General features: G+C 36.7%; 2 protein-coding genes and 3 pseudogenes across 4 annotated transcripts; 2 read left to right on the forward strand and 3 right to left on the reverse strand.

The window, feature by feature from the left end:
- Nucleotides 1-14,352: 14,352 nt before the first annotated feature.
- On the reverse strand, nucleotides 14,353-17,652 carry LOC111171359 (heterogeneous nuclear ribonucleoprotein A1-like; annotated as a pseudogene).
- On the forward strand, nucleotides 16,680-66,242 carry NAALAD2 (N-acetylated alpha-linked acidic dipeptidase 2). The gene is made up of 19 exons (XM_089915391.1): nucleotides 16,680-16,960; nucleotides 17,640-17,751; nucleotides 28,402-28,588; nucleotides 29,695-29,796; nucleotides 30,503-30,628; nucleotides 32,801-32,987; nucleotides 37,160-37,253; nucleotides 38,385-38,483; nucleotides 43,445-43,530; nucleotides 43,806-43,925; nucleotides 44,030-44,112; nucleotides 46,339-46,402; nucleotides 47,361-47,428; nucleotides 50,432-50,523; nucleotides 52,547-52,637; nucleotides 54,199-54,463; nucleotides 56,181-56,262; nucleotides 57,439-57,531; nucleotides 64,534-66,242. The coding sequence occupies exons 1-19, from the start codon at nucleotides 16,879-16,881 to the stop codon at nucleotides 64,721-64,723; spliced, it is 2,223 nt and encodes a 740-aa protein (XP_089771517.1). The 5' UTR covers nucleotides 16,680-16,878; the 3' UTR covers nucleotides 64,724-66,242.
- On the reverse strand, nucleotides 39,833-45,912 carry LOC149748759 (mitochondrial import receptor subunit TOM6 homolog pseudogene; annotated as a pseudogene).
- CHORDC1 (cysteine and histidine rich domain containing 1) lies at nucleotides 64,355-107,242 on the reverse strand. 3 transcript variants are annotated; one of them, XR_016393881.1, is made up of 13 exons: nucleotides 106,980-107,242; nucleotides 103,515-103,564; nucleotides 100,740-100,796; nucleotides 98,035-98,192; nucleotides 95,933-96,036; nucleotides 94,727-94,785; nucleotides 90,405-90,475; nucleotides 89,093-89,198; nucleotides 87,293-87,412; nucleotides 86,494-86,556; nucleotides 86,061-86,207; nucleotides 83,079-83,136; nucleotides 64,355-64,641 (listed from the first exon to the last, which is right to left on the reverse strand). XR_016393881.1 is itself a non-coding variant. In XM_022561356.3 (12 exons), exons 1-11 carry the CDS (start codon nucleotides 107,041-107,043, stop codon nucleotides 86,061-86,063), a joined length of 999 nt encoding a protein of 332 aa, XP_022417064.1. In that variant the 5' UTR covers nucleotides 107,044-107,242; the 3' UTR covers nucleotides 64,355-64,641. The 3 variants fall into 3 exon arrangements, 1 of the variants encoding a protein (XP_022417064.1); XR_016393880.1 differs by having other exon boundaries at nucleotides 64,355-80,591; XM_022561356.3 differs by lacking the exon at nucleotides 83,079-83,136.
- Nucleotides 107,243-122,112: 14,870 nt separating this feature from the next.
- On the forward strand, nucleotides 122,113-123,484 carry LOC111167971 (disks large homolog 3 pseudogene; annotated as a pseudogene).
- Nucleotides 123,485-144,179: the final 20,695 nt, after the last annotated feature.

Consider the following 144,179-nt stretch of genomic DNA (forward strand, 5'->3'; position numbering starts at 1 on the left):
TTTACATGTTAAACCCTTTCTTTAATCTGTTCATAGTTTTTTCCCAGTTTGCTCTTTCTTTAGTTTATATTTAATTTTAAATGGTTTTGGCATATATTTCATTTTAATATATTAAAATGTTGAGTGGATCTTTTCCTTTGTAATGCCTTTCATGGTCTTTATGTTTAGAAAGTTAGAAAGTTATTTGCCCATCCAGAGACAGATAAATATTATCTTACGGGGTTGTTCCTCTTTCCATGTTAATTGTACTTTTAATTTGGATTTTAGTGATAACTTTAATTCTAACTGGGGTTTTTGGGTTTGTTTTATTAACTTTTTTTATTGTTTTGCGAGTATGGTATGAGGAATAAGGGAGATGTAAGTATGATTCCTAGTCCTAGTGTGTTGTGTTCCTCTCTATTAGTTTATAGGAGCTTTTCTTTGTCCCAGTGCTCTTAAATTTCTTCTGTCTCAAAATGCTGGTTGTTTAGTTTTATGAAAACTTTTTAGTTCCTTCTTTGACAACTTCCTCTAGTTTTTCCCTCTGTACATTAACTCCTGTATTTGGATATCAGACCGCATGGACTGGACCTCCAATTCTTGTGTCTTTTCTTCTTCCAATTTTCTATCCCTTTATCACTATGCTTTATCTTCTGAAATTTTCTCTCATCCTTATCTTGTAAACCTACTTCTATTGTCTTTTTCATTTCTCCTATAAAACTTTAAATATTTAACAGCTCATTTCCCCTTAGCTTTTTCAAGTGTATATAGCTTCCTTATCTGACCCCCACCATTGTCCTATTTTTATTTCACAGGTGCACTTATTTCTTCTCTCAGAAAATACTAAAACCCGGACCCATATTGTGAAAACAAGCTTCATGTAACAATCCTTATGCTTAAAATTGACATCGCAATCTCGTATTTCTGTTGTATTCTATTTTGTTCCCGTTTAAAAAATATGCTGCTGCTAACCCATAAAGTCGTTTCTATGACCCACTAATGGCTCATGTCCTGCAGTTTGGAAAGAAATTTTATATAAATCATGTTGAGGCTTCTGATCTTTCAATGTCAGAGACACAATCACATTTGTTTTCTGTGCAGAAATGGACAGACTGGAGTGGCCCAGAATAAATGAAGACAAACATTTATAAAGATCCAGATGAGAGATGGTAGCTTGAACTGGGGTGGTGGTAGAGACAGAAGCAGAGAGCCTACTAGGGTGCCTTCACTCACATCTTATTATTTTATCTTATTTCCTCAGTGTGCCACATGGGGAACTGGACCAGAGCGTTCAGATGCTTGTCCAAGATGGCATAATCAGTGAGTCCTGAGCCAGATTTGAGCCAGGCCAGTCTGCTTCCTAAGCTTGGCCTTTCCTCTAAGTCACAGCAAATCCATGAGGTGAGCCTATAAAATAGGAGAGAAATTGTCAGAAGAGCACATTTTGGAGCTTAAGAACCAATTCCTTGGAGGCTTCAGTACCTGAAAAGGTTGACTATGTTTGGCCTCTGAAATGAAACCTATATGTATTTCTTAATTAAAAAAACAAAAAAAGGCACATACAGTGTGATGTCACAGTAACAACCTGACTTGGAGTCCCCTTTGATGTGGAGTTGATGACCCTGGTCATGTGGTACTTGTCCCTCAGCCAGGTCATCCTTACCCTTGTACACCTCTGCCATGTCCTCCATGTGAGGCTGTGAGGATTAGGGTTTTCATGGGATTTTTTAATATTTATATTACTATCTAAGATTATACATGTTCCCCAATGTCGATTCACGTTGTCAACTCTAAACACAGTTAAACAACTAGAAATCAATCCCTCTCTTTCTCAGGTTCTTTATACATGCTCTATTATGCTACTTATCATGTAAGGGTATTAATCGTTCCTCTGTCTTCTCTACTAGATCATGTACTTTGGGGTACAGGGTGGTCCCTTCTTAGCCTCTGGGTCCCATTGGCTACCACAGAGTCTGGAGTAATAGATGTCAAAGTTGATAATTATGTTTGTTTGAAAAAATGCAGAATATATAAATAAATTCTCAGTTTTTATGACTAAAGCATTTATATGATTTTAATTCACTGTTTTTCAAACTTTCTTGATCCCTGCCCCCCGCTTTGATAAGCATAATTATCTCTGCCACTATTCCCCCACCCACTTCGGCAAATTCTACTTTTTCCTCAGACCCCTGTCAGTGACCAACACGCACATAACACAGAACATTTGCACATCCCACAGCCAGGCTGGTTTTGTCTACTTTAGTTCCTTTTACTTTATAGTACAAACAAGAAAGCTCCTTTTTGTTTGCCTGCTTTCCAAAGAGAAGTTATATGATGATATTGAGTTTACTTTTGCAAATTACAAATGTCCTCACCCCAAGATTCTAGAACACAGTACGTCATGGGAGTACCTTGATCTAATTAAAGTTTTTACTGACAGCTCATTCTAGGGGAAGCCTGTCTTTCCAAGCATCTTTATGAGCGATAATCCGCTGTCTCCATTTGATCACCTCTGGTCCCTTCTCTTTGCCACTGACTCTCTTCTCCTGGGGACGAGGTTTCTAACCAGATCCTCTTAGGCCTCTGCACTCACACCCATGCCAATCCAACATGTGTCCATAGCTGTCAGCAAAGACCTGAAGGGGAAGAATAATGGCTGATGTGGAATAAAATGACATTCTACTTGGATTTCAGTGGTTTTACTGATTCTCTTCCGAGTTGTTTGAAGACATGAGTCAAACTAGACCCTTCTCCAGCCCTGCAGTCCTCACCACCTCATCTCTCATATCCAGTTTTGAATCCCTTCATCCCTGCCAATCCATTCTGTAGCTGGAGTGACTTCCTAAAATAAATCTGATGACAGCATTCTACTCTTACAGCCCGTCAGTCGCTCTCCATTTGCCTTCGGATGAAACCCTGCTACCTACCTGCCCCCCAAACCACTGAGATCTGATCCCTTCCTCTTGGGCCTCACCTCTGGCCTGTGCCACCTGGCCATCTTTGCTCTGAGCAGTACTATTCAACTTCTTGCAGTTTCTACCACAGACAGTGTTCTTTCTTGTCCCTGAGACTTTGCATCATAAAATACTTCCCTGGGCCTGGAATTCTCAGCTTGTATTCCCATCCCTTCAACTCTTTCATTTACCTTTTTTAAAAAACACAATCCAGCTAAACATTAGGTCCTCAAGCCATCCATCTTCCTAACAAGCATGTCCTCACTCACCCCTTGCCCTCCTCCTGCCCTACGTGATGTTAAGGGCCCTTTCTGATTGTGCCTTTTTTTTTTTTTTTTTTTTTTTTCAGCTTGTGGGACCTTAGTTCCGTGACCAGGGATCGAACCCAGGCCCCTACAGTGGAAGCACGGAGTTCTAATCTGTGGACCACCAGGGAATTCGCTGATTGTGCCTATTAATCCCAGCATTTCCCTGGTATCTAATTGCTACCTTCCCCCTCAGACATATACATAGTGCCTGTTATACAGTAAGTCTTCAATACAGTGAGTAAATAAATGAATAAAAGAAAGGGAGAAAAACCCTTCCGTGAAATTTCATTTGGAGTCTCATGGCTCTAGTTCATTCATTCATTTTCAGAATGTTTTTAAAACATCTACCATGAGCACTGGCTAGATGCCGAGTATTCAGGGAGGAACGAGGTTAGAATTGGTCCCTGCTCTCATGCCAGCACCTTGCAGGGCTCCATGGGTAACCAGAAAAGAAAGCAAAATTTAACTGATTCTCTGCCTTAGGCAGGGAAGAGCAACGCTGGGGAAGTTTCACGCCACGAGTGAGTTCTGTAACGTAGACTTCATGCTGTGTCACCTCTAGCCCAGGGCAAGACAGATACAGAACTTTGTACCCCAGAACTTGAAGTAGGTAGGGAAGACAGACAGACAGACAGACAAGGAGTTCCGATACAGTGTGAGAAGTGCTCTTTAAGAGAGCTATGTGCTATAAGGGCAGAGAAGGGTCGCTGAAGCTAATCTGGGGAGAAGTAGCTCTGGAAAGGCAGTAGCAATGGTGTAAAATCATACTTAATGATGAGATATGTTGAAACTGTGGCTTGTAAACTAGAATAATGATTAAATTTCTAGCTCCCTGAAGCTACTTCTTTGTCACTCCTCTCTGTTGATTGTCAAACTCTTGTATGAAATTGACAGGTAGTGAGGAAATTAACCCCATTTGGATTATCCCTTAGGATACTGTCGCGTGATGGAGGTGGTTCGAGTGTTAGAACAGAAGTCGGATCTGCGGGCATTGTGCGCAGGTCGTGGTGAGATTCAGTGCCGAAAACAAGGTCGCGGGCCGTTAAGCCAGCGGGGATTCGCGGTACCTTTGTGCTACGATCTCATCTCAGGCTCTCTTATCTAGCTCTGCCGGACCTAAGCCTTCTTCCTGGGCGAGGCCCCAGGGGGGCTTCTTTACTCAGAGGGTCCTGTTGGGACCAGGGACCGCTCAAGGAAGCCTGGGAGCTGCCCAGACATCCCAGGCCAGGTGCAGCCGACAGGGGGCAGGCAAGAGGCAATAAGGTGCTCCCAGCGCTGGTGTTCCTCTGGGGTAAATACAGCTGGGATTTCCTGATTTTTTTTTTTAAACTCATTATTATTCTAACTTAATTCATTTCTCTTAATAAAAATGTGTTAAGGGGGCTTCCCTGGTGGCGCAGTGGTTGAGAGTCTGCCTGCTAATGCAGGGGACACGGGTTCTAGCCCTGGTCTGGGAGGATTTCACATACCGCGGAGCAACTATGCCCTTGAGCCACAACTGCTGAGCCTGCGCATCTGGAGCCTGTGCTCCACAACAAGAGAGGCCGCGATAGTGAGAGGCCCGCGCAGCGCGATCAAGAGTGGCCCCGGCTTGCCACAACTAGAGAAAGCCCTCGCACAGAAGCGAAGACCCAACACAGCAAAATTAAATAAATTAATTAATAAACTCCTACCCCCAACATCTAAAAAAAAAAATATGTTAAGTTCTGACTGCCATATAAAATATGAAGAAGTGAGATAGCACCAAATGCTGACAAGGATGTGGAGTGACAGAAACTCTCATTCATTGCTGGTGGGAATGCTAAGTGGTACATCCACTGTGCAAGAAATTTTGGCAGTTCTTACAAAACTAAACATGCTTATGTCCAGCAATCTCTCTCTGTTATTTGCACGAAGGAGTAGAAAACTTATGTATCAAGCACCTGTTCAAGGATGTTTGCAGCAGCTTTATTCATAATTGTTAAAACACGGAAGCAACCAAGTCTTCCTTCACTAGGTGAAGGGATAAATAAACTGTGGTACTTCCAGACAATGGAATATTATTCAGTACTAAAAAGAAAGGAGCTATCAAGCCACAAAAAGACATGAAGCAACCCTAATTGTATACTACTAAGTGAAAGAAGCCAATCTGAAAAGGCTGTATACTATATATCATTCCCACTATATGACATTCTGGAAATGGCAAAACTATGGAGATAGTAAAAAGATCAATGGTTGCCAAGGGGTGGGAGGAGGGAGGGTGGAGCACAGAGGATTTTTAGGGCAGTGAAAAAAAAAAACATTCTGTATGATAAACGTTCTGTATACACTTATTCAAACTTACAGAATAAGTCAGTATACATTTATTCTATTCAAATAGAATATACAGCAACCAGTAAATGCTAATTTTACACTATGGACTTTGGTGATGACGTGCAATGTAGTTTCATCGACGGTAACAAACATTGCTTGTGAGGGAGGCTGTGCATATGTGGGAGCGCAGGGCGTATATGGGGATCCCCTTGCTCCACTCAATTTTGCGGTGAACTTACACTGCTCTAAAATATAACATCTGTTTAAAAATAAAAAAGAAAGCAGCCTTAAGAAATAAAGTGTATCAATGGCCTCAAAATTCTGGCCACATTTAAGACAATAACTTCCTTAAAAAGACAATGGGATTGTGTACGGTCAATAAAAAAAAAATCAACTTGTTTTTCCACATGTTTTGAAAAATACATATGTACATTTGTCTGAAAAAAATCACCCAGATATAAGTCATTGTTAACCATAATATCCTCCAGTCCCCCATGCATTAATAAATGCATTAATATTGCATTTTAATGTAATATTTCCTTAAGAATGTGTACTCCAAATAAGCAATCTCCAGCCATCCAGAAACAAATAGGGAATTTTTTAAATGCTAAAACACAAGCACAAATAGTAAAATTAGTTTAAAATCCGTTTTCTTTTCATTAAAAAAAAAAACTTTTAATACTACTTAGAAAAGATAGACAAAGGGAGACTTCTTAAGATGGAGTAATAGACACTGGGTTCACCTTCCTGCATGAGACAAAAACCGAAATAATTCATGTCTCGTAGATGTATACCCACATTACAATGAATATAAACACACAAAAAAGAAGAATACCAGAAATTATAACTGCATGGGTAAATATATAAGACTTTTCTTGTGATATAAAGCTCTTTTAAAGTAATTGATTACTGGGGAATTCCCTGGCAGTCAGTAGTTAGGACTCAACGCTTTTACCGTGGTGGCCCAGGTTCAATTCCTGGTCGGGGAACTAAGATCCCTGCAAGCCAGGGATATAAATATATATATATATATATATGTTTTGGGGCAAACATAAACCTATTTCATATCTCTAGGATAAATGTCCAAGAGTTCCAAAGATGGGTCATAGGGTTAGCACATATTTAGTTTTGTGGGAAACTGCCATATTCTTTTCTAGATATATTATACCATTTTATATTCCCACCACAGAATGTGAATGATCTACTTCCTTCACATCCTTGCCTACATTTGATGTTGTCACTATTTTTTATTTTAGCCATTCTGAAAGATGTGCTGTGACATAGCATTGTGGATTCAATATGCATTTCCGTAATGGCTAACGATTTTGAATATATTTCCCTGTGCTATTTACCATCTGTATCATTTTCAGTAAAAAGTCCATTCATGTCTTTCACTTATTTTCTAATTGAATAGCTGGTTTTTCTTACTGTTGAGTTTTCAGAATTCTTTATATATTCCAGACTCAAGTCCTTTGTCAAATATGTGGTACATAAATGATTTATCCTGGTCTATAATTTGTCTTTTTATTTTCTACAGGGTCTTTTCCAGGGTAAAGTTTTCAATTTTGATGAAGTTCAATTTTATAAATGTTTTTCTTTTTGTGAATTGTGATTTTGTTGTCAAGCCAAAAAATTTTTGCCTAGCACCAGGCCCCAAGAATATTTTTTTCCTTTTCTTTTTTATAAAAGTTTTATAGTTTTACAGTTTACATTTGAGTCTGTGATCCACTTGAGATAATTTTTGCAAAAGCTGTGAATTTAAGTCAAGGTTCATTTTTGTGCCTATGGATATCCAATAGCTCCTGCACCATTTATTGAAAAAACAATTCCCCCTTTGAATTGCTTATGCACCCTTTTAAAAAATCAACTGGGTATGTTTGCATGGGGCTACTGTTTTTAATAAAATAAAAACTTAATATTCATCAGTTATCAAAGTTTAATATTTTGTAGAAGGCATACTTCTGAAAGCAGAATAAAACATCTTCCCAGGTCAAATGGGTCAATGTGCATAGTACTACTTCCTTTAAAATATTAAAATGATCAGCCAAGACTATAATAAAAACTTATTGCGTGAAATTGCTTTTTTTCTATACATTAGAATGAGTTTTAAAAGGCCCATTATATCCTTGAATCAGTAAAACCTTAGTTCAGAGGCTGAAATGGATGCATTACTGCCACCTTGTGGAAGTGTTCTCCCTTTACAGTCTATCATGAAAAGCAATGAGGGTGTGTGATCCTTGCAAGAGCCATTTTCCGCTTTCCCAATTTCTTAAATATGATGCAACTTCTGGCCTTTTTCCCTTTCTTAAAAACACTTGTAGATATTTGCCTCAAGAAATTGCATTTATGATAATATATTTTAATAGATAGTTTAATTTGTTAAATAACGTGTCAGATAATAATAATACTGATTAAAATTAAAACTACAAACCAAGCAGGTTTTTTTTCCTGTGAAATTAAAATTATAAAAAATATTCCAATTAATCTTGAAGAACACATTTTGAAGGACTTGTACTCAGGATATCCACTTATTTTAAGAACTTGAGTCCCATTGGAGTTTGTATGTTTTCTAGACCAGCGCATATCTAAATTAAGGTACATTTAAGTTACCATGTGTCTTGTCAAACTGCAGATCCTTACCGCGTAAATCTAAATTGAAGCCTAGGAAATTCCCTGGCAGTCCAGTGGTTAGGAATCGGTGCTTTCACTGCTATGGGCCTGGGTTCAATCCCTGGTTGGGAAGCTAAGATCTTGTAAGCCACATGGTATAGACAAAAAAATAATAATAAAATAAAATGAAGCCTAAATTGCTCTAAGGTGATACTGATGCTGCTGCTCTTTGACCAAACTTTCAGTAACAAGGTTAAAGACTAGTGGTTTGCAGACCTAGCTGCATAGTTACCTGGGTAGCTTTTTTTTTTTTTTTAAAGGAACATTTATTTATTTATTTATAGGCTGCATTGGGTCTTCGTTGCTGCATGTGCTCTTTCTCTAGTTGTGGCGAGCGGGGGCTACTCTTTGTTGCGGTGCATGGGCTTCTCATTGCGGTGGCTTCTCTTGTTGCGGAGCACGGGTTCTAGGTGTGCAGGCTTCAGTAGTCGTGGCACGTGGGCTCAATAGTTGTGGCTCATGGGTTCTAGAGCACAGGCTCAGTAGTTGTGGTACACGGGCTTAGTTGCTCCGTGACATGTGGGATCTTCCCGGGCCAGGGATCGAACCCTTGTCCCCTTTGTTGGCAGGCAGATTCTTAACCACTGTGCCACCAGGGAAGTCCCCTGGGTAGCTCTTAATTATACCAACACCTGGGATCAGACCAATTAAATTAGAATCTCTGGGACTGGGCTCCAGTCACTGGCATGTTGAAAACTCGCAAGTGATTCTAATGTGCAGTCATTATGTTTGAAACCTAAGAAACCCCATATGTAGAAAGAAACAGGCATCTATAAGTTTACTAACTGTAAGGGGTATCATTGTCTCTAGCCTCCTCTTGGAAACCTCAAATGAATGTCAAAGTTGAGATAGGATCATACAAAATGATCCTGAAAATACCTAACATTGAACACATTGATAGACATTTGTATACAACCTGACCCATAGGGCGTGAGGTCAGTTTCCTCAGACCACTATCAAGAAAAATGTCTAATAAATAAATGGAAAGGTATCCTGTGTTCATGGATTAGAAGAATTAATACTGTTAAAATGTCAACACTGTGAAAAGCCATCTATAGATTCATGAAATCTCTATGAAGTTTCCAAGAGAAATTTTTTTGCAGAAGTAGAAAAAACAATCCTAATATTTATATGGAACCACAAAGATCCTGAATAGCCAAAGCAACCCTGAGAAAGAACAAAGCAGGAGACACGTCCTGATTTCAAACTATACTGCAAAGTTATAGTAATCAAAACAGTATGATACTGGCATTAAAAACAGACGAATAGGGCTTCCCTGGTGGCGCAGTGGTTGAGAGTCCGCCTGCCGATGCAGGGGACACGGGTTCGTGCCCCGGTCCGGGAAGATCCCACATGCCGCGGAGCGGCTGGGCCCGTGAGCCATGGCCACTGAGCCTGTGCGTCCGGAGCCTATGCTCTGCAACGGGAGAGGCCACAACAGTGAGAGGCCCGCGTACCGCAAAAAAAAAAAAAAAAAAAAAAAGGAACAAGTAGCAGGTGCCCTTGCTCGCTCCCCAAGGGTGGAGAGCAAGCTGGTTCCTTAAAAAAATAAAATAAAATAATATGAATTATATTGCTATTATTATGAGTTATACTGCTCTTGGTCACTCTAGCTGGTCAAGAAGAGGTACCAGTCTCAGCTCACTGAAGGAAAAACATGAAATAATTTTAGCTTTTCCAACAACTGCCTCCAATTATAAAATTGTTGAAAACTGCTTTTTTGTTATTTTGTCTTGTTAGCAAGCCTTGGACAATACTGTAGAAGAAGGCCAGGAATGCCCTTAGCCACTGGCCATTTACCAGTGCCTTCATCTGTAGGCATATGGATGTAATACGCTAGCGCTCGGAGAGCACAGTACCACAGGCCTCCCTTGGGGATTGCCTGCTTCTTTGTGATGCTGGTGATCTCTGCTGATGTGGTTGTTTCCTGGTCTCTATGCACTTGGTCTGCATGTGTTTCCTTAGTGTTGTCTTCCCTTGAAGGGAGGCAAGCTTCAAAAGCTAGATCAAGTAGGTTTAGCTGCCACTCTAAGGAGTCTGAATTTTGTTTTTAAGTTTAATGAGAAAGCTTTGAAGGATTTTAATAATAACATGATCTGATTGACTCCATAGAGTTTTCTTCCTAAAGTAACAACAGGAGCAACAGTGGAGGAAGAGCCCCGCTAGGGGTCTGTTGCAGAAGTCTAGATGAGAGATGACTGTGGCTAGGATTAGATGAATACTGGTGGAGCAGCTGGATTCATGATATATTTTGATTGCAGAGCCAATAGAACTTACTGGTGGATTAGATGCAAGATGTGAAAGAAAAGGAAGAGTGAAGGGCCAGAGGTGCACCAAAACTCTACAAGACAGCTGTGAAAACCATTGCAGAAGGTGGCAGAATATCTTGGTGCTCAACTGGGGACGATGATGTGAGTAAGAAGCAGATGATATAATCAGAGGGTAGTAACTTCAAAAGAGAACACCCAGTGATTTATGATGTCAGAGCAAAGGTCCATCCTTCCTCTCTGACCCCATGAGTCCCTATGTGAATCATTCCTACTTCCCCATGAAGTGGATTTTTCTCTGGTTTTAGGACAAGGGGTATCATCAAGTAAAAACAGGTGTCAGGTAGGATGGAATAGAGAAAGTGCTGTCAGAAGGAAGATCAAAAATCTGGAGAGATTTATTCATAATCTAATGATAGGGAAAGTACACAGGGACTGAGGATGTAAATGAGGATAGAGGATGAGAGTGTTGGAAGAAAAAGCACGAGTGGTCCCCTGATCCTAGCACTATTATGTACAAGCTATCATGGAAAATAGGCTGAAGGTACATGTTAATTATAAGGGATGAGAAATACTGGATAGGAAAACATGGTTTAAAGGCCAAATAAATATAACTTACCAGCTCCAAGGTACCACCTGGAATGTTAGCATCATGGTACACACACCCTGTATTGATAGGAGGACATGGGTGGCAGCCCTCTCTCTGTTTTACACTTTAACTTGGTGGATCTTTTCTAATTTCTACATTTACTGTTGAGTAGAGTAATTGTGACATCAGGAGGAAATCATCCAATCATGGTTTTCTGCTTTTCTTTTAGAATTTCTTCTCACTTAATTTTATTAGTCTTTTACACTTTTCATACTATACTCCTGTCTCACTTCTCACCTGCTTTATGTGTTATGGTTTATTGTACAATATACTAACATTCTCACATCTTAAGTTTGAAACTAATTTTGGGCAGTTTTTGGACCCAGGATTTTAGAAATACTCAAGTGGAATATATTTTTTGTCATGAATCTCAGCCATCATGACAGTAACTTTTCACTTTTTTGGGAAGAGAATGTTGCTATCTCGATGACCAGATCATCCTATCACCTTGTGACATCATTAATGGCATCATGTCTATATCTGTACAGTGAGCATCTGGGCGATCCCTCTTTTATGAAAGATAGTGCAACATCTTCAGGGAAAATGTGAAATTTGACACTAGATATTATTTCTTCTCTATTAAATGTTAATTATTGGTATGTTTGTTAAGAAACTTACATATACTGCTTTATTAGTACACAAGTCACACTTTGTTTTCCAACCTTGCTGTGACCCATTTGATAGGATTTGGACTTTGAAGTTACAAGATTGCCTCTTCTAGAATGTGAAAGGAGAAGGGAAAAAAGGATTATATAAGAACAATTTAACTTCATGAATGGAGAGGATAGTGAGATCCTGTCATGTTAGAGACTCTGAATACTGAGCAGATCAAATGTGTTAAATACTTTTACTGAGAGATTGATTTTCCAATACTAAAAGTTTCCTATACAGTTTTTAGCTTTGCAAGAAAGACTGAAAGGGGTTGGCATAAATCAAACAATGTTGCTTTGTTAAGTGTGCTTTGTAAGATGCAAATATCTTCTAAGATGCTAATAATTAGAAACTGTGATAGCAGCATTCTTTTATATGCTTAATTAAGGAGATGAAATAGTGACTCTGTGTCTATATTTTTACAAAGGTGAAAGGCTTGCTGAACCAGCTAACTGGACTATTTACAATGGATTGCCAAGATAAAGATTGCAGATGCCACCTATTAAGGCAGCGACAACCTTCACATTTAAGGTAATACTGCTCCTTCTTAGAACTTCTTACATTTAATTACCTATTCAATATTTGCCTTCTCATTGTTGTAGGCTTCCTAAAGGCAAGAACCATGTCTTCAGAATTTTTCACAATGTCTGGAATGCTATAGCCTCATTGAATGACGAATAATCTAATTTTAATTTGGGAATATTGATCAAGTTGGGAAACTGTGCTAATTAATACACTGATCTCTTCTATTAGTCAACATATAATTAGCTATAAAAATTGAGATAGGAGTAGGAAAAAAACAAATTTCACAAATAACTTAGTCATTTTTTTTTTAACATGTATAGATGGGAGAGACCCAGAAGAATTGAGTAATTCCCCCAAATGGTCAAAACCCTGGCCTTAAATACCATCTTTAGTGAAAGACAAAAGGGGGAAGTAGTTTGGGACTTCAAAGGGGAGGAAAGTAATTCACATGGAGATAGAAAGCAGATGTGTAGTAAAAAAAAAAAAAAAGTTTGCTGAGCCAGGCAGAGACAATGGGACACAGAGGAATTTTAACAGATTTTTCCAGGTTCCTTCCAGTGTACCACACCTATTCATCCTATAGTTATCTACTTGATATCTCCATTCCTGCAACAGGTCCTCTAACTACATTCTTTTAGGCAGTTAGGAGGAAGATCAAAGTTTATTCCTGAGTCTTTGGGGCCTTGATTGTTTTCATCTAGAAATAGTACCCATGCCAAAGAGACATTTTGAGGTGGCAAATTTTGCTCTACTACAGTCCTGCCTTTGAAACTTCTTTTAAGAGATTTCACAGTCCAGAAGTTGGGTTGATAGATTGGTTTATCTCACTGAGCCATTTTCTTAGTTCTGACAATAGGTCAGATCAGTTACTCATTTCAGGAGGCAGTGATACAAGTGGGCTCGCGAAGTTAGCCCTATAGGGTGTAAGCAATCAGGTATTTAATAAGATGCATTTCTAAGGAGACAAAAGAAAAACAAAGGTTAATGGTTGGAGCAAATTGTAAACCCAGTGTCTGAGTCCTGAGAGTTGCCAGTGGAGAAGATTTCTAGATCTCAAGGTTGAAGCATCTTTTGTAGTTTGAAATGTCTCTGATGATGTCATCAGGTGTTCAGGTAAACTTTCTGAGTGGCTTACAAAGTGACAGGCACAGAGATTGTCTAAACATGGGCTATTGTGGTGATCTCTCTTAAGTTTATATCAAGTTGTTCAGCTTTAGTTTCTAAATGATTCCAAGTCAAAAGGGGGAGAAAAATTGGAAACATTAGTTTGAACAGTTGTTGCCAAATATTTGAGGAGACTAAAAGAATTCAGAACCCAGTTCAGTTTATAGGTGGAAGAACAAAACTACAAAGATGATTGATAGGGCTTCCCTGGTGGAGCAGTGGTTGAGAGTCCGCCTGCCGATGCAGGGGACACGGGTTCGTGCCCCGGTCCGGGAGGATCCCACATGCTGCAGAGTGGCTGGGCCTGTGAGCCATGGCTGCTGAGCCTGCGCGTCCAGAGCCTGTGCTCCGCAACGGGAGAGGCCACAACAGTGAGAGGCCCGCGTACCGCAAAAAAAAAAAAAGATGATTGATAGAACAAAATCTAATATTCATAACTGTGTATTAGAGTTTTTGCTGAAACGCAATTTTTCTCTTTAAAATCACTCTCATTTCTACCAACGAAAGCCAAATTAAAACTAATTTGTTTGCAAAATAAGTTTAGTTTCATTAAAATTGGCCAATTATTTACTTAAGTCTAGCAAGAATAGCAATTGAGCACATAGGCTCTTTTTTTGGCCACACAGCACAGCATGCAGCATCTTATTTCCCCAACCAGGGATCAAACCTGTGCCCCCTGCAGTGGAAGCATGGAGTCTTAACCACTGGACCACCAGGGAAGTCCCAGACTGAATTTTTAATAGCTCTCAAGGCCAGCAAGCCAGGCCAAGTATTTGCCATCACACTTGCATGTAATACTTATAGATTTGGGTGAATTTCTCTCTTCTTGAGGTTCCCAAAATATCCTGAGGTTCTTGCATCTGCCAGGAAGCGACCATTCTTACTCACCTGGTAAGGCTGCTGGGAACAGTGTAAGTAAGCAAGGTACCAGGCTGGTTTTCTAAGGGGCTTTATAGCTTCATAAAGTCAATCTTAGTTCCTTAAAGCTGTCTGGTCATTTCTGATTCAATGCATATTCTCAAATATTGCCTTCCAGTCAAAGCCTTGTTAATGTAAATAGTGTTTCCAATTGTGCCCTGTTACAAGGAGAGGAGATTATAAGTGACTTTATGTAAATACAAAGGTATTATACAAAAGTATAATTTACCAAATTGCGGTATGTCATTACACAAGAGGAAAGGTTTCCTCATATCTGAAAATGAAAGATTAAAAAACCAGTAATATTTCAAACAAAAAGTCATAAAAATTATAATAATATTCATCAGTTCATTCAATCATTAATGTAATTGATTCTTGTTGATCTTGATCTGCTGTTAGCAGTTTTAGGAAGCCATCAGTTTTTCAATTAGAGTTCTATAATTTGTTACCCAGTTCAGTAGTATGATCTGAAAGTTATCAGAAACCTATATTTCTTCTACAAAATTTCTGAAGGAAAAACCATCAAATACATTTATCAACAATTGCAGTGCAAGAAAAAGAAATTAGACTCTCCTGGCAACTTTTTAGGAGCAAAGAAAAGTGCCTTATCTAAGATTATCAGGGCCTCAGACAATGCAGTGAAGATTGGGGGTATAACTGTTATTGAAAAAAGTTAGTGTGCCTGATACACAGTGAGGCCAAATAAACCGAAATTACAATTAGTCACAAATACAGTCCTCAAGTTTTTTTGCCCATACATATGAGTATTGTCTAAAACGTGTCTTCTTTGTAGCAGCTAGGCCCTGCCACCACTGTGCTTGGCTGAGCTCACAAATCTGTTGTAACCTGTAGCTTCCCTGTCACTTCTCTGGCTCTCCTCTCCTGCTAAGCTTTGTTTCCTGGCAGTAATGAAAACCTTCTGCCACTGCCATAGCTCCTGCTGCTGCTGGAACCACCATAGCCACCTTGGTTTTGGGGTTTGGCAAAGTATTGGCCTCTACCACCATAGGGGCCAGAACTTCTGCCTCCAAAGTTTCCTCCTTTCATGGGTCCAAAATTTGAAGATTGATTGTTGTGACTGCCAAAATCATTGTAGCTTCCACCACCTCCAAAATTGCTTCCATCATTACCAAATCCATTATAGCCATCCCCACTGCCACCATATCCACCACCACCGCGGCTGCCACCAAAGCCACCTCGACCACTGAAGTTTCCTCCATGACCAAAGCTGTCATTCCCAACAAAACCCCCTCCACGACCACCACCAAAGTTTCCAGAACCACTTCGACCTCTTTGGTTGGATGAGGCACTAGCCATCTGTTGCTTAGATAGGGCTTTCCTTACTTCACAGTTGTGGCCATTCACAGTGTCTGAATGACAATCTTGTCTACAGAGTCATGGTCATCAAAGGTTATGAAAGCAAAGCCTCTCTTTTTGCCACTGCCTCGATCAGTCATGATTTCAATCACTTCAATTTTCCCATACTGTTCAAAATAATCTCTTAGGTGATGTTCTTCAGTGTCTTCTTTAATGCCACCAACAGAAATCTTTTTCACAGTTAAGTGGGCACCAGGTCTTTGAGAATCTTCTCTTGAGACGGCCCTCTTTGATTCCACCACTCTTCCATCCACCTCGTGGGTCCTTGCATTCATGGCCGCATCCACCTCCTCCACAGTGGCATATGTGACAAACCCGAAGCCCCTGGAGCGCTTGGTGTTTGGATCCCTCACTACCACACAATCTGTGAGCGCTCCCCGCTGCTCGCAATGGCTCCTCAGACTCTCATCGGTTGTTTCAAAGCTCAAACCTCCGATGAAGAGCTTCCGCAGCTGTTCGGGCTCTTTGGGTGACTCTGACTTAGACATGACGGCAGTGGAGGTAGGGGGAGACGTCAACGATGCTTACTCGGCGGCGTCCACGAGCAGAAAGGAGTAATCTACCGAACGTATCTCCCGTCAGTTTTGAGGTTGTAATGTGGTTAAGAAACTAATGTGTTATCACAGAGCAGCCAGGACCAGAAATGCTGCCCAAGTGTGACCAGTTATAAATTAGTCAGAATCTGGCAGCAGGGCAATAAACAGGGAAGAAAAAGCTGTAGTTAGATGCATATGGCAGCTCCTGGAATGAGGCTGGTAAGTAGAGTTCTTCAGGGAATAAGCAGGGACATTTTTAGTAGTCCCCCCGAACGCAGACTTTGTCCAGGATCAACAGAATGGGCGTTGCCTGCCAGCAAGCAGAATGTGTCCTCCTCCTGCAGGGCTTCCTCTCTCCCCTCGAGGCCCCCTGGAGATCGCAGGAGCCAGGAGTTTGGGGCCGGTTTCCATTCGCCTCTGGACCCACCTGGAGAGCAGAGGCAGGGCTTTGAGGAAAGTCAGCGGAGGAGGCCACGGTCTGCCGCAACCTGGGCGTTCCCCGCGTTCCCGTGCGTTCTCTCTCTGTTCGCCCTCATTCTCGAGGCTCGCTCCGGTAGCCGGCACCTCCTGCTCAGTCCCGAGGAAGCCATGGCCAAGTCCAGGGGTCGTCTATACCTCTGGATGTGCTTGGCTGCAGCGCTGGCATCTTTCCTGGGTGGATTTATGGTGGGTAAGTGTACCGACCCCTTCCCCGGATCCCTCCAGCCTCCCCGGAGGAAAGCGGTAGAACCTGGGGCTGAAGAGCTGGGCTGCGCGCTGGGCGCCGGGCCGGCTGAGCTCCTCGAATTTCAGCCCAACCGGAAACTGAGTGGAATGCGTTTCGGTCTTCCTAATAAAGTGTGCCAGAAATTCAAATTTATTAAATGCTTGCTGAGTTCAGGGTACTGTTAAGGGCTGTTAAGACAATTTAGAGTTCCCACTATCCGCAGGGGTCAAAAAGATGATTTAATTTCCAAGACCACTAATGAGTCAAAACTTTCAACTGCCCTTCTGTAATCATTTATTACATAAATATTTGTCGAATGCTCCCTGTGTGTCAGGCACTCTGCTATGAACTTAACCCCTATGGGAGAACAAGAAAGATAAAGACCCGTGCCTTGATGCATAACTCATGGGAAAATGAAAAGAATAGCCCTCACCTAAAACTCGTTTAACCAACTCAAAGTTACGCATCAGAATTTGAAGGTTTTCTGCATTTGGTATGAATTTTTTGTAAAGCTCACCATGATCTGTTTCTTAGGTAAGGGCTTTTTTTTTTCCTTCTTCCCCTTTGGCTTCTAGTTTTTATAAAAGTCAAAAGCAATTTCTTGTGTATGTAGTATGCATATGTGTATGTATTCTCCTCCCAGGCTGGCTTAGTAAGCCTCTCAAACAAACAGCCACTTCAGGGGACACTCACCAAAATCTAAGGTGGAAACTGGTGTCTGAGATGAAAGCTGAAAATATTAAATCATTTCTTCGGTAAGTTTGTTTTGTATACTTGATCTTAAAAATGGTGTTTAAAATATTGCAGAGTGAGAACTGTATGCAAACTGATTTTATTCATGTGGGTAACCTTTGTGTGAAATTATATGATATCACATTAATTCATGGTAGTTTAAATGTTCCTTTATTCCACTCTTGGAGTCAAATCTACTTGAATGTTGAAGGAGCCTTTCTTCCCCAACTTCATCTGCAGAAAAAGTATCTGGTTACTTTATTAAGAGATGTTTCAACTTCGTGTACTTTGGACTGCATGTACTTTGGACTGCAGCTCAATGTTATTCTTTGTTCCCCGTGCCTGGGTTTAATCAGGAATTTTATTCAAATGTCATATTCTGCCAGGAAGAGGAAGATGGTTGTAAACTCTGATTTAGAGGAAAGGAGATTAAAGTTTCAGATTCTGTCCACTACAAATTAAACCTTTATCCCGTGTTGCAAATTTAAGTAACACAAATAGGACAAAGTGAAAGCAAAAGGATCAGTGCAAACCCACCAGTCTCTTGGCAAGAGGAGGAGTGACATTCATCCAGGGGAGTGATTATGAATTCCTTGAAGGCAGTTATGACATTTATTTCTATATTCCGACTCTTTCAAAGGAGAATCATTAAAAAAATTTATTGAATCATAATTTACGTAAAATAAACTGCATCCATATAACGCCTACGATTTGAGAGTATTGACAGATGCACAATATACTCAGCAAACGACCTCCTCAATTAAGATACAGAAAATTTACATCATGCCTTTGCAGTTTATTCCTCCCTTCAACTCCCTTCCTTTGGACTCCTTTATATTTTCTAGAACTTTATATAAATAGAATCATACAGTATGTGCTGTTTTGTGTCTTTCACTCAGCATAATGAATGATTTTGGAATTCATCCACGTTGTTGCATGTATCTGTAGTGTATTGCTTTTTATAGCTGAGTAGTATTCTATTGAATGGAGAGACTCCAATATGTAGTTGATGGATCTCGGGTTGTTTTTAGTTTTTCATTATTGTGAACAAAGTTGCTATGAGCATATGTTTACATATGATTTCATTTCTTTTTGAATGGCTGTGTTGGATGATAAGCATGTGTTTAACTTTTTGAGAAAATGGCAAACAGGTTTCAAAAGTGGTTGTACCATTTTACATTCCTAACTTAGTATTGTCAGTTGTTTTCATTTTAACCATTTTAGTGGGTGTGTACTAGTATCTCATTGTGGTTTTAATTTGCATTTTCTTTTTTTTTTTTAACATCTTTATTAGAGTATAATTGCTTTACAATGGTGTGTTAGTTTCTGCTGTATAACAAAGTGAATCAGCTATACATATACATATATCCCCATATCTCCTCCCTCTTGTGTCTCCCTCCCAACATCCCTATCCCACCCCTCTTCTCATGCACTTATTGGACATTTGTATATCTTGTTTTATAGGGTCTCTGTTCACTTTTTAAAAATTTTTAAATTGTTTTGATTTATTATTGAGTATAGGAGTTCTTTCTTTATACATTCTTTGTCAGACATTTTTGTGAATATTTTCTTCTGTTCTATGGTTGGCTTTTTTTGTTTTCCTAGTGGAGTTTTTGAAGGGCAGAGATATTTAATTTTGATAAACTCCAGTTGAACAATTTTTGTCTTATGTTTCATACTCTGTGTCCTATCTAGGCCTATGAGAAGTTGTGAAGATTTTCTTATATTATTTTTTTTTAGAAGTTTTGCAATTTTAGCTTGCACATTTAGGTCAATGATCCACTTCAAGTTAATTTTTGTGTGTGGTATGATGTAAGAGTTGATGATTTTTTAAATACAATTATTTAATTATTCCTGCGAGATTTGTTTAAAAACTTTTCTTTCCCTGTTGAATTGCCTTGGTACTTGGTCCAAAATCACTTGACCATAAATCCATGGCCTGTTTTTTTGATTTTATATTTTCTTCTATTGATCTATTAATCTATATATCTCAGTACCACACTATCTGGTTTAGTCTAGGTTAATAGTAAGTCTGAAAATCAGGTAGAGTTAATCCTACAAATTTTTCTTTTTAAAAATTGCTTTGACTGTTTTAAGTCATTTGCATATCCAAATAAATTTTAGAATCAACTTCTCAATTCCTACCAAAAAAAAAAGCCTGCTGGAACTTTGATTAAAATTGCATTGAATCTGTAGATAAATTTGGAAGAGTCTTTCAGTCTCTTCATTCATCATAGGGATGTACTACAGTTTAACTTTTCACCCACTGAGGGACATTTGTTTTGCTTCCACTTGTTGGCTATTATGAATAAAGCTGCCATTAACATTCATGTACAGCTTTTATGTAATCATAGGTTTTCATTTTTCTGGGATAAGTACCCCCAAGTGAAAATTGCTTGTTTGTAGGAAAAGTACACTTTTAGTTGTTGAAGAATCTGCCAAACTATAGTATAGCTGTATCATTTTATATTTTTCATTGGAATTATTACTCTTTTTAATTTTACCCATTCTGACAGGTGCATAGAGATACCTTATTATGGTTTTAATTTGCATTCCCTAGTACCTAATGATATTGAACATCTTTTCCTGTGATTATTCACCATCTGTATACCATCTGCAGTGAAATGTCTGTTCATGCCTTTGACCTATTCACTATTTGGATACTTTTTTTTTTTCTACTGAGCTTTGAGAGTTCTTTATATTTTCTATATACAAGTCTTTTGTTGGCTTTGTGGTGTACAGATATTTTTCCTAGTCTGTTGTTTGTCTTTTCACACCTTAACTGTGTTGTTTGCACATCAGAAGTGTTTAATTTTAATAAGGTCTAATTTATCAATTTTTCATTCTATAGATCACGCTCTTGGGTTCATGTCTAAGAACTTTTTGTCTAGCCCTAGATCCCTTTTCTCCTCTTTTTACCCCCAAATTTTATAGTTTACATTTTACAATATATTTTGTGATTCATTTTAGAGTTAATTTTTGCATAAGGTGTAATGCTTGGTTGAGGGTCATTCTTTTTTCACCTGTAGATGTCCAGTTGCTCTAGCCCCATTTGTTGAAAGGCTATCCATTGCTTTTGCTCCTTTGTCAGTAATCATTTGGGCATATCTGTGTGAGTCTCTTTGAGTTCTCTGATGCTCTGCTGATCTATGTGTCTACTCCCTGCCAGCACCATGTTGTCTTGATTACTGAAGTTATGTAGTAAGACTTAACAATGCATAGGGTGATTCATCCCACTTTATTTTTCTATATCATTTGACTATTCATATAAAATATAGAATAAATATATCTATATCTAGAAAAATCCTTGATGAGATTTTGATAAGAATTGCTTTAATCTTACAGAGCAATTTAGGGGCACTTCGCAGTTTTACTATGTCTCGACTTTCCATCCATGATTATGGTAAGTCTCTACAATTATTTAGGTCTTCCTTTAACAACATTTTGCAATTTTCAGGATGCAGATCTTGTATATGTATTGTTACCTTTATATTGAAGTATTTCATTTTCTTTGCAGCAGATGTAAAATCATATTGTGTTTAATTTCAGTTTTCACATGTTTGTTGCTACTATATAGAAATACTGTTGATTTTGCATTCTGTGGCTTGTCCAAACTCATGTGTTAGTTCTAGGAGTGTTTGTAGATTCATTAGGATTTACTTTCTATGTAGAAAATCAGGCCGTCTTCAAATAGGGACCATTTTATTCCTCTGTTTTCACACTGTATGCCATATATATATAGTCCTCACTGTGCTGATTGTAGTTCCAGTACTGCACTGAGTAAAAGTGATGAGAGCAAACATTCTTTCCCTATGTCTGATCTTAGTGGGAAAGCATTCAGAGTTTCCCCATTAAGTGTGATGTTATATGTAGATTTTTTGTAGATATTCTTTACTGACTTAAGGAAATGTCCCTCTATTCCAAGATTGCTAAGAGGTTTGTTGTTTTTTTTAAAATCATGAATGGGTATTAAATATTGTGTCAACTGGAAAAGAGAAAAAAGCACAACATGAGAGAGCTGTGAGTTAACTGTTATTTGGGGACTTACAGAGGACTATACCCAGGAGACATTCTCTCAGATAGCTCTGCAGAACTTCTCCCAAGAGGTGGAGGCAGGGATGGGTGGAGGTCCAGGTCCATATATATATGATTTTAGTGAAGGGGGTGCATGCAATCAAGCGCACATCTTGGTACACGGTTGCTACTAGTAACAAGAAGGTTGCTGCTAGTCACAAGGAGCAGATACCTCCGTTAATAATTTTAGTGCTTTTCTATGTATGAGAAGATACAAGAAATTGGGTAAATAAAATTTTCTCCTGAAAATATCTAACTATCTGAAGGCCTGTTCTGCCAGTTTTTCCCAGAGCATAGAGTATCTCATTCCTGATCTCCACCCTGAATTCCTTTCAGAGTGTGTTGGAGATCAGCAAATGCAGTGGCTGAGCTAATCCTTGTAGAGCCAGATGGCCAGTGACACACTTTAGTTGGAAGTTGTAAAATGGTTTTGCTCCCAAAATCTTGGCTCCCTGTACATCAATGCTGAGATGAGATACAGAGGCAGAGTTTTGGAGGAAAAAGAAAGGGTGGCTTTATTATTTGCCAGGCCAAGAGGGGAACACAGCAGGCTAGCACCTCAGGAACTGTGTCCCTCTCCCTGGGGAATAGGGAGAGGTCTTATAGTCAGGGCTCCTGCTCAGGGGTATGTGATAAGGATCAAGGCAGTAACAGTCCTGCATTCTTCTTTCTTCTGCAGAGTTTCAAAAGGGTGGGGTTGCTGACAAGATTAGGGTGTGTGCAGGGCCTCAGGCGGTTTCCTGGCTGCTCCTCCTTTGATTTGCAACTGTTGGAAGGTCGTGGAGGCTGGAGTCTTGCCTACAGGAAATGGTAGACAAAAAGGCCTCCGTGCCTGGAAGCCAGTAGGGCCCCCGCTCAGTTTCAGTTTTTCTGCAACAATTTATGTGATCATATAACTTTTCTTGTTTTCTGCTTTAGCGGATTACTATGGTGATTCCTTTATTTCTTCACTGACTTTTTGGGGGGATCAAATTCTGTCAAGAATAGTGTTACAATCTCCTCCAGGAATGTGAAATTGTCTATTTCCCCCATTAATTCTGTTAATTTTTGCATTATGTATTATGAAACTCATTTATTAGACATATACACATTAATATGATGCCTTCAAGACAGAACTAACCTTTTATCTTTGTGAAATGTTCTTTATCTTTGGTAATAATCTCTATATTTAAGCATATTTTATTTGGTATAAATTAAGCCACATTTGCATGATGTTGTATTCTTCCATCCAGTTACTTTTAAAATGTACCTTCTATAGAGAGCACGTAATCGCCACTTGCTATTTTATTAATTTTGGAATCTGTGCCTTTTAATTTGAACATTTAGTCTGGTAACATATAATGTAACTTGATATGGTTAAACTTAGGCCAACCCCTTTACTGTTCTCTGTTTGCTCCCTTTATTTCTGTTCCTTTACTTCTCATTTTCTGCTTTTTTTTTTTGGTAGTGGGGAGAGTATTTGAAATTTTATTTCATTTCAATTTATCTTTTGGCTATACCTCTTTGCATTGATTCTTTTTTCTTTTCTAGTAGTTACTCTAGAGATTACATTATACTTGTCTAACATTTCACTATATTTTTAAAGTTACTACTGTACCATTTAACATGAAATGCAGAAAACTCACATTTCTGTATGTCCAGTTACCATCTTTCTATCGTCCTTTATATGATAGTTGTTGAAACTATCATATACACATACAATGTAAACCTCACAAAACAATGTTATAATTTTTTTCTTTGAACAGTTATACCTATTGAAAGGCAATTAAGAGTTAAATATCTGAGAAATGTAAAATACTATTTTTTATTGCTTCCAGTATCTTTATTTGTTTCTGAAAATTTAGGTTATCCTGTGGTATATCTATTTAGTCTGAATAACTTTCTTAAGCATTTCCTGTAATGTCGGGTCTGGTGTTGACAAATTCTCTTAGTTTTCCTTTGTCTATAAAACATTTATTTCATCTTAATTCTTGAAGAAAATTTTTCTTGGATATAGAATTCTGAGATCACCTTGTTTTTTCTCCTTTCAGAGCTTTAAATATTTTTTTTTTTACTGTCATCTGGCTGGTAGTGGCATCCAGTGAGCAGGCCACAGTTATTTAAGTTATATAACATATATCATTTTTGTCTTTAATTTTCAGCAGTTTAATATGTGCCTAGGCATAGTTTTCTTCAAATGTATTCTATTTAAGTCTCTCTGAGCTTTTTTTTTTTTTGCGGCACGCGGGCTCCTCACTGTTGTGGCCTCTCCCGTTGCGGAGCACAGGCTCCGGACGCGCAGGCTCAGTGGCCATGGCTCACGGGTCCAGCTGCTCTGCGGCATGTGGGATCTTCCTGGACCAGGGCACGAACCCGCGTCCCCTGCATCTGCAGGTGGACTCTCAATCACTGCGCCACCACGTAAGCCCCTCTCTGAGCTATTTTTCTTTTATTTTTGGCCACACCACATGGCATGCAGGATCTTAGTTCCCTAACCAGGGATTGAACCCATGCCCCCTGCAGTGGAGGCATGGAGTCTTAACCACTGGACCACAAGGGAAATCCTCTCTGAGCTTTTTGACTTTGTAAACTTTTGTCTTTCACTACTTTAGGAACATTACTTTTTGTTCTTTCTTTCGTTTTTTTTTGAAATATTTATTTGTTTGTTTCTTTGTTTATTTATTTGGCTGCTCCGTGTCTCAGTTGCGGCATGCAGGATCTTTTAGTTGCAGCATGTGGACTTCTTAGTTGCGCACACGAACTCCCAGTTGCTGCATGCATGTGAGATCTAGTTCCCCAACCAGGGATCGAACCTGGGCCCCCCACACTGGGAGTGTGGAGTCCTACCCACTGGACCACCAGGGAAGTCCCCTGTTCATTATTTCTTGAAAATTTTCTGCAGCATTCTTTCTCTTCTCTCCTTTTGAGACTCCAATTAAACCCTAGAATCAAGTGAACAAGGTGAAGTTCATATGGTGTAGTATATTTCCTCCCCATCTGTCCTGTGATTTGATGTGATCACAAAGTTCAATCTTACTTTTGATGGATGAACTATAGCAAGCTGAAGTAGAGGAATGAAAACAGCTATACTCTTTCTTAGAAATTTGAGCTGATTTATGACTGAGGCACACAGGTATCAGGAAAGCTTAATCAAAATGTCTGTTTTGAGGTGCTTGTTTGGAGATAGAGGAAAAGAATCTATAGGCAGTAGGGTGGATGTCATTTGAAGAAAGACTCATTCTATATTTCTCATGCAATACATGAAAATAGCCAATTGTCTTATCAAGTAAGACAGAATGCTTATATTTAAAAATGTGGGGAATTCCCTGGTGGCCCAGTGGTTAGGACTCAGTGCTTTCACTGCTGTGGCCCGGGTTCAATCCCTGGTCAGGGAACTAAGATCCTGCAAGCTGCTCAGAGTGGCCAAAAAAATAAATAAAATAAAACAAAATAAAAATGTGTAAAAGACCAGGTGAAATGTAAACACTGTTGAACTCTGTCTGCAGCATATCATAAAGTGTCCAGAAGAAATTACCTAGAAAATTATCAATACATGAGGTGCCAGAAGCAAAACTTGGTGGTGCTCTTGACCAAACATTAAAATTTATGTCTTTATTTTCTCTCTCCTTTGCTTTAATGTATAATATAGCATAAGGTGATAAGTTATGTATGAATAGTTTGCATGATGTCATCTTGTTAGAGTTGGCTTTTCTTTTCTTTACATCCAACTGAAGACAGAAGTTGCACACCAAGAATGATGACAAGAATCGAGGTAGAGTGAAATGCGTTGAATTAGGAGCCCAAGACTTTAGTGAGTGAAGAGGGAGTGATCCACATTTTTGACAGCACCTAGAAGGCATAGTAGGTGGTGACTTTTGGTATGAGTTTTAAAAGAGTTGTAATTTTTGAGAGAAGATAAAGGAAAAATATTTGAAAGAGCCCATGGAGAGTAAGCAGGACTCCTCCTCAATGATCATCTGGGCCTGAGGTATGTGGAAGCATGAGCAGGGTCCCCCAAAGAAACCAGTTAAGGCAAAGAAGTCAAGTAAACATTCAGGAACGGGCAGAGGAAATAGAATTGATTGATTATAGAATAGAGATTTATGACCAGTGAAAGAGTCTCCCAGGGAAAAGAAGGTTTCAAGATTGGTTTAAAGGGATTAATGTAGTGGGAAAAAGTTGATTTCTCCCCAGCCACTTCCTTTTTGACAGAGCCTCAACTGCTCATGTTCGCACTCCTTAAGGGGGACCTGTGTTCAGTGAGGGTTACCTTCCATCCAGCCCAAGAATCTGGTCTATAATCCAATCATTATAACTTCCTTCTGACAAGGGTTAGTTGGAGAAGGGGTATATGACCCTATTATTCCTGATGAAATGGGAGAAAAATTTAGCTGAGATCCTCTACAAAAAGTTTTCCTTTGTTGAAAGAAGCACAAAAGAGGAAATAGCTTTTCTTGTTTGTACTTGCTTCTCCTGAATGTTGCAGCATGAATATATGATGCCTGAGCTGCAGTGTCCCACTTGGGACCATAAAGAGAAATTCAGTAAAGTTATTCCCTGTTGCTTTTTGTTTTTTGCACTTCTGTCTTTCATTTCAGTGGGTTGCCTAAAAGATGGGAGGCAAAACTTCATGGTTAATCCTCCATCTTAAATGAAGGAAATATACTTATTTTTTTGCTAATTGTAAGAATATTATTTGCTCACTACAGAAAATAAAACAATAATGAATTATATGAAGTAGAATTTTATTTTTAAAATAAATTTATTTATTTATTTGTTTTTATTTTTGGCTGTGTTGGGTCTTCGTTGCTGAGCGCGGGCTTTCTCTAGTTGTGGCGAGCGGGGGCTACTCTCTTCGTTGCGGTGTGCGGTCTTCTCATTGTTGTGGCTTCTCTTGTTGCGGAGCACGGGCTCTAGGCCCACGGGCTTCAGTAGTTGTGGCATGTGGGCTCAGTAGTTGTGGCACGTGGGCTCAGTGGTTTTGGCTTGTGGGCTGTAGAGCACCGGCTCAGTAGTTGTGGCGCACGGGCTTAGTTGCTCCGTGGCATGTGGGATCTTCCCGGGACAGGGATCGAACCCATGTCCCCTGCATTGGCAGGTGGATTCTTAACCACTGCACCACCAGGGAAGCCCTGAAGTAGAATTTTAAATATCCCTAGCCTCAGTGGTTTTACTATGCATGTAAAATAACTTCTGTCTACAAACACATTAATATTGTTTTACAAATATTGTACAATATTAAATATCAGTAACTTGCAGCTTTGATTTAATGATATAGAAGTGGAAAGCTTCACAGAGGAGAATATGCTTGAAGAGTCCTAATGGATGATTGATAGCCTACAGGTGGGGAAGGTGAATGACTAGCAGTGGTGATACAGGGAGATTCATGTAAATAGGATGATATTTATATCTGAGAGATCTTGTGCAAAGGCTAACAATGGTGGTCATTTTAGGAGACCAATTAGCATATTAAATGATATAGAGTGAAGAAGTTTATAAGGTGAGTGGTGGGAAATGAAGCTGGAAAGGTGAAACAGTGGATTAGTTGAAAAAGGGCACAAATGCCATGCCTAGTGTGAACTTTATAATGTAGAAGATAGAAGGTTTTTAAAAGCAGTTGATCAAAATGATCAGATGAATGATTTAAAAATAACACAATTTCTCAAGGTCAGACAACGGCAACTTTCAGATGCCAGCCCTGGCATTTAATACTTGGGAAATTATGGACAAGGCATTTAACTACTCTCTGTTTCCTTATTTGCAAAACGGGGACAATGGCAGAAGGGTGGTGAGGATTGAAGGAGAAAGCCCATGTGAAATACCTGGTCCAGGTCCTGGCATATAGTAAGTTTTCAATAAGTACTGGTTTTTCTTTACTGTCTGTCTATTTTGGTTGTACTATGGTTGATTAAAAACACAATCTATGAAAGTATCATTACCCTACTTATGGAGGGAGAGGGTTTGGGAAACTTTTAAAATATTATTTACCTCAAGCCAAGTGAATTTCATTCAGAACTATGTTTGTGAAGTCATTTGACTGTTCCAAATCATTTAGACTCAGAACCTAGAGAACATTGCTCAAATTCAGTTCAGCAAACCTGTATTGTGTAATTCCTGGGTAACAGGCCAGTACTGAGCATTAGAGAATATGCAAATAAAAATGCATGGACTCTAGCTTCAATGAGATAAATAGACAACTGCGTACAATAGGATGAAAACAGCAGTAGAATTGTATGTTAACAAGACTGCCCAACTGGTCTCTGGCAAACATTATGATCTGTTTTTCAGAATGTCCTCATTTCCTGTTAAGCAGCAAGAAGTTAGCACCGCTGATGTAGACGCATGCCATCCTTCCAGCATGTTTTCTCATGCCTGCACCTCTGCTGATTGAATGTGTTCACCATGGGATGTGTTCTTTTCTGTGAGAACATAGTGTGAAAACTGCAGTTACACACAAATATTTAAAAACTGGCATATCTAGAAAGCTCTAGCTGGGTTTTTTATATCCCTGTTATAGAAATGATAACTTAATGCCTAAAATATGAGTTATGCATCTAGAATAGTTCTTAGGTACATTTTCTGAATATAGTCTTTAACTCCTCCTTTTATTTTCATTTTAGTTCTTTTACAGAGCTACCTCATCTGGCAGGAACAGAACAAAATTTGCTGCTGGCCAAGAAAATCCAAACCCAGTGGAAGAAATCTGGACTTGATTCAGCCAAGTTGGTTCATTATGATGTTCTCCTGTCTTACCCTAATGAGACAAATGCCAACTACATATCAATCACAGATGAACATGGAAATGAGGTGATTGTTTTACAATATTGTGTTACTTTCAGGTGTATAGCAAAGTGATTTAGTTTTTTTAATATATATATATTTTTAGATTATTTTCCATTATAGGTTATTATAAGATATTGAATATTGTTCCCTGTGTTATACAGTAAATCTTTGTTGCTTATCTACTTTATATATAGTAGTGTGTATCTGTTAATCCCATACTCCTATTTTATCCCTCCCCCTCTTCCCTCTTTGGTAATCATAAGTTTATTTTCTATGTCTGTGAGTCTTTCTCTTTTGTATATAGATTCACTTATATTATTTTTTAGATTCCACATATAGGTGATATCATATATTTGTCTTCCTCTTTCTGACTTACTTCACTTAGCATGATATTCTCTAGGTCTACCCATGTTGCTGCAAATGGCAATTTCATTCTTTTTTATGGCTGAGTAATATTCCATTGTATATATAAACCACATCTTATTAAAACAACCGTCTGTTGATGGGCACTTGGGTTGTTTCCATGTCTTGGCTATTGTAAATAGTGAACATTTGGGTGTATGTACCATTTTGAATTAGATTTTTTGTCTTTTTTGGATATATGCCCAGGAGTAGGATTGCTGAATCATATGGTAGCTCTATTTTTAGTTTTTTAAGGAACCTCCATACTGTTCTCCATAGTGGCTGTACCAATTTACATTCCTACTAACAGTGTAGGGGGGTTCCCTTTTCTCCACACCTTTTCCAGCATTTGTTTTTTTAAATTTTTTTTGAAGTATAGTTGATTTACAGTGCTATGCCAATCTCTGCTTTACAGCAAAGTGACTCAGTTATACACATAGAGACATTCTTTTTTTTATATTCTTTTCCATTATGGTTTTTTCAAGCATATGTTGTTTGTAGACTTCTTGATGATAGCCATTCATACCACTGTGAGGTGATACCTCATCATGGTTTCCATTTACATTTCTCTGATGGTTGGCAATGTTGAGCATCTTTTCCTGTGTCTGTTCAACATCTGTATGTCTTCTTTGGAGAAGTGTCTATTTAGGTCTTTTGCCCACAAAATGCATTATTCCTTAATAGCAATCCGAAATAATTCTAACTTCATGTGTTTCAATTCTTGATAGATTTTCAATACATCATATCATGAGCCACCACCAGATGGATATGAGAATGTTAAAAATATTGTACCACCCTATAATGCCTTTTCACCGCAGGGCACACCAGAGGTAAAATAAAAGACATTTTTTATTCAACTCTTTAAATCTTTTTTAAAGAAACCTATGTAGAGGACTAAAACAAAGATTAGGTGGATCATACATGCTAATTCATACTTTGAGGTTTGATGCTACATACAGCCTTCCTAAAAATACTTTTTAAAAAAGAAAAAGAAAAAAATAAAGAAAATAAGTACATGAAAATTGGACCCTGATAAGCAGATGCCACTCTTTGAAATAATTAAGAAACTGCTGAACATGTCTTTAATTCAGTGATGACAATAGATGGTTTTCAAGCTTTTTTCTTTTGTTCATAGTCTGACTTTGTTATAGATTTATAGATCTGAATTTATAAATCATACCACAGAAATTCTTAAATTAATACCATGGTTGGAAATCAAACATAGTTAAGATTTTAAAAATTACTTTTATTTATCCTATTTCCCATGGCTCAGGATATGCTAATAATTTCCTCAAGACAGAGCACACTGTCTAAAATGTTTTACATATTGTCTTTTTTTTTTTTTTTAACTTTCAGGATACTGAAATATTTTTAAAGACTTCTACAGAATTAGCATGGATCTGTTTATTAAGCCCAAGACAGGAAAGATAACTTTTGATGATGCAGTATTGCAGAGCAAACTTATTCTTTGGTTTTCTCTTTAACTATAGCAGTATCATGTATTTTTTATTTTGTTTGATTTTTGTTTTCCTACAGGGAGAGCTTGTATATGTGAACTATGCTCGTACTGAAGACTTTTTCAAACTAGAAAGAGAGATGAATATCAACTGCACTGGAAAAATTGTTATTGCAAGATATGGGAAAATCTTCAGAGGAAATAAAGTATTGTGTTATTTGCTTTTCTAGAGGGAAAAAGACAGGATATAACCTGTGAATATAAATGATCAGCTTGCATTATGGTTTCCAAAATTGCTTTTTATATATATATATATATATATATATATATATATATATATATATATATATATACATACACACACACACACACACACACACACACACATATATATATATATATGTAAATTTGCTATTTTCATGGTTGCACAGAAAATCCTGGCTTATTTTTGAGGTTTTTTTGTTTGTTTTTTTGCTACGTCACATATCTAGAAAGGGAAATTATTCTTAATAGTTTTATTACTAAAGCATGTTATTTTTTATTTAATTGAAGAAATTCTATATAACCTAAAAAATGAAAGTCTCCCATGTATTACTCAATTTCATTGCCCAGACATAATCAATCTTAACAGGTCTTTCCAGGCCTATGAAATATGAATATATTATATGAATATAAGTATTCTCCATATACTCATATTACATAATTTTTTTTTTTTACAAAGAGGGCATTAGATACTATATATTGTATAACTTTATTTTTTCTCTCAATAATAACTCAAGGGTATTCTTCCATGTCAACACATTGAGAGCTGTATAATAAAGTGGTTAAGAGTATAGGTAGCTAGATCCATACAACCTGGGTTCTGATCTGGTCTGGGCCCCCTATTCTCTAGATCTTTTCCTGTGAGCAAGTTAGTTAACCTCTCTGTGCCAGTGTTTCCTCATATATGAAATAGGAGTGCTAATAATAACACTAATCTCTTAGAATCCACAGTAGGATTAATCGACTTTAGGTTTGAAAGCGCTTAGGATAGTTACCGGTACGTAGTAATTTCTTGGTAACTGCTTATCAAGTAAATACCTCATTACTTTAGATGGCTATATAGTATTTCACAGAATTGATAAGCAGTTTATTTAACCATTGCTCTGTTGACAGATCCTTGGCTTGTCTTAAATTTGTTACTATTACAAATAATTATATTGTTGGCATCTTTGTCCATATGTACTTGAACATTCGTGTGAAGATTTTTGTAATATAGATTCATTCCTAGAAGTTGAATGACTAAATCATAATGCACAGTTGACTCTTGAGCAACACAGATTTGAACTGCATGGGTCCACATATACGTGGATATTTTTCAATAATAAGTAGTACAATACTACATGGTTGGACGTTAGTTAAACCCGCGGATGCAGAGGAATGGCGGATACAGAGGGCCAACTATAAGTTATTCTTGGATTAACCCTGCATTGTTCAAGGGTCAATTGTATATTATTTCAAAAGTTTGATGGGCATCATTGAGTTGTGCCAGATTTCACTCTTTCTAATATTATAAAAGAGTGCTTTCTGAATACTGGAAAGTGTTTAAGTTGACTGATAGTTATCTATCTTTCGCTATAATACTTCTGGTAATAAAGAATTCAGTATCTTACAGGAGAAATTTTCCTATTTGTGGTCAGTTTGAATTGTTAGAAAAAATGTTTACACAACACTATGGGCAATGTTTCACACACTATGTTTTGTGTAGAATTTTATGTTTTATGTTATGTTATTTATTTTTTGACCACATGGCATGGCTTGTGGTATCTTAGCTCCCCAACCAGGGATTGAACCTGGGCCCTCTGCAGTGAGACTGCAGAGTGTTAACAGTGGACCGCCAGGGACTTCACCTGTGTAGAATTTTAAATTAGTTTAGCTCCACAAATATTTACATCATGCTTACTCTATGATGTACTAAATGTTGGAGGGTAGATAGTTAAAAATGAGTAAGACAGGGTCCCATTCTCAAAAACAGCCTCAATGTAGTAGGGGAGAAAGATGTTTAAAACGTATTTTATAATGCTTTAATCCATCTTGTAATATAATTATATACAAAATATAGAAGACGTACCAAGAAGGGAGACATTAATTTTGCAGTTTTAGTGATAATAGGAATGCTTCACAGAAAAGGCAATAACTTGTTTGGAGTTATGTTGAATAATGAGAGTTGTTAAGTCTACCAAGACAGAAATTGTATTCAAGGCAAAGAGAACTGAATGTGTAACAGTGTGATGATAAAAGTGTGTAAATTTCCTTATGTCATTAAATTGATTTGTTCTTAGATTTGTAAATCAGTCATTTTCCATTTCTACATTATGGATTGCACATTGCCCCTGTAGGTTAAAAATGCCATGTTAGCAAGAGCCAAAGGAATCATCTTGTACTCAGATCCAGCTGACTACTCTGCCCCTGGGGTACAGCCATACCCAAAAGGATGGAACCTTCCTGGAACTGCAGCCCAGAGAGGGAATGTGTTAAACTTGAATGGTGCTGGTGACCCGCTCACTCCAGGCTATCCAGCTAAAGGTAATAGATAAGCCTGTTATGGTCCACTCATTTTTGCAAAAATATTACTTGCCCTTATAGAAGGCATAAAAGCAAGCAAGCATCTATAGAATAACATTAAAACTATGTGCAATTATATTTTGGATTGCTATTGCTAGGAATTCAAAAGCATTTCCCTTTTATTTCAGTTTTAAATTTTCATGAAGTGAGGACATGGAGAGGGGAAGGGGTCAGTTCAATTCTCTCTCTACCTTTAGTAGAGGTTCAGAAACACAGATTCTTATGTCCAAAGTAATATTACTCTTACCAAACCAGAACTTAGGGTTTCTGAATTGTCTAACGATTTTATTCTTCTGTAGATCATGTATTTCTATTTTTAAAAATACCAATGGGTTTTTTGTGTTATTTAATATGTGAAATGTGAAAAGTTTTGACATCTGCATAACCATATCCACAATCAAGATAATGAACATATCCATTACCCAAAAAACTTTCCTCTCATCTTTTTGTAAAGACTTCCTCTCAACCCTACCCCCTCCCTGCCAATCCCTAGGAAATCATTGATTTTCTTTCTGTCAGTATAGTTATTTTGAGATTCATTTATGTTGATGTCTGTGTCAGTATTTCATTTCTTTTTTTTTTTTTGATGAATGGTATTCCATTGAATGGATACTCTACAGTTTGTTTATTCATTTACTTTTTGTTGGAAATTTGGATTGCTTTAAGTTTTGGAGATAGTACACATAAAGCTGCTATGAACAGTTGTATGCAAGTCTTTATATGTACATATGTTTTTATTTCTCTTGAGTAAATACATAGAAATGGCACGGCTGGATAATGTGATAGATGATTTTCAAATTGTTTTCCAAATTGGTTGTACCATTTTATATTGCAGCAGCAGTGTATGAGTGTTCCAGGTGCTACACCGTTGTCAACACTTAGTATGGTCAATCTTGTTAACTTTACGTTCTAATAGATATGTACATCCTCCAAGTTACAATTCTTTTTCAAAGTTTTGGTAGCTATTCTAGGTCCTTCCCATGTGAATTTTAGAACCAACTTATCAATTTCTACCAAAAAGTCTCCTGGGAGGTTGATTTGAGATTGAATTAAACCTATAGATCAGTTTGAGCAGAATTGACATTTTAAAAATATTGAATCTTCTGATCCATGAATATGGCACAACTCTCCATTTACTTAGGTATTCTTTACTTTCTCTCAGCTTGTTTGTAGTTTCACTGTACAGACCATGCATGTCTATTTTCACATTTACCCATAAAGATTTCAAAGTTTTATGCTGTTTTAAATTACATTTTAAATTTCAATTTCCAGTTGGTCATTGCTAGTAAATAGAAATGTTATTTTATTTTTAATTTTATTTATTTATTTATTTATTTATTTATTTATGGCTGTGTTGGGTCTTCATTTCTGTGCGAGGGCTTTCTCTAGTTGTGGCAAGTGGGGGCCACTCTTCATCGCGGTGCGTGGGCCTCTCACTATCACGGCCTCTCTTGTTGCGGAGCACAGGCTCCAGTCGCGCAGGCTCAGTAGTTGTGGCTCACGGGGCTAGTTGCTCCGCGGCATGTGGGATCCTCCCAGACCAGGGCTCGAACCCGTGTCCCCTGCATTGGCAGGCAGATTCTCAACCACTGTGCCACCAGGGAAGCCCTATTTTATTTTTAGAAGAAATATATTGATCTTGTATTATGAAAACTTGTTAAACTAATTCATCCTACTCGGTTTTTGTGGATTCTATCAGAGTTTTTGCATAGATGATCATGTCATCAGCAAATAAAGACAGTTTTATTTCTTTGTTTCTAATCTGGGTGCCTTTTATTTTCTTTTCTTATTGTAGCGTCTGGTACCTCTAGAACATTGCTGAAAAAAGTTGTTAGAGCAGATATCCTTGCCATGTTCCTGCCCCAAAGACTGTCCTAGTCTTTCTCTGTTAAGTATAAGAGTAGTTGTATATTTTTTATAGATTCTTTTTATCAGATTGAGGAAGTTCACTTCTAAAGTGCTACGAGTTTTATCTTAGCACATTTATCTCATTTCACTAGCAGTATGTATTGGATTTTGTCAAATGCTTTTTAAAATTTTTTAATTTTTGGCTGTGTTGGGTCTTCATTGCTATGCATGGGCTTTCTCTAGTTGTGGCGAGCTGGGGTTACTCTTCCTCATGGTGTGCGGGCTTCTCATTGCAGTGGCTTCTCTTGTTGCGGAGCATGGGCTGTAGGCACGCAGGCTTCAGTAGCTGTGGCTTGCAGGCTCTAGAGCACAAGATCAGTAGTTGTGGCACACGGACTTAGTTGCTCCGCGGCATGTGGGATCTTCCCGGGCCAGGGCTTGAACCCACGTCCCCTGCATTGGCAGGTGGGTCCTCAACCACTGTGCCACCAGGGAAGCCCCTTGTCAAATGCTTTTACTGCATCTATTGAAGTGATCTTAAGTTGTTCATATTTATGTTTTTTCAATTATACAGATTGATGGGTTTTTTTTTTTTTTTTTTTGGCCATGCTGCACAGCTTGCAGGATGTTCCGCAACCAGGTATCGAACCTGGGCCATGGCAGTGAAAGCCCAGAATCCTAACCACTAAGCTACCAGGGGACTCCCCAGATTGATTTTTGAATGTTAAACCACAACATCCTGGGACAGACTCTACTTGGTCACAGTGTATTATTCTTTTCATAGTGTTGGTATATTATTGGATTTTTGCTAAAATTTTATTAAGAATCTGTCTTTAGTAATAAGGGATATTGTTTATCCCTTATTGCTATCAATTTATTTTCTTGTAATATCTCTGTCTCATTTTGGTAACAGTAATGTTGGCTTCATGGAATGAGTTAAGAACTATTTCATCTTCTTCATTTTTCTGCAAGTGTTTATATAGAATGGGTTTGATTTTTGTCTGTGAATGTTTGTAGAATCCTACAGTGAATCCATATGGGCCTGGTGTTTTTTTGGCAGGAATGTTTTTAACTACAAATTCAATTTCTTTAATAGATATATGGCTGTTTAGGTTATCTATTTATTCTTGAGTGAGATTTGATAGTTTGTGTTGTTTAAGAATTTTGTCCATTTCATCTAAGTTGTCAAATTTATGGGTTTAAAGTTGTTCATAATACATTCTCTCTCTTTCTCTTTCTCTCTCTTTTTCTGCAGGTACTGGAGTGCTATTCTTGTTTTTATTCCTGATATTAGCAATTTATATCTTTTTTCTTCTTTTCCTGATTTGTCTTGCTAGAGATTTATCAATTTTATTAATCGTCTCAGAGAACCAGCTTTGGATTTCATTGATAATCTCCATCATTTTTCTGTTTCCTATTTCTTAGATTTCTGCTCTGATGTTTAGTATATCCTTTCTCCTGCTTATTTTTGCTTTATTTGCTCTTCTTTTTTACTTTCTTAAGTGGAATCTGATGTCACTTGTTTGAAACCTCCCTTTTTTCTTCTTCTTTTTAAAAAATATTTTTTTATTTGGCTGCTCTGGGTCTTAGTTGCGGCATGCAGGATCTTCGTTGTGGCCTATGGGATCTAGTTCCCTGACAGGGATCAAACCTGGGCCCACTGCATTGGGAGCTCGGAGTCTTAACTACTGGACTACCAGGGAAGTCCTGAAACCTCCCTTTTTTCTAAGATAGTGGTAATAATGCTCTAGAGAACTCTATTTTGGCTGAAAGCCAAAGTCCCAATTAGGTTTTAAGCCTGACAATACTTTTCATCTTCCTTTAAGGAGAATATTGTTACTGTTTGAGTAAGAACCTTATCACTTATTCACAATATCTCATAAATTCCCTTTAATTTTTTTTTTTAACAATTCTTTCTAGTTTCAGAATCTGGGATGCATTTTCCAGGTATCTGGTTAACTGAAGCTTCTTTAAGAAGGATTTGAGATCTCCTTGAGGAAATAAAATATTGTAAAATTCAAGAGAATTACATGAAATGTCAAAGCAAGTTGGGGAGTCTGTAATCCCTATAACTGATTTTATATTAAAGTGTAAATGATTTAATTTCTTACTGTCAAATTAAATAGACCATATTAGATAAAACAATAATTGACTTTTGGGGAACTTTAAATTTTGAATATCATTTCAAACATATAGCTAATTTGCAATAGTAACAAAAGAAATTCCTTTCTACCCCTTGCTCAGATTCTTCAATCGTTTTCCTCTTATGCAATTGATTTTTGCAGAGTACACCTTCAGACTTGATGTTGAAGAAGGAGTGGGAATCCCTCAAATCCCTGTACACCCCATTGGATATAATGATGCAGAAATATTATTACGGTATAGTTTTCTAGTTGGATTTGAGAATAAGATATTTTACACTAGTATGCCCATTTTCTCTTCTAAAACGAATATGTTTTGTATCAGAATGGCTCCTGAAATTGGAAAAACAGACCACATCTTTTTTTTCCATAAGAGCAGTCAGTTTAATGACTAAGAAATAATAAGAAAACATTACTTTGTTTGCTACAAATGAAAGTCTCAAAAGCAAAACTATGTCCAAAGATAAAAATACTGATTTGAGATTTTTCAAGCAGTTAGATTTTCTTAGATCTTCATTAGATATTTGTATGTGACCTGCATTTTAAAAATGTGGTAATGTCAATCACTTACCAGATGTGTGAACTTATACCAGTTACTCAATCTTTCTCTGACTCAGTTTCCTTCTCTGTAAAATGAAGACAGAAATAGTTTCTCCCTGACAGAGTTATTATGAGAAGTAGATGAGATCATGTATATAAAGTATCTATAATATGATATTCAATTAATGTTTGTTATTATTGTATTGTATAACTGTGTTGCTTTTCAAATCACCTACCTTCTATTTTTGTTTAATGTATGTACCAATACAATTTGGTAATTGCTTTGTGAGTGGCTACTATGTAATCAGCAGCTTTTCTAGAAATTTCTTCTTTTTAACACAGTCATGAATTTCACATGTTCAGGATTTCTTGGACCTAATGCTTCCCTATGTAAATAAAGTCAAAACTAGAAAGGCTGATGCTTCCCATTTCCCCTCACTATATTGGTTGGTTTTTTTCTCCTTAGCTCTTTTTGTTTTCTTGCCCATGCTGTGGGGCTTGCGGGATCTTAGTTCCCCGACCTGGGACTGAACCCAGGCCCAGGCAGTGAAAGTGCCGAGTCCTAACCACTGGACCACCAGGGAATTCCTCTCCTTGGCTCTTATCAGTAATATATTAAACATTTTCCTCATTTATCTCAGTTATGGCTCTCTCACTAGAATGTAAGCTCCACAAGGCAAGGAAATTTTACAGTACCTGGCACTTAGTAAATCCTCAATATATACTTGTTAAATGAATGAGTGAAATATCTCATCATCACACTTTATGATTTCTTCTAAGAAATGGTGATGCTCAGCATTTATTTGTCATTTTTGTGTTCTCTCGACAGCTATTTGGGAGGAACTGCTCCACCAGATGAGAGCTGGAAGGGAAGTCTTAAGGTGAATTATAATATCGGGCCTGGCTTCATAGGGCATGATTCTTTCAGGTAATTTTATGTTACTTTAGTATCCTAGAAAAGGTTTACATGTTTAATGGAAAAATGTCAAGATAAATATTCTGCCGGGTATATTTTGCTTATCTTCTTTTTCTCATTTTTCATAATGAATAATTATTTTATATTACTTAAGAATTACTTATGGAATCATGTATTAAATTCTTCTTCCAACAGTGATATCACAGCATTTGTTTTGTAAATCTCAAAAATTACATTTGAGTTATAGGTTTAACATTTTAACTTCCCTCTTCACCTAACCTTTTAAAGTTTTTCAGATAACTGTCAAAATGCTATGCATGTGAAGCACTAGGTTAACTTGAGGGAAGGAGTAAAAGAGAAGAGAGAAAGGAGCCAAGCTTTGTTGATCCCTTCCTGTGTGGGTGGGTTAGATGAGTTAACATGGGTAAGCAAGTAACTACTGTAAGGCTCAATACACTTAGCATTTTGGGTATTATTGTTATTAACCCATGAGAGCACTTCGAGGAGTGATCACAGAACCTGTGTTCATTGAGCTTAATTCTACAGAAAAAATAGTTTTCCACTGTATCAAGATAGGCAGGAAATGCCAGAGGCAGAGAACAGCTTATACCGAGTTGCAGAACATCACGACATGATCAGAACTTTACGTACTTTGATTTGCTTGAAATGTAGAGAGGAAGGGAAACTTAACACTGATAAATCAGAGAAAATATAGCTGTTTATATTAAGCTAAAATGATTAAATCAGTCTTGTTTGCTAACAATTTACTTTAACAATGTGAAATTGTATTCTTAGAATGTTTTTTAATTTCTGTAAGAGTTTTTTTTATTTCTGAACTTTTAAAGTATTAGAAGTTCAATTTTATCTTATGGGGATTTTAGAAATATTTTTATATAAGTGCTTATTTATCTCTATCTCTCAATTAGAATGGAGTTCTTTCAATATAAAAGACTTTATTGTCTAATTATTAATACTCTCTAGAGGCACACAATGAAAGATATAGGCCTTTCTGATTTATAAACAGAAACATACAAACAGAGAAATCAATAAACATATAGCTTCAGTCACAGTTCAAGAGTAAACTCGGAAAGAGAACATTTACTTGGTCAAGATATCAAAAAACTGTTCACCTTCACCATGGGCACAAAATCCGATTTGATTTTAACTCAAAATGGGCAGATACACAAATTTTTTAAAAAATTGCTAAAAACAAGACTATGTATGTAATTTCTCACCCAAAAGAGATCTTGATAATCTATGGATCCATTTACAGAGATTACCAAATGACAAGGCATGAAACCTTAAATTCTTAAACATTGCTACCACAAATAGGGAATAATTTACCTACTGTAAGCAAACTAGAAACATAAACAAAACACAGAATCAGTAGAAAAAAATTAAGTTAGAGATACAGAGTTTCAGCAAAGTTAAAATTCTACTGCTGCTTGGAATTTACATCTGAGAGCCAAAAGAAGACATGTCTGGTTTTAAGCTGTCCCTTCTTGGTTCTTCAAGCAGAGTCCATGTACGTCTCAGTGGGGCTTCCAAAAACGATAAAGGATTTTTTTTTAAGTAAAACCATAATTCTCATACAAATATAAACTGAAATGTGTAAAAATTGTATTTAATGCGTTAATTAATAAGGGGACCAGAAAGGAGTTAAAACTGGTTCGAAGGAGAATTCAAAGATGATACAAAAAATGAGCTCCTTAGGAATGCCGAAATGAGTGTGCTTAATAGCTGAAAAACTGATTTCTTCCACATTGGGGGAAGTAAGTCAATTGAACGTTCACTAGAGAAATTGTGCATTTCAGTGGGCATGAATTATTTGTATTACTACATTACTACAAGTTAAGTTCTGTCACTACAGAGTTGTAAAATAGTCTAGTCAAAGATAATGATAGGCAGAGGTAACTCTGATGGTTGAGCTAATGTTGTTCTCAGTTTTTCCATACAGAAGTATATTCATTCAATTCACAATTATTTACTGAGCATTTACTATACCCCTGGTACCATTCTGGGTACTGGGGATTCAGCAGTGTACAAAACAGGCAAAAATCCCTGCGCTGTGGAGCCTACATTCTGAAGTTTAGTTTATTTGGAACATGATGAGTTTGAGGTGCTAACAGGACAAACAAATACAGTTGACCCTCAAACAACACAGGGGTTAGGGGCACCAGCCCCCCGCCTGTCAAAAATCTGCGTATTACTTTACAGTTAGCCCTCCATATCTGAGGTTTCACATCTGTGTATTCAAACAGCTGTGGATCATGTAGTATTGTAGTGCATATTTAGTGAAAAAAATCCACGTGTAAGGGCACTTATGCAGTTCAAACCCATGCTGCTCAAGGGTCAACTGTAGATAATTCTTTTTTTTTCCTTTGTGCATAATCTCTATTTCAAATATTTGTTAAAATACCATTAGATTAGATCAAGAACAAAGACAAGAGCAAAGACCATACTCTTCAGAAACTTAGGAACTATATACAGAACTTTAAGGAATAGAGGACAACACTTTAGCTGAAACCTGCCTGCTGACCAGAGAAGGGTGTTCTGAATAGACTCAGCAAAGAAAAGGAAATCAGGCTGTTACCAAGTCTAAGCTCTATCGCTCGCTGTACGACCAGCCAATAATTGAGAGATGAGCTGCTGGGGCAAGGAATAACTACTTTATTCGGGAAGCCAACAGACGGAGAAGATGGCGTGCCCCAAAGAACCATTTTGCCTGAGCTAGAATTCAGGCTCCTTTCATACTAAAAGGGGAGGGAGTAAAGTCAAACATTTCCTGGTTCCTGTCAGCCTGCAGAGGGGATGTGTTAATTTCTTCCTCCCTGCAGTCATTCACTGGTGGGCCTGGTCAGGTTGTTTCCTGTGAGCTTAAAAAAAGATATTTTAACTTAATGTTCATTACCTGGGAAGCAGGGTTCCCAGAGATGGGCCATTATGTATAATTTAAGCTTATAGGCTACATCCCTTAATGAATAACTTGTAATAGAGTACAAGAAGTTCTTCTCTATTACAAGGCAGGGAAGGAAATTTGCCCATCTGAATCAAACTTCAGTTGCCATCAGGGCAAGTTGTGTAATGGTCACAGATGGGAGGCACTGTGTTTGGAAGGTTCAGATACAGCACAGGGGTTCTATGTGTTTTTATGGCTACACCCCTGGCTGAGATGCCTTTAGGTCATTGTCACTCAAATTCCTGTCCAACCAAACTCCCACAGCAAAGAGTCCCAAACTGAGGATCAAATTCCTCTGGAAGTCATTCCTATCGGTGGTGAAGCAGTAGACGCCCCAAAGTCAATCTCCCAAGTTGTCCAGAATTTCAGAATTTCGGGAACTTTATTTGCTGAGCCCACATCGTTCACACCAACCCCACTGGAAGCCATAGCAGCATCTCTCTAGATAATTCTTTTAGGTACTTCTGGAGTCAATGATACTAAAAACCAGAAAGATATAAGGATTAAAGATGTAGATGAGCTTCTTTGAGAATCTGAGCCGATAGCCAGTTTATTTTCATGTTTAGATTAAAATAGATTTTTTTCCTCATTCTTCATTGTTACAGTATTCTTTACTTAATTTTCTTCATTTAATGACATACATCAATGAAACTGGCTTTCTTACTAATAGATCTTAGGCTCATATACTTAGAAACATGCTAAAGAGTATTTTTGCTATTAATTTTTATCATTCTAGTAAAAATAAATCTTTTACTTAATGTCTTAAAATGCAAAACAACACCCATTGATTAGTTTTCCCCCAAAGGCACTTTTTGAATACTGCACGTGAATTACATATGCATTCAGAAGCACAGTATACTTTTAGGGGGAGAAAAACCAGAATTTGCACTTAACAATATACAGGATTTGACTTGTTTGTTCTTCCATTCGAAAATGAAGTACTGAGCTTCCCTGGTGGCGCAGTGGTTGAGAGTCCGCCTGCTTATTCAGGGGACAAGGGTTCGTGCCCTGGTTCGGGAAGATCCCACATGCCGCGGAATGGCTGGGCCCGTGAGCCATGGCCGCTGACCCTGCGCGTCGGGAGCCTGTGCTCCGCAACGGGAGAGGCCACAACAGTGAGAGGCCCGCGTACCGAAAAAAAGAAGTACTAAGTAGGTTCCCTGCCCACCTTCTGTAAGCCCACCATAGATTAAAAACTTTTGTTCCTTTGTGAAAAAGAGGCTCAACATTTTCCCATGTCATTTTGATTTATAAAATGTGAATGGCATTTTATTTCTGACTTTCTGAGCTTGATTGTACTTTCCCGTGAATTCTAATTTGGTTAATTATAATTGATGAATGAATATTTAAAAGGCAGGCCCAAATCAGAATCAACAGTGATGACCTGGAAAAGTTTCATCGTATAGTTGTCTTGTACATTTTAGCAGGTGCTTCTCAAATTGCCATTTAACAATAGAATTTATCATGTTTCTTATAGGCAGCATTCAGTCAGCCCTTTAACAATGTACTGATAGACTATTTCAATAATCTTGGAAAATGTTACCGAATAGCAGGAATTAATATAAATATAAAACACATTAAAAATAAGCTTCTTTGACCTTTAATAGATAATGGGCTGTCTCCCTTATTTTTTGTAATTGTATAGGGTGTATTTAAAAATTTTAGAATGAATACCCAAGACATGTTTAATAATAGAATATTTTGAACTTTAAATAAATATCAACAGTAGAGCTATGAGGAAGGAAAAATATAAAATATTGATATTTGGTTTTTAAAATTTGGCTTTAAGGAGCATGCTTAAGTACACAGGAGTGACCTGTCATGATGTCTGCAACTTCCTTGCAAGAGATTCAACAATATTACAATTATTGAATTTATGTGGTGGGTATTTGGGAATTTATTGTCCTATTATACAGTTTTCTGTACTTTTGAGATTTCTCATAATAAAACATTGGAAGAAAGCAGTTAGACATAATGTTCTATGTGAAGTAATTTGTTTCCTTTGAAATTCTAGGAAGGTTAGAATGCGTGTTCATAACATCAATAAAATCACAAGGATTTACAATGTAATTGGAACTATCAGAGGATCTGTGGAACCTGGTGAGTTGGTGGATTATTTTAGGCGTTTTGTTTTTACAAAGATTACAAGAGTAAGAGAAGATAAATTTTAGTCAACAATTGATTTTTTTCTGGCTGATGTGAAACAACTAAATTTGGAATAAAAAAGTATAATTCTAAAAGAAGACTCTATCTTATGGTGTTGATTATTTTCTATGGGGAAACTCAAGTGAGAGGAAGTTTAATTTAAAAACATAAATTACTACTCTTTATAATGTATTCAAAGTTGTAGTTCTTTTGAACACATTTTTTCCCAGACAGGTATGTTATTCTGGGAGGTCATCGGGACTCCTGGGTATTTGGAGGTATTGACCCAACCAGTGGGGCTTCTGTTTTGCAAGAAGTTGTTCAGAGTTTTGGCAAACTGATGAGTAGAGGTAAGTAATGTTTCTTTGGTAGGTGATGACAAAAAGTGACTCGCTGAATTTTCCTTTGTTTTTAGGCAGGTGTACCTAACTATGTATGTTAACAATGATTACAGGCTGGAGACCAAGAAGAACTATCATTTTTGCCAGCTGGGATGCAGAAGAATTTGGACTTCTGGGTTCCACAGAATGGGCTGAGGTAAATAAGACAGAGAAGTTCTTATTTTCTTGGTCAACAGGGAACAAATATATGTATCTCTGGATAATCGCACATAGGTTCCATTACCTAATATGGTTTTAATTTGGATAAATACCCAAGAGAATTTAGGAATTAGAGTTTGCTTTTACTATCATATCAGATTGGCAAAACAGAATATTCTCTTAATTACTGGGCTACAAACAAATTTATTTATTATTGTCAAAATATTTTAGTTTCTGTTTGTATTTGTTTTGTAAAAAATCTGTTAAGTTCCAAAAGTAGTTAAAACTAGCACACTGTTTCTGACAAGTGAATTAACTTATGTAAAAACTGATACAGATACTTGGAGTTAATTTTCAAGCTTCTGAAGTTTCCTTAGAGTTCTTCCATCTAAGAGAACATAAGATGTTCTGTTAAGGTGACTATACTTTGATTGTAATTTCACATTTAAAGATTCTATGTATAACTGTAACCATAGGTATATTTTACCATTCACAAAAGTTCCTGATTGTTGAGTATAATATGATAATTTTGTAAACTGAGTTACAATTTCAAGGGTTTATTTTTCCTTCAGTTATGACTAATTTTTATTTGTCACTGGGTCTTAATGCTTAGTCTTTAAGTGTCTCTCCTAGGCCTCCTCTTTTATCTTCTTCCCTTAGCCTCTCTGTTGAGTATCTCTAAGTTCTTAAATGTGCAAGGTAAGCTTGTGCATTTTTATAAAGGCAAGTGTGCCATAAAGCACTTTCCCTCCACCATCCTCTATTTATCTTTTATAAGTCCAGATATTATAGAATTGTTTTAAAGTATGTCTTATAATTCTTGCCATTGTGTCTAGTTTTTAAGTGCTTTCCTTCTGACTCCTTTCCTCTTACTTTACTTTAAAATAATAATATGAAATAAATAAATATGGGAGTAAAATCACACACATACAGTCATTTATATCACTTATGCTTTATTCCATTTATATTCCGAGGTTTTACTATTATGTTGGTATTATGAATATGTATTTTGGAATAGACTGTTAATTTAGATGAATCAAATTTCATTAAGGTCATTTACTTTTAGAAATATGTAATTTCTTATGAATACATGTATATATAAATACATGTCTCTGTTCCTATAATTTCAGCAGCTTAAAATAAATCCAAGATATAATATGCCTTGCATTAATTTAAATACATGTGGGTTAAAAGACAGTTTCAATACTGCTTCCAGTTTTCTACCAGATTCTTGATCACATTCACATTCGGATTCTTAACCACTGAGCCACCAGGGAAGTCCCACCTTTCTTAAATATAGTTAAGGAACCTTCTTTATTTCTACTGTAAATCTGTTATAATGGGAACACTTACTCTATCTACAGCAGAGTCAGGTGTGATCTGGCCTGTGTGGGCAACTGTAGAGGCAAGAATCCTCATTTGTGTGATAATCACTCACAGTTTTAAATGATTTTATTGTGACATGTTCTTATAAGGTACAAAGCTAGAGAGAGAGAGAAGTAAAGTGGTCTCTCAGCATATTCTCATCTGAGGGCGATGACATTAGTTTTTCTCTGATTTATTTTTCTTGGATGTGTGTGTGTGTGTGTGTGTGTGTGTGCGTGTGTGTGTGAATCAGAGAAAGAGAGAGAGAGAACATCTTTTTTTATTGTCCATCCTCCTTTCCCTCTTGTTTTTTTCTCTATTCTCCTGCTTTTTTGTTCTTTTTCTTCATATCTTTTTAAAAAAAATATTTAGATAAATGGAAATTTCCAACTACTCACTTTTAAAATGATGAATTTCCATGAGTGTCCAATTTCAGTGGATCTCACACTTTAATGTATGTAAGGATTGCCAGGGATACCTTTTAAAAATTATAGATTTCCAGGCCTTACTTTGAGCAATTCTTATTCAGCAGATGTGGGGTGGGGCTGAAATTCCTTGAGGTTTACCCTTCATATTCTGCTGCAGGGGATCAAGGAACCACATTTTCAAAATGCTGTTGCCTCAGGGCTCACTGCTACTGCTATAAACAGTAGCTACAGCATTATAATATTTTTCTTACTTGTTTTAACTGAGTTAATGTTGTCAACCAATCAGATAATTTCTCAGAAATTATTGTCAAAGGCATAGGTATTTGATTTATAAAGATATTTGCAGACCACTCTTATACTAAATTATTTTTTTTACATTCTCACAATTGTAAATGCTGTGAGTTAAGTAACAACTTTTGCTTCAACTACAGGAGAATGTAAAATCACTTCAGGAGAGAAGCGTTGCTTATATCAACTCAGATTCATCTATAGAAGGTAAATTTTATTTTGGGTTGTTATTAAATAGTATACCATCATTTAAGTCTGTAAATTCAGCTTGTAAACTTTCTAAGATTATCCTCTCCTATGAGACACCTCGATAATACCTCCATTTTCCATTTTTACCAGAGAGAAAATCATTATGATACAAATGAATCAATATGATTCATAGCTAAGCTATTGATCTTAATTTCTTTAGTATATTTACCATTTGCCTATCTTGGATTACTAGTTAAGACTCTAGTACTTAATTACATTCTTCATGTGGAGATAGTAAAAGGATTGGTCTACAGAATATTTCATACAGAAATACTTCCTGTATGTACTGGAGCAAATTTGAAGTGAGTACAAACTACAGACTTCCTTTTGACCCTGACATGTGACATTTATATCTATAGGCTTTCACTGTATTATTACTTCTAGATAAATGTCAAAGTACACTTACTAGCTACTGACATGCTGTAGTCTAATGTCTTGATATATACTATTGAATGGAATGAATGAGGGAATTCCCTGGCAGTCCAGTGGTTAGGACTCAGCGCTTTCACTGACGTGGGCCTGGGTTGTATCCCTGGTCGGGGAACTAGGATGCTGCAAGCCGAGCGGCACAGCCAGGGAAAAAAGAAAAAAAGGCTGAATTGAATGAATGAAGAAAGAATACTGTGGCCTTATCACTTCCTTTGCTAAAGTCTCCCTAAGTGATGCTGCCTTACTGAAGGATGAGAGCTGCTGCCTTAGCAGCACAATCCAGCTGTGCCCTCCACTGTCCTAAGTGTTTACCGCAGCCTCTCTCACCCCTGAAGAATTATTTCCACACTATTTTTAATTCTCTGGGAATGATGCCTTCAATTTGAAGTAATTATATCTTGTTTATAATTAGAAAATAAAGTTAGAATTAAATAGATTGGAGTTTCATTGGGAAGTATTAAAATACTCTGTGTGTCTTATTTTGCAGGCAATTATACTCTCAGAGTTGACTGTACACCCCTTCTTTACCAACTGGTGTATAAACTGACAAAAGAGGTATATAAGTAGTTCCGTCTTAATGTTTTCTGATGAATAGTAAGTGAATAACTTGTTTTCTAAATTAGTGATACTTATTTTTAAACTGGCAACACACAGCTGATTTGTATTGATATAATAACTAAGCAGAACAAAATCTTTAATATAATATTTACTTATGTGACATAACTATGAAAATAGTAGCGCTAGTTTCTGTCCTAATAATAGTTCTTAATAATTGTATAAATTTGTTATAAAGTATGGGGTCTGTCATTTTGTCTGGCATGGGCATTTTTATATAACAGAAAGAACGCTGAGCTGGAATGGAAAAGCCTTGATTTCAAAGATTGCCTTGGATACTCATTCATTCGTTCATTCAACAAGTGTTTATTACATGGTTACTATGTATCAGGCCCTATAAAATGAATTCTAGCAGCAGTAATGATAAAAGGAAAAGATTACTGAATCCAAATACTCTGTGATCTAGAGAGGATACAGACCTATAAATGAGGAACTATATATATTTCACTAGAGTATTGGATACTATATACAATGGAGAACAATTGTGGAACAGAGAAGCTAAAATCCTGGGGCAGCTGGGGAAGTGGGAAAACATTAGAGGATGTTTCCTGAAGAATTAATGGTTGGGCTGTAATATGGAGGGATGTGAAGGTAAGGGAGACGCTTTCTCAGCAGAGGATGCAGTACCTAAAAAAAGATGTGGAGGTATGAAAGAACGTATTTCTTGACCTGTAGGTAACTTAGTGTGACCTAAGCATAAGGTGTTGGTGAAAGGCTGGTACAAAATGGGGCATGACAAATAGGGGTTCAGAGACTTGGTGATGGAGAAATTCAAGAATCTTTAACAAGGTTGTACATCATCATATTTATTCATTTAGAAAGATTACTCTGTATCAGTGTAGTGAATAGGTTAAGCTGCAGTAAATCTAAAAGCAAAATGGAAATAATTCCACATGCTTACTTACCACACAGGAATTTTATAAATATTACTTACTGATATATAAAATACTCTGAAAACTCTAATGTACTCTAAATCTCTAAAAATTATGTAATCTGTTCATTAAATATCTGTGTACATCATTAAATAATTACTTGTTATAGGATTTAACTATAGATGTATTTCTTTCAAGTAGGTATCACGTAGATGACAATGTGAAGTAGGTATCAATTTTCTGTAGGTACTATTTCCCAATCTTCCTTAATCTTGCCCTTTCCTTTTCACTGTTAGTGTCTTTAACATCTTATTCTCCCAAATGAGAGTCCTCTCATTATTCTTATCACAACTCTCTCACTGTATTGGGTAGCTTATGTCCTTGATCCTTTCATTGGAATGTCCCATAAAAACATCTCATCTGAAAGCAAGTTGTAAAGACAATCTTTGTTGGGAGAACCCTCCTCAAGGTATGTATTCATGTTCTACAGAGATGGCTCCTGCCTTTGATGTGAGGGATAATAATAATTTCAGGGCCAATAAGCAGAAGTTTCATTCTATCCCCCCTTTGTACAAAGGCAGATGCTTATCTGTGGCCATACAAAAACCCAGTAGAAAAAGGAGACTTTTATCCTCCTAAACTGTTTATTACAATTTTATCAACCCCTAGTGTGTGTTGGCACGGTCAAACCATGCTGGGGAGCATGGTGGAGAGGGCTGAGCTTAGAGAGAAGGGAACCTACCTGCCTGATAGAAGCAGGAAACGGACAAGTTGTTGAAATAATGGGGGAGAATCAGCAATTATGACAGTGCATATAGCTGAAACAGAAAATTCTGATCTTAGCTGTACAGGCCGTAGGGACACAGTTCTGGCTGGTGCTAGACCTGGATAGTATGATTCCAGAAAATGAAGAGGATTTTGCAGGGAATTCAGTTCAAGCAGTTTGTAGGAATTGGAGCAGGATCTCAGCCGTTGCAAATTGGCAGAAGCAGAGTACAGAGTAGAACCCAGTCATTTGGCTGGAAATGAGCAGAACATCCCTGAAGCTCCCACAAGCTGGTGGGAAGGGGGTGTCTCTGTGGAGTGCTGAGACTGTTTTTAAGCTGAGGACCTCGTATGCTATGATGATGGAATAACCAACTCTGTGTAAAGGCCTGAGAAGATATCAGAGAAGTTATTGTTTGGATTAAGATGGGTACCAGTATCCCCATTTCCACATGTGGGAAACTAGGGTTTAAAGAAAGGAAGCAATACACCAAAAGTTATAATGCTTTCAGCATTTCATAAGTAGGGTCTGTCTTTGGTCCATTTTTGAACAAAGCAGAGCTGTAAACCAACAAACAAAATGCAGCCAATATGTATGATGATTTTTCTTCTACCACATGCTTCTGCTTTTCTTAGAGTGGAGAAAGAAAAGGAAAGTATAAGTTTGTAAGTATATGTTTAATGAGGGTAATAAAAAATGTTTATGTATATACATAAGTTCTTAAAATTCCCAGCTAGAAACCTGAGGTTATGTAGTTTTTTAAAAACCCATCAAATTCCAACATTGTTTAAACACAGACTTTCTAAAATAACAGTTCCTCCTCACCCCACCTGCCCTACAAAACCAGGACTCATATTAACAATTTCAAGCTCAGCTTCTTAATGTCTGTCTCCTGCCCTAAGGCCTCACTGTAGGTCATCTTGGACAAAAGCAATTTACTAAAGTAAATATTATAAAGTTTTCTCCCAGTGACTTCCCACTGAAAGAAATCTAAGCTGCCCAACACTGAACTGATGACACTTGTTAAAAGTCTGAAATGCTATTGAAAAGTTTACCAGCATAAGCAAGAAATTTTTTCCTAAGGACATGGCAAAATTACAAGTAAGTGGGAATTATAAATGAACAAGAATTTGGGCTGGATTTTTTTCTTGCAATTTGCAAAAACATATTTTTCTGTAAAGAATATGATACACAAATATTCACATAGATAAACGTAGAAGTTGATATTAACTAACATGTGGTTTTATATTGGAGTAAATTTAGTTATTCTACCTCTTATTCCCAATATTTGATTTATCTTTCCAGATCTCCAGCCCAGATGATGGTTTTGAGAGTAAATCTCTTTATGAAAGCTGGTTAGAAAAGGACCCTTCATCTGAAAATAAAACTTTGCCTAGGTAAATTACTTGTATGTATGTTTTCTACCACACGATCAGTTGAGTTCCCCTTTGCCCCTTGTTTCTCCAGACAGGCAATTCTCAGATGTCTCAACAATTTGAGAGTATTTTTGCAAATTTTTAGTAAAAAATGATTAGCCATTATTTTGCATTCTTGCATAAAATTACATTGATATATATTAAATACATTAATAAATACAATTCAAATGAAGTAAAAAAATGAATGATGGATTATTTCTTTCTAAATTTATTAATTTAATTAGTTTAGATTTTATGTAAGAATTAACTCTTACTTCTCATTTATACAATAGCAGCTTTCTTGTATTTATTTTATATTTATATTTGTTTTCTACTCCTATACTATTTTTAAAACCAGCTGGTGGTAGCAATTTATAGCTTCATTCCATATTGCAAATAAGTCTTGTGAAAGTTTAAATGTATCTCCACTATGTTTTTTTTCTTATTACAGGAATTTAAAAAAAATATTTATTATTTTATTTTGGGCTGCGTTGGGTCTTATTTGCAGCACGTGGGATCTTTCGTTGTGGTGCGCAGGCTTCTCTCTCTAGTTGTGGCGTGCAAGCTCCAGAGCGGGTGGGCTCTGTAGTTGTGGCATGCGAGCTCTCTAGTTGTGGCTCACATGCTCAGTAGTTGTGGTGCATGGACTGAATTGCTCTGCAGCATGTGGGATCTTAGTTCCCTGACCAGGGATGGAACCCACATCCCCTGCATTGGAAGGCGGATTCTATTTTTTTTTTTTTTTTTTTTTTGCGGTACGCGGGCCTCTCACTGTTGTGGCCTCTCCCATTGCGGAGCACAGGCTCCGGACACGCAGGCTCAGCGGCCATGGCTCACGGGCCCAGACGCTCCACAGCATGAGGGATCTTCCCGGACTGGGGCACGAACCCGCGTCCCCTGCATTGGCAGGCAGACTCTCAACCACTGCACCACCAGGGAAGCCCCTCCACTATGTTTTAAATGCTTATTCAAAAAAACACTAGAGTAGAAAAAAAGATTTAAAAAACATCCCAAGGTCTCAATCTCAAAAACATGTCTAATAGTTTGGAAGTATATAGTTAGGTTCTTAATGCATATGTAATTTTATATTCTGTTTTACTGACTTATTTTTGAATGAAAATCTTCTATGACATTACATTTTTTAAAAAAAGTTTTTATTTATTTATTTTTGGTTGCATTGGGTCTTCATTGCTGCGTGTGTGCTTTCTCTAGTTGCAGCAAGTGGGGGCGACTCTTCGTTGTGGTGCATGGGCTTCTCATTGCGGTGGCTTCTCTTGTTGCGTAGCATGGGCTCTAGGTGCACAGGCTTCAGTAGTTGTGGCACGAGGCCTCGGTAATTGTGGCTCGCGGGCTCTAAAGTGCAGGCTCAGTAGTTGTGGCTCACGGGCTTAGTTGCTGCGCGGCATGTGGGATCTTCCCGGACCAGGGATCGAACCTGTGTCCCCTGCACTGGCAGGAGGATTCCCAACCACTGCACCACCAGGGAAATCCCATCATTACATTTTATATGTATATATTTATATATTATTTATATATATGTATGTATGTAGTGGCTTCTTAATTATATGCAAAGCAATATATTATAATTAGATTTATTTCTGAAATAAACTAAGGCACTTTTAGAGTCTTCATGATCTTAAATGTAGACTTTCTCATGGCAGTTTTCTTACTAGAGTATAGTTCTCTGAGGGCAGAGACCGTATCTTATTTGTTTTTCCCTCAAAACAAATACCATAAATGCTGAAGATACGGAAGATATCATAGTTACCATGTTGCCATATTTAGTGTCACTGCCCAACTCTGGTTTTAGTCAGTTCAGATTTATAGGTTTATCACACATATAAATAGGTGTGGTGGTATACCTTTTCTTAATTTTTATAAATGTGCCATACAATTCCTTGCAGTTCTTGGGGCAGGATTCATGGTGCCATCTATTTAATTTTATATTATTTATTTATGCATTGATTTCATGTGTGTGTGTATGTGTATCATATTTTACATTTAGAATCAACAAGCTGGGATCTGGAAGTGATTTTGAAGCTTATTTTCAGAGACTTGGAATTGCTTCAGGAAGAGTCCGGTACACTAAGAATAGGGTAAGCCATTTTATTATTTTGGATACATAGCACTTCATCCACATTCTCTTTGTTAGGAATTCTGTCATTTAGTTGTTGGGTACCAGGCACCGAGTGGACATGTGGCCTGGGAAGAATTGCAGGGATAGAGATAGCCTGCAGGTCCCTTTGTAGATGGACTAGGAAATAATTTGTGTTATTTTGTTAATGTTCACTGCCAGGGTTATTCAGTGAAGTGGTAGTTGATAGAGTAATGCCAGGTATTTAGCTGGTTATCACTACCAAGAGGTTTGCATCCTTTTCCTGATGCGGGCTTTGTTGGAAAATCTAATTCTTCTTTTCTGATCTGCATTGCCTGCATTGCACCATTGCCACTCAAACACATTGATGATATGTGAGTACATGGGTTTCGAACCTATACCGTGTTTGTCTGTTATAAATTATGTCATAAACCAAACTGAAGATTACATCAGTAAACTCAAATTTGTCACAGATTTTAATAATTTTTAATCATAATTGCAGTATGCCAACATCTTGCTTATCTAGAATACATATCCCTTGCAAATTTGACTATCCAGTATACAACTAACAGAGAAGTAAGCAAAAACAACTTCAGAATAACCCATAATAAATACATAAATCTGTATACTAATACTCATTACACTTCATACATAAAATATGCACTTTACCTCTGTCAAAGCTTGTTCACTTTTATACTGTCATCATTCTGAACAAAGTTAGCTAGTTTCTAAGACAATGCAGATTTAAAGCAGAATATCAGATAGAGGGAGAGAGACTGATAAAGGGATGCCTTTCAGTGATATTAAAAGCAATAAGAATGATAGCTTTATGGCAAAGTAGCAGATAGGTAAAAACTAAAGTTAGGAAAGGCAGACCTAAGAAGTAAAACGTATTTATGTGGAGTACCACCCTGTAACAATTTATGTTTATAATGGTAACCCTTAATTTTGTAACAAAGGTTAAATGGCATATGGTTATATACTGTTTGGGAAGGGAGGGAAGGGGCTGAAATGTTGACCTTTAAACAACAGGGGTGCCAACCCTCCCAGCAGTTGAAAACCCACACATAGCTTTACATTCAGGATCGTGTAGTCCTGTAGTACATATTTATTGAAAAAAATTAATGTATAAGTTGAACCCCTGTAGTTCAAACCTGTTAAAATGTCAGCTGAATAATCCTTCAGCTATAACAATACTTAGCTGCTCAGAACCTTTCATTCTCAATCAGTTGATAGATAATTTTAAACTGTGCTGGTATGCAATTTGAGCATGTACTCCTTAATTTGTCAGCAAAGCAATAGGGAAAAGTTTCAGGAAGCAGTGTTTTGAATAAAGATTATATGAATTATAAAATGAATAATGGTAAAATTTTAAATTGGTGAAAATTTGGCGGTGGGGTTTTAGTTAATTAGACTTAATGTTTTCACTCATTGTGATAAAACTCAGGGTGCCATATGGTTATGTTTTTTAATACAATCATTTTATGATTCCATAAAATATTATAATTTGAATATTTAATGTTTGTATATACTCGGTCCCCCCCCACCTTTTTTTTTTTCAGAAAACAGATAATTACAGCAGCTATCCAATGTACCATACAATTTATGAGACATTTGAATTGGTGGAGAATTTTTATGACCCCACGTTTAAAAAACAGCTTGCTGTAGCTCAGTTACGAGGAGCACTGGTTTATGAGCTTGCAGACTCTATAATCATTCCTTTCAACATTCAAGACTATGCAAAATCTTTGGAAAACTATGCAACAGGTATCTACAGCTTATCCAAGAAATATGACCAACAATTAAGAGACCATCAAGTATCATTTGGTAAGAAATGGCTGGACAGATATTTTATAATCATCAAGTTAGAGTTTTAAGATATCACCTCCTATTGTCATCCATGCATACCATTTCATCCTAGAATTTATCCCTGCCTCATTTCTTAATCCTGACTTATAGAAAAAAAACTTTAAACACCGAATGTGATTTAGTTTGATATTTGTAGGATGAATCCATTTTGCTAAGTTAGTGCTACAAACATTGGGTTGGTAAATATTTTCCCCATATTGCTGCCTTTAAAAATGTTTTGTTATAAGAACAATACTATTAAAATGTAACAATATTACACAAAGATTGGAAAGTAGAGAAAGCCACCACTTCTACTACATATATGTAGTATTACGTTATTATCATTATTACTGCAGCATTTACCTATTAATGTTTTTCTACATGGAGGATTTTTTACATGGTTTTCAGCATTCTTTCCTTTTATATCCGGCCATTTTGTGGTTGCTATTCCACATCATGTATCTCCTGCAAAGCAGAAGTGAAATGTGGTGTAGTGTAGTGTAGCAGCATTAAGCATTGGGTCTGGAAGCAGTTTCCTGGTTCAAATCCTGGCTCTAATATTTAGTCATTGTGTGACCTTGAGAAAGTTACTTAACCCCCTATGTGTCAGTTTCATTATGAGTGAAATAGTAAAGTAAAATGTTTCCAAGATTGTTGTGGAGATTTCATTTGGTTGGTATGTGGAAACAATGGTGACTGTCACTTAGTGCTCATAATGTTAGCTATTATTACTGTTTTATTGCAACCATTTTCTTTTATTAATCTGGGAGTACATATTCTTAGTATATATCAAAGTTATCAAATATGTACTGAGTGTCTACTGTGTACCAAGTGCTGTGTTATTTCCTGGGAGATATAAAGAAGATTAAGAAATAGTCATTGTCTTCAAAGAGCTTAAATTCTCATGGGGAAGGAGAAGACAAAATGCAGGGGAAAATCTATTAAAGGGGTGCACAGAGGGTACTATAGGGGTGCTGAGAATGAGTAGCGGGTGGTCAGTAAAGCGAGAGAGAGGCATGGACATATATACACTACCAAACGTAAGGTAGATAGCTAGTGGGAAGCAGCCGCATAGCACAGGGAGATCAGCTCGGTGCTTTGTGACCACCTGGAGGGGTGGGATAGGGAGGGTGGGAGGGAGGGAGACGCAAGAGGGAAGAGATATGGGAACATATATATATGTATAACTGATTCACTTTGTTATAAAGCAGAAACTAGCACACCATTGTAAAGCAATTATACCCCAATAAAGATGTTAAAAAAAAAAAAAAGTAACCTTCAGAAAGTTATGACAAGCAGCAGGCACTAAGATCTAGAAACTGAAGCAAAGAAAATTTAGAAAATTGTGCTTAGATCTATATGAATTGTCCCAATAAGTAAGTATTGAATGAATAAATAAATGAATGCTGGGTTTCTGATAAATTGAGTTAAAAGGATTTTTTATGTCTTAAACTCTTGAAATTTGTTATTTCCTTAAGAACCAATTTTGCCATTTTCAATTTGATACATTATTTCTTTGTTACAATATTTTCTAATAATTTCCATGGATCTGAAAGAAGACTCAGTAGAAAAATAGTTTCAACATCTATTTAGTCACAGCAATCTGGAATGGGCGGGGGGTTGGAAAATGAACCTTTGAAATATGAAGCACTCATGCTTACTAATCTCCCTTCTACTTTTCTATTTTTTAAAAAAGATTCCTTATTTTCTGCTGTGAAAAACTTCTCAAAGTCTGCTTCCGATTTTCACAGAAGACTTTCACAAGTTGATCTGAATAAGTAAGTTTCAAATGTAAAGCTCCCTACTGTTTTGAAAAGCAGTCTGGTTACTGGAATGAACTGGGTACACTTATAGAAGCATTCAACTCTGAATCATTGCTACTCAAATTATGGTGTGCCAGCCAGTAGCATCAACATCACCTGGGAGCTTGTTAGAAAGGCAGAATATCAGACCCCATCCAAGACCTGCTTTATTAGAACTCTGCACTTTAACAAGACTCTCCAGGTAGTTTGTATTCACATTAAAGTTTGAGGGGCATAGCTGTTGAATGATAGACTAAAAACTCATCCCATGGCAAGGGCCAGGGAGACATGTCTTTAGAAGTTTGCATGATAAGAATTCTGACTATTTCTGGTAATTCATAATTCTATGGGTTTAAGTGCATTTGTAGCATATTTTACTACAGTCACAATATTCCTGTGAATGGTGTAGAAATTCTTTCTTTACTAATACTTTTTTTGCATTTCATTTAACCTCGTGCCGTTGTTAGGTTGAAAAATAATTTAAAAGTTATACTCAAAGCATTATTTAACAAGCATAATTTGTTCCACCTTACAGTCCATGTCACATTTCTTAATTTTTTTCAGATTTATCAGAATAAGCTTTCCCACCTCCCATCCGGGCAGAAAGCTGTATCAGTCATTGTGAGGGGCCTCTCTCCCTGGGGTTGTAGGACAGCCTAGGGAACTTTTGCAGCACCCCAAAAGAGAGTTGGCAGATTCCAAGTGTGGAAGGGACTCCCTGCCCACTAGGAGCAGCTGTCTCCCTCCTTGCAGACTCCTGCAACTTCCCTTCATTCTGTCTTGTTTAGCCTTTACTCTGCTCCTTTCTTCCACAGTAGAATTAACTGGTTTATCAATAACAACTTGGTAGTCCACCCTACCTTTGTAGGCTCTCCTCCTACAAAGAATTAAAAATGTCTTTCACTTCTTTCTGGTCTGTGATCTTGAAAAACAAACCATTTCCCAATCAGTCTCTCTGCTTATTATAAATAATAGAAAGATGCCCCTGCTGTTATATGTAGCTTACCATATGAGCCTTACTGTGTATTTTATATGCATTTTCTTTAAAAAATCTATGAGTTTAGGTTATTTCCTCATGCCTTATCCTTATTTAATATTTTAAAATGTGGTTGCATGGTAAGGGTTTTAAGTATCTATTTCTTATTCTCAAAGCCCCACTGCAGTGAGAATTATGAATGACCAACTGATGTTCCTGGAAAGGGCATTCATCGATCCCCTTGGTTTACCAGGGAGGCCATTCTATAGGTAAGGAGGCAACAGCTGTTCCACTAAAGGACACCAAATATGTCACTGTGACCAAAACCAGCATACCCAAGGTGTGCTTCAAACTCCTGCTATCAGACAAGTGGAAAGTGGATATGTGTACTGAAGGGAATACGGGTGAGATTATGCACAACAGTGTAACTTGTACTGTCAGAGAAGTTAATTTCACGTCGTGTGTTGCTTTGCTGCAGATGTAAACGGCAGATGATAGTTGAAAACCAAGTCTTGTAACAAAATCGAAAAGACACAGAATCTTAAAGGGGATCTGAGAGCTCATGTAGTTCAATTTTCTACATGAATCTTTTCTGTAGGATCTCAGAAAAGTAGCTATCCAGCCACTGTTTGAATCTTCCAGTGAATGGAAGCTTACTACCACACGAGGAAGTTCGTTCTGTTTTAGGAAAGTTCTACTTAATAGAAAGTTTTCTTCATAAAGATGTATTTCCCTGTAATTTTCTCCCTCTGACCCTGTTCTGCTCTCCAAAGTCAAAAAGAATTAGTCTAGATCTATTTCCTTATAACATTTCAGGTTTTTGAAGATGGATGCCATAGTTTCCCCTAAAGAAATATCACTGTTTTTTTGATCTCTATCTCAGGTTTTCTTTCAGTATCTTGGCTGCTTTTGGATAGCCTCCAGTTTTTTGAGGTACATTTTAAGCCGTGGTTTCCTGGTAAAAATTAGAAAGGTCCTAGTATTTAGAGTCAGAAAATCTGTGTTCTAGTTCACTTGCACATGCGTGATTTAGAGCAAGTCATATCTAGGGTTTGCTCATCTGAATTAGGATGGTGATAATTGTTTTACAAGGCTGTTTATCATCAAATGACATATACAAAAGATATTTCTATGTTACCTTTCTTATAAATATTAGTAATAATTTAACTGATTACAAGCCCAGGCATTTAGAGCCCAGCTCTGCCAAATACTAAGTGTGACCTGGGCAAATTTACTTCTCTAAGACTCAGGTTCCTCAGCTGTAGATGGAGATTACAGTGCTTTTACCCCATAGGTCTGTAGATTTAAGGCATGCAGAAGATTCAGCTCAGAGGGGGTATACTCAGTAAATGGCTGCTATTTTTATAATAGTTTACATAATGTAAGGATAAATGTTTATCAATACAAATGAAATAGCAGCCATCAGTTAAGTATTTACATATATCAAATCAAAGGTTGAAAGCTAATCTACACGTTAATCCTCTCTTGCTTATCATTAGTCCATCTTTATATATTTATATTTTTATTTTTTAAAGGTTTTTTTAAAAATTATTTTTCTGGATGCATCGGGTCTTAGTTGCGGCACGCAGGATCTTTTGTTGCAGTGCACAGGCTCTTCGTTGCAGTGCGTCGGCTTCTCTCTACTTGTGGCGCGTGGGCTCCAGAGCTCACGGGCTCAGTTGTTGAGGCGTGGGCTTAGTTGCCCCACGGCATGTGGGATCTTAGTTCCCCGACCAGGGCTCGAACCGGCGTTCCCTGCATTGGAAGATGGATTCTTAACCACTGGACCACCAGGGAAGTCCTTATTTTTTAATTTATATGATTTATAAGCAAAACATCTCTTTTTCAAATTCAGGCTCTATACAATTATATAGAATAAAAAGGGACAGTGCTAACACCCGGACATTTCTATTATTTCCTTCAGGGAAAATCAGTGATGAGTTTGATGTTAAATTTTGAATGCAGTTACGTACACATGTATAGTTATTTATTATTCATTTCTGTTTACATAAATGGGACCATATATCACTTTGCAACTGCTTTTGGTAAAAATTTTTCTCAGAGAGCTATGTCAATATATATAACTTTATTATTTTTTACTTATTTATCCCTTTGGCTGTGTCAGGTCTTCGTTGCTGCACGCGGGCTTTTCTCTAGTTGCAGCGAGCGGGGGCCACTCTTTGTCATGGTGCGCGGGTTTGTTGTGGAGCACAGGCTCTAGGCATGCCGGGTTCAGTAGCTGTGGCTCACAGGCTCAGTAGTTGTGGCTCACGGGCTCTAGAGCGCGGGCTCAGTAGTTGTGGCACATGGGCTTAGTTGCTCCAAAGCATGTGGGATCTTCCCAGACCAGGGCACAAACCCGTGTCCCCTGCATTGGCAGGCAATCTTCTTAACCACTGCGCCACCAGGGAAGCCCAATATATATAATTTTAGCTCTTCTCATCTGCTGCATAGTGTTCCACTGTATGGCTTTCATGTGTAAATTTTTTAGTCCTTATTGAGTTTCTAATTAGATTTTGCCCCCCAATTATTTAGTATTATGAAAAGTACTGCTATAAAATGTCCCTGAGCCCTACTTGAACATTTGTTTTAATATCTCTATAATCAGTACCTGAGATTTCAGGGTCAAAGGGTAAACACACTTTTTGGAACTATTAATTGAACATGAAGACTATATTCTAAAGCCAGGGAGAGGTGGTTCAAGATGACAATGTAGGAAGATACTGAACTCACCTCTCCCAGACATACCAAATCTACAGCTACAGATGGGACAGTTTCCTCTGAAAAAGACCTGACGATTAGCCGAGCAACTCCTTCAAATCAGGCAAAGGAGAAAAAGGCCACGTGGATGTGGGTAGGTGAGGCTGAGGCCCAATCTTGCCACCAAGCCCACTCCTGGGGCAGCAGCCCACAGCAAAGGGTTTGTACCCAAATCAGCCACCTCAACTTTTAGGCCCTGTGCCTGAGAGGTAAGCCTCCCAAATATCTGGCTTTGAGAACCAACAAAGCTGCTGCATCCCTAAGACCAAAGGGATGTACAGAACTGAGAAACTGCTCAGGCTGAAAGGACTCGCTGGAACTCATCTGCACAGGGCCCAGCACAGAAGCAGTCCTTAAAAGCACCCAGATTTTATGTGAAAGAGATTCATTTGCTGATCTTAAAGCACCGGCTGGAGGGGCAGGGGCCTGGTGGGATACTCTCCGAGATGGGGGCCAGTGGGTGCCGATTTCCACTCTTCCTCTGCCTTGCTAAAGCTCGTGGGCACTATCTTTCTTTCCCTCCTCTTCCCTGCAGGTGATGATCTTTATGCATTCCCTCTGCTGATCTCCAGAGCACCAGTATCTCTGGAGCGGAGCTTTTATTTGCAGCTGGTACTCTGCCTTTTGCATCTGGTGTCCTGGTTTTTGTAGCTGTTGCCAGGAGACACCTTGATTGCTTGGCTCAGGTTAGCGGGTGGGAGGGCTTGCATTCCTGCATCCCGTGAGGCTCTAACAACTGGAGAGACAGTTCTTGGCAGACTACCATCCCCAAGGTACGAGCAGACTGAAAACACCCCCAGTCTTTCTGAGAAAGAGGCTCATTTGCTTGTCCAGGAGCTTTGGCCTGAGGAGAGGGCTTTCGTTCCGGCGCACTTCTAAAAGCCCACGGAGTGCTCTCTCAGGGAATGGAGGCTGGTGGAAGCACTCTTTGCGCTCTCCCTCTGCCTCACTCCAGCTTGACCTCCTCTCTCAGAAGGGAGCTTATACCCTTTCCTGGCACCCTGATTTTTGAAGCTGCTGCCGGGGATACCTCTACATTGCCTGGTTCTGGTGACCAGAGGGGATTATGCTTGCGGGTGTCATAGGAATAGATATTAAACAGCTACCACTGTCAGGCACAGCAAGAGAGAGGCAGCAGAACCAAGGGCTGTCTTCCAGGGAAAGACGCCTATAAGCTTATAATCACAGCTGCAGGCCGAGAGGCAGGATTCTGATTAAACACATTACCCATCTAAGGGCTGACTGTAAACTGTACCAGAGACCTAGGAGGGCAGGTGCTGTCTTCATGCTCTCCTTTTGCCACACTCCAGAGAACGAGCATCTCTCAGGGGAACTCTTACACATTTGATGCCTCAGCTTTTGCGGCTGCTGCCCAGGGGATACCCCTTCATCCCCTGCCTCTGGCGGCCAGGTGGTATTGCTTTCCTGGGTCCCACAGGGTTACAACGATCTGAGAGTCAGTGCGTGGGAGGCTGCCACCTTCAGGTCACTGCACAGATAGCAGGCGGAAACACCCCCCACCTTTCCGTAGAAGAGGCCTATTTGCCTGTCCTGGAGCTTCAGCCTGAGGGGCAGCCTTCACGCTTGGCACACATCTAGAGGCCTGTGGAGCTCCTCTCAGAGAACACGGGCCGGGGAACGCCGTCTACGTTCTCCCTCTGCTCTGCTACAGCTGGCTAGTATATACCAGAAAGGAGCTTATGCACTTGTCTGGAGCCCCGAGTTTTGACTGCTACACAGGGGACACCTTCATATGACCTGGCTCTAGTGGCCACCAGACCTACTCTTGTGTTCCACAGGATGGTATACATTTGCATACTTTAAAAGCTGCTGCCTGAGGGCCTGGCTTCCAATCATCCTGAATCTAAGTGCTGGCTGAGATATTCCCCTTTGGTACACTGACAGGTCTTGGCACACACTCAGCTATTGGGAGCTATTAAAAATAGGTGGCTTGGAGAATCACAGAGGTTTGAGAGACAACCAAGAGCTAGGGAAAGGCTGGACAATAAGGTTTATCACATGAGGCTACTCCATCAAGACTGTTGGTTTCTATGCATTAGATGAAACAGCCACCTCTTCCAGAGAGTCAAGCAAAATGAGGAAACACGGGAATATGTTACAAACAAAGAAAAAAAGACAAAACCTCAGGAAAAAAACATTTAAACAAATGTAAGTAATCTACATGATAAAGTGTTCAAAGTAGTGGTCATAAAAGATGCTACTGAATGTGAGAGAAGAATGGATGAACACAGTGAAAACTCTGAGAAACTTGTAGAAAATATAAGAGAGTACCAAACAGAAGTCATGGTGTTAAAGAAAGAATACAATAACTGAACTGAAAAATACACTAGAGTGGTTCACTAGCAGACTAAAAGAAGCAGAAGAATCAGTGACCTGGAACACAGGTAGTGGAACTCACATAAACAGAGCAACAAAAAGCAAAAAGGATTTTTAAAAGTGATGACAGCTTAAGGGACCTCTGGGACAACATCAAGTGAAACAACATTTATGTTATAGAGATTCCAAAAGAAAAGAGAAGGGGGCTGAAAACTTCCCCAACATGGGGAAGGAAACAGACACCCAGATCCAGGAAGCTGAGACAATTCCAAATAAGATGAACCAAAAGATACCCATCTAAGACAAATTATAATTAAAATGGCAAGGAAGGTAGAAATAAGGAGAGAATCTTAAAAGCAGCAAGAGAAAAACAACTTATGAACAAGAGAATCCTCTTGAGACCATTAGCAGATATTCCAGGAGAAATTTTTCAGGCCAGAAGGGAGTGGCATGATGTATTCAAAGTGCTGAAAGAAGAAAATTCCCAACCAAAGTGAATAAAAACCATATAATCATCTCAACAGAGAAAAAACATTTGGCGAAATTCAACACCCACTTATAATAAAAAGTTTCAACGGGACTTCCCTGGTGGTCCAGTGGTTAAGACTCCGTGCTCCTACTGCAGGGGGCATGGGTTCGATCCCTGGTTGGGGAACTAAGATCCCACATGCCGCAGAGCGAATTAAAAAAAAAAAGTCTCAACAAACTGGATACAGAGGCAGTGTATCTCAACATAACATAGGCCATATATGACAGACCCAGAGCTGCCATCATGCTCAATGGTGAAAAACCCAAAACATGACAAGTATGCCTACTCTCACCACTTTTATTCAACATAGTACTGGAAGTCCTAGCCACAGCAATTAGGACAAGTAAATCAAAGACAACCAAACCAGGAAGAAGTAAAACTGTCACTATTGCAGATGACATGGTACTGTTTGTAGAAAAACCTAATGATTCCACAAAAAAACTATTAGAATAAATGAATTCAGTAAAGCTGTAGGACACATAAGCAATATACAGGGACCTATGGCATTTCTACACACTAATGATCACAAAGAAATTAGGAAAACACCCCATTTACAATTTCATCAGGTTTACTTGATTGCTATATCAATAATATTGTACTATACTCTCCCTTTACAATTCTCCAGAAGACGGCATGTATAGTAAGGAATACCTATGACCTGTATCTCTAATCTCAGCTTGTATATGTCAGAATATTAATGTTTATGAACAGTTTAGCACATATACCTGTTTTAATAAGAAAGATCCATTTGAGGCCATACTAAAATTTAAAAGCCAAGAGCAATAAATCCTGATGTACTTTGGGAAATCTAAATGATTACATTATAAATTTCTCTTTGATCATTAATATAGTGACTTTACATAGAGTTCCATATTGTGTCCTACAGTAGACTTACAGCTTGAAGCAGCTATAGGATTTGACTATTGGGCCTAATTCCTGATAAGAGTGTTTAATAAAATATGTACATTTGTGGAAGGCAGAATTCCACACACTGGGGAGAGAAGTAACTTGATCTCTTGAGCTACTTATGAGGTGAAGTAGGAAATCAACTGCAAACTTTCCTTCTAGATCAAAAAAGTGTGTCTTTGTGGGCAACCCATATATAGCCATTTTACCTTTGTGGAATGGGCTTTATTATCCTTGCCCCTTGTGATATTTTTGTAATACAAGCTTCTTTAATTATTGCTTTTTAATGTCTGAAGAGTACTGGGAACAACTGTCATTCTTGTTGAATCTCTAAAAAAGGCAATACAGTGGTATTTTTTTAGTCTCTTATTAAACATATCCATAAATTATCCATGCTTCATGGATGTCAGTTTGTGGATGTCTAGGCAGTTAGACAACTAATGCCCGTAACTTACAGGAAAGAAGCTACTTACTTCCAACTGCACGGGTTGGCAACATGTGATTCACGAGATGCATCTTATCAACTCCTTTCTTTGCTTAAAATTATACCATTAACTAAGTACCTCAAACCAATTATATGTTTTTATTTTGGAGTAACAAAAGTAAATGCCAGGAGGAGACACAGAATACTTAGTAAGATACGGTCTAACAAAGCAGAATGAATAAAGAAAAAGCATATAAAGTGTTATATATGTATATGCTTCAGTTCAACCTGTTCTCTTTGTTTTTTTTCTACTAGGCACATCATCTTTGCTCCAAGCAGCCACAACAAATATGCTGGCGAATCATTTCCTGGCATCTTTGATTCTATATTTGATATTGAAAATAAAGCAGATCCTCGTTCAGCCTGGAAAGAAGTAAAGAAACACATTTCAGTTGCAGCCTTTACAATTCAAGCAGCAGCAGGGACTCTGAAAGAGTTGTTATAGTAAGGTCTCAGCCAACTAGCTGCCGTTAAAAGTCTGAGGATAAAATCCGTCTTTCTGATAACACGTGAAGCCAGAGCTAAAATCTTGCTTTTCATGTCATGTTTTGACTTTAGGCTTCCACCTTGTTCATCTGCAAAGAGATTTTTGGCCCTCTGAAAATTCATAACTTCATCATGAAAGCGCTAAGCCAATAAAACAAACCAAAAAACCTCTAGTCATATGGAGAAAGAGATAAAGTAAGTGAAAGTTCCCTAAAATAAAATATGGCAAGGAACTTGAACTCTTCAGACATTGGTGGCCAGAAAGTGAAACAGTACAACCACTTCGGAAGACAGTCTGGCACTTTCTTATAAAGTTAAATATATACTTATATTATAGCTCTAAAATTCTGCTTCTAGGTATTTACTAAGGAAAAGCAAAAACATGATCACCAAAAGACTGTTGCATGTTCATCTCAGCTTAATGTGCAAATAATGCCAATGCCCATCAATAAATGAATGGATACATTGTGGTATATTCACAAGGGAATACTACTCAGCAATAAAAACGAAATAACTGCCGATACATGTAATATTATTGGCAGACATTGTTGAGGGAAAGAAGCCAGACACAAAAGAATGCCTAGTATGAGACTCAATTTATATGAAGAAGCAAAACTAATCTATGGTATTAGGAATTAGATCAGTGACTGCTTGGGTCAAGTAAGGGGCAGGCAGGGAGGAAATCTGCTACAAAGAGGAAAGTTTCTGGGATGATGGGAGTTTTCTGTATCATGATCTGGATGATGGTTACACAGGAATATACAGTTGTCAAACTTCATCAAACAGTAAACTTAAAATGTGTAACAATGATACCTTATAAATAAATTTGATTACCAAGAAAAAAAATGTCTGGCAAGGAGACTGGAATAGCACACCTTCTCTTGTGAAACCATCATGGAGTATAAATGGTAAGGAAAAGTGAGTAACAGCTATACTTTTGATAACTTCAACTCTGCTGAATAATATATATCTGATAGGTGAAAATAGTTGACCCTTGAATAACATGGGGGTTAGGGGTGCTGACCCTCTGTGCAGTTGAAAATCCATGTGTAACTTGACACTTGGCCTCTCCATATCCTTGCTTCTGCATGCATGGATTCAGCCAACCATGGATCATGTAGTGCTGTAGTATGTATTTAGTGGAAATAAATCTGCGGATAAATGGACCTATGCAGTTGAAACCTGTGTTGTTCACAGGTCTACTGTAGTTGCCACAAGTCTTCATACTCTGACTCCTATTGAACAGAAGTATATCAGCATGTGCAAACTTTCATGCAGAGCCTAATGATTCAGAATTGTGGGTAATCTGAGATGAAAGCTTCAAAAAGCTTGGTCGTTTAATTACTTTGCCAGAAAGAGTTGAGAATCAAAATTAAATGAGCCCTCATAGGCAGGCACACTAACTACAAGAAGAAGCTTTAAAGGGCAATAAAGGACATTACTCATGAAGCATGAATAAATTGATAAAGCATATTAAATTAGACTTCTGTGACAAGTTTGTTTTAGCAAATCTATGAGTTTAATTTTCTACCATACTATATTACCTTAACATAAGACTTTATTTTAGGATAGAGGAGTAACTGTATTTTAACTTTTGACTTAAAGCATTGTCTTGTAGAGACAATATTGGGTTTTCTACTGTCCCAACTGAGTAAATCACTACATAATTCTGGGCATCAGTTTATTCAAGAGTAAGGATTGTTAAGGTTCCATCTAACTCTATTATATCATTTCTAAAGGGGACAAAATACAAAAATTTATAAATCTCTTTTATGTTTTTCCTACCGGCAGCTTTCCAGAAGAAAGATATTTATTGCTAAAACAGCATGTATGGTTAGAAATATGGGTTTAGAGAAAAACAGTAACCTTTTCAACTTATTGTTTACTTTAATTGGTAAGTTATTTTGTTTTTATCATCTTTAATCAACAATTGACCATTTGAACAGAACAATGATTATGTGGTATGCACTGTAATAAACTCAGGATATTAGAGAATATGTACTACCACATGTTCAACACACAGAATGTGTTTGAACTACTTTTTTAGTCTTTTTCCTGTAGGATTATTTTATGTCTAAGATGTTTACGCTTGGTAACCACATAGCAAAAATCTAGAGTAGTCATGAAACATGAAAAAAAGGGAGACTGAGCAAATCACCGTGGAAAATCACCACTTTACAAAGGTAGACAGAAACAGAGGGAAAAGCAAAGAAAGGAGATATAAAACAACCAGAAGACAAACGATAAGATGGCAGTAATCACTCTAAATAGAAATAAATTCAATTCACTAATCAAAGGCACAGAGTGGCTGGACGGATTAAAGAGACCTAACTATATAATTTCAGCTCTAGAGATACACATAAGCTCAGGGTGAAGATGTGAGTGGATGAGGATATTCCGTGCAACTGGAAACCAAAAGAAAGCAGGTATAGCCAGACAAAACAGACTTAATGCCAAAAATGATAAGAGACAAAAGGTCATTATATAATGATAAAAAGGTCAATATATCCAGAAGATACAACAATCATAAATATATATATACACCCAACATTGGCACACTGAAATAATATTAAGCAAATTCTAATAGATCAAAAGGGAGAGACAGACAATAATGCAATAATAGTAGAGGATTTCAATATCCCACTGCCAGCAATGACCACTGATCATCCAGACATCAAATCAGTAAGAAATGCTGGAATTTAAGCATACTGTATAACAAATGACCTTAACAGACATATCCAAAAGTAGCAGAATATACATACTTTTCAAGTGCACACAGAACATTATCTAGTATAAATCATGATATGAGAAGAAATGAAAACAACACGTCTCAACAAATAAGAATACTGAAATCACACCAACTATCTTTTCAGATAACAATCTATGAAACTAGAAATCAACAATAAGAGGAAAGCTGGAAAATCTACAGATATGTGGAAAGTAAACAAGACACTCCTAAACAATGAGTCAGAGGGGAACAAAAAGGAAATTAAAAAATTATCTCAAAACAAATGAAAATGGAAATACAAACTATCAAATCTTATGGGATGAAGGAAAAGCAGTTCCAAGAGGAAAGTTTATAGCAATAAATTCATATATTGAGAAATTTAGAAACGTCTCAAAAAAAAAATCCCCCTAACTTTTACACCTCAAGGAACTAGAAAGAGAAAGCAGGAGGATCAAAGTGGAAATACATGAATACCAGGGAGGAAAAAAACAGAATTAACAAAATTAAAGCTGGCTCTTCAAAAGATAAACAAAATTGACAAACCTTTAACCAGACTAAGAAAAAAAGAGAGAAGACTCAAAATTAGAAATGAAAAAGACACTACAGAGATACAAATACTACAGAAATATAGAAGACATATGAGACTATTATGAACAATTATATGCCAACGAGATAACCTAGAAGAAATGCATAAACTTCTATAAACACAAACTACCAAGACTGAATCAGGACAAACAGAAATTCTGAACAGACCATTAATAAGCAAAGAAATTGAATCAGTAATCAAAAACCACACAACACAGAAAACCTCAGGACCAGATGGCTTCATTGGCAAATTCTACCAAACATTCAAAAGAGAATTAACAACAGTCCTTCTCAAACTCTCGCAAAAACCTGAGGAAATACTTCCAAAGTCATTTTATGAGGCCAGCATTACCCTGATTCTGAAGCCAGATAAGGACACTTTAACAATAGGCTAATATCCCTGATGAATGTAGCTGCAAATTTTTCAATAAAATCTTAGCAAACTGAATTTAAGAACATACAAAAAGGGTTATACGTCATGACCAAATGGGATTTATCCCTTTGATGCAAAGATGGTTCAACATGTAAATCAATAAATGTAATATATCATATTAATGAAAGATAAAAATTACGTGATCATCTCAGTTGATGCAGAAAAGCATTTGGTAAAATACAACATCCTTTCATGATTAAAAAATGCTAGGCAGGGGCTTCCCTGGTGGCACAGTGGTTGAGAGTCCGCCTGCCGATGCAGGGGACATGGGTTCGTGCCCCAGTCTGGGAAGATCCCACATGCCGTGGAGCGGCTAGGCCTGTGAGCCATGGCCGTTGAGCCTGCGCGTCTGGAGCCTGTGCTCCGCAACGGGAGAGGCCACAACAGTGAGAGGCCCGCGTACTGCAAAAAAAAACCAAAAAACAAAAAAAAAAGCTAGGCAGACTGGGTATAGAGGAACATACCATAACATAATAAAGGCCATATGTAACAAACCTACAGTTAACATGATACTCAATGGATAAAAATTGAAAGCTATTCCTCTAAGATCAGGAACAAGACAAAGATGCCCACTTTCACAATTCTTATTAAATATAGTACTGAAGGACTAAATTGCTCAATATAGAGCAATTGGGCAAGACAAACAAAAGGCATCCAAATAGAGAATGAAGAACTAAGTGTTGATATTTGCAGATGCTACAATTTCATATATAGAAGATCCCAAAGACTCAACCAAAAAAAAAACAAAAAAAACCAAAAACTGTTGGAACTAATTAATGATTTCAGTAAAACTGCAGGATACAAAAATCAATATACAGAAATCAATTACATTTCTATATGCTAAGAATGAAACATTTGAAAAGGAAATAAAGAAAACTATCCCAATCACAATAGCATCAAAAACAATAAAATACTTAGGCATAAGTTTAACCAAGGAAGTGAAAGATTATTGCTGAAAGAAACTGAAAACAAAAGTAATAAATGGAAAGATAGCCTGTGTTTATGGATCGGAATAAGTAATATTGTCAAAATGTCCACACTATCCAAAGCCATCTATAGATTCAACAAAATTCCCATCAAAACACCAATGGCATTCTTCACAGTAGAAAACAATACTCAAATCTGTATGGACCCACAAAAGACCCCAAATAGCAAAAGCAATTCTGAGGAAAAAGAACCAAGCTGGTGGTATCATACTTCCTGATTTCAAACTATATTACAAAGCTATAGTACTAAAAATGTATTATAATAAAGAATATAACCATATGCCTAAAGGAGGCAGGAAAAGAAAAACAAAACCCCAAAGTTAGTAGAAGGAAATAAATCATAAATATCAGAACAGAAATAAGTAAAATAGAAACTAAAAATAGAAAAGATCAATGAAGCTAAGAGCTGGTTTTTAGAAAAGATAAGCAAAACTGATAAACCTTTAGCCAGACTCATCAAGAAAGAAAAGAGAGGGCCAAATCAATAAAATCAGACATGAAAGTTATAAGAGACACCAAGGAAATACAAAGGAATCATAAGAGACTACAATGAACAGCTATACGCCCATAAAATGGACAATCTAGAAGAAAATGGAAGATTCCTATAAATGTATGATCTTCCATGATTAAACCAGGAAGAAACAGAAAATATGAACAGACCAATTACCAGCAATGAAAGTGGAACAGTAATAAAAACTATCAGAAAACAAAAGTCGAAACCAGAAGGCTTCACAGGTGAATGCTACCAAACATTTAGAGAAGAGTTAACACCTATTCTTCTCAAACTGTACTAAAAACTGCAGAGGAACATTTGTGAACTCATTCTACAACTCATTCTACATCATCCTGATAACAAAAACAGACACCACAATAAAAGAAAATTACAGGCCAATATCACTGATAAACATAGATGCAAAAATCCTCAACAAAATATACAAAATATAATCAAACCAAATCCAACAATATAATCAAACCAAAATATAATCAAACCAAATCCAACAATACATTAAAAGGATCATGCACCATGATCAAGTGGGATTTATCCCAGGGGTGCAGGGATTTTTCAATATCTGCAAATCAATCAATGTAATATACATTAACAAACTGAAGGGCAAAAACCATATCAATAGATGCAGAAAAAGCTTTACAAAATTAAGCATCCATTTAAGATAAAAACTCTCCAGAAATGGACATAAAGGGAACAAACCTCAACATAATAAAGGCCATATATGACAAGCTCACAGGTAACATCATACTTAATGATGAAAATCTGAAAGCATTTCCTCTAAGATCAGAAATAAGACAAGGATGCCCACTCTCACCACTTTTATTCAACAGAGTTTTGGAAGTCCTCCCCACAGCAGCCAGAGAAGGAAAAGAAATAAAAGGAATCCAAATTGGAAAAGTAGTAGTAAAACTGTCACTGTTTGCAGATGACATGATGCTCTACGTAGAAAATCCTAAAGATGCTACCAGGAAACGACTAGAGCTCATCAATGAATTTAGTAAAATTGAAGGATATAAAATTAATATACAGAAATCTGTTGCATTTCTATAAACTAACAACAAAAGATCAGAAAAAGAATTTAAGGGTACAATCCCACTTACTATCATATCAAAAAGAAAATACCTAGAGATCTACTTAAGGAGGCAAAACACCTATACTTTGAAAACTGTAAGACACTGATGAAAAAAATTGAAGATGACACAAACAGATGGAAAGATATACCATGTTCATGGATTGGAAGAATCCATATTGTTAAAATGACCATAATACTGAAGGCAATTGACAGATTCAATGTAATCTCTATCAAAATACCATGGGCATTTTTCACAGAACTAGAAAAGAAAATTTTAAAGTTCCTATGGACACACAAAAGATCTTGAAAAGCCAAAATAATCTGGTGAAAGAACAGAGCTGGAGGAATCACACTCCCTGGCTTCAGACTATACTACAAAGATACAGTAATGAAAATAATATGGTACTGGCATAAAAACAGATACATCGATCAATGGAACAGGATGGAAAGCCTAGAAATAAACCCATGTACTTATGGTCAATTAATCTATGACAAAGGAGGCAAGAATATACAATGGAGAAAAGACAGTCTCAATAAGTGGTGCTGGGAAAACTGGACAGCTACATGTAAAAGAATAAAATTAGAACATTAACACCACATACAAAGATAAACTCAAAATGGATTAAAGGCCTACATATAAGACAGGAAATCATAAAACTCCTAGAGGAAAACATAGGCAGAACCCTCTCTGATATAAATCATAGCAGTATTATTTTGGATCTGTCTCCTAAAGCAAAGGAAATAAAAGCAAAAGTAAACAGATGGGACCTAATTAAACTTAAAAGCTTTTGCACAGTAAAGGAAGCCATCAAGAAAATGAAAAGCAACCTAGTGAATGAGAGAAAATATTTGAAAATGATATGATCCAAAATATATACACAACTCATACAACTCAACATCAAAAAAACAACCTGATTAAAAACTGGGCAGAAAACCTGAATAGACATTTTTCCAAAGCAGATATACAGATGGTCAACAGGCACATGAAAAGATGCTCAATATCATTAATTATCAGAGAAATGCAAATTAAAACCACAGTAAGATATCACCTCAGACCTATCAGAATCAATACCATCAAAAAGAATACAAATAACAAATGTTCATGAAGATGTGGAGAAAAGGGAACTCTGTACACTGCTGAGGGAATGTAAATTCGTACAAACATTTTGGAGAAAGTATGGGGGAGTTCCTTAAAAAGTAAAAACAGAACCATCATATGATCCAGCAATACCACTCTTGGGCATATATCCAGGGAAAACCATAATTTGAAAAGATACACACACCTCAATATTCATAGCATTATTTACCATTGCCAAGATATGGAAGCAACCTAAGTGTCCATCAACAGATGAATGGATGAAGATGATGTGATATACACACACACACACACACACACACACACATATACACAATGGAATACTACTCAGCCATAAAAAGAAAATCTTGCCATCTGCAATAACATGGATGGTCTTGGAGGGTATTATGCTAGGTGAAATAAGTCAGAGAAAGACAAATACTGTATAATATCACTTATATGTGGAAACTAAAAAATACAACAAATTAATGAATATAACAAAAAAAGAAACAGACTCACAGATAAAGAAAATAAACTAGTGTTTATCAGTGCAGAGAGGGAAGGGGGAGCAATACAGAGGTAGGTGATTTAAAAAAAGTGTTTTTATGGGATTATATGAAATCATGTGTGAAACTTTTGAAAACTGTAAAGTTCTATAGAATTTAAAGCATGTTCCTTTCAATTAAAAAACAAACAAATAAAATGAACTAGTGAACATAACTAAAAAGAAACAGTCACACAGGTATACAGAACAAACTAGTAGTTACCAGTGAGGGGGGGAAGGGGCAAAACAGGGGTAGGAGATTAAGAACTAAAAACTACTCTGTATAAAAGATATAACCTACAATGATATATTGTCCAACACAGGGACTACAGCCAATATTTTATAACTATAAATGGAATATAATCTTTAAAAATTGTGAATCAGTATGTCGTACTCCTGAAACATATTGTACATGAACTATACTTCAATTTTTAAAAAAAGTATTATACTGGCACAAAAATAGACACATAGACCAGTGGAGCACATTAGAGGGCCTAGAATTAAACCTCTGCTTATATGGTCAAGTAATATTGGATAAGGGAGTCAAGGGCACCCAATGGGGAAAGGAATAGTCTCTTCAACAAATTGTGTTGGGAAAACTGGATAAACACATGCAGAACAATGAGAATGGACCGTTATCTTACACCACTCAAAAAAATTAACTTGAAATATATTAAAGATTTAAACATAAGACCTGATACTTTAAAATTCTTAGAAGAAAACATAGGGAAGAAACTCCTTAACACTGGTGGTAGCAATGATTTCTTTGGATATAACAACACAAGCAAAAATCAACAAATGGGACTACATCAAATTTAAAAGCTTTTGCACAGCAAAAGAAACAACAAAATGAAAAGGCAACCTACAGAATGGGAGAAACTTTTTGCAAATCACATATATGATAAGGGGTTAATATCTGAAATATATAGAGAAGTCAGAAACAAAAACGCAAATAATTTGATTAAAAAATGGGCAGAAGACCTAAAAGACATTTTTCCAAAGACAACAGGTACATGAAAAGATGCTCAATATCGCTAATCATCAGGGAAATGCAAGTTAAAACCACAGTGAGTCATCATCTCATACCTGTTAAAATGGTTATCATCAGAAAGAAAAGAGATAAGAAATGCCGGTGAGAATGTGGAGAAAAGGGAACCCTTGGTACACTATCAGTAGGAACATAAACTGGCACAGCCACTATAGAAAACAGTGTGGAGGTTCTTCAAAAAATTAAAGATAGAACTACCACATGATCCAGTAATTCCACTTCTGGGTTATTTATCAGAAGAAAATGAAACCACTAACTCAAAAAAATATGTGTACCCCAATATTCATTGCCGCATTATAATAGCCAAGATGTGGAAAAAAACTTAGCGTCTGTCAATGGTTGAATAAAGAGAATATGGTACATATATAATGGAATATAATATAATGGAATATTATTCAGCCACGAAGAAAGGAGGGTATCCTGCCATTTGTGAAAACATGGATGGCCTCAGCATATTTTGCTAAGTGAGATTAAGTCAGACAGAAAACAAGTATTGTATGATATTGCTTATATTTGGAATTTTAAGAAGTCAAACTTGCAGAAACAGAATAAGATGGTGGTTAGCAGGGGCTAAGGGGTGGGGGACAAGACTAATGTTGTTTAGGGTACAAATTTACAATAAGTAGTAAAAAAAAAAAGCTCTAGAGATATAATGCACAGTACAGAGAGTACAGACAATAGTATTGTGTTACAATCATCAAGCCTGTTAAGAGAACTTATTCCAACTACCAAAAAAAGGATAACTATGTAAGGTGATAGAGGTGCTAATTATCACCACAGTGGCAATCATATTACAATATATAAATGTATCCAATTAACGTTTTACACTTTAAATTTACACATTACATATCAGATATACTAAAATAAAACAAAAAAACTCTAGAAGAGATTGAGTCCTGTACACCCGGAACAGCACCTCAAGTCTCATTAAGCATCAAACTTACACAAACATAGAGAACATACAATAAACTCCCATTTATCCATCTCCCAGCTCAAAGAATCATCCCCCCAAAAAGAAAAAAAATAAACCTTTTTTCCCCTAAGCATATCCTATTTCTTGGTCCACATCCTGAGTAAGAGATTATTTCTCATAAGGATACTTGTGAAATAGCAAAGAAATATTTTGCTAGTGACAAATGTTTTGCCTGTTTTATTACTTACTTTTTTTTTGGCTCTGCAGCACAGCTTGGGGGATCTTAGTTCCCTCGACCAGGACCAGAGGTTGAACCCAGGCCATGGCAGTGAAACCACTGAGTCCTAACCACTGGACCGTGAGAGAATTCCCTGTTGCTGACTTTTAAAATCAAATTTAAATAAGCCATAAATTTCTATTATAATGCAATAATGTGATCATTTAAAAAATCTAAACATGTTGCTTATATTGAGTAATATAAAAGTAAACTAATAAAAAGCATATGAAATGTAATATAGGCATATACATTAAGAAATTCTAAAAATTTATTCTAGAGAAAATTGGAAAGAATGCCAATATTTGTGACAAAGATACTGCAACATTTTATCATAGTAAAAAAGTAAACTAAATATTCATCAATGGGAAACTGCTTAACTTATGGTATAATAGTCATAAAGCTGATAAACTGATAAACACTTTTCATTTTTGGTAACTTGTCTGAGTTGTTGAGTTGGAAAAAAAATATGTTGATAAAACTGAATGTACAGATATCACACAAGTATCAGCAGTACTTATTACACTGGGGTGGTGGACTTTTAATCTTTGTACTTTTCTGTATTGCTTTAATTTCTTACATTGGAATATATTCCTCTTATAATAAAAACTACAGTAAGGCTGTTTTAACTTTGAAGAGAAAAAAAGTTCTGGGATGCAATAAAGTTCAAAAATAGAAACCTCTTTTTCTATCTTTGTAATTTACTAGTTTTTCTGTTCTGAGGATACAAACAACACTTATTTACAGATGCATACATGGGCTATTTTAATATTTTTCGTATTAGCTCAGAATTTCAAAACTATCAATTGACCTTCCAACTTTCAAGTTTATATATGGAGATGAGATACAAGAAAATAATTCTCCTCCAATCCTGACTTTTGAAGTACAGAAATGAGTTTAGTAAAACAGTAACGTGAGAAATAACTACCACACTGTAACGGATTTTAGCCTTTGTATTGTCATTGCTTTTTAACTTTAGTCATTTGCTCTGTTTCCTCTCTTTTTAGTAAGTCTGTGTTCATCCACTTCTTTCAATCCCAAGTGTGATTATTCTAAATTCACGCCAACAATATCTTTCACTTAAATGATGTAAAAACTTCCTTTCAAATCACCCAACTTCCTTTCCCCTGTTGTATCACAATCATAGTAACTTCAGCCAGAATGATCTTCCTAAATGTGATCATGCTACACTCTATTTACAGATTTTCAATAGGGACTTCCACACTCCCAGGAATGATATAGTAGGTACTGGCAGGCAATCACTCCAGTTCCAGCTATTAGAAAAAAAAAATGTATTAAATGCACAATATTTTTAGATATATCAAAAAATTGTGGAAGCAATGAAAACTAAATGTACTAGAAGTCTCCAAATACTGCTGAGAGCAACAACTGTTTACTTCCTTGGGGACTTTTGCCAATTCTAGGCATGGGCTAAAGGTCAGATTCGTCCTATACTAAGGCACTTTAAGGGGAACATCAGCAGAGTTTCTGATGGCTGTATGAACTACCACGATGTACTGGAATCTAGAGGAACCTAAAACCAAGGCTGAGGTGTTTGCTTAGGGGCGAGGGCAAGATAGAAAGCTTTGGGGCTAAGCAGACTAACAAGAGTTTTCTTAAGAGGCCATTGTCATCTCTCAACTCCAGTTCTTTTCACATCCTTTTCTTTCTCCACCCCCCCTCCTATTTGGTTAATTCCTACCCATTTTTTTTCAGGACTCTAGTGTCTACCCCTCCAAAAATCCATGTATAAAATCTACCAAACATGCTCTCACAGCAACTCTTTACAGGTTGATCTTTAGCATAGCTTTTATTTGATGACCTTTTGCTTTCCTTGCTGGAATCTTTGGAAGCAGAGGCCAGTGTGTTTGGTAATTATCACCAGCACATACAAAGTAGCTAAAAATGTTTTCTTGAATGAAATGAAATAATTAAGCAAAGGGATGGCTATAATAATTGAAGATGCTCACAAACTTTTATATCTTACCAAAAACATTAATAAAATCTGTAAATTTCATACCTACCAACTCAGAACAATTCCTTTGGGAGGAAAAAATATTAAGAAACCTAACCTCAACTAGCCTCAAGATTATCTAGCAAAGCATAATAATATATAAAAAGATCACCCATGTAGGCTACAGATCTCTCTTTGGAAGAAGTGTCCTATAATTTATAACATAATAATTTTACATGTGGTTCTTGATTCATTAAAACACTCTAGAGCTCAGGTTTAAGTGTCTTTCCCTGTACTTTGATGGGGACATCTTCCCTAACTTTTCACAAATGAAAACTTCAATCATGTAAAACTAGGTTACGAGTGAATTTGTTTGCCTAATGCATTAATACTTAATTTTAATGCATTGCTTCTTTCACCCCATTACAGTGACATGTTATCTGCCTATGTACATTGTCTTCCAATCATCAACATCTAAGAATACAGATGTAGAAAACTGTTCCAGATTCCAAATGATAGTAAGTCCAAGATTATTTATGTGCACAAGCCTTTAGAACTGCCTGCCTGCAAAGGACAAATCCATTGCCGTGGGCCTTTTACAGTCCTGCAGAAGCCACCCCTAATTCTTGTCAATAGCCCATCAGCCCTATAGAGGTCCTTATCAAGAAAGTCAATGGCTCAATTAACTACTGCAAAAGTTAAAAGCACATTATCTTTTCATGATAATTCACTCACTTGATACTAAGGAAGAAAAGACTAAACCCTAATAAAGAAATAGCAGTTCCAATTTTAGGTTTTGCATGGTGTCTCAGATGTCTTCAGTGTCATGGTGGAGAGTTTAAACAGGACTTTGAAGTTGAAGGCCCTCATTTTAAAATCCAATTTTGCCATCTGCTACCTATTGTGACCTGAGGCAAGTTATGGAGCTTCCTTTGCCTCTGTTTCTCTATCCATAAAATATGGATAATAATATATAATCATGGGGGTATTCTGAAGGTAAAATGAAAAGCTATCAAAAGCTCTTAGCAAAGTGCTTAGCACACTTGAATTGCCAACCTATTGAATAAAAAATTAGTCATCATTATGTCTACAGTTCTGAATTACTTGTAACCAGTACTTTCTAAATTCCTAAGCCTAAATCACAAACAGAATTTATGCAGTATTTTAATCTGATCAAGTGAATTATAAAGCCCTATTACTATACATCTACTTAAATGGGACAAGAATTCCACCTAACTAAATATCTTTCAATTCTGATTTTCATCATCCTGACATTGGCTTTCTGCTTCCTTAAACTGGTTCCCCTCCTTTGTGTCCAACTCAGCCTTTTTATGATGATAATTTAAGTAGCATGATGGGCAAGGGAGGGTGGGGCTGGAAGAAATCATTAAGGTAACAAAAACAGTCCAACTTGGTTTCAGGCCAGTCTGGGATCAGTCTGGAATCCAGCTTTCATAATTCGGAAGCCTTTTAAAGTTTTACAAACAATTGTAATTATAAGGAAGCCATCAATTCTAATAAGCCTAATGCATCATTTAAAATTTGTGGATTTTATTTCTAACAAATAATCTTTACATTTTTCTCCACCATAAGAGTATATTATGCCTAGCACTAAAATTGTTTAATGATCATACTGACAGAATCAAGGGTCTGGGGTGAATTTATGTTTTTCATCCACCCAGCCTCCTTCCGCATTCTTCTGGTAAAGAACTTTTCTTTCATCTAGGGGACCCATTACAGGTGGTTTAGGTGGCACACTGCATATTCAGGATGGAAGCCTCAACACTCCTTGTTCAGGCTTACTTATCTCAATGCCTGTGTACTCCTGCATGATACAAAGGACAGGAATTGTCACTGCTTTTGGATTAAAGCAAGATGCTCTCAAAAGTTCAGAACAGTATCAACTTTGTATTCTCAAAGTTAGCTAAATGGTATATTTACATTACCGCCTATTTACTTATGACTTCCAAATTCTGAGAGCCAGACACGGCCTCACTGTAAGTGTCAGAACTCACCAATAGCTTGGACTACTTTACCTGGGCATTACAGATTCCTTGGACTCAAGAGCCCTCCGTAAAAAAAATCACTTCTTCCAAAATTCCCTATCTTGTTTAGGGGCTCCTTCTGTTTCAAAATCTAGGAGTTATCCTTGAAATTTCACCCTCTAATCCCTAATTCCTTTGAGTTCAAGATAAATCTCTTAATTTATCCTCTTCTCTTCCTACTGCTTCTGGTGCATTTCATGCCCTCGTCCTAAAGGGTCTTCCTCTTCAAAACACTTCTAATTGCACCTTTCATTATAATGATTATTTTATTTTTATTTATTTTTGGCTGTGCCGTGTGGCCTGGGGATCCTACTTCCCTATCAGTGATCAAAATTGGGCCCTGTGCAGTGGAAGCGTGCAGTTCTAACCAATGGACTGCCAGGGAATTCCCTACAATGATCTTTCTAAAATAAAATACAAGCCTTATCACAAATATATGAAAAAACCCCAAAGAAAGAAGTGAGGGGGAAAAGGTGCTCAGCTAACTCTGAGACTGTAGGAGTCTAGAAATGTAAGACTACAGGCAAAAAACTACCTAAGCACTACTCCAGTTGATAAATCTGTTTCCTATAGGAGATTAGGTTAAAAATTCTGATACTGCTGTACATGTATACTGAAACTGAACAAGTAAATGGATAGTGGATGACAGAAGCCAGGTTTTTATTGTAGGAGTGCGAAGTTACACATAAGCTAGGGGAGGAGGCTGCACTGATCTGTGTGGTAATGGACTAGTGTTGGAGAACTAAGTATGAACTCACGTTCACCTTACTATAGATAGTTACTTACAGAAATATTTATAGATATGTGTACAGATAGGTTAGCATACACACATATATTTCCTTGCTATCAGCTTGAGTGTGCCTAGACACAAAGATAAGTCAGCAATGAGTACACCTAATATCCAGATATTGGTTTCTAATACCATTTTCCAATAAAAAGAACCTAGAATCTTTGGAGAAATGACTGACTGGAGCATGCTGGAGTGCCAGAAGGTAAGAAAGTGCTAAAGAACACCACCAAAACAAAACCAAAAGTAAACCCACAATGACAGGCCAAGGATATGACAAAGGGACACACAGCCAACTGAAAGGCTACAATAACCAAAGCTGGGACAATCTGAGAAACAAAGTAACATTGGATTATAATTCAAAGTATAAAAACGAGTCTACACTGGTATAAATACATAAATAATCAGGAGAAGAAACAAATCTTCCACACACAAAAATTCTAAATAATTTACATAGATACTCCACCCTTCAGAGGTGGAACATAGCTCCCCACCCCTTTTTAAGTGTGGGCTGCACACAGAAGGAACTAAACGATAGAAGACCGGACAAAGAGTAACTTTACAGTTAAAAAATTGACAAACACTACCTTAGCCAGGAGATCAAAATGGTAAGCCATGTTGACAGCACGTACCCTTGACAGCACTTATGAGAATGGCACTTTACCCCTGTGGTTTTCTTTCTCAAAACACAGCAATTTAATCGTAAGAAAAACACCAGACAAATCCCAATTGGGAGACATTCTACAAAATACCTGACCAGTACTTCTCAAAATTGTTAAGGGTTTTGAAGAGAGTCTGAGAAACTGCCCAAATCAAGAAGAGACCAAGGACAGACACATGATGACTAAATGAAATGTGGTATCCTGGATGGGATCCTGGAACAGAAAAAAGACATTAGGTAAAATACTAAGGAAATCTGAATAAAGTATGGACTTTGTTAATAATAATGTATCAATATGAGTTCATTAGTTGTAACAAATGTACCATACTAATGCAATATATTAAAAATAGGGGAAAATGGGGGTGGAATATATGGGAACTCTGTACTATCTTCACAACTTTTCTTTAAATCCAAAACTGTTCTGAAACAAAAAGTTAACTTAAAAGAAATTAAGTTGATAAAAAGAGAAAAAGAATGCAAGCCTAATTAGATTTCCACGCTGCTAGTGTTTCCCAAACTTATCGTTCAACAGAATAAAATGGAAATTCTTCCACAAACTTTTGGGTATCACTCCACAGTTTCTGATTTAGTAGGTCTGACAGGTTGGGGACCAAGAATTTGCATTTTTAACAGATTTCAAGATGCTGACACCTCTGGTCTAGAAGTGGTATTTTGATAACTAATGGCCTGGTCTACAAGATGAAAACCAACAATTCAAATGATCCTTTGCTATTTATCCCCATGTTTACAATCTTATCTGTCCTTCCTCTGCATATCTTATGCTCCAAACACGATTGCTTTAACCAACTCTCATATTAATGGGGAAAACAAAGATAAGTTTGATGCTGTTTCATTACACATTTTATCCAACACACAGATAACAATTCCTATCTACAAGCTATATACAAAATACATCACTATCAAAATGGCAATGGAAACTTTTTTGAACTGAGGATTCTGACATTTCTTTGGAAGCTGTTTAGAGAAACTAGAGACTGTAAGAGTTGTCAGAACATAAATGATAAGTTTTTAATCCAGCTATTATTATAACCAAAACTGTACAGACAAAAGGACTACATACTTTATTTTATAAATTTATTTTCTAACAAAACATATGAAAGTAAAATTTGTTCCTAGTAACTTAACACAGTGTTACTAGTTTTCCATGCTATGTGCCAATGTTTTATGGAACCCACTAATTCAACTGACAGACATAAGCAGCATAAAATAGTAGTTAAGAGCACAGAACAGAAAGCCAGGTGCCCAGAGTTTGAAATCTCTCCTTTACAACTCACTAGTTTTGCCGCTGGGCAAGTTACTTGTGCCATAAATCAGTTTCCTTGACTGTAACAAGAGAACCTGCCTCATAGGTTTGTCATGAGGATTAAGTTCATATTCATAAAACTCCTTAGAAAAGTGACAGGCCCATAACAAGTGCTACGTCTTTATATTTACATGAGCCAACCAACATATCAAGTACTGTACTAGAAAATGGGGACAAAATTGTTGGCCAAAACACAGTCAAGGTTGTATGTGGTCTATAAGAGTATACAAACATTAACAAATTAATCATATAAATAATAAATATGGAACTATAAACTGAAATGAGCAATATGAAGAAAAGGATCATAGTGTTTTCAAAAACATTAATATACTCAGCTAGTCTCATTTTTGGAGGAGGGGAAAGTACTACAGGTTCAGGGAGACTACCCTCTCCCAGGCTTAATCAGTAATCTTACTTCTATTAGCAGTCTTAAAAAAGATAATTTAAGAACTGAATCACTTGAACACTGTATCTGCTTAGTCAAAAAAGATTAACAAATAAAATTATTTTGACACATAATCTTTAAGCAACATAAAAATGTTTAAGGCTGGAAGTTTTATTTCACTTCAGTAGACATTAAACATGGCCTACTAAATTGGAAAACTAAGAAAAGGCATTAATTAGCATTTAATAAAAGCATGCTCTTTAGAAAAACTGTTTTTCAAGGAATTCTTCACAACTAAGAATTATATAAAAACTTAAAATCAAACAACTATACAAAAAAAAAAAAACACAAGAAAACCTTTGCAAATCCAGTATTTTAGAGATAACGCCAAATGTTTAAAGCAGCAGGTATCTATCTACACGTAAATAAAATAAGCAAGGCATGCAACAACTCCAGATAAGTTTAAGTTGTACTCGGGAAGTAAGGAAGCAATCAGGTAAAAAACCAACTTCCCACCTACCCAACAAACAAAAGAAATGAAAGAAAACACCTATTAACAAAACTTAAAAACGAGCTGGACTTAGCTTGCATTCCAGAATTGAGGCTACAGAATTATAACATAGGCAAAAATAAATATTAAATATGAATGCCAGGTCAAAATAATCTGCAATGAAACAAACCAAAACCCCATTAACATTCTAATAGATAACTTAAAAGTATCCGACCATTAAAAAAATAATAAAAGGTTACAGACCTCATAAGTGAGCTTCTAAGCTTCCCTTCCCTCCCTCCCGACCCCCCCACCCCCCGAACCCTTGCAGTGGAAGCACGGAACCCTAACCATTAGACCACCAGGCAATTCCCACTTTTAAGCTTTTAAGTGAATTTACTTAATATGGGTATATGTATGACATGCATTTTCGGGCTGGGCAATGACTGATTTTTTTTTTTTTTTTAAAGCAAGGGGTGGTAAAGCAATAGCCAAAAGTCACCTTAAAATATTTCCAAGAACTCTTTAAGGTTCTCTTCACCCTTAGATGGTTGAACTGTCTAAAGAAAACCAAACACAACAAGTTTCACTTAATAAGAATTAAAATCTCTGGCATAAAATATAAATTTTAATAAAATAGATCACTGCAGTACTTTGCCAGTATACGGTTACAGCAAGAAGTTACAACATTGACCTATAGATGTCTATGATAGGTTGATTTCAATTTATATATATATATATTTTTTTTTTTTTTTTTTTTTTTTGCGGTACGCGGGCCTCTCATTGTTGTGGCCTCTCCCGCTGCAGAACACAGGCTCCGGACGCGCAGGCTCAGCGGCCATGACTCACGGGCCCAGCCGCTCCGCGGCATGTGGGATCTTCCCGGACCGGGACACGAACCCGTGTCCCCTGCATCGGCAGGCGGACTCTCAACCACTGAGCCACCAGGGAAGCCCTCAATTTATATTTTTAATGGCTCATAATTACTGGCTTTAATTACTACCAAAATATTAGGATAGGTCTCAAGAACTACTCTTTAAATCATGTTCTACTAAAAACAAATGGTCAAAATTAATGTTCAGCTTTAGTTAACAGCATTGTACCAAGGCTAATTCTTAGTTTTGTAAATGTTCTACGGGTATGTAAGATTTTAACATATAGGGAAGATTAATGTAAGTATATAAAAAATTGTACTTTTTTTGCAACTCTTCCGTAAATCTAAAATTATCTCAAAAATAAGAGGCTAAAAAATAATAAAAGTTCAAATTCTTAGCACTTTTCTCCTTTATACTAGTAAACGGCCAGGCAAGAAAAATGGTATTTTATGTTTCCCATGTTGAGTCAGCTGTCAGATTAGTTGACTGTTTTGCTATAGTAATTACTATGAATGCTAAGAAAGATGAAGCATTTCTAGAGAAACAACTTAATAAAGTTAATAAGCATTTTTTGAGAGATGATATATATATACACACACACATATATATAAAAAGGTCAGTGCTTTGTAACTAACTCTTAGGTGAATAATACGCTTGCTTTAAATAGTTCACAGGCACATAACATATAAAGATACTGCTCAGGGGAAAAAACCTCAAGGAGGAATCATTGAAAACGGGTCTACCTAGGGCTTCCCTGGTGGCACAGTGGTTGAGTCCACATGCCGATGCAAGGGACACGAGTTCGTGCCCCCGCCCGGGAAGATCCCACATGCCACGGAGCGGCTAGGCCCATGAGCCATGGTCACTGAGCCTGCGCGTCCGGAGCCTGTGCTCCGCAACGGGAGAGGCCACAGCAGTGAGAGGCCTGCGTACCACACACACACACACACACACACACACACACACACACACACACACAAAGGGTCTACTAATCATTACCTCAAATCGAATCAATTATCAATCCTTTCCCCTAAACAATACACAAGGTTTCATGTCTCCAAATGAACACACGTTCCAAAATTATGAAAGATAACTTTAAAAAATTTAAATACAACCCCAAGTACTAGAAACATATACTCTATTTGAGTCCAATCTTCACTGCAAAAATTTCTTGCCATGGTATTTTAGTGTCATGAAGAGCTGGCTGCCAATTTTTGTCTTTATACATAACGCAGCTAAACCGTTTAAGAATTATATAACTACATCTAATAATTACCTGTTAAGGGTAGTAGACTGAGATATGCTACTAACTAAAATTGCACTTCTGCAAACTTTTCTGTATAAGAAGTCCATTAATACCAAGAAAAGAAAAACACTCAAGGAGCTTAAGAAAATAATCATTTTAATCTATATAAACATAATTCACACCCAAACGTATTAAGTTCTGCCAGAGTTTCGGCTTTCATAACACGTCTTAATATGTTTTCTTTGTGAGCTCTGCACTGCCTCAAAAAGTAACTATCCTTTAATGACTTCAATTAGCATAAACAATCTAATTCTGTGATACCTATATTTAATCAAATACAATATATAATCATATTGTATCACCTAGAATTGTCAAGCTGTTCATGAAAGCCTTAAAAAAAAAAAACCTCCAAAAGAATAAGCTATTTTGTTTATTTAACATGTAATAACTGTCATAAAGCAAAGCTTAAATATTTACTTTTCTGATACCCTGATGTATTTCCATAAGCCTTTTAGTCAACAACTTTACAAACACTTTTCCAGCAGGGAGGCCAGATCTTTGTAACTAATTAAAGATTCTAAGAGGGTGTAGGTACAATTAGGTACAATTCAGTCATAACACCAAAGACCTTATAAATAGTCAGGAAAAAGATGTTTAACATTATTGCTTAGTCTGATAAAATGGTGAATTTTAACCAAATTGATACCTTTATACTCTTATTTATAATGTTTCCTATACTCTTAAATCATACTGCTTAGCCAGTTATATAGGTACTGATGCAATTTTTAATCCAATTAGTTGTAAATGAATTGAAGTTTGTTAATCAACGCATATATTCCCCGTTACTACTTACTACACTACCTCAAGTTAATCCCCCCACAAAACGTAATTGCTGAGTGGAAAAAGCAATGCAGAGCTTCATCTCTTTCTTAAAGATTTTCAAGTATCATAGGAACACAAATTCATGAATAAACTAATTAAAAATTTGACATTCCATCTTGCTTTACTAATTACAGGATAAAAGAAAGAAATGTAAAAACAAATGCTTCTTTACATTTCTCTGATTAACATAATATACTACGAAATGCTGTAACTGTTGCGAGCTATTTTCTAGCTGCTTCAAGTATAAGACACAACTACAGTTCTATTAGTGAGGAGAAATGAATAATCAGTCTTAGGTAACTCAAAAGGGATACGGGAGGCACAAAAAGATAAACTGACTTTGGCTTGGACCTACTGTAGACCCTGAAATGCCAGATTCATCAACAACAACAACAAGAAAACAAGAGTACAGCAGCAAGCCACCACTTCACCACATATTAAGGATTCTGAAATAGTCAATAACTTTCTTTTCCTTCTCAACTCATTCTGTTGTATCTTCTTTTTGTTTTTCCTGGATTTTGGCTGCAGGCAGTTCAAGGCTTGCCCATTGCATAGGTTCAGCTTTTCTCATGGTAATTTCAATCTTCGTTGCAGTCATAGTTACATAACTTCGCTTTACATCAATCACCTGCAACATCAAAGAGAATTACAGTACACCTGGGTGCTTTTATTAGTTTTAGAGGCAAGTAGGTTGAAACAATAAACAAGATTTCATGTCTATGCCTATGCCTATTGCTAAGAGTCAAAATTCCAAGCTTCTAAGGCCATTTCTATCCCTAGTTTAAACTTTTTGGTAAGAAATAATGGTAAGTTATATATCTACTTTGCATCAGTGCTTACTAAAGTACTGTCTTTTATTATACAATGGTATTTTAAATATTAAGAAAAAATTCTGCTGGATTCATAATACTTACACCCCATAATTTCACATTTTGATGAAATTCCTTCTCTCCTTCAAATACAATGTGCACATTTAACTGAAAAAGAAAAAGTTGATTAATTGATCAAAACCAAAGTAAAGATTTATGATATAAAACACTGATTATAAAAATAAGAAGATACTGATAAAAATCATTTAAGCTATTTTAAGGAATTACCAATATTGTACTTTTTTTAATTTGGAAAAACCATTAACCATTTTTAAACCATTAAAAAAACAATACTGTACGTTTTTTATTTGAAAAAACCATTAATTACCAATACTATACTTTTTTAATTTGAAAAAACCAAGAAAAATTAACTTGGAGTTTCATATTGAGAATTAAGTTCCATTATTATTTGATACTCTAAGCTACTACAGTATCTCCATGCTTCAGAAATAACTACTATGCAGAAACTTTCACTTAAAATAGTTTCTGTGAAAGTAATTTCAAACTAATTTTCAAATGGGGAAAACTAAAAGATCTTAAAAACATCTCAAACAAGATCAATATTTTATAACACATTAACATCAAGAATAATGTGTAATTTTTACTCAAAGATATTTAGTGGGGCTTCCCTGGTGGCGCAGTGGTTGAGAGTCTGCCTGCCGATGCAGGGGACACGGGTTCGTGCCCCGGTCCGGGAAGATCCCACATGCCGCGGAGCGGCTGGGCCCGTGAGCCATGGCCACTGAGCCTGCGCTCCGCAGCGGGAGAGGCCACAGCAGTGAGAGGCCCGCGTACCGCAAAAAAAAAAAAAAAAAAAAAAAAGAAAGATATTTAGTGTACTTACCAATGTACTATTTGCTACTACTTGACTAAGTTCCGGAAGTGAATTTTTAGCATATACTGAAATGGTGACTTCACCCCCAGTCTGATGCCAGTCATGTCTACACGGAACAACCTTTTTCCCCTGTAATGTAAGAGAAACTTTATGAATTTACAAAGTGCCACATAATTAACCTCTTAAAAAGAGTAATTTGACCCATCTAAATTGAGAACAAAAATACCACACAAAACTGAGCCCTTAATGCTTTTAAGCACAACTTCTAAAGCTCCCATCAAGAAGTTAAACCAATAAAATAAAATACAAACAATCTTATAGTTTTATGATTTAAGAACACACTTTTGAAGACTGAAGTGAAAAACACATTTGCTTAGCAGGATAAACCAGACAACATCTTAACGTCATGCATAAGAACTTGCCATTTATTTTCTACAAATTGAAATTTGGGAAAAAGTAATTGATTAGTTATAACTATCTGTTGTTGTTATTGAATACTTTCCTCTCATAATAACATGTAAAAAAGGGTGAGAATTTGTGGAAGTAATCTTTTGATTACTGTTATGAAAATATTATGACCTATGAGTGACACACTGCTATAACAATAACTATCTGAAAGACAAGTTGTGATTCGTTCTGTAGCTGAGGGTAATTTAATGCAGGAAACTGCGAGACACTACTATTTTAAAAAGTAATATTTATATATTCGTACAATTACACTAACTGAATTTAAATTACTTATATGACTTACTTGTTTTGCCCTTAGCCACCTGGCTTAGACACCCAATACTTGATAACTACATGCATTAAAAAATAACAAAAAATGTGTTTCATCAAGTATCATACTATGAAAACTTTTGTGCATAAAACAACATTTTATTTTTTCAAACCAAAACTTTCAAACTTTTGAACCTTGGAGAAAATACAGGGAGATTTCACTTTTTACTAATAAAACATTCCCAGAAGTTTTGTGGTAGATAAATTATTATAACCTAATGGATAGATTTTTAATACCTAAACCCATGTGTTATTAAAAAGCAGAAACTATAAAATATGCAAATGTAGGCTAAATGAATTCCTAAAGTAATTTGAACATAAAGACACACATACTGAAAAGGTTCATTGTCTTGAGGTTATTAGTGCTGATACAGCACATAAAACTAATTTAAGATACATTAATAACAGCCAACAAACGTTTATTTAGCAAATAATTGCTTGCCTTCTTACAATTTAATGGGATTTTGGGGGATTATTTACACAGACACAAGTCTTTTTAAAATACTGTTAGGGAAGTAGGTACTGATGCTTTCTCTTCTCTTTTGATAAATTTCCTGGTAGCAAGCAGAGGCTTTCAAAACAATCCCAATAAAACAAGTGTGCAATCCTTCTCTTCGGCCACTAAGAGTATTTGTACATCTGTATATGGTTGAATGATGTTAAGTGGCCAAAAGAGAATCAGAAGTCTAAATGATTAATAACATCAAATGACCAGAAAAGTGATTTTTAAAAAACAAAAACTGGGAACAAGGTATGGAATTACAGAAAAACATGCTTCAATTTAGGCTAGCTTAACTATTTCACAAAAACCTACATATTTGCATCAACATACATAATGGATATTTTGATCAAAGAGCAGTGCTTTGAGAGAGCTTGACTCAGATTAACTTCAGTTTTTAGGCTCATCAAACTTTACTGTGTGACGGAGAGAAAAACTTGTTTTTTTAAATCTAAAGACAGAATAATCTCAAATCTCTTCAAAATGACTCAGATAAATACACTCCAATAAGCAATTTTTAAAATGCTACTTACAGCATCCTTTTTAGTCCACGTGTGTTTCCCTGTTGTACAGCCCTCTTGGGTTAAGAATGTATTAAAATCAGAAGTTTTTCTTCTACAACAGCTCCAATATTTCATCCTGTAAATTATTATAGAAAAACTTCAGCAATAAAATCTCACAAACAAGTTCAGAAGTGTTAAGTGATAAGTGACTTAACCAAAAAAGAAATAAGTGTGTAACTTTAGTATCTTACAAGTGTCTAAATTACTGAACAATTAAAACTGCCAGAAGACTATGAGAACCTACTGTACAGCACAGGGAACTCTACTCAGTGCTCTGTGGTGACCTAAACGGGAAGGAAATCCAAAAAAGAGGGGATAGATGTACACGTACAGCTGATTCACTTTGCTGTACAGTAGAAACTGGCACAACATTATAAAGCAACTACACAAAAGTTAAAAACAAAACAACACCCCCCGCCCCTCCCCCCCCAAAAAACCTTTAAAAACGACCAGAAGACTAAAGTTAAAACCAGAATGCCATTTAGTATAGCAGTTTTGGAGTTCCTGAGTGAAGATGCTTAAAACCATCACAAAATCCAAAATCAGCTTTTCACTGATAGTTTACACTCCAGTTTCCTCATGAAGCTACCATGAAGTGGTATGACCAAAGATAGAAAATGTTCGTATTTTAATAAACCAGGAAAGTGAGAACATGCAAACAACCTAAAAATAACTGTTTACACAACCTGTGATGGTCAAGCCCAAAGTAGGTGAAACCCACTATTATTTACTTGAGAAAAACCTAACACTGGAAGACAAAAATTACAGTAAAACTTTGGGTTTGAGTCCTGAAGGATATGGAAACAGAGTGGAAGATTTCAATACAGTGCTGCGTTTCTATAAACTACACCATAATATATTGAGAGGCTCTCAACTGAGAGCTGTGGAAAAGTATGGGTTTTCTCAGATGCCACAGTGTTGATGTCTTAGTGTCCCAGGGCCCAAAATTCCAAATGTCCTACAATGCACAGCACAGTCCTTCAAAGAAAAAAACAAAAAACAAAAAAACACCTGTTCAGCTCAAACAGAAAGTATCACACTGTAATAGAAGGGAATACAGAAAAAACATGAGGTTTGAATCACAACGGCCACTTCACTATAATTTTGTTTCAGTTTTCCCATGTGTAAAAAGAAGACAAAACCCACATTTCTAGGTTATTGTAAAAATTATATGACAATGTAAGTAAAATACCTAATATTGCTGCATGGCATTTAATGTTTGAAGGCATATTAACATTTCTAACATCTACCATAAAGTTTTAATTAGCCTGGTATAAGTTACCCTTCATGGAAAATAGGTACTCCAGAATGATATACACAGACTTCTTCTAGACTCTGTGGACCCTGATACGTCTAAAAGAGAAAAAGAGGCAAAAAAATTAGTTTCACATCTCAGTGTTACATTTCACATGTATTTGCAAGTACTGGTGACCTCTATGAACTATGAAAATGCCCAAGAGATAACAATTACCTAGAACATTCATAAATTCACCTCAGGCCATTCCAATAAGGAATGAAAAACGATTCCTTTTTGGATATGCTTAAGTTTCAGTTCCCTGTGAAAAAGGCAAATATAAAAGTAGGCAAAAGGATGTATTCAGATACTTTCAGACTTTTGCATATGAGGACACACCCAAACACATTCAGGTATGTTCTATAAATTTACAGAACAATATTGAAACCAAGAGATTAGTACTCTCATCAGAAATACAGTTATAGGATGATTTATGTGCATAGTAAACTCTGTGTGAACATTATGAATTAAAATGGAAAATCTAATAAGCAATTCTGGAAGTCCCAGATGATGATTTCTTTTTCCTACGAAGCGTAAAATGAGCTGCAGACCTATATATATATCCAGGGTTTGTCTGGAAGATCCGGGCCCCATTGCTGCTGTAGATGAAGGCTCTACAGATGAATTCACAAAAAGTTATGTTAATAAAACATAGATGCAGCCAATAGTATATTTTTTGTCTATTTTGGTATTTACAGCAACCACCCTACAGTTAGAGAAAATAGAATTCTGTACATTTACTTTTTGTAAATTCAAATTACGGGGTGTGTGTACCTCCTGAAGATATTCCATAGGCACACAAAGCTCAGTATGTTAGATTCTGAACTTACATCACTACTGCCCCCCAAACCTCCTACTCTTCTTCCCGTCTTATTTGATGGCACCATATCCACTCAGTCTCTCAAAGCAACAATTCTGTAAGTCCTCTTCAGTTTCTCTTTACCCTCTACCCACATGTAGTCTATCACAAAATCCTGTCAATCTGACTTAAAAATATCTATCAGTTTAATTTGCTAAACTTCCTCATGATCACTAGCAGATTTTAGGCAATGAAACTATGCTAAAAGATTCTAATTAATTTCTCTGCCTTCAATTTCTGGACTCTACTACCTAATTAAAACATGTATCACTCTCTTGTTTAAAGTCCTTTAATCACATCTACCTCACACCATATACAATAATCAGTTCCAGGTTATTTGCACATTTAAATGTGCCTCTATATATGAGAAAATACTCATGGTCCTAAAATAAACAGATATCTTAAATAGGATACAGAAAGCCCTAGTCATAAAGGAAAAGATGAACAAGTTGAATTTCATTAAAATTGAAGAGACTCTGTTTATCAAAAGCCATTAACGCCATTAAGACAGTGAAAAGGTATATAGCCTCTCAGACAAAGGACTTGTAGCTAAAACATATAAAGAATTCCTAAAATCATTAAGAAAATGTCAAGTTAATAGAAAAACAGATAAAAAAGATTTTGGACATGTCACAAAACAGGATATCCAAATGGCCATAAACATACAAAAAGGCAGTCAACATCATTATCAGGAAAGTGCAAACTAAAACCACAATGGGTGGCTTCCCTGGTGGCGCAGTGGTTGAGAGTCTGCCTGCCGATGCAGGGGACACGGGTTCGTGCCCCAGTCTGGGAAGATCCCACATGCCATGGAGCGGCTGGGTCCATGAGCCATGGCCGCCGGGCCTGCGCGTCCAGAGCCTGTGCTCCACAACGGGAGAGGCCGCAACAGTGAGAGGCGCGCGTACCGCAAAAACAAAAAACAAAAAAAACACAATGGGAACATTCCACATCCACCAGAATGGCTAAAATATAAAAGACTGATATTACAAAGTGTTACCAAGGTGTAGAACAAAAGGAACCAGCCTAATATATTGCTGGTAAGAGCGTAAATACAACCACTTTGTAAAACTATGTGCGAGTATGTTAAAGCTAAACATACATACATACATACACACACACACACACACACACACACACACACACACTCTGAACCAGCAACACCATTTCTAGTCATATACTTAAAAGAAATGTGTACATGTATCCTAAAAGTCATGCACAAAAATGTTCACAGTAACATTAATCAAAAAACTTCATAGGACAGTAGAAAGGATAAATTGATTGGTACATTCAAACAATGGCATGTTTTAAAGCAATGAAAATGAACAAATTACAGCTACATGAAACCAAGATAAGCAACATTTTATTAAGCAAAGGAGGACAGACACGAATACCTGTTCCATGATTCTATTTACAGTAAGTTCAGAAGTAGGCAAAACTAATCTATGTTGATAGAAAAAAGTTACCTTTGGGAGAGGAAATAATGAATGAGAGGAAGCATAAGGAGGGCTCTGCTTTGTGAAAATCCCTTATGCTTATATAGAATTAACATATTTATATATATTTAATGTTATATTTCAATGAAAAAACTTAAAATTTCTTCAATGGCCAGCATGACCTAAAGTAAGGTTTTGAGCAGTATAAAAGCCTTTCAGGATCTAGACCCTACTTATCTCTTTTAATCTCAACTTTACATCAGCAAATTTTGTACCATTGTTACTATTTTTTGTTTTCTGTATATTACTGCTATCACCTCTGCTTGGGATATCCTTTCCCTTTTTGTCCATTTATAGAACTGCCATTCACTTCTCAAAGTTCATCTAGGATACCTTTGCTCTGATCTTCCTCCATTACCCTACCACTTGCACGATATCTCCCTCACCCCCAAGAATTAATCATTCTCTTTTATCTACTACTTCTACCTTATACACATGTGAATGCATTCATATTTCCATCTCTAAATGAGCAAGGTGATGTCAAATTTAACATGAAGGAAGACTGCAAACCTGCCCCCAACCCTAACTCCATTTTCTCCTTCTCAGTTAATGGTGCACAAATCACCTAGATCAGGGGTCCCCAATCCCCAGGACTCGGACTGGTAGCAGCCCGCGGCCTGTTAGGAACCGGGCCGCACAGCAGGAAGTGAGCAGAGCTTCACGTGCCGCTCCCCATCGCTCAATGTTACTGCTTGAACCATCGCCCCTGCCTCCACTCCGGTCCGTGGAAAAACGGTCTTCCACGAAACCAGTCCTGGGTGCCAAAAAGGTTGGGAACCGCTGACCTAGATGCTTCACTTCCAGTTTATTAGCAAGTCCTGCTAATACTTCCAAATATCATCCGTTCCACACGTGTTTGTCATGTGCCAGGCATTGTTCTAAGCACTCAAGACACAGCAAAGAGAAAACAAATAACATTCTTTCCTTTTAAACCTTAGTTCAAAAGGGGAAGGGAAGGGAAAGTTAGATGGGATAGAGCATAAGCAAAATAAATATGTAAAACAAGTAGTGTGTAATAAGGTGGTAAGTGCTGTGGAGAAAAAAGGAGAGTATGGAATGTTGGAGGGTGTGTAATATTATATAGAGTAGGCAGAAAGAAGCCTCACTGAGATGTCTGAATACATCCTACATTTAACCACTTCTCAAAAACATATCCTAATGCCTGGTCTCCAGAGTAGCACCCTAGCTGGTTTTCCTTCCCAATTCCACTCCTGCCCCATTAAATTTGCCACTTATCAGCCAAAGACATCGTTTTCAAAGCCCCTCCTTAAACAGACAATGGCTTCCTATTACACTTAGAATAAAGCCCAAACCCCTCACTGTAGCTTATAAGGACGGACCTCCATAATCTTGCCTGCCTCTCATACTCCCTACTTTCGCACGCTTATCAAGCCCCCACTGACCTTTCTCATGATTTCTCGAGTAGCCAAGCTCTAATGCCTCTACACATACTACTCCCACATCTACTCCACGGTTTACATAACTCATCTGCTACATTATTCAGAATTCTGATTTAGTGTCACCATATCAGAAAGGACTTCCCTGACAAGTGCACTTAAATACTTTTACTCTATCTCCTTGTCTGCTTAATTTTCTTCAAGTCTACCTAAATTCACAGCATTTAAAAACTTGTTATCCTTCCCCCAAAATTAGAATATCAGCTCCATAAGAACAGAGATTTTGCTTTATTTAATACTATATTCCCAGCCCCTAAAACAATGTCTGGCACATAGTAAGTGTTCAGTAAATGCTGACTGAATTAGAACTATTTATTCCCATGATCTATTAGACACGGTGCTCCTTAGGGACAGTCTCTTATCCATGTTAATAGCCCTGCTCCATGGAATAGTGCCCAACACATAAAAGACACCCAAATGTTTGTCTAATTAAGTCAATTACTCTCTTTTCTCAAAATTAAAAATTTACTTCCATGACACAAATTTTACAGTATTTACCTTTGAACACCCTCCATTTTTACATGAGGTTCCAATCTTAATTTCATCACTGTCTTCTTCTACAACAAAAAAACCAAAATAGAAACATTAAAATAGAAGTTTACTGTAGTGCTATTCTTAAAAAGTAAACTACTCCATAACATAAGTATTTAATAAAATAATCTAAATACAAAAAAACCTGATTTTTAAAATGATTTTAGATAACTAAGTTTTCTGTGTGACCTTTCATGTAATGCACTTAAAAGCTAATAAGAAACCAACTATCATGAGTAAGTCTTGCCTATATCCCCAAACTGATATACGACATGACACATTTCTATTCTACAATGCAAGACTATATCCAATAACTTAACCTTATGTAAAAGAGAAATCATGAAAGGGTTACTTTTTTCCCCAGATACCAGGTGTAGGTCAGAGAATACTGAATATATTTTATATCACGCACAATGAAACATTTACAACTATCAAAAAATTTTAACTCACTGTTAAAAAGTAATGAGTAATAGAAGAAAAAATTTTTAATTAACAGGTTCTCAGTTTTATTAAAGACAAAATGGAATAATCCACATATTCATTTTGTGGTTTTACCAGCATTCAGGAAACCAAAATCAAAAATAAGTTCTTTACTACAACATACTCCTTCTTTTTTTTTAATTGGGGTATAATTGCTTTACAATATTGTGTTAGTTTCCGTTGTACAATGAAGAGAACCAGCTGTATGTATACATATATCCCCTCCCTCTTGGACCTCCCTCCCGCCCCCCTCAATCCTATCTATCTAGGTCACCACAGAGCACCAAGCTGAGCTCCCTACGCTATACAGCAGGTTCCCACTAGCTATCTGTTTTACACATGGCAGTGGACATATGTCAATCCCAATCTCCCAATTCATCCCCCATCTCCGTCTGAGTCTACACGTCCATTCCCTACGTCTGCGTCTCTATTCCCACCCTGCAAATAGGTTCATCTGTACCTTTTTCTAGATTCCAAATATACGCGTTAATATACGACGTTTGTTTTTCTCTTTCTGACTTACTTCACTCTGTATGACAGTCTCTAGGTCCATCCACGTCTCTACAAATATACTACAATGTACAATGTACTACTTTTTCGCATTTACATACAGTAAACTACACTGCTCCTATCTCTTTTAGATAATTGGTTAATTGAACAGAAAAAATTACAAAATACAAAACAAAATCTTACCTTTCTTATTTTCTTCATTCCCCGATGATAGTTTAAGTTTATCAAGTGCTTGTTTTAGGGAGGCAGATATTTTTAATTCCAAATTTGTCATTGGTTCATCCGGGCTGGAGAATTTGGAAACTTTATTACCATTATTGATGTACCAAATATTTCTTTGTACTAAAAATATACTTAAGGCTCCACTTACAATACGCCAAATGCCTTGTCAATCAAGGTTTTCTCTTTAAAAAGTATTTTACAATAACTGCTATTAATACAGCTACATTTCTAAGTCTTAGCAGAAAAAGTTCTGATATTAAATATCAAATAATCATGCTATTGTCAACACATTAAATTATTAATCAGTAGGGCTAATGGGAAGGAAGTAAAGAGTAAGAATACAAATTTGTTAAGATGAGCAACTCCAAGGAAGGGACTGCGAAGTACCTTTACATTCCATGCCTAAGCAAAACACTGAGCATGTAATGGGCAATAAACAGGTACTAAGTGAATCCATATCCCTACTGGTAGAGATAGTTCACTTTATGTGGACACTAGTATATGCATCTATAAATTCAGATACGGTTATATCACAAGGCAGTTTTAGTAGGGTTAAAAAAATAGTAACAACAATGTCCCCTAACATTTCACAATGGTTTAGTGTTATATGTACAATCTGGTTAAGGCACTCAATAAGTATTAAGAATATTAATAAATGTAACAATAAAACTGAAAATCCTAGGTTATTCATTCTACATCCTTAATGAAAAACCTACTGATATAGGAGGCACTAACAAAGTACACAAAAACCTATATCCTCTGTCTCTACAATACTATCTAATGAATTTACGATAAAATATTTAATTTCTCTCACTTTCTCTTAAGTGAAATTAGTAGTCCATAATTTAAAAAAAAATTAACTCATCCTGTCAATTATAGTAGACTCCACTATAATATTTAATAATGAGCCATGCCAAAATTCTTGGCTTTTTCTGACATTTTTTTCCCTCTGGCAAATCAGCCTGTAAGGCATTTGATAAAATTTCTCATGATATGAATAAGCTGGATATAGAATAAAATCATCCTAAGTAGTTTGGTTAAAAAAACAAAATAAACATCAGAAAGTCTCGTTGGGTTCTTATCTTGGTCAGGTATAATTCAAGATGCTATAAATTTATTTACCTAAGATCAATAAAGAAAAAGCTGGGAAAATCATGAGTCTGCAGTGTGAATAAAAATATCAACAAAGGCCATGTTTGAGGCCAAAAACCATCGTTTTTTTAAGTCCTGTATTTTGGTTCTAAAACAATTCAATACTCACGTGCAATATGAAGAAGACCTGGTGTACCCAACATGCATGTGTGGGATTGTAAAACAGTCTCTAGTGGATCAGGAGGTGAGTATGAAGTACCTGTGTAATTCTACTGCAAAATGACTAAAAGCTATTTTAAAAGTACTTTAACAAATATGCCATGTAAATTGAATACATTAAAAATTGATCAGTAATGAGATTAACAGTTTTTAGGCAAACTGTTAAAAGATGAGTGACTAGGCTTGTTCTAAGTGGCAAAATATGGACAAATGAAAGAAACAGAATTTGACTCAATACAAGGAAAAGTTAAATACTGAGTTAATAACATTAAAATGAATTGCTTTAAAATAGAAGTAAATTCTTCTTCAATAGAATTATTTGAAAAGAAATTAAATATTTTTCTATCAAGAATGTTCTAGAAATTATTTAAGAAACAGTGGTAGATTGGAAAGGAAAGCCTCTAAGTTCTTTTTCAACTCAAACTGATTCCCTGACAAGGCCGATTCTTTTACAGAATTCCACTATGCCACCGTGAAAAAGATACACACCAAGGCACAAGAAAGATGTGTGGCTCCCCCGCCCTTAGCATAACTGAGTACACAGTGAACAAACCTGTACTGCAGTTCTACTGTGTATATGCTCTCAAGGGAATAGAAATGAAAGGTATTATCTAAGAGAAAACCAAGTGGTTCAAAAGTGGGTGAACTACACAGTAGCTGCAAATGATATTACGCAAAATCAGAAGAGGAAACACCAGGAACAAATGCTATTATTCAAGTGCGACAAAAGTATACAACTGTATAAAGTATACCTTGGCCTTTTTATTGCTTCTATTGGTTTAGGGGCTTGAATGATATGCTCCTGAAATTTGGGTTTCAATTCAGATAGTTCTTTCTTCTCAGTAGTCTTGACTTCAGGTTTGACTGGCTCGGGTGGCTTCTCACTATTATGCCTTCCTTTCGTACAGCCCTGTTGGTGAGAGGTATTCATTCACTGAGAGTTAGCCTATCACCTACTTCACATGCCATGACAGAAATACTACTGTTCAATTCTTTATTAATAAATTCAAGGGCATGTTTTCTTCACTTTTAACACACTAATTTTAAGAAACTAAAAATAGAACTCTAAACTTAATATATTTGTAAATGAGTTCTTACATGCGAATAATGCATTAAAAACAGGCCTTTAGGGCTTCCCTGGTGGCGCAGTGGTTGAGAGTCTGCCTGCCGATGCAGGGGACACGGGTTTGTGCCCCGGTCCGGGAAGATCCCACATGCCGCGGAGCGGCTGGGTCTGTGAGCCATGGCTGCTGGGCCTGCGCGTCCGGAGGCTGTGCTCCACAACGGAAGAGGCTACAGCAGTGAGAGGCCCACGTACCGCCAAAAAAAAAAACCAACAACAAAAAAAACCAGGCCTTTAAATTACACTTAATAAATATCTACTATACTTATTCTATAAAGGTGCAGCATAAACTTGTTTACAGAAAACAAATTCTGGAGATCTCACACAGAGAATTCTACAAGTTATTTATATAAAAGGGCCCCAATTTGAGTCTCAGTTCTCCTACTACCTACCTATATAACCTCGAGCAAGTTAGTTAATCTTTTTTTTTTGAAACCACCGGTTAAAACTTTATTTCTTTCTAAATCACAGAGAATAAGGCATAATCATTTTACAGAGAAATTAAGTTTAAATGTTTTACTTCTATTAACAACAAGGGTAGTTGATTTCAACAGATCTCAAATTCCAAAAGAGTTCATATAGAGAGAGAGACATACATGGCTCCAAAAACTTTATGATTTTTAAAATTATTTTTAATTACTTATTTTTTAATTGGAGTATAGTTGCTTTACAATATTGTATTAGTTTATACTGTACAGCAAAGTAAGTCAGCTATACATATACATATAATCCCTCTTTTTTGGATTTCCTTCTCATTTAGGTCACCACAGAGCACTGAATAGAGTTCCCTGTGATATACAGTAGGTTTTCATTAGTTATCTATTTTATACATAGTATCAATAGTGTATATATGTCAATCTCAATCTCCCAATTCATCCCATCCCCCCTCTTTCCCCCTTGGTAGCCATTCGTTTGTTCTCTATGTCTGTGTCTCTATTTCTGCTTTGTAAATAAAATCATCTATACCAATTTTTTGAGATTCCACATATATGCGTTAATATATGATATTTGTTTTTCTTACTTCACTCTGTATGACAGTCTCTAGGTCTATCCATGTCTCTACAAATGACCCAATTTTGTTCCTTTTTATGGCTGAGTAATATTCCATTGTATATATGTACCACATCTTCTTTATCCATTCCTCTGTTGATGGACATTTACGTTGCTTCCATGTCCTGGCTATTGTAAATAGTGCTGCAAGGAACACTGGGGTACATGTGTCTTTTTGAATTATGGCTTTCTAAAGTCAGTTTCCTCATCAGTAAAATGGAGGCAATGGCATTCAAATCTTTTTTGAGAGGATTAAATAAAACAATAGAATACTTCCCATATCTGGCAGGTGGTAAACATTCAATAAATGCTAGCTACCTTTTCTATATTCCATTGAGTTATACATACATTTTAACATCCCTGAAATCATAAGGTAAATCATATGTCATTTAATTAACAACTTTAGATTTCTTTCTTAAGGGTACACAAAATAACAGTGCATCTCTATGGTATCTTAGATATGATAAAAATTTCCTGTTCCTAACTGAAAATGCTTTAAATTGTTGCGTTCCTTCTTTTTGATGGTCTTTTAAGACTACTAACATCAAACAACAAGAACCTACTGTATAGCACAGGGAACTATATTTAATATCTTGTAATAACCTATAATGGAAAAGAATCTGAAAAAGAATAGGTATATATATAACCGAGTCACTCTGCTGTACATCTGAAACTAACACAACATTGTAAAATCAACTATACTTCAATAAAAAATAAATAAAAAGCTAGAGGAAAAATAGTAAGCTGTAAGAAAAAATTCTAGGCTGTAATTTTAATGTATATAAAGGAACAAAGTACACTAGAAATAAAAAAAAAAAAGGCTGCTATTAAAAATAAACCTAGGGCTTCCCTGGTGGCGCAGTAGTTGGGGGTCTGCCTGCTGATGCAGGGCACGCGGGTTCGTGCCCCGGTCTGGGAGGATCCCACATGGCGCAGAGCGGATGGGCCCGTGAGCCATGGCCGCTGAGCCTGCATGTCCGGAGCCTGTGCTCCTCAACGGGAGAGGCCACAACAGTGAGAGGCCTGCGTACCGCAAAAAGAAAACAAACAAAACCCTAAACTGACAAGTGGTTAATTAATATCTTGAAACTTTAATCTCAAAAACAGATAAATTCCTTATTTTAAATGCTATAGAAGGGAGGTGAGTAAAAGAAAGGTACTATGTGTGAGTTAACAGGGACTAGTCAATAGATGCCCAAAATCAGACTCCTCAACTCTGGACCTCCCCATAATATGTACTTTTTGGGAGATAATCTAGGGGAAAAGAAACCCATTAATACTTACTGCAATGCTTAAAAAATCAGAAAAATCAGTTGTTCTTCTCTTACAGCAAGACCAACCCTAAGAAACATAAGAGGGAAAAAAAAAAAAGAAAACTCTATTTGTATGAGAACCACAACCCACTAAAACACTCTATTTGGATTTATCTCCTTGAATCCCGAAGTAACCTGTATACACATAGTTTTATAATTTTTAAGTGTTATAAATAATTCACCTAATCAAGTGAAATGATTAGTTTTTGACTTAAAAAATGAATTAACCAATATTAAAAGTGGTTTGTGCTGTGACCCATCATGAAAGGAAGCACCTTGAAATATGGAAACAGAAATTGCTTGTTTTCAAGAATAGTGCTTGATTTTTAGAAGAAAAGCAATCTATAATTTCTAAAAACTATTTTAAAGGATCTAGGAAGTAAGTGAAGTACTTTACTTTAAAAATCCATTAAGTTAGAGATAATAATTATAATAATTCAGTTTCTAAACAAACTCAGCATAGTTGTTCCTCAACAATAAGCATTCTATTTTCAGAAAAACATTAATTCATGTAGTAGCTTAAGCACTGTTAGATCTTTCAAGGTTAAATGATCTTTTCAGCTAGAAGCATACAAATATAGAAACTGTAATGCTGTATGAGATTTCTGAACGAAGTATCAAGCAGCTAAACAATAAATGGTTTTAAGTTATCACCTATAATTCCAATGTAGTACAAAGAATAAGGAAATAAAAATGCACCAGTCTCAAAGCTTGGGATGTCTCAAATTCGGACTAAGAGTCAGCTTTGCACATATCCATCTGGGCCTCACTGTTTTTCTCAATGTATGCATGAAGAATTTGGTAGTGACTTTTTTCACAATATGCCCTTAAAGTTTTTTAAAAGGAAAATGTTAAATATTCTACAATTCATATTTTCCTTTATTCTGAAATTTAATTTTTTTACTCTGAACTGAAATATAGATCAAAAATTACTAGTTATTACAAAATTAAATATAAGGTTTAACTAATATAGATAATATTGTCACCAGTAAAGTTATTCTATATGAAAAAAGCTTTACTGTCTCAATTCTATATGAAGAATTAGGTATTCTGGGAATATTGGGATACATTCATGACATAGATTGTTCCCAACTGCCGATCTGAGATCTATGGTAGTCCTCAGTAAAATGTGAAAAGGTAATTAAAGTATGTAAGCATAAGGTTGCAAACTGTCTTTTCTTAAGGACTGCTCTTTTCCCTGAATATGCCTTTTCTAATTTAAATATTAAAATGGTTTTTTTTTTCTGTTAATGCAATGTTTAACTTCTCACTTGATTAAATAGAAAACTGACAACAGTAGACACCATACTGATTTATGTATTTTCCCTGAAATCTACTGGGCTGTGGAATTCAGTAGGCTTGGAAAATCTAAGTCTTCAAATGTTTATAGAGACAATAATAAACAGTAGAATCGGAGTAGAGAAACAAAAACACTTCAAAGTAAAATCAGTAAGTTTAATTAATCAGAGTAATTAACAGTTGGGTAGTAAAAAGAGGAGCAATGGATTAAATGACTAGAAAGTTAGTGACATCATTACTAGCAGCAGCAAACTTGAAAGGCAGGCTATTTTTGGAATGGGGTCACTTCAGAACTCGTCTGTGCTTGCCAATGACACAGATAAATGAAAATATGTTGCATAAGTCACTGGCATAGAGGTGACAAGAATAAATTAAGGACAAGAATGAATGAGCTGAATGAGAGAAAACAGGAAGCCAAATCTGAGAAGTGAAGTATGCCCATGATTAGGAGACAGGAGGAAAACATCATAGGAAAACAAAGTAAAACAAGAAAAGCAAACACAGAATAAATGGCAATTTAGGAAAGATAAAATCCCCTCAACCCCAGCAAAAATAAGTATTCCCACAGAACCACAGTTTCCATCCCCATAAAAGCTTGTAAAGAAGCTAAAAAGATGTAGGAAGAGTCAGATCATAATTTGCCCTACTGAACGTTTGTTCTGTTTTTCTCACTCAGAACTAACCATATTAACATAAACTTGCTATCTGCTTGTACCATTGTTTATATGTAGCTAACAGTTAAAAACCAGTAAGGTCCAACTGCTCCCTGAAAGGTAAAATTAGAAATTCAAAGGGCATCGATAATGTATAAACACATAGGACTGTTTATGTTCCTAAGAATACCTAAAACCATGGCAGCCACACTGCAACAGTTTCTTTTGAGATATACAAGGGAAAATGTACCACATTATCATCAATTTTAAAAGATCAATAAACCCAACACAAAAAAACCTGATCAAACAATATTCTATTATTTCTCTAAATCTACAGAACATCAAGGAAAACAGGTGGCATCTCTTTTCTGTACAGTATTACTCTAAACTTTCATGTCTGTCCCAAGAGTGGCACTGTTAAGTATTTATAATAATGTTCCCTAAAATTCAGAGCTGCTCTTATTAAACAGCACCTGCCTGATATATTGAAAGATTAAGAAGTGTTATGGCTTCTACAATTGCTTTCATTTTCCCTCAAAGTGAAGAAATGAGGGGCACTGAAAGTGAGAATTGGGATAAAAGTAACAATTTTATAACTGGAAAAGCCCTTAAGATCACCATCTACTGTCCTCTTTGCCTTTAGTGGAGCACTTGCTCAAAGCACCCCAAAATGGTCATTAAGAAAGCAGAGAGTCACAAGCTGAGGGAAAAAAAATGAGAAATTCAAGATTTAGTATTATACCTCTGAGTTTACTATACAAATGTGAAAAGACTGAAATGTATCAAGTTCCTACCTTTAATGCATCATGAAAGACTGGAACGCCTGGGTGGTATGTGCAAGCGTCTGGTCAAAAACAAAAGAAAAAAAAAACACTTTATAATGAAGAAAAATCATCATTTCCTTCAGTGTTAACATATAATCCTTTTTCCATATGCAGGTAATACTTTTCTTTTCCTTAAAAATTCAGTAATGCTCGAATTTGATGCATGACACACAGTGCTTAATATAACATTGTATTAAAATAGTAAAGGTTAAAATTCTAATTTGCGTAAGAAAGCTATAAATAAAAACACAAATAGTTCAAGTATAACAAATTATATTTTGTATTCCTCTAATCTTCGTTGTAAAATTTTTTAGTACCCGAACTTCAAGCTCTAAATTTTGACCATCATATTCGGTTTTTACAAAAATACTATCAAATTTAAATGTTCTTATGTGCATCGATCCATAAAGGTTGCCCAAGGGATTACCTAAAAAGATATTTTGGAAGAAAAGGTTCCAATTTTAAAAAACTGATACAATATCTAATTGTTAATTTAATTTTCCTACACAGGTGTCAATTCCTAGATATAAACCTCATTAAAAAGAAGTTTAAATTCTACAATCTATTTTCAGGCTTGTCAATGATTGTTAGTCTATTATTTCCCTACCCCTTCCCCATTATACCACCAAGTTTTATTTAACTCTTATGAAAATGGACTTATTATAGTCTGCAATATATAGAATTACATTTTAAAAAACAAAACAACAGATAATAGACACACTTATTCCCTAGCTAGATAGCACCATGAGCTCAGAAAAAGCAGGTCAGCTCCACACCTGTGCAATTTTCTTATAAGGCTACTTTGCTCAAACTTTCACGTCTGTTTAGCTCTCAATTGTCTACAACCTCTGACTCCTGGTGTCGCAAAATGATTAATTTCTGGTACTTTTCTCCCTATCGCTGTATTAAGTCAGTATGTTTTCCTTCGTTACTACCTAGAGACCATTCTAGCTAATGAAGCAAGAAAAGTGTCAGGTATTTTCATGGTACAGTAAGTAAGCCCAGTTTAGGAAGATGCTATTAATTAAGGGTAGTAGTGGGGCTGAGGGCTGAAAAAGGAGATTCAAAGTAAAAATGAATATGCAGAGGAATATGAAGTTGAGAGGGGAATCAAAGTAGAGAACAGGTAGAATATTTTCAAATATCAAATTTACATACAGTCAGAGGCATAAAACACATGTCTGACACAGTAAGAGGCATGATCATAATAATGGACAGTTCTGGCAGAATGGCAGCAGGAGTGAGTCAGGTCTTAACCATACAACTAGTATAAACAAAATTTGAAAATCACTGCTAAATAACAAGCAGATGGACATTTTCATCTTTAGTGTTTCTTTTCTTTTTAAATCAGGTTTGCCAGTTTTGCCCAAAGTAATATTATGGGCAAGAAGCTACAACACAGTAGCGATTAAGAGCCAAGGGCTTTTAACACTGAGTCCCACACTGGCTCAAATTCTGCCTCTGCCTCTTGCAACTGTTTCAGTTTCCTCACACGTGTGGATTGAATAAAATATTGTTTGTGAAGAGGTGTTTCTTCCAGAATAGCTGTTTTTAACATACGCAAATTACCATGTCTCTTTAAAACACTCATTTAACTTTTGTTTCAAATGAAAATGTCGTATCATCTTAGAAAGGAGTCTTCTTATTTTAGTCAATACACAAGGTCAAACCTCTCCCATCCTATAAAACTTTCTCCTAATCAAGTCCACAGTTTTCTATTAGCTCTTGTCCTTACTCCCTAGCCCCATTTTCCATCAACCAATTCACTTGGAGTATTTATTCTAAGTCTCTAATATAACCCCAATTTTGCTAAAGCGGATAAACTTTAAGCAACCTTAATGGAACTCTGCTGAATTTAATACGGTTGACGCTCAATGCTTGAGACTGTCTACTCCTCTGATTTTTCTGGCTTCCCCCATCTCTTTCCTGGGCACTGTACCATTTCACACACACAAAGCTGACTTCCAAAAAATTGGCTGTACCTCCCCTTAAAATTAGGTTGGTACATAACACCCTATAAATAAACATATTGTCCCATTCAACAAAGCATCAGTCTTCCCTTCAACATTAAAGTAAAATGTGTACAAACACTAAAGCAATTTACTTTTTACACAGGCTACCAACAGTAAAGGGCTTTGAAATCCCTCATTCCTCGATGTTTTCATCCACTTAAGTCTCACAATTTTCTACCTGAACTTCATATTAATATCATAAAAACGATTAAACTTATCTTTTTCCTCAGAATCCTACCAAAGATCTTATCATTTTAAATTATGTCCCCAATTCACCTGTGCACCAAGATAAACATTGAGACATCTCAAGAGGTGAAAAAGATTTTTTAAGTATCAATTTTAATCTTGTACACAATGAAGAACCATGTTGCTACCATGCTGAACTGTGCTTCTCTATTAAATGCGTATAACACTACACACTTCACAGAGTTGCTGTGAAGGTTAAATGAAATAACATAATAAAGTGATAGACCAATGTCTGGCATATAGAAAACATACAATAAATGCTAGTCGAATTGAGAAAGTGTTACAATGCTTACAATTTTCAAGGATTCAACTCACTTCTTTATTCCATTCACCTTTCAAAATTCAAATCCACTGGTCAGGTTCTATTCTTCACCTAGTCTAATCACTAACTTTCACCTTACATCCTTAACTCTACACCTGGGTGCTGTAGAGGACATTCAATCACTGTATCCTATAGACCGCATGGTACTAAATGGAAAGGCCACTGCAAAAATACCCAACAAACAGGGCTACAAAGTAAAGGATGAGGAATGTATCTCCCATTTGGGCGGATGTATCAAAACTTAACAGCGTAAAAATACAAAATAATTTTCTTAACCAAGAACGTTTTAAAGAGTAAGGTTAAAACAAGTGAGTAGGTCGAATGAATAAATCGACAGCAGGCTTTCAGACAAATAAACTTCTATACTAATAGAAAGAGGCCGAACTTAAACGCTAGGATAACCCGCCCGGGTTAACGCTAGGGTAAGACCTTCCAGGCAACGTCGGTCTGTCTCTGACACACGGACCCAGCAAATCAACCGCAAAGCGAGCCCAGAGCACCTGGTTAACTTCTGATTCCTTTAAAAGACGCTGTTGGGGGGGGGGGGCGAGGATAAACATGCTCTAAATTCCAGGCCAATTACAGAGTGAGCGGACGACTTAGGCAAACACGTGCGCCCGAGGGGCAGTGGGTCCGTGGGTCCGGAAGCTGCAGCGGGAGGGGTTCACACGTCGCTGCCTGAGCGCCCCCAGAGCGGTCCCGCGCCCTTGGGCGGTCAGGCGGGAGGGGAGGCCCGGGGGGGGGGGTGGCGCAGCGCGGTGCCGGCTTGCGCGGAGACCCGGGATGCCCTCCGGCCCAAGGGCGTCCACGGGAAGAGGTAGAAGGGTGGGAGGGCCGGCGGCGCGCTTTTCTTACCATCGGAATTGGTCTCGGGATCGAAGCGCTGGCCGCAGCCTCGGTTGTAGCACAGCAGGGCCATTTTCTCTTCCCACCGCTCCGGGTCAGGGCCAAACGCCCAGAACCGCCAGACACTGCCTTTACAACTCCCCTGTCGCAACCACCCGTCTGCAGACTGGGGCGGCTGCCGGCTTCCGGAAACGGCCAGTTCCGCTTCACGAACCTTCGCGAATTTTCCGGTCGCGCAGGCGCACAGGCGATGGGAAGAGGCGGAGGAAGCGCGGCGGCCGGCCGCAGGCGGGGGCGCATCTAGGTGGGAGTACGATGGGTAGGGGGCCGGGGTCGGAGATGCAGCCAAGATATTTGCCGGAGAGAAACCTTAAAGGCTGGAAATGTAAGCATCCGGGGCACTGATGCGCTCTCTCCGGATCTCCTCACTCATTGGCTGCGGGTATCTCGCACAGCGAACGGACCGCCCCGCCCTCTCGGCCCCGTAGCCAGTCATCCTGCTTCCTTTCGAGACTGAAATTACCCCTAAAAGACTGGTCGATATGTTTGCTCCTTAGCTGCCTGAGAGTGATTGTAGAGTCGTTCAGTATTTCCGAATCCTCTTCCTGGAACGTGGTTGCTTAATAAATGATGAGGCGGATGGTGGACGAATCTCCCTCTGTGCCTCCACTGGCCTGATCTCAGAAGCATTGAAGAAGTGTAGGCATCGGGAGCAGTTTCGGTAACGAATTGTGGTCATATCACATTGAAAATACAAAGCACTTGAAAATTAGAATATCAAGGAGAAATGTTGCTCAATTACAGCGCTAAAGTGGTCACTATTGCTCTAAGACTCTGGGGTAATTGTTATTGTTTCGTGTTAGCTTCCATTTAATCATTTTGTGATGCTGAATTCTCCAATCCTGGATCATCTGGTAAGATTCTTTCAAGAGCATCTTAAAAAGTGTAGTGATACATTAATGGGCACACGCAAACAACCCTAGTTCCAACTTGTATGTTTACCAGACTTGGTGTATTTGAAATAAAAGCAAATGCTTCTTGATAACAGGTATACTGAACAAAATGGGAATATCAGTATTTGTCAAGTAGAAGTAAAAAGCTATACAATATTTCTAACGATCCCAAGTCTGTTCATGAGAAATGAGTTCAGTCCTCCCACCCCAATGAAGAAGACTTTTCATTTTCCATATTCCGTTCCTCCATACCTAGAAGTATTAAATTTCTATGTAGTCATTCTAACATAGATATATACAATGTTGTATTCTCCTTTATTTTACCTAAGGAGTATTTTTCTGTTTTGTTTCATAATCACATTATGAATGATGAGGTAGATTTCTGATGAATAAATTCACTATAACCATTCTTCATTTAATCTCACCAACTTTATTATACAATAAGCTTCAGTGATAAACTTATTGTATGCTGTTTTTCTTATTTTAGATTTTTGAGAAGTAGCAGTAAGGTGTATGAACTGAAAAAACAAAACAAAACACAACCCCACAACATAAGAGCTGTGAGTTGTTTTATTCTGAGTATTATAGAGGACTTACGCCCAGAGCAGCTCTGAGGAACTGCTCTGAATAAGTAGGGGGAGGAGCCAGTGTGTGTGTGTGTGTGTGTGTGTGTGTATGTCTGTGTGTGTGTGTATGATTTTGGATAGGGAATACATGCAGTCAAGCACACATCTCAATAAAAGGTTATTGCTAGCCAGGAGGAACAAGTATCTCAGTTAATGATCTCAGTGCCTTTTTTTTTTTTTTTCATGTAAGGGAAGATGCAAGATTTTGGTTTCATTAAAATTCTTCCTGAGATATCTAACTATCTAGAGGACCTATTTTGCCAAAGCACAGAGTGCCTCATCCTGTTCTTCCTCTTTAATTCCTTTCAGGGTGTACTGCTGGTCAGTGACTACAGTTGCTAATGACTTGATCCTTGTAGAAGTGAATGGTGTGTGACATTCTTTGTTTTGCAAGGACTTAAGCCTTTTAAAATAATTTTGGGACTTTAAAGGTATATACTGTCAATTGTATCCAAAAAGGTGGTATTAATTTGCTTTTTCACCAGCCATGGATGTGAGGAGGAGCGATGAAGAGGTTTAAAAAGTTGGTTGTGGCCAAATCCACTTTCTGAGTAGCCTAGCATTATCATAACATTGCACTGTTTATCAGTAAGCTAACTCATTTAAATGGCTTTAATGTTTATTGTCAGTTTTTTTCAACTATAGCATTTTACAATCAGAAAATAATAAATGCTTATAATAGATAATTTGAAAATATAGAAATGTATGAAAAATAAATCAACAATAATTCTACTTCTCAATAAGTATTGAGATCACTAAAATAACTGATAAAATTATTTCCAGTGGTTCCCCCCTCCCCCCAGGCAAGTATTGGTATGAATGTTAAAAAAAAAAAACAGAACTGGAGTCATAGTGTCTACAGAAGTTTAAATTATTCTTAGTAAGAAAAGAAAGTATAGAGACAGTGCATTCCACTTCACCCCCAACACTTTATGTCCATTCCCACACTCCAGTGCTGACTACCAGGAACTGTTCAAGAAACTTTGTGGTGGTAACATGCATAATTTATATAGCCTTTAAATCCAGCTCCCACCTCCCTACCCCCCAACACACACGAACTATTACATAGTATCTTGAGATTTTTCCCATGCTATGAAAGCAGTGCTGTAGAATAGCTGAAAGTGGAAAGTGGACCTTTGGAGTCAGACTGGGATTCAAATCTTAGCTCTGCAATATAGTGCCTAAAAGACTTTAATCATTTCAGGAAATCTGTCTAGACTTCAATTTTCTCTTCTGTCAAATGTAAATCATAATAATTCTTTAGAGATCATGTAAATGTTGCTAGTGTTAAAAGCATGGAAATCAATTAAAGTGTGGGAATCACTTGTAAAGCTCTTTAGTGCATTGCCTTGTGCATGGTAGGTGCTCAATAAATGAAAACTATTTTTACTTTGAAATGTTCTACAGAAATAGCATGACCAAATGGTATTCAATCCTACTGCCACAAATACCAATATTTTCTTAGATGACATAGGCATTCTTTGTTGTTGCACATAGATGTGGCTTCCAATATTTTTCTTTTGTAAATAATAATATGATTAACATCCTTATATACAAATATTTGTATCTCCTTTTTTCTCAGCTTAGATCCTTGAAAGTGGAATTTCTATGTAAAATAATATGAACAAATTTAAGATGAAATATACACCTATGCTATTTTCCAGATAGATTATACAAATTTACACTCCCAACAGCAATAGATGAAAGTCCTAGGTTCAGAGCATCCTTCCAGCCTTAAATACTGTAACTTCTAATAATTTTGCTTTCTTTTGTTTTGTGAATTCACTCCTCATATCCTTTGCTCATTTATCTTTTGGAGAACTAAAGATTTTTATTTTGGTTTTGAATAGATTTTTATAATTTTAAAATATTAAAATAGACATTTTTGAAATATTTATTTCATAGTTGACCTTTCTTATTTATCATTTTTTGATAATAGAGCAATATTTAATTTTTATGCAGTCAAATTTATGCATATTTTCCTTTGTGGTTTTTTTTTTTCCCCAGTGCTTTTATACTTAGGACCGTTGAATCAACTACTCCCGTAATACTGTGTATGCACACACATGTATACCAACTCTGGTTTATTTCTGGGCTTTCTATTCAATTCTATTAAATTATTATCTGCTCTGTTTCACTTATTATTTCACTTGTTTTCCTTAATTTTATTGTTCTTTTTTCTTTTTTTAAGGTTAAAAGCCTTAATTTCTTTTTTTCCCCTTGTTCACAGATGAAATAATTTAAGGCTATAAATTTGCCCTTGCATACTTTAGCTCCATTTCATAAATTATGTAGTCTTATCATTCTGCTATTTTACTGAATAGCCTAAAGTTGTGGTTATGTATATATTTTCATATCACATATCACAAGAATCTGAGGACTAGATATTTAAGTATTTGAAATTTGCAGTGGTAACATAGCTTTTAAATATTATAACATACACATTTTATACAAAAGATTAGATGGTAACAATATGAATACCAATTTTGTTGGAGCACAACATCATGGCACAAACTGTTCTTATCAGAGTAAGAAATTTATGAAGCAGAAATGTACTTGGGCTTAGTTATGGTGCATGTACAATTTTATTTACTTATGCTGTGATGGTGTAAGAATTACATTAGAAATCTGATTGTCAGAATTTGCAAATATTTTTTACATGGAATAACAACTGAATTCTTTTTTGTGGTGAAGCCTATGTTGAATCAAAAAGAAAGAAAGAAAAAAAAGACCTAATCATAGCAGTACCTGTTTTTCGTTTTGCTTCCCTGCATCAGTCACATTTTTAGAAATGTCCTGAATTTATTTCACTACTTTGTAAACCAATATCAATGCCCTACAATAGTGTTGCATATTTTGTAAGTGATTCTTCCAAAATTTGGTTAGTTTTTTTCAAAATAAGCTGAACATCTTTAACAGAAACAGTTTATAAATTTGGATTACCAGAAACCCTTCAGCTTTTGAAGTCCTTTGAAAATTGCAATTTAAAAAAACAAAGATTACAAACAAGAATACATTGAAATTTATCCTTACAAAACAAAGGAGGAAATAAAATATAAATAATCAGAGAAACTAGAAATGATAATTTTGTATATTAAAAAACATACGTTTATGTTTATACTCTTTAGCATGTGTGAGCTTTGTGAAGAATACAACTTTTCATAGTGTTACCCATATTTGAATTTCCATATAGGCTGCAATCCTGATGGAAATAATTTATTAAATTCTCATATCAAATTTGGAAAGTACTTTTTCTTATAATAAATTCTTACTTATTTGTTTTTACTTTTTAAATTCCCACCTAAGAGGGTGTCCTTATTAGTTTCAACAGCATCATAAAATGAGAGGTGAGAATTGTACATGTTTCGTGCCCCACCTCACATTCTCTTGGCCCATCATTTTACTCTACTCATTGTGGATGTAACCTAATGTCTCATTTCAAATGAATCACATACTTTTCGTTCTCTATTCCCAGATTTCTCTGGTGCCAGTATGTATTATAAAATGTCCAAGAGAATCCAGTCAGCCCTTCTGATGCTTACCAAACCTGAAAGTGGTAGGAATAAACATGTAATGGTGCAGCCCTGACCAAGTGTTGGATGGGGACTAGTGGGTAAGTGCGCCTGAGTCTGTGCCTCAAGTGGACAAATCTGAAATGTATCCTATGAGGCTTCTTAGAGGGGTTGAGCCCAACTATTTACTGCAATAATCATACTGCTCAATAAGATATACTAGGATTCAATTTTCTTTCTCTCCTTCTCTTTGCAGTTTCCCACTCCTCCTCTTTGAGGTGACTTCCTAAAATAGACTGTCTGTTAATAAGCTTTTGTCTCCAGCTCTGCTTTTGGAGAGGACCCATACTGAAACAAATTGAAATATGTTGAAATGTGTGCATTCTCACTGAATACCTTTTTTAAAAAAAATTAAACCTTCAAAAAATGAAATTCATCATATCTCAGAATTTTATGGACTACATGCTCTATTAATAGAAAAAGAAAAGATAATTTTACAGGCTGTAAGTTTGAAGATGTTGTCAATTAGGAAGAATGATTTCCTTGTGCAATAATTGCTGGCATTTCCATTAAATTACAGTTTTACATTACATCATCTAAAATGCAAGCCTTTCTAAACAATTTCAATTTTCATTAAACTTTGACAACTTAGATGATGCATGTGAGCGCTAAATGACTTATTTTACTTAGATTTGAATAAACTAATCAAAATTGTAAAATTTGTTGCTAAGTCATTTATTTGTAGCCCACTTTTATGTCATCTTATAAATACAGAAATAATCACGAAGACTTACAGTTTCTAAGCTCAAAAATTTTATATGCATGGTCCTAATATTGGAGTATTCTAGACTACATTTTTTTCCAAGAAGAAATCCCATTTTAGAGATAGTTTCTTTTATATCTTCCTTGCTTCAAAATTAGAAACTTTTATGCAGTTTGTTATAGTGTATAACAAAGATGTTTTCAAAGAACATCAAGACAAACAAATCCACTTTATATATCTAACTAAAATGTAAAATCCTTGAAAGCAGAGCTTTTTGTCTATTTATTCACTACCATATCCTGAATGCTTAGAACAATGACGGACACAAGATATGCACTCAGTATATATATATATTTTTTTCTTTATTTTGAATTTTATTTTATTTATTTTTTTATACAGCAGGTCCTTATTAGGCATCAATTTTATACACATCAGTGTATACATGTCAATCCCAATTGCCCAATCCAGCACACCCCCATCCCCACCTCCCCCACCGCTTTCCCCCCTTGGTGTCCATATGTTTGTTCTCTACATCTGTGTCTCAATTTCTGCCCTGCAAACCAGTTCATCTGTCCCATTTTTCTAGGGTCCACATGTATGCGTTAATATACGATATTTGTTTTTCTCTTTCTGACTTACTTCACTCTCTATGACAGTCTCTAGATTCATCCATGTCTCTAAAAATGACCCAATTTTGTTCCTTTTTATGGCTGGCACTCAGTATATATTTATTAAATAAATTGAATGAATGAACTGATATGTACTCAGTAGAAAGGAGCTAAAAGGTGGTAAATTCATAATTAATTTGTAGCTGATGTTTTTCTTTAGTTTGTAGAATTTGGAGCAAAATTGAACAAATTTAAATATAGAAATTAATTTAGAGATATTTATATTACAATTAACAAAACAAAATTAGACTCCAGAAAATATATAAATTAAAAAGTCCATGTAAATTGAAAAGTCAGTTTGCATGAAGGCAGAAGAAGGAATACTTTTAAATATTAAGGGTTAAGTTGAAATTTATTATTTTTTAAAAGACAAAGTAACTTTTTAAAAAACCAAGTTGAAATTTATTATTATTTTTAAAGACTATGGATAATTACAGGTTCAGTAAGTATTGCAAAGCTTAAACATCGTTATAAAGTATAAATTTTTTCCACAAGATGGCAGCAAAGATTTATTTTAGAATAATTAGACAACCTCTGCCATCATACCAAATGATGTACATCTTTAAAAGCTATAATGTATAAGGAACATGGGGCATATTTTCTCTTATTCCTTTGAGGTACCACTTCATCAGGAAGGTTCTCTCATTGGTGGCTAGAGTTTCTGTGATTCCTTATACTTGCCTCCTCTCTTTTAAATGCTCCACCTCCATTTCACTTTTCATATCCTTCCAGATTAACCTTAAATTACAAATCTGAACATGTCACTCATTAACTAAAAAAAAAAAAATCAATAATTCCCTAAACCATACAAAATAAAGAATAATTCTTTTAGTTTATTCACTCAATCAACTCAGTAGCTATATTCTATTTACAAAGCACTATGATAGGCCCTAGGAAAATAAACAAGATAATGCATGGAGCTTTCCAGTTTGGGAATTACAAATATGTAAAGATATAGGAGATTGGTTCAAGATGGTGGAGTAGAAGGATGTGCTATCACTCACTCTTGCAAAAGCACCAAAATCACAACTAACTGCTGAACAATCATCAACAGGAAGACACTGGAACTCACCAAAAAAGATACTCCACATCCAAAGACAAAGGAGAAGCCAAAATGAGATGGTAGGAGGGGCTCAATCACAATAAAGTCAAATCCCATAACTGCTGGGTGGGTGACTCACAAACTGGAGAACACTTGCACCACAGAAGTCCACCCACTGGAGTGAAGGTTCTGAGCCCCACGTGAGGCTTCCCAACCTGGTGATCTGGCAACAGGAGGAGGAATTCCCAGATAATCAGACTTTGAAGCCTAGCATGATTTGATTGCAGGACTTCAATAGGACTGGGGGAAACAGAGACTCCACTCTTGGAGGGCACACACAAAGTAGTGTGTGCATCGGGACCCAGTGGAAGGAGCAGTGACCCCATAGGACACTGAACCAGACCTACCTGCTAGTGTTGGAGGGTCTCCTGCAGAGGCAGGGGGTGGCTGTGTCTCACCATGAGGACAAGGACACTGGCAGCAGAAGTTCTGAGAAGGACTCCTTGGCGTGAGCCCTCCCAGAGTCCGCCATTAGCTCCACCAAAGAGCCAGGTAGGCTCCAGTGTTGGGTCACCTCAGGCCAAACAACCAACAGGGATGGACTCAGCCCCACACATCAGCAGACAAGCAGATTAAAGTTTTACTGAGCTCTGCCCATCAAAGCAACACCCAGCTCTACCCACCACCAGTCCCTCCCATCAGGAAACTTGCACAAGCCTCTTGGATAGCCTCATCCACCAGAGGGCAGAAAGCAGAAGCAAGAATAACTACAGTCCTGGAGCCTGTGGAACCAAAACCACATTCACAGAAAGATAGACAAGATGAAAGGCAGAGGACTATGTATCAGATGAAGGAACAAGATAAAACCCCAGAAAAACAACTAAATGAAGTGGAGATAGGCAACATTCCAGAAAAAGAATTCAGAATAATGCTAGTGAAGATGATACGGAACATTGGAAAAAGAATGGAGGCAAAGATTCAGAAGATGCAAGAACTATTTAACAGAGACCTAAAAGAATTAAAGAACAAACACCTAGAAGAATTAAAAAACAAACAAACAGAGATGAACAATGCAATAACTGAAGTGAAAACTATACTAGAAGTAATCAGTAGCAGAATAACTGAGGCAGAAGAACAGATAAGTGACCTGGAAGACAGAATGGTGGAATTCACTGCCACAGAACTGAATAAAGAAAAAAGAATGAAAAGAAATGAAGACAGCATAAGATACCTCTTAGGCAACATTAAATGCAACAACATTTGCATTATAAGGGTCCCAGAAGAAGAATAGAGAGAGAAAGGACCCGAGAAAATATTTGAAGAGATTATAGTCAAAAACTTCCCTAAAATGGGAAAGGAAATAGCCACCCAAGTCCAAGAAGTGCAGAGAGTCCCAGACAGGATAAACCCAAGGAGAAACACATCACGACACATAGTAATCAAATTGACAAAAATTAAAAACAAAGAAAAATTATTGAAAGCAACAAGGGAAAAATGACAGCATACAAGGGAACTCCCATAAGGTTAACAGCTGACTTCTCAGCAGAAACTCTACAAGCCAGAAGGGAGTGTCATGATATATTTAAAGTGATGAAAGGGAAGAAGCTACAATCAAGATTACTCTTCCCGACAAGGATATCATTCAGATTCAACAGAGAAATCAAAAGTTTTACAGACAAGCAAAAGCTAAGAGATTCCAGCACCACCAAACCAACTGTACAACAAATGCTAAAGGAACTTCTCTTAAGTGGGAAACACAAGAGAAGAAAAGGACCTGCAAAAACAAACCCATAGCAATTAAGAAAATGGTAATAGGAACGTACATATCGATAATTACCTTAAACGTGAATGGATTAAATGCTCCAACCAAAAGACACAGGCTCACTGAATGGATACAAAAACAGGACCCATATATATGCTGTCTACAAAAGGCCCATTTCAGACCTAAGGATACGTACAGGCTGAAACTGAGGGGATGGAAAAGATATTCCATACAAATGGAAATCAAAAGAAAGCTGGAGTAGCAATACTCATATCAGATAAAATAGACTTTAAAATAAAGAATGTTACAAGAGACAAGGAAGGACACTGCATAATGATCAAGGGATCAATCCAAGAAGAAGATATAACAATTATAAATATATATATGTACCCAACATAGGAGCACCTCAATACATAAGGCAACTGCTAACAGCTATAAAAGAGGAAATTGACAGTAATACAATAATAGTGGGGGACTTTAACACCTCACTTACACCAATGGACAGATCATCAAAACAGAAAATTATTAAGGAAACACAAGTTATAAATGGCACAATAGACCAGATAGATTTAATTGATATTTTTAGGACATTCCATCCAAAAACAGCAGATTACACTTTCTTCTCAAGTGCACATGGAACATTCTCCAGGATAGATCACATCTTGGGACACAAATCAAGCCTCAGTAAATTTAAGAAAATTGAAATCATAGCAAGCATCTTTTCTGACTACAACACTATTAGATTAGAAATCAATTACAGTGAAAAAAAGGTAAAAAACACAAACACATGGAGGCTAAACAATATGTTACTAAATAACCAAGAGATCACTGAAGAAATCAAAGAGGAAATCAAAAATACCTAGAGACAAATGACAGTGAAAACATGATAACCCAAAACCTATGGGATGCAGCGAAAGCAGTTCTATGAGGGAAGTTTATAGCAGTAAAAGCCTACCTCAAGAAAAAAGAAAAATCTCAATCTAACCTTAAACTAAAGGAACTAGAGAAAGAAGAACAAACAAAACCCAAAGTTAGTAGAACGAAAGAAATCATAAAGATCAGAGCACAAATAAATGAAATAGAAACAAAGAAAACAATAGCAAAAATCAATAAAACTAAAGCTGGTTCTTTGAGAAGATAAACAAAATTGATAAACCATTAGCCAGAGTCATCAAGAAAAAGAGGGAGAGAACTCAAATCAATGAAATTAGAAATGAAAAAGGAGAAGTTACAACAGACACCACAGAAATACAAAGCATCCTAAGAGATTACTACAAGCAACTCTATGCCAATAAAATGGACAACCTGGGATAAATGGACAAATTCTAAGAAAGCTATATCCTTCCAAACCTGAACCAGGAGGAAATACACAATATGAACAGACCAGTCACAAGTAATGAAATTGAAACTGTGATTAAAAATCTTCCAGCAAACAAAAGTCCAGGACCAGATGGCTTCACTGGTGAATTCTATCAAACATTTAGAGAATAACTAACATCCGACCTTCTCAAACTCTTCCAAAAAATTGCAGAGGAAGGAACACTCCCAAACTCATTCTATGAGGCTACCATCATCCTGATACCAAAACCAGACAAAGATAGTACAAAAAAAATTACAGACCAATATCACTGATGAATATAGATGCAAAAATCCTCAACAAAATATTAGCAAACAGAATAAACACATTAAAAGGATCATACACCATGATCAAGTGGGATTTATCCCAGGGATGCAAGGATTCTTCAATATACACAAATCAATCAATGTGATACACCATATTAACAAATTGAAGAAGAAAAAGCATATGATCATCTCAATAGATGCAGAAAAAGCTTTTGACAAAATTCAACACCGATTTATGATAAAAACTCTCCAGAAAGTGAGCATAGAGGGAACCTACCTCAACTTAATAAAGTCCATATACGACAAACACACAGCAAACATCATTCTCAATGGTGAAAAACTGAAAGCATTTCCTCTAAGATCAAGAGCAAGACAAGGATGTCTACTCTCACCACTATTATTCAACATAGTTTTGGAAGTCCTAGCCACCTCAATCAGAGAAGAAAAAGAAATAAAAGGAATACAAATTGAAAAGAAGAAGTAAAACTGTCACTGTTTGCAGATGACATGATACTATACCTAGAGAATCCTAAAGATGCCACCAGAAAACTACTAGAGCTAATCAATGAATTTGGTAAAGTTTCAGGATACAAAATTAATGCACAGAAATCTCTTGCATTCCTATACACTAATGGTGAAAAATCTGAACGGGAAATTAAGGAAACACTCCCATTTACCACTGCAACAAAAAGAATAAAATACCTAGGAATAAACCTACCTAGGGAGACAAAAGACCTGTATGCAGAAAACTATAAGACACGCATGAAAGTAATTAAAAATGATAGAAACAGATGGAGAGATATACCATGTTCTTGGATTGGAAGAATTAACATTCTGAAAATGACTATAAAGCAATTTACAGATTCAATGCAATCCCTATCAAATTACCAATGGCATTTTTTTACAGAACTAGAACAAAAAATCTTAAAATTTGTATGGAGACACAAAAACCCTGAATAGCCAAAGCAGTCTTAAGGGAAAAAAACGGAGCTGCAGGAATCAGACTCCCTGACTTCAGACTACACTACAAGGCTACCGTAATCAAGACAGTATGGTACTGGCACAAAAACAGAAATATAGATCAGTGGAACAGGATAGAAAGCCCAGAGATAACCCCACGCACCTATGGTCACCTTATTTTTGATAAAGGAGGCAAGAATATACAATGGAGAAAAGACAGCCTCTTCAATAAGTGGTGCTGGGAAAACTGGATAGCTACATGTAAAAGAATGAAATTAGAATACTCCCTAACACCATACACAAAAATAAACTCAAAATGGATTAGAGACCTAAATGTAAGTCTGGACAGTATAAAACGCTTAGGGGAAAACATAGGAAGAACACTCTTTGATATAAATCACACCAAGATCTTTTTTGATCCACCTCCTAGAGTAATAGAAATAAAAACAAAAATAAACAAATTGAACCTGATGAAAGTTAAAAGCTTTTGCACAGCAAGGGAAACTACAAACAAGACAAAAAAACAAACCTCAGAATGGGAGAAAATATTTGCTAACGAATCAACGGACAAAGGATTAATCTCCAAAGTATATAAAGAGCTCATGCAGCTCGATATTAAAATAAACAAACAACCCAATCCAAAAATGGGCAGAAGACCTAAATAGACATTCCTCCAAAGAAGACATACAGATGGCCAAGAAGCATATGAAAAGCTGCTCAACATCAGTAATTATTAGAGAAATGCAAATAAAACTACCATGAGCTATCACCTCACACCAGTTAGAATGGGCATCATCAGAAAATCTACAAACAACAAATGCTGGAGAAGGTGTAGAGAAAAGAGAACCCTCTTGCACTGTTGGTGGGAACGTAAATTGATACAGCCACTATGGAGAAAAGCATGGAGTTTCCTTAAAAAACTAAAAATAGAATTACCATATGACCCAGCAATCCCACTACTGGGCATATACCCAGAGAAAACCATAATTCAAAAAGACACATGCACCCTAATGTTCATTGCAGCACTATTTACAATAGCCAGGTCATGGAAGCAACCTAAATGCCCATCAAGAGATGAATGGATAAAGAAGATGTGGTAGATATACACAATGGAATATTACTCAGCCATAAAAAAAGAATGAAATTGGGTCATTTGTAGAGATGTGGATGGATCTAGAGACTGTCATACAGAGTGAAGTAAGTCAGAAAGAGAAAAACAAATATCGTATATTAATGCATAGATGTGGAACTAGAAAAATGGTACAGATGAACTGGTTTGTAGGGCAGAAATATTGACACAGATGTAGAGAACAAATATATGGACACCATGGGGGGAAAATGGTGGGCATGGGGGTGGGGCTGGTGTGATGAATTGGGTGATTGGGATTGACATGTATACACTAATATGTATAAAATGGATAACTAATAAAAACCTGCTGTATAAAAAATAAGTAAAATAAAATTTAAAAAAAGAGAATAAAATAAAGATATAGCTGCAGCAAAGTACTCACCTAGAGAAAAGTATGATTTGGGTACTGTTGAGGCACAGAAGAAAGATGGGGGAGTGAGTTGAGTGTGACTATGGTCATCCTGATCTGTAATTCAGGGGAAAAAATTGGGGCTTGAGGGAATAATTAATATACAAGTATAATTAAACAGCACATAAATATTATTGGTGAATTTTTAATTGTCTCTCCAATTTTAAAATGTATACATGATAATTGCAAAAGCATTAAAAAACTATAGAAATGATTAATGTGAAATTCACCCAGAATATCTCCATTGCCTACTAGCATTTTGATATATATATATATATATATATATATTTAGACCTAGCTTACACAGACGCAACTCGTACTTGCATACTCTTAAATATTTATATATACAAATATATCATAAATGGGTCATAATACATATTCTGTTTTTGTAACTGCAATTCACTTAATGGTAAGTCACGAAGGGGGACCTGGAGGGGACAGCAAATGAGACTAAAACAAAGTGGTCAGGAAGCAGTATAAGAATGGGAGAGAGGCAGAGGGTGGCGGGCGCCTCTCCTTCCTCCCCCCCTCCCGCCTCGTGTGCTTAGGCAACTCCTCCTCCTCCCTCCCCCTCCTCCTATCCCCCTCCCCCTCCTCCTCCCCTCCCTCGACATGCCCCGCTTTAGGTCCGTGGTCTTCCGCGAGAGACAGAGGGGCCGGCCTGAGCTGACACTTTCTCAGCACTAGACCTGGACTCCCACGTGGCACCAGAATACAGTCGCTTTGAATCGAAGATACATGACTTGCAAGAGCAAATGATGAACAGCAGCATGAGCTCTGGGTCTGGGTCGGTCCATGCAAACGAGTGAGAAGAGGTCCTTGTATGTCAGGGCCTTGTTTGATTATGACCAGACTTGGGACCGCTGCCTGCCAAGCCAAGGCCTCAGCTTCTCCTTTGGTGACATTCTACTGTCATTAACGCCTCTGATGATGAGTGGTGGCAGGTGAGACTGGTGACCCCACATGGAGAAAGTGAGCAAATCAGTGTGATCCCCAGTAAGAAGAGGGTGGAAAAGAAAGAAAGGGCTCTACTGAAAACCATGAAGTTTCATGCCAGGAGGGGGATGATTGTGTCTAGCAGGTCCATCAGCCACTATGGAGAACAGTGTGGAGGTTCTTTAAAAAACTAAAAATAGAACTGCCATAGACCCAGAAATCCCACTACTGGGCATATACCCTGAGAAAACCATAATTCAAATAGAGTCATGTACCACAATGTTCATTGCAACACTGTTTACAATAGCCAGGACATGGAAGCAACCTAAGTGTCCGTTGACAGATGAATGGATAAAGAAGATGTGGCACATATATACAATGGAATATTACTCAGCCATAAAATGAAACGAAATTGAGTTATTTATAGTGAGGTGGATAGACCTAGAGACTGTCTTACAGAGTGAAGTAAGTCAGAAAGAGAAAAACAAATACCATATGCTAACACATATGTATGGAATCTAAAAAGAAAAAAAATGGTTCTGAAGAACCTAGGGGCAGGACAGGAATAAAGACACAGGTGTAGAAAATGGACTTGAGGACACAGTGAGGGGGAAGGGTAAGCTGGGACGAAGTGAGAGAGTGGCATGGACATATATACACTACCAAATGTAAAATAAATAGCTAGTGGGAAGCAGCCACATAGCACAGGGAGGTCAGCTTGGTGCTTTGTGACCACCTAGAGGGGTGGGATGGGGAGGGTGGGAGGAAGACACAAGAGGAAGGGGATATGGGGATATATGTATATGTATAGCTGATTCACTTTGTTATACAGCAGAAACTAACATACCATTGTAAAGCAATTATACTCCAATAAAGATGTCAAAAAAAAACCCCACGAAACATAAAAAGAATTTCCGCCTCTCTCAAAAGTTTTCATTTTACAAGAGCAAAGAAAACATGGTATAGGAGAGCAGCTTACAGTAACAGGGAGTGATGTCCAACACCAGTGACAGTGAAAGCAGTTCCAAAGGACAGGAGGATGCTATTTTGTCATATGAGCCAGTGACACAGCAAGAAATTCACTATGCAAGGCCTGTCATCATCCTGGGCCCAATGAAGGACAGAGTCAACGATGACCTGATTTCGGAGTTCCCGCATAAATTTGGATTTTGTGTACAACATACTACCTGGCCTCAGCGTGATGATGAAGTGGATGGGCAAGACTACCACTTTGTGGTCTCCCGAGAACAGATGGAGAAGTATATTCAGGACAAGTTCATTGAGGCAGGCCAATTCAGTGATAATCTCTATGGGACCAGCATCTAGTCAGTGAAGGGAGTTGGGGAGAGGGGCAAGCACTGCATCTTAGATGTTTCTGGCAATGCTATCAAGAGGCTGCAGCAGTCACAACTTTATCCCATTGCCATTTTCATCAAGCCCAAGTCCATTGAAGTGCTTATGGAAATGAACTGACGGCAGAGGTATGAACAAGCAAATAAGACCTATGACAAAGCCATGGAACTGGAGCAGGAGTTTGAAGAATACTTCACAGCCATTGTACAGGGTGACTCACTGGAAGAGATTTAAAACAAAATCAAAGAAATCATTGAGGACCAGTCTGGGCACTACATTTGGGTCCCTCCCCTGAAAAACTCTGAAGAATCCCCTCCAACCATTCTACTGTGAACAGAAGAAATCAACTCCCCCTCCCCTCCTCCCTCTTCATTCCTGTCTCCATGGGGAGAACAAACGACTACTGTTCTTGTCCCCTTTTCTAGATATGTCCAAAAAATTGAGTTTTCTAGTCCTGTTTTTTTTAATTTTTGTTTTGTTTTAGTTTATTTTGGGGGATGATGCCATCTTACTCATCACGTGACTGTGCCCATTCCTGCGTGGACCTTTCCCAAGCACTAGCACAAGTGCAAATCCATCAGAGTCATTGTTTGCATAAAACCAAGCTGAAGCGAAGAGAAGAGAGGAGGACTGATGAAAAGACAGACTGGACTGCTGTGCGGCTTATGAAGTGAGCCCCATGCACCCTGCGAGGAGAGGCTCCCAGGCTTTGCTACGATCTGTACACTGCCTTGAGGCTTGGGATGGCGTGGTCATGGCGATAGAAAGTATCTTTTATTTTTATATATATATATATATATATAATTTATAGACATTATATATATTATATACTCTCATATAGTTTATTATATACTTACACACATTTGGACTAGAAAATCTATGGAGATATCATCAATGGTACTGTGTTATTAGAGAAATGCTTTAATTTTCATATTCCAATCAGATGGCATCTTATATACCAACTGGTTGGGGAGGGAGTGAAAGTGGTAGTTAAGTGCTGTACGGAGGGCACCTGCATTGGTCATTCTTTTGAGACCTGGGCTTTTCTTTAGGAGGGGTCAGCTGGAGGATGGTGAGAAAGGGCTTTTCCCCGGGGGCCAGAGGCTTGGAGCTGTGACCCTAGAGCCAATGCTGCCCTTGGGGCACAGTCAGGCCCGCGAGTGGGGAGTGAGAGAATGGCTAACAGTGCTCCCACGGTATTAAATTGCCGATTGTTTTATGCCACCTGATGTGTCTGCATGAAAGGTTTCCTTTTTGTTCATTTTTAAGCTGCTCTTAAACCAAAACCATGTTGTGCTACTGTGTCAGCCTCTTCATTCTTCCAAATTTTACTTTTACTATTTAAGTGAATGTGTAGAATCCAATTTGACCATGTTCTAAAGGCTCAAGATGTTCTGGAGGAGCCGGGCCTCGTGAAAGATTAGGCAACCCGGGCTTGGCCATCCTGTCAGAGGAAAGGGAAGTGCGGGCAGGTGAGAACCGACAGGAGCTGGGCCTCCTATTGTAACGTGTCCCTTCACTCACCTGCCAGGGACATGCTGGGCTCAGCTGAGGCCCTGTCATGGGGCCCACTGGCAGGGATGGAGAGTCACTTGCCTTCCAGCTCTGCGCAGAGACAGTGGGATGGCCCTGAGCTTGGCCAGCCGCATAATGAAAAGTTTGATTTGGGTTTTTTTTGCAGCTGCTTCGTATGCCCTACCTACCCCAATCCCTCACCAATAGCTGGTAGCTTACTATTTCTTCAAGAAGAAAGTAGACTTTAATGCTGTCAATTTGAGCTGTAGAGCTGAGATTCACTTACTGTTGAGATGTGAAAACTTGTTGCTTTTTCTCAGAGTCAGATGGCAGTGATTGTGGTCAAGAAGGTTTTTCTCTGACCACAAATGCAGGCGGCAGGTGTGGCCCGGGCCCCGCCCCACCATGCTCCTTTGAAGCCACCATGCCTCCCTCAGCTCCACGCTAGAGGCACGACCCAGGGTAGAAGAGTGTGGACATGCTTGGCCCCAGGGTTGAGCCTGTTGTTTCCTAGCCCACTGTGTTACAACTGGTGCAAAGGATACATGTTGAAGATGCTTTGAGGGCTACCAGGCAGATTTAGGAAGTCTGTTAACAGTTCTACCAGCATGATGAGGCTAACTGTAAAGTGTGGAGCCCAGAATGTGAGTAAAGAAAGGGCAGCAGCGGGCTTCCCTGGTGGCGCAGTGGTTGAGAGTCTGCCTGCCGATGCAGGGGACACGGGTTCGTGCCCCGGTCCGGGAAGATCCCACATGTCGCGGAGCGGCTGGGCCCGTCAGCCATGGCCACTGAGCCTGCGCGTCTGGAGCCTGTGCTCCGCAACGGGAGAGGCCACAACAGTGAGAGGCCCGCGTACCGCAAAAAAAAAAAAAAACAAAAGGCAGCAGCTTTACCCGCGCAGTACACTGGATTGGAGGCAAGAGGGGTAAAATGGTGTCCGATTATGACTCTGGTGAGGAGGGGGTGAGCTGGGAGTGTTGTTGATTTCTCTGATGTTAAATAACGTAGTTTGAATGATGTTCAACCCTCTACCCCTCCCAGGGAAGGAAAGCAGAGATTCAAAGCAAGCATGACACTAGTTGGTTTACCAGTGTTCCTTCCAAGGAGGCATATATATATATACATATTTAAATAAATGATAGTTGAAATTAAAAAAAAGGAATGTATCACAAGATGATACATGAATTGTTCAGTTCATGTATCACAAGAACTGAACAATTTTTAGGAATACAATAGTTTAGTGTCAAATTCTGCAGAATGATTAACTGAGAAGACAACACAGACAAATCGATTGGATTTGGCAATTAGTATCCTGGATGGTGACCTCTGCTAGAACAGTGTTAGCCTACCTGCTGTGGGACAGGAAACATGAGATGCAAAGAAGGGGTGAACTATTCCTGTGAGAAGATTCCTTTCAAAATCAGGATGGTAGCTCCAAAGAAAGTCTGAATATAGGAAGAATATTTATGGATTGCTTTGTTTATTTTAAATAGAGGAGATTAGAGCATGAATATAATTTGTGAAGAAACAAGCTGGTAGACAAATAGAGGGATAAAATATAAGAAAAATAGGGAATAGCTAATAAAACAAGATTCTGGAAATGGTCAGGTGTGATCAATAACTAGATGAAGCATTTGTTCATACATGGAGAGAGTATTACATTTTTTTCTTTTGGAGTCTGAAAGAAATGATGTAAAAATCAGTGTAAGTATAGTTAAGATTTTAGGTATAGGGTGGAGAGTTTGCATTCAAGGATCTTCACACCATGGTCTCTATCCTTCATTAATACATTTCGCCTGACTTATACATGAGTCAAACTGGATTACTTCCTCTTGCCCTGATATGTCCTGTGATTTCTGTAATGCTTTGTTTTCTTTAATTCATTTTCTCTTTTCTGATATCTCCTTGTTTAAAACTTATACATTTTGGGCTTCCCTGGTTGCTCAGTGGTTGAGAATCTGCCTGCCAATACAGGGGACATGGGTTTGAGCCCTGGTCTGGGAAGATCCCACATGCCTTGGAGCAACTAGGCCCGTGAGCTACAACTACTGAGCCTGCGCATCTGGAGCTTGTCCTCCGCAACAAGAGAGGCTGCGACAGTGAGAGGCCCGCGCACCGCGATGAAGAGTGGCCCCCGCTCGCCACAAGTAGAGAAAGCCCTTGCACGGAAACGAAGACCCAACACAGCCAAAAATAAATAAATAAATAAACCAAAAAAACAAAAAACTGATACATTTTTAAAGTTCCAAACAAATTATGCCTCCTACTTGAAGCTATACTCACCATATGATCCAGTTCAAGTGTGAGTTCTCATATCTGAAAGTTACAGGTTAAATAGTCAATGATACCTCCCAAAACAGAACCAGTATAGAATACTGGAGGGGAACAAGACATGTGTGTGTGTGTGTGTGTGTGTGTGTGTGTGTGTGTGTGTGTGTGGTGATTAGGGAAAAATCTTTCAGCATATGATCTTTCATGGTCTGAAAACATATGAGAATCTTGTAGGTAGTGGAAGGGGTTCTTTGTTTTCATCCGGCTCAGTAGTTTTAGAAAATATATTTAATTCTCTTAAAATTTAATTCAATTTGCTGCGTTTTGAAAACACAAACTTCACTCTCTTTTATTCAATGTAAAATGTGTATTAGATTTGATTTGCTGAAAAGTAAGGAAATGTTTATTTTTGTTTTGTTTCTGTTTGTTTCCCAAAGGTAATTCTAAAATTTTGTTAAATTGCTTATATAAGCTGTGAGTTTTTATCAATATATAAGAAAAATAAAATTAATGAATATAATAAAAAGTAGTTGGATATCAATATAGTAATCAAAAACAAGTAATGAGAAGAGCCTAAATTTGGAGTAAGAAGACCTGGCATTGAATCCAAATATATAGCTTGAGCATATTGCCTCACTTCTCTGGTTCACATGCTTTCTAACCTAAAAATAGGTTGTTAGGAGGAGCAATTGAAAAAAATTTTTGAAAATGTGTTGCGAACCATAAAGTCTTGTAAATATATTAGTACACTTTTTAGAAGCATTCATGTAAAAGTATGTCCAATTTTTATTTAAGAAGCTTTACTGTATTTACAGTATACAATTTTAAGTTTTACAGATTTTGAAATCCATATTCACAGCAATTTGCTTCTTATAACTAAGCACATGTTGCCAATTAAAAGTCCCTCAGCAAATTTTTATTAAATGAATTAATAGTGAATAATTGGTCCTATCCCAAATCCTATCAAAATAATTTATTTTTAAAAATCAGAAGGTCTTTATTATGCTTTAAATATAGATACAGAATATTTTGATCTGTTTTCAGCAAATAGGTATTTAACTTTAGATTTTGATTCTAAGATCATTTTGCTTTTCATTCACAAAAGTAAAATATTTTAATCAGAGTTACAACAAAAATTGATTTTTTTTGGTGAAAATATTTGGGGGAAAATAAAAATATATTTGGCTGGATGGATGTCATTATGTCAGTTTAATCTGTAGACCAATTTTCTTTCACAGCTAGCCATTCACAATTTTTCCATTCATTTTAAATTTACTGAAGTTATTTTTATTAATAATTTTTTAAAATAAAATTTTAAACTAAGAGTTGATCCATTTATTGGTTTTTGTCTGCATAAAATGTTATCATTTATAACTCATACTATTGGGAATTTTATTTGGTCACCACTATTTCTACCAAATCCAATGTGCTTGCATTAAATTTTATATATCATAATATTATACTTGGAGTTTTATTTATTTATACATTTATTTGTCTTATTCGTATCAGTCATATTCACCAAAATTTCAAAGACTGAAAGAGTACATTTATTTCTTGGCTAATCTTAGGACAATATATAGAACAATTGCCTTCAGATAATTTAAGATTAAGCTAATATCCAGGGCTGGGGATAGGCCAATTATTCATAATTTTTCAATCATTCTGTGTCCTACCAATGTTTCTTTTTTTAAAAAACACATTTATTTATTTATTTTTGGCTGCACTGGGTCTTCGTTGTTGGGTCTTCGTTGCTGCGCAGGCTTTATTTGCAGCGAGTGGGCGCTACTCTTCGTTGAGGTGCACAGGCTTCTTATTGCTGTGGCTTCTCTTGTTGTGGAGCACGAGCTCTAGGCACACGGACTTCAGTAGTTGTGGCACGCGGGCTCAGTAGTTGTGGCTCGAGGGCTCTAGAGCACAGGCTCAGTAGTTGTGGTGCACAGGCTTAGTTGCTCCGCGGCACGTGGGATCTTCCCAGACCACGGCTCAAACCCATGTCCCCTGCATTGGCAGGCAAGTTCTTAACCACTGCGCCACTAGGGAAGTCCCACTACCAATGTTTCTAATTCAATGTTTTACTATATTTATAACATACATTTTCTTTCCTTAAAGTCTTCAAAGTGAGTCAGCTTAATAGATATCATTTAATAGACATTTAAAAATTATATATTTGATCAATTATCTATGGTTCTGAATAATATATGCTTATGCTTTTCTCCATTTCTTTGAATAGCTGAATTAATATAAATTATTTTATGGGAAATATTAATGACAAAATACTCAGTTGGTCATGAGATAAATGAGTGAGGAATTCATAAAAATCAAAGCAGAATGTGTTTAGAGGACTGAAGGAAAGTAAGATCATATTGTAATACAAGAACAGAAAGTTTAAATAGAGTTTCAGGAAAAGTGTTCTAATACTAAAGTCATGCTATGAAATATCTTCCCATGGGAAGTGTGAATACTTCAGTTATTCAAAACCAGTCTGGAAACAGCATTAAAAAATATACCCTAGGGAGTAATTTTATACAGTGGTTGAGCCAACTAGGAGCCAAATAGGCCTTTACCATATCTACTTGGTATGACAAGTAAAATAGCAACTTTTATATAGTACCTGCCATTTGAAAGGAGAAATTAAAAAATAATGTGACCAGCACAGGTAACACAATTCTTTTAATAAAACGCAGTCACATTTTACTAACCTATAAAATAATAGGAGTAATGATGATTTTCAAATAATTTTGAAAATAAAAAATGTTATGAAGTATTGTCAGGTTCTATTATATATTTTATTGACACATATTACTTCTCTGGAAAAAGAATTCTATAAGCTGGAAAGTGGGAAAGAAAGGGAACTAATATAGTGAGAAGGAAAAAATAAATGAGAAGGAAAGCAGAAAACATCTGCTAGCCACCCTAAATGGCATCAGGCTGTAATGGGGCCAGCTCAAAGATATTATTCATACTAAGATAAAAAAGAAATCCAGATGTTTCTCTGCCAAATGTGTTAAAGTTAACATTCTCTATTTTTGTGAACAGTGACCTTCTACTTGTAGCATTATCATTTTCAAGATCTCATGTAAAAAATATTTCATTGGTTAAACTTTTGAATATCTGTTTCATAATATTTCAGTTCATTTTTCATCATTTAAAATAAGTATGTCTGAAAGACAATGATGTAAACTACAACTCCAGAAACTAAGAGTACAGTTGACCGTTGAACAACATGGGTTTGAACTTCACAGGTCCACTTAGCAGATTTTTCAATAGTCAACACTACAGTACTACACGATCTGAGGTTGGTTGAATCGACCAATAGGGAACTATAGTTAAGGAGGGACCATGGATACAGAGGGCCAACTATAAGTTATACTTGGATTTTTGACTTCACAGAGGGTGGGGACTCCTAACACCCCCCACCACATTGTTCAATGGTCAGTAGTAATTCAATCAGCATATATTTTTGTAATATTTACAGTATACCATATTTATTTTAACAAATCAGGGGTCTTTAAAAATAGTGAAAGCCAACTAAATAATGTCTAAATACGTGCTTGTTTATGCTTCAGTTGAATCATCTAAATATGATTTCTTTATTTTTAGTAATAGCTGAGAACATGGGATTATTCTGTTCTTTTACATTCATTATTACTTATGACAACAAGAACAATTCAGTGCTTACTCTGTTCCAGGCTCTTTACATTAAATAATCCTCACAAAGACCAAGATGAATACTTTATTACCCCAAGTTTCCATATTAGGAAAATGAGGCATAAAGGAGTTAACTTGCTTTCCTAAGTTATCACAGCTGGTAGGTCCCAAAGACTTATTTCAAACTCAGGCATTCTGAATCCAGAGCTCATATTCTGAGGCTCTGTCTAAAGCATTTAAAATAAGCTTCTATAGTATCTGGGAGTCATGTAGTTAACACAACAAAGTTCTAATATATTTTGTAGCACTTGTGTAATTAATTCGAAGACACTTTCAGTTGGAAATTGGCTATTACTATCTTCTCAGTAAGTGTTCTCTTGTAGTCAAAATTAAGTCTTACTTTCATTCCTACGTGCCTAGTATTGATACGATGTCATTATATAGTTCTGTGGATACCTAATGCATATTTGTTGAATAAGTTATATATTAAAATTTCACAGAGAAAGTTGCTCAAAAAAGGGGGAGGAGCAATATTTGAAGTTACTTTTATTCTATGGAGCAAGCTTTAAGAAAATTTAATTAAAATTTTATTTTGTGATAATTGAAGATTCACATGAAGTGGTAAAAAAATAATACTGACAGCTCCCATGTACCGTTTACCTGGTTTGTCCTCATGATGATATCTTGTAAAACTATAGTAAAAATACCATGATGAGGAAATTGACACTGATACAATCCATTCTTATTCAGATTTTTCCAGTTTTACACGTACAGATGGTCCCTGACTTACAATGGTTTGACTTACAATTTTTCGACTTTACAATGGTGCAAAAGGGATATGCATTCAGTAGAAACTGTACTTTGAATTAAAAAAAAATTATTGGAGTATAGTTGATTTATGATGTTGTGTTAGTTTCTGCTGTACAGCAAAGTGGATCAGTTATACATATACATATATCCACTCTTTTTTAGATTCTTTTCCCATATAGATCATTACAGAGTATTGAGTAGCGTTCCCTGTGTTATACAGTAGGTCCTTATTAGTCATCTGTTTTATATATAGTAGTGTATATATGTCAATCCCAATCTTCCAATTTATCCCTCACCCCCTTTCTCCCTGGTAACCATAAGTTTGTTTTCTACATCTGTGACTCTATTTCTGTTTTGTAAATAAGTTCATTTGTATCGGACTTCCTGATGGCACATTGGTTAAGAATCAGCCTGCCAATGCAGGGGACACAGGTTCTATCCCTGGTCTGGGAAGATCCCACATGCCACAGAGCAACTAATCCTGCGTGCCACAGCTACTGAGCCTGCACTCTAGAGCTGCGAGCCACAACTACTGAGCCCGCGTGCCACAACTATTGAAGCCTGCGCACCTAGAGCCCGTACTCTGCAACAAGAGAAGCCACCACAATGAGAAGCCCGTGAACTGCAACGAAGAGTAGCCCCTGCTCGCTGCAACTAGAGAAAGCCCCCACGCATCAACAAAGACCCAGTGCAGCCAAAAATAAATAAATAAGTAAATTTATTTTAAAAAGTTCATTTGTATCACTTTTTAAGATTCCACATATAAGCAATATCATATGATATTTGTCTTTCTCTGACTTACTTCACTTAGTATGATAATCTCTTTTGATCTTTTCCTAGGCTAGCAATACGTGGTAAGATACTCTAGTGATGCTGGGCAGCAGTAGGGAACCACAGCTTCTAATCAGCCATGCGATCACCAGGGCAAACAACTGATACACTCACAACAATTCTGTACCCATACAGCCATTCTGTTTTCTACTTTCAGGACAGTATTCAATAAATTACATGAGATGTTCAATCCTTTATTATAAAATAGGCTTTGTGTTAGAAGATTTTGCCCAACTGCCGGCTCATGTAAATGTTCTGAGCGTGTTTGAGGTAGACTAGGCCAAGCTATGATGTTCAGTAGGTTAGGTATATAAATGCATTTTTGAATTTTGATATTTTCAGCTTATGATGGGTTTATCAGAACGTAACCCCATCGTAAGGAAGGAAGATCTGTACTCATTTGTGTGTGTGTATGTGTGTGTGTATTCAGATGTAAGCAATTTTGTCACATGTAATGGTTCATGGAACTACTATCAGTCAAGATACAAAACAGTTCCATCAATACAAGGGTATCTATTGCCGATTGTACTCTTTTAAAACCACTCCAGCTCCTCCTCCTCTTCCTTAATCCCTAACAACCATGAATTTGGTCTCCATCTCTATACGTTTGCCATTTCTAGAATGTTATATGAGTGGAATTTTATAGTATAAAACTTTACTTGTTTTTTTTTTCCTTTTTTTCTCTAGGTAAAATTCCCTGGAGATTTATCCAAGTTGTTGTATATATATCAATCCTGCCTTTTTAACCCTGAGTAAGTATTCCATGGTGTGTACGTGCCATAGTTTGTTTAATCTTTCTCCCACTGAAGGACATTTTAAGCTGTTTCCAGTTTTTATCCATTACAAATGAAGCTACTATGAATTTTTGGCTACAGGTTTTTGCATTAGCATAAGTATTCATTTCTCTGGGATAAATGCACAAGCATGCAGTTGCTGGGTCATATGGTAGTTGCATGTTTAGTCTTATAAGAAACCCACAAACTGTTCCACAGTGGCTATACTATTTTACATCTCCACCAGAAACGTATGAATGATCCAGTTTCTTTGCATGCTTGCAAGCATTTGCTATTGCCACCATTTTAAATTTTAGCCATTCTGGTAGGTGTGTAGTAATATCTCATTGTAGTTTTAAGTTTCATTTCTCTAATGGCAAGCCATATTGAACATCTTTTCCCATGTCATCAATTTATCCTTTTTAGTGGTATATAGAAGGCAAATTTTATTTACTATTTACATATCCTCTTTTGTGAAACGTCTGTTTGTCTTTTGACTGTTTTCTAATTGGATTGTTCTTTACTGGTGAGTTTTGAGAGTTTTTTCATATAATCCAGATACTTATTTTTGGTTCTTTATGTATTCTGGGTACTAGTCCTTGTGTAAGGTGTGCAAATATTTTCTCCCAGATCATAATTCATCTTTTAAATTTCTTAACAGAGTCTTTTGTAGAAAAAAAGTTTTTAATTTTGATCAGGTCCAATTTATCAAATTTTCTTTTATGGATCATGCATTTGGCATCAAGTATAAGAATTCTTCCTATAGCTAGAGATCTTGAAGATTTTTTTAATGTTTTTTTCCTAAAAGTTTGACAGATTTATGTTTTACATTTAAGTTTGTGATTAAACTTATTTTATTTTTTAAGAAATTAACTTTTGCTATTTTATTTTATTTATTAAAAAAAAGTTTTTTGGCTGCGTCGGGTCTTCATTGCTGTATGTGGGCTTTCTCTAGTTGTGGTGAGTGGAGGCTACTCTTTGTTGAGGTGCACAGACTTCTCATTGCAGTGGCTTCTTGTTGCAGAGCATGGACTCTAGGCGCGTGGGCTTCAGTTGTTGTGGCGTATGGGCTCAGTAGTTGTGGCACACAGGCTCTAGGGCATGTGGGCTTCAGTAGTTGTGGTGCGTGGGCTCAGCAGTTGTGGCACATGGACTTAGTTGCTCCACAGCATGTGGGATCTTCCCAGACCAGGGATCGAACCTATGCCCCCTGCATTGGCAGGGAGATTCTTCACCACTGCGCCACCAGGGAAGTCCCTGTGATTAATTTAAAAAATTTTATATAACATTTAAGGTCTAGGTTGAAGTTTGTTTTGTTTTGTTTTTTGGCCCATGCATGTCCAGTTGCTCCAAGACCATTTCTTGAAAAGATTATCTTTCTTCCATTGAATTGTTTTTTTCAACTTTGTTAAAAAATCTGTTGGACATAATTTGTGTAGGTCTATTTTTTAATTCTCCATTCTGTTCCATGGAGCTATGTGAAGATTTTTAAAAAATATTTATTCATTTTGTTTATTTATTTTGGCTGTGCTGGGTCTTAGTTGCAGCACATGGGATCTTTAGTTGCAGCATGCAAGATCTTTAGTTGTAGCTTGCAGGATCTTTTAGTTGCGGCATGCGGGCTCTTAGTTGTGACATGCGGGATCTAGTTCCCTGACCAGGAGTCGAACCCAGGCCCCCTGCATTGGGAGCATGAAGTCTTAACTACTGGACCACCAGGGAAGTCCCGTGAAGATATTTTAAGATATATTTAATACTAAGAAAAAGTGAAAATTCTAGAGTTGTAGTTAGCAAATATTTTCTGTAAAGATTCAGATAGTAAATATTTTTGCCTTTGCAGTCTCTGTCAGCTCTGTTGTTGTCAGGCAAAAGCAGTCATAAATAATACATAAATGAATGGGGGTGGCCGTGTTCCAATTAAACTTCACTTACAAAAATATGCAGCAGGTTGGATTTGGCCCATAGGTTATGGTTTTTGAGGGATGTTGCTTTTGCCAACCCTTCTAAAGAAGAGAGTAATAACTGAGGTAAAAATCTCATTGTCCAGAAACTATTGGATATTTATAAAATACTGCTAAATTCCTTCTAGCCGCTACCATGTTTCCCATGCTAATGGCCTTGTTATCATCTTAATCAATATTTCTCACATGAGTAATGTAAGGGACCATTTTAAAGGGAAAGCACTCTTGTATATTGCTGACGGTCATTTAAGTTACTCTTTACTGTGATATTACTGAAATACGTAGAAACACAGAAATAAGTATAATTTTCTTATGTATTTGTATAAGAAAGACTATGAAGCAAATAAACTAACATTAAGAAAATTAATTTGGTGTAATGACTGAATGCCTTGTTCAAAATAAATAATTTTCTGAGGTTGAAAATGGTATTGACTCTCTTATACAAGGACTACTTTTAGTTTGAAATGACTATGAGATGGCTCAATTCTCCATAACTTCTGTCTGTGGAATTACTTTGAATACCTTGTTTGGTCAATACACTGATATCGTTGGCCTTCACTTGGCACACCTCACTAGTTACATGTAAATGGTCACGTTCTTATTAGACTCTGACAATTAAAAGCTCTTCCTTGTACTATTTTTATAAACACCAACTGGGTACTGAATTTATGAAGCCATTCTTATGTTTAAGATGGTTTTCACAAGATCCAGAGTATACTTATGTTAAATATCATGTCATATAAATTAAATCATAAAGCTAAAAAATCTTATAGACAATAAGCCCTGTAAAGACATAAAACATCATAAAAAATCATTTGGGAAATGCTGATCTTGAATCTTTCTATTTAAAGCTGGCAGCACGGTCTTTCATGAAAATAATATCTGTCTAAACATATCTATAGGCTTTTGAAGAAATGGGTATATGTAATTTACCTACAGGTATTTGCTTTGGTATAATTAATTTATTCTGAAGGAGTCACATGGAATCCTTGTCATCAGATTCTGAATTCTAATTAGTACTATAATGTTCTTCTGAGATATAACATAATGCATTTCTGTGTTATTATTTAACAGGTATTCACTGAATATCTACAGTGCTCGTACCAGAAATGAAAATAAAATTAATGCTTGGTCCCTGCCCTGGAGCAGTTTATTAACCAGTTTAGAAAACAAGACATTCACATTAAGTTTGTAACATCAGTAGCTAACATTTATCAAAAGCTTACTATTTTCCAGGTTCTATTCTAGGGTCTTTACATGTGTTAAATGATTTACTCATACATATAACCTTATAAGGTAGGTTCTGTTTACCTACCTTAAGTAACTAAAGGACAACTAAAGTAACTAAAGGACAGAGAGTTAAAGTAACTTGTTCAAGATCCCACAGCTAATAATTGGTGAAGGTACCATTCAAACCAGGCAATCTGATTCAATAGCCTGTGACTTTAATTCCTACTCAGTATTGTTTCCTCCAAAAGGAAATTAGTATCATCTGATTGGTTGATCAGAGCCAAGCTTTGAGTCAATTGGTTCTACAGGTTGCATTTTACCATCTTACACCCCTTTGCCAATGCAGTCAGTACATTAACACAACCATTTTTGGAAATTATATATAATTGGGGAAATTATTTGGTCATTATTATGGCCAAATTTGATTACACTTTTAGGAGAAAGCTCCACTACCTAAATATTTTCAATTTTCTTTTGGGAGGCTCCTTCAGAATGACTGACCCTTTTTTGAACTGCCCTAGGTTGGACTGGTAAAGGCATTGCATTTAACGCAAAGATTTTATTTCCTGTCTGGCCATGTTGAAGCATAAAAAGAATCAGGAAAACAATGTATTACAATCAAATAAACCTACAAGAGTTGGAAATTATTTGGCTTATATTGATATATTTTAAAGACTGTTTCTATATTCAAGTCAATTTTGACTGTTGACAATTTTAACATTCATGAATTAGTCCAATCGGGGTTAAGAGTAGTTTTTGTTTATGATTTTCTTTTGTTTTGTAACTTCAAAAATAATATTAATAAAACAAAAAGACAACCTTCAGAATGGGAGAAAATATTTGCACAGGAAGCAACCGACAAGGGATTAATCTCCAAAATATACAAACAGCTCATGTTGCTCAATTTCAAAAAAACAAATAACTCAGTCAAAAAATGGGCAGAAAATCTAAATAGACATTTCTCCAAAGAATACATACGGATGGCTAAAAAGCACTTGAAAAGATGCTCAACATCGTTAATTATTAGAGAAATGCAAATCAAAACTACAATGAGGTATAACCTCACTCCGGTCAGAATGGCCATCATCATAAAATCTACAAACAATAAATGCTGTAGAGGGTGTGGAGAAGAGGGAACCCTCCTACACTGGTGGTGGAAATGTAAATTGGTACAGCCACTATGGAGAACAGTATAGAGTTTCCTTAAAAAACAAAAAACAGAACTACCATATGACCTAGCAATCCCACTCCTGGGTATATACCCAGAGAAAGCCATAATTTGAAAAGGTACATGCACCCCAATGTTCATTGCAGCACTATTTACAATAGGACATGGAAGCAACTTAAATGTCCATCAACAGAGGAATGGATAAAGAAGATGTGGTACATATATGCAATGGGATATTACTCAGCCACAAAAAAGAACAGAATAATGCCATTTGCAATGACCTGGATGCACCTAGAGATTGTCATACTGAGTGAAGTAAGTCAGACACAGAAAAATATCATATGATATCGATTATATGTGGAATCTAAAAAAAAGCATACAAATGAACTTATTCAGAAAACAGAAGTAGAGTCACAGATGTAGAAAACAAACTTATGGTTACTGGGGGGAAAGGGGTGAGGGATAAACTGGAAGACTGGGATTGACATATATACACTACTATATATAAAATAGATAACTAATACGAACCTTCTGTATAGCACAGGTACTCTACTCAATACTCTGTAATGGCCTATATGGGAAAAGAATCTAAGGAAAAAAAAAAAAGAGTGGATATATGTGTATGTATAACTGATTCACTTTGCTGTACACCTGAAACTAACACAACATTGTAAATCAACTATACTCCAATAAAAATTTTTAAAAATATTAATAGAACTTAAATTTGATGAAATGTTTTTTACTAAGTGCATTTTTACTATTGAGTAAAAAATTGTAAATATAAAACTTAGTTAACCCCTTTTTAGTGATGACCTGATAATTTGGGCTTTTTCTTCCTCTAATTCTGAGCCATTTAATTAACAACATATCACTATAATTTTATAATTGCTTGTCCCCATAACTACTAAACCATAGAAACCAAATGCTTATAGAGTGATAACTTAGTTACTCTAATAAAAGTTTTATAGTCTTATTTGTTGTGCCTATTTAATTGTTAATATAACAGTGAAGGTATACAAATATGATTTGTTTGGTTATGATTCTCAGAGAAGAAATGACATAGGTTTGATCCTTTAAAGGAATTACTTATTTAGTCATTTTAAAACCCAAAAGAAAGGTAGCCTGGGGGCAGAAGGAATAATCAGAGTGATTTAGAGGAGAAATAGAATGAATTTCAATAAAATGTGAATATTTATAACTGATATCTATGTTTACAGCCTGAAGCTATATATCAAAGTTCTAATTACAATATGCATAAGTTAATGCATGTGAAATGAAATTATTTTGTTACACAGCTTAAGCAACAAGTGTTCAAAATGTTTATTGATTCTTTGCAATTTTAGGAATTTAATCAGCAGATTTTAGTGAAGGACATTTTTATTTGATTCAGAGATACGTTGTCTCCACATTTTAACATTTTGAAATTGAGGTACCTTGTATAATCCAAGGTTCATTTGCAGCCTTAATGCCAAAACTTGGTAAAGAAATAAGTTGCCATGTGGTCCACCCTGCCTGTGAACTTAACTCTGTAGGTGTAGGTGCTTATTTATCTAATTGTCTACTCAGCTAGGTTATTTGCAAATTGGTATCCAAACAGAAGATTGAATTTTAAATTAATTTGGAACCATAATTGTAGCCCAAAATTCATAAAAATTATTATATTGGGATGCAACATTGAAATGGAAAGTACTGGGTTCAAAAGAGCATAACACAGATCTGTAAGATGAAAACATTACAAATTGGGCAAATATTTCTTGCTAGAGCATTATCTGCATGTTTTTAAAGTATCAACCAAGTAATTTACAGTACCTAATGGGAGAGAAAATATACAAGAAGATAAAGCTAAGTTTTATTTTGTCATTGAGACATTTAAAAAAGGATTTCTGGTTACCCTCCAGGCAATGCAATTAAAGATAGGAGAAATTGCCAAATCTCTTGAAACAGATCACAGAATTTTCAAAGCTAGGAAAGGTTGGTGTGATGATTCATACATCATGCAAATCTATTCCTCAGATACTGAGCATGTAACATTCAAAGGCTTCCAGCTGACTTCCAAGAGAAGCTGTTAACTTGCAGGGATACATAAGTCCTATAGGGAGAAAGGAAACCTTGAATTTAACTAAATCGGAAATGCAGAGAAGATCTTGATATTCCTTGATATGTCAGAAATTATACAGTGAATCCTAAATGTGATAAAGCAGTCAGGTTCATGGGCATAGACTATAAAAAGCAATATTTCTGGGTTCTGTAACTGCATATGCCTGGAAGTGATTCAGGAGAAGCTTTGGATTCTGAATTATTATGAATATTCCTATATTCCCTAGGAATAGGAAGACTTATTTCACAACTAATGTCCAAAGACCTCTAGCCTATAAATAGGACATCTCTCTTGCTTCCTAAATCAAGGTGGTAATTCCAACAATAAAAGGGAGAACTAGAGCAAAAGCTAAAGGGTGAGAAGGAGGTGCTAAGAGAGAAGAGTAAAATGAATAGAGGGCCCCCAGTACCTGAGAGTGATAGAGGAGCCAGCGAAAAGAGGCTGAAAGGAGGTAGACAGAGAGAAGGGCGGAAAACAAATGGGATGTAGTGTCATGAAAGCAAAGCAAAATTAATGTTTCAAGGAGGGGGTAATCAGTTGTTAAATGCTGCTGACATGCTGAGTAGTGTGAAGGCAGAAACGTGTCCACTGAATTTAGTTATACAGTAAGTCCCCTACATAGGAACAAGTTCCATTCTGAGAGCACGTTCGTTAAGTCCAATTTGTTCATAAGTCCAACAAAGTTAGCCTAGGTACCCAATTAACACAATCAATTATATAGTACTGTACTGTGATAGGTTTATAATACTTTTCTTACAAATAACATATAAAAACAAACACAAAAAATAAAGAAAACACTTTTAATTTTATAGTACAGTACCTTGAAAAGTACAGTACAACAACTGGAATACAGCTGCTGGCATCGAGTGAACAGGCAAGGAGAGTTACTGACTGGAGGAGGGAGAGGCGTTAGGAGATGGTAGAGCTGAAGGACCATCGGCAATAGGAGATGGAGGCCAAGCTGCAATTTCAGTCATGCCTGATGGTGATGGCACAGGTTCTGGTTCCTTGCTGGATTCAATTCTATCTTCCCTCTTGAAGAAACGATCCAGTGATGTCTGGGTAGTAGCTCTTTTTTTCTTGTCATAGATGACATGGTAGCCCTGGATTGCATTCTGAACAGCTGCTGCAACCTTCATGTACTGTTCTACGTTTGGGTCCTGTGCCTCAAAAACTAACAGTCGCTCCTCAAATAAAGAAAATTCACTTGCCATTTCCTGCATCGTGAATCTCTTGGGTTCTTAGGGTACTTCTTTTTCCTCTTGTCTCTCTTCGTCCTTTCTCTGGGTCTCCAATTCCATCAGGTCTTCATTAGTAAGCTCCTCGTATTGCACAGCAACAGTACTGTACAGTAAAGTATACAAAAGCACAACCACTTGTAGAGGCTGCACGCATGTGACAATGTACTCCAGACACGTGAACTAACTTATGTGATCGGACATGAGAATGCACGTTTGCATCTTTGAAAGGTTGCAACTTGAATGTTCGTATGTAGGGGACTCACTGTAGAGAGCTAACTGAAACTTAAGGAAAGTGGTTTTCATGCGGTAGTGTGGTAGAAGACAGATTAAATTGGTCTGAGGAGTTAATGGGACAAAAAAGTGCAGACTAAAATAACTTTTCTATTAAGTCTAAATGTGGGAAGTATATGAGCTGAAAGAGCATCGGAGGTAAAATTTGTTTTTTTTTAACTTTTAGATGAAAGAATTTAAAGACAAATTTGTAGAGGAATAGAGTAATTCATTGTGGTTCAAACTGCAGGTTATGACTCACTATTGTGTTGTAGCATTAATTTAGTGAGTGGTGACCAGCATTAATTAAAAAAAAAAGAAAAAAAGATAAAATATCAGTGTATCATGCAAGTAAGGTGATCTTACCTTGTAAAATTGTGTTTTTTTGGTACAAATTGTCAACTGCAAAGCACAGTGAGATATATTTTATACATTTATACATGATACTTATATACAGTGCATATGTTACATGTGATAAGTACATATATTATATATGTATAATGTGAATGTATTGGGTTGCAATGTAATACATATATTCCTTGTTGTGGGTCTTAGTAAAAAGAAAAAAAAATACTCTGAAAGTGAAAGCATTAAATGTTAGCATAGATTCTGAAGAATGTGGGGGGAACTGGGACTCAGATTACATGTAGAAGAATTGGCCTTCAAGAAGAGGAGAGACATGCACCTTTTTGTATCAGGAAGGCAGGAGGAGAAGGTTGGTACACATGCAGGTTAATGACAGATTTGGCAGTAGAATACTGAAGGAATTCCCGTCTGATGGCTCGAATCATTTTAGTTAAGTACAATGCAATCACCTGCTGAGAGTGAAGTGTATGGACAGGGTATCGCAACTTGTAAAGAGTAAAGAACATATGAAATATTCGTTATAGAAATTAGATCAAGATGATTAGAGAATTATATTAAGATTGTGTATAGGTGAAGTTGTTGACTGAATTTATCCGTCCATTTATGTACTGTCAATCCATTTATGAGTGCTTAGCTATCTGAGTATAGAGATAGACACAGGTAACAAAGATTGTTGGATTCAGGGTTGGAGCTTTTCTCGTTGGAGGCTTTAAAAGGACGAATGGACAAGGGAGGTTAGTGCATTGGCACGAAAATGACTGAAGTAAAATATTGTAGAATCAAACAAAGGTATAAGGAGTTTGATATTTGGAAGAAGTGGAGAGGTCAGTGGAGCTGAAGGCTCAGAGGCTGAAGAACAGTGAGAGTTGGGGCTCTGAGCAGGCAAATGGAAATTTTCATAAGAAAGTGAAATGTTTGTAATTTTGAAAGTGGAAATTTTTTCAGTGATAAATTATAAGGGATTGGTGGAGATGATCTGAACTATACCATTAATGATAAGAAAGTTAGGGAACCATTAAAATACGATGTTGGATAGATTGTCCATATGGACACTGAATTTCCTGAGATGATGGTAAGAATAGAGAAGGAAAGGAATACCCTGAGCAGGGTACCAAAATCTTTAGTGAATGAGATGAATTGGACAGGAGGTTGGTAGATAAAAACAACAAAGAACAGAAGTTTTTAAAGGTGGCTGAAAGAGCTTCTGTAGAACAAGACAACAATGACAACTCAAGCCCCACTTCTGACACATGAGAAGAAGATGTTGCCGAAGAGTCCCAGCTCTGGATTCAGACTGCCTGGATTCCACTCTGGCTCCATCTCTCTATACTTCTGTGACCTTGATTAATGTTACTTAATCTCTCTATGCCTCAGTTTCACATCTCTAAAATATGAATAAAATACTTACTTTATTGGATTGCTATAATAATTAAATGAAATAAGGTTATGAAATTTATTCATGAAATAAATCCATGTACAGTATAGATGTAGTGCTGTAAATAGGAAGTGCACAATAAATGCTTGCAATTATTATGGCTATTATTTTCTAGGATGTTAAACAATTTCTACTTGGGAGAGCTGCAGAAGTTTTCTGAGTAGTCATCCATTTTCAGTTAAAGTAATGTTTGGGGAAGCTGGTAGGATTGTAGGGACTTGCTGGTTCTATGGGGAGTGTGCCAGAAAGCCCAATGTGATTGTTTTGGAGGAAAAATAAGTGTGAGTAGGGTGGCACGTGAGGAAACAGACATACTGAGGAAACAGACAGATGAGAATAGAGCTAGGGATAGCTTAAAGATCTATCTGGCTTCACAGATAAAATGTGAAGTCACAGTCACTGCCACAGTGGCACACCATTCACATAGACTCTACATAGAAGCTGTGGTAGAAAGCAGGGATATGAGGCATTTAGTGAATTTAGTACCAATAGTCCTTTGAGGAAGGAAAGATACTTTGGCCTTACAGAATTCACGCACTTGTGGTCTGGAAAGGAGGTCTTGTAAATGTGGGGTGGGGTGAGATATTTTCTTTCCTCCTGGAGTCATCATCTACAATGAGAACAACTGTGACTTGGAACTATGGATAAATGAGCACAAGCCACACGGTCTCTCACGGAAAGGGGGCATGTACTTTGGCCATAATTTCCATACCTATTCAGTTGGTATAGCTACCCATCACCCTAATCACTATTGTTTATCTATTTCCATAGAGGTTATTACCATTATCTTAAACTGCTACTTGTTTACTTTTATGTTAGCTTATTTACTTGAATTTGAAGTAACAAAAAGCAATGATTCTATCTCTCTTGTTTACCATAACATCTACCATACCTAGACAGCCACCATTATTTGTTAAATGGAGAAGATCCTACATTCCTTTCAATCCAGGTGACTTATATAATTCTGAGGATGATATACCTCAGTCTAATATGTGAAGTTACTTTCCCTTATAAAATTTCATATTGCTGTTAAGTGCCTACTATTTGGTGTAATTTCCCATTTTGAATTTGTCTTTCTTATGATACCAAAAGTGACATCATGATGAGTGATTAAGCACCGACTCATGGTTATGTTGTACAATAGTATAAATAATTATATTCTGTCTAAATTTAGAACTATTTTCTGTGAACCTTCCTATATTTTGTTCTTTTTATTAAGTCCTCTGCAAGGAAGAACATTTGGCTCATCCAAATATTCTTTACTTGAAAAGTGCTATACTTGAAAAGAGGTGGAGGAAGTATGACAACTTACTGATGCTTTCCTCACTAAATTGGTCTCTGCTCTGTAACAGCCCTCCTTATTTTCCCCTCATGGCCCTCATAATGAATTAAAATTAGTTTCAGGACTGGAAAGATCCAGTGGCTTCATGAAGAGTTCAGAATCTATAGCATTCTATTTTTTTTCTGAGAGTAAATTGTCAACTGGAAACCTTTCCTCAGTGCAGGTGAATAGACATTTCGGAAAACACAATTTTCTGAATAATGATAAAGTGGTACCTTCATATAGATAGTTGCTTTGACAGCCCTAAGGAGTTGCAGGTGTTTTTTGATAGCAAAGATCATATTTAGCATTTTGAAATTAAGCATCTGCTAAGATTCTTCTTTATGATTCACATTTTGCAATAGGATTATAATGAATATTAACAATTCCTATATTTTGTCTTATACTCTGCTCCATTTCAGTCTACTTTGTTGAGGTTACTTAAGACTTGATCTGGGCCCTGTTAAGTTCTCTGTCTGCGCTCACCCCATTACCTGTTCTAATTTCAATATACATATATATAGTTATATGTATA

Source organism: Delphinapterus leucas, chromosome 7, assembly GCF_059928025.1.
Source record: "Delphinapterus leucas isolate spDelLeu-1000000601 "Yukka" chromosome 7, BTC_Dleu_Yukka2, whole genome shotgun sequence".
In the NCBI taxonomy this organism is placed as follows: domain Eukaryota; kingdom Metazoa; phylum Chordata; class Mammalia; order Artiodactyla; family Monodontidae; genus Delphinapterus; species Delphinapterus leucas.

Bases quoted from the DNA above. Each gene is read 5' to 3' on its own strand.
- CHORDC1 (XM_022561356.3), bottom strand. From the start codon at position 107,043: ATGGCCCTGCTGTGCTACAACCGAGGCTGCGGCCAGCGCTTCGATCCC. The intron at 100,797-103,514 runs GTAGGAACTTGA...TATGTTTCTTAG, and splicing joins TCTTTCATGATGCATTAAAG to GGTTGGTCTTGCTGTAAGAG. The intron at 90,476-94,726 runs GTAAATACTGTA...TTTCTCTTTTAG, and splicing joins AAAATGGAGGGTGTTCAAAG to ACGTATCAGGGTCCACAGAG.
- NAALAD2 (XM_089915391.1), top strand. From the start codon at position 16,879: ATGGCCAAGTCCAGGGGTCGTCTATACCTCTGGATGTGCTTGGCTGCA. The intron at 52,638-54,198 runs GTAAGCCATTTT...TTTTTTTTTCAG, and splicing joins TCCGGTACACTAAGAATAGG to AAAACAGATAATTACAGCAG. The intron at 54,464-56,180 runs GTAAGAAATGGC...TTTTTAAAAAAG, and splicing joins AGACCATCAAGTATCATTTG to ATTCCTTATTTTCTGCTGTG.